This window comes from Heliconius melpomene, chromosome 7 (assembly GCF_056956725.1).
Source record: "Heliconius melpomene rosina isolate 202511_hmr_F chromosome 7, ASM5695672v1, whole genome shotgun sequence".
Lineage (NCBI taxonomy): Eukaryota > Metazoa > Arthropoda > Insecta > Lepidoptera > Nymphalidae > Heliconius > Heliconius melpomene.
The window spans coordinates 462,975-584,870 of NC_140395.1; the positions used below are offsets into that span (position 1 = coordinate 462,975).

The 121,896-nt window shown below is 33.8% G+C and overlaps 9 protein-coding genes and 1 long non-coding RNA gene across 13 annotated transcripts in view; 5 read left to right on the forward strand and 5 right to left on the reverse strand.

The window, feature by feature from the left end:
• The window catches only part of LOC146537123 (uncharacterized), a 30,449-nt gene extending 23,216 nt beyond the window's left edge, over window positions 1–7,233 (reverse strand). The window contains exons 1-2 of one of the 2 annotated variants that reach the window (XM_085187602.1): window positions 7,096–7,233; window positions 3,245–3,353 (exon numbers count right to left, since the gene is read on the reverse strand). The gene's annotated coding sequence lies outside the window, so the exon portion shown is untranslated. The remainder of the gene's footprint in view (window positions 1–3,244; window positions 3,354–7,095) is intronic. The other variant, XM_085187603.1, reaches the window with a different exon arrangement.
• An 11,149-nt stretch (window positions 7,234–18,382) lies between these two features.
• On the reverse strand, window positions 18,383–34,151 carry LOC146537124 (U-scoloptoxin(01)-Cw1a). The gene is made up of 5 exons (XM_085188515.1): window positions 34,104–34,151; window positions 22,136–22,251; window positions 21,002–21,124; window positions 20,077–20,187; window positions 18,383–19,594 (listed from the first exon to the last, which is right to left on the reverse strand). Exons 2-5 carry the CDS (start codon window positions 22,220–22,222, stop codon window positions 19,505–19,507), a joined length of 411 nt encoding a protein of 136 aa, XP_085044641.1. The 5' UTR covers window positions 22,223–22,251; window positions 34,104–34,151; the 3' UTR covers window positions 18,383–19,504.
• Window positions 34,152–40,203: 6,052 nt separating this feature from the next.
• Window positions 40,204–51,987, forward strand: LOC146537125 (low density lipoprotein receptor adapter protein 1-A). Its single transcript, XM_085187739.1, has 6 exons — window positions 40,204–40,344; window positions 45,214–45,312; window positions 48,588–48,690; window positions 49,066–49,306; window positions 50,333–50,418; window positions 50,871–51,987. The coding sequence occupies exons 2-6, from the start codon at window positions 45,259–45,261 to the stop codon at window positions 50,969–50,971; spliced, it is 585 nt and encodes a 194-aa protein (XP_085043865.1). The 5' UTR covers window positions 40,204–40,344; window positions 45,214–45,258; the 3' UTR covers window positions 50,972–51,987.
• A 579-nt stretch (window positions 51,988–52,566) lies between these two features.
• On the reverse strand, window positions 52,567–56,203 carry LOC146537126 (uncharacterized). Its single transcript, XM_085188172.1, has 6 exons — window positions 55,489–56,203; window positions 54,958–55,374; window positions 53,782–54,709; window positions 53,723–53,729; window positions 53,088–53,432; window positions 52,567–52,884 (listed from the first exon to the last, which is right to left on the reverse strand). Exons 1-6 carry the CDS (start codon window positions 56,201–56,203, stop codon window positions 52,600–52,602), a joined length of 2,697 nt encoding a protein of 898 aa, XP_085044298.1. The 3' UTR covers window positions 52,567–52,599.
• Window positions 56,204–57,302: 1,099 nt separating this feature from the next.
• LOC146537127 (uncharacterized) lies at window positions 57,303–64,671 on the reverse strand. 2 transcript variants are annotated; one of them, XM_085187736.1, is made up of 5 exons: window positions 64,535–64,671; window positions 63,593–63,719; window positions 59,527–59,612; window positions 59,177–59,324; window positions 57,303–57,866 (listed from the first exon to the last, which is right to left on the reverse strand). In XM_085187736.1, exons 2-5 carry the CDS (start codon window positions 63,701–63,703, stop codon window positions 57,384–57,386), a joined length of 828 nt encoding a protein of 275 aa, XP_085043862.1. In that variant the 5' UTR covers window positions 63,704–63,719; window positions 64,535–64,671; the 3' UTR covers window positions 57,303–57,383. The 2 variants fall into 2 exon arrangements, with proteins under 2 accessions (XP_085043862.1, XP_085043864.1); XM_085187738.1 differs by lacking the exons at window positions 63,593–63,719; window positions 64,535–64,671 and adding an exon at window positions 62,449–62,528.
• Window positions 64,672–72,983: 8,312 nt separating this feature from the next.
• Window positions 72,984–76,415, forward strand: LOC146537128 (uncharacterized). Its single transcript, XM_085188231.1, has one exon. The coding sequence runs from the start codon at window positions 73,083–73,085 to the stop codon at window positions 74,682–74,684; it is 1,602 nt and encodes a 533-aa protein (XP_085044357.1). The 5' UTR covers window positions 72,984–73,082; the 3' UTR covers window positions 74,685–76,415.
• Window positions 76,416–80,886: 4,471 nt separating this feature from the next.
• On the forward strand, window positions 80,887–91,866 carry LOC146537129 (angiotensin-converting enzyme-like). The gene is made up of 15 exons (XM_085187592.1): window positions 80,887–81,135; window positions 84,521–84,597; window positions 85,333–85,552; window positions 85,731–86,103; window positions 86,330–86,521; window positions 86,829–86,943; window positions 87,382–87,534; window positions 88,233–88,357; window positions 88,687–88,771; window positions 89,145–89,238; window positions 89,670–89,744; window positions 89,864–89,938; window positions 90,550–90,683; window positions 91,021–91,119; window positions 91,673–91,866. Exons 1-15 carry the CDS (start codon window positions 81,061–81,063, stop codon window positions 91,845–91,847), a joined length of 2,067 nt encoding a protein of 688 aa, XP_085043718.1. The 5' UTR covers window positions 80,887–81,060; the 3' UTR covers window positions 91,848–91,866.
• Window positions 91,867–96,453: 4,587 nt separating this feature from the next.
• Window positions 96,454–102,207, forward strand: LOC146537130 (uncharacterized). Its single transcript, XM_085187593.1, has 4 exons — window positions 96,454–96,700; window positions 99,136–99,296; window positions 100,779–100,857; window positions 101,312–102,207. Exons 1-4 carry the CDS (start codon window positions 96,454–96,456, stop codon window positions 101,440–101,442), a joined length of 618 nt encoding a protein of 205 aa, XP_085043719.1. The 3' UTR covers window positions 101,443–102,207.
• Window positions 102,200–119,781, reverse strand: conv (insulin like growth factor binding protein acid labile subunit convoluted). Of its 2 annotated transcripts, none has more exons than XM_085187590.1 (19): window positions 119,620–119,781; window positions 114,507–114,768; window positions 114,096–114,265; window positions 113,687–113,839; window positions 113,349–113,452; window positions 112,577–112,675; window positions 111,888–111,989; window positions 111,193–111,337; window positions 110,437–110,691; window positions 109,782–109,954; window positions 109,058–109,261; window positions 108,051–108,285; window positions 107,667–107,866; window positions 106,894–106,978; window positions 106,397–106,592; window positions 105,958–106,035; window positions 105,392–105,589; window positions 104,554–104,821; window positions 102,200–104,116 (listed from the first exon to the last, which is right to left on the reverse strand). In XM_085187590.1, exons 2-19 carry the CDS (start codon window positions 114,760–114,762, stop codon window positions 103,699–103,701), a joined length of 3,339 nt encoding a protein of 1,112 aa, XP_085043716.1. In that variant the 5' UTR covers window positions 114,763–114,768; window positions 119,620–119,781; the 3' UTR covers window positions 102,200–103,698. The 2 variants fall into 2 exon arrangements, with proteins under 2 accessions (XP_085043716.1, XP_085043717.1); XM_085187591.1 differs by lacking the exon at window positions 119,620–119,781 and adding an exon at window positions 115,327–115,452.
• LOC146537132 (uncharacterized) lies at window positions 116,423–120,857 on the forward strand. Its single transcript, XR_014878100.1, has 2 exons — window positions 116,423–118,255; window positions 120,283–120,857. It is a non-coding gene; the product is annotated as an uncharacterized LOC146537132 (long non-coding RNA).
• Window positions 120,858–121,896: the final 1,039 nt, after the last annotated feature.

The window sequence follows — 121,896 nt, forward strand, 5'->3', positions numbered from 1 at the left end:
ATAATAAATATTTTATACGCATTTACGAAATTTTGTGAGTTAATAAGAAATAGTGGTTCTCCTTTTTACTATATAATCTACAGTTGTAGTTCAATTCCCATTTCAGGAAGTGAATTATTTTTATTTCCCCGCTCTGGTAACGCGACGGAGCGCGACGTTGGGTTCCAATACTCAACACGCGTCTCGAAAATTTATCTAAAAGTGGGGAACGGAGCACTAGGTTCTATCTCCCTACCCTGCAATATGCGGGATTCGGCGTACGGCGGGTACTGTAAACGCGAGGGTTGTGGATTCTACTCTCAGTTACCCTCGAGAATTTGACGGAAAACGGAGAACGGAAATAGCTTAACACTAGGTTCCCAGGTTTCCTCTGCCTACCTCACTATATTTACGACACAGCATAAAGATATAAAAGGATATATAAATATAAAATGTATGTATCGAAAAAAAAATCTTCCACCCAAGTTGGTGATTGCAAAAAAACCTTACATAACTCGTTATTGGCATTTAATATAACGTAATATGTGACACCTTAACCTACTTCGTACTAATAGTTGTATTGTAAACATGGCGGCCGTATTGTTTATACATCTTCTTATTATCATTTACTGGTTTTGAAGTGTTGCATTTAGTTGAATGTCACATGTTGTCACTCACTTATCTTCTATATTTCGTATTTTCGTACTTTTTTTGGTCTTTTTGGTTAGAGGGAATAGTTTTTAAACAATGTTTTTATTTTAGGAAATATATATTTCAATGTTATAGGATTGGAACCTGCACCTCTTATTTAGGGATCTAAGTCTCTGACCTATAAGTCATATGTTCTTCGATAGGCAGAGGGAACCTGGGAATTTAGTGTTAAGACACTCCGTTCCTATTAAGAGAGATACTCGTATGTGTAGTGAAGTTTCTTGAGGCATTGCGTGTTGAGTTGAGAATGCAGCACTTTGCCTCTTTACCAGAGCGAGGATATGAAAATATTAAATATTTAATTTTTATTTTCCCGGGTACCGATCCTACACCGCCCCGCTTACAAGCTTCTATGAAAAATCTATAATAAAATGTGATATCCAACCTACTCCTACCTAAGGAAGGCTGCGACTGAACCAACTGACAAAAACCATCTATTATTACTGACCCACTTACACAACTTACATAACGTTGTGTAACGTAAGGACAATGCTTCCGATATGACAATAGCTGGTTATCTGACTGCAAGAGAGTATTGTTATTGGTATGGTTATGGTTTGTCGAGAGATAAATATCATTTTTTTATTTTCACGCAGTATCACGCATATTGCAGGATATGCAGAGGGAAGATAGCGTCTAATTTTTTAAATAAAAATACTTTATTATTCGCTATGGTAACGAGGCAAAGCGCGACGTTGAGATCCGCCACTCAGCATGGATTGCTTTCAGATTTCAGCGGAAAGAGGGGAATGGAATTGTATCTATGTAATCGGAGTGATTTAACACTAGGTTACCAGTGCCTATTCGAGTCGAGTGGGAATCAAACTCACAACCTGCCGCGTTTACAGTCGCACGCTTGTACCCCTGCACGCGCTGTGTAGAGCAGGTATGTAGGTACATAGCATCCAGCGAGCTTGAGCAAGTGGCCTTTACAGATATTTTGAGATATAAAATAAAACTGGATAGTGGATACGCTTCCGTCTTTTTATTATAATTTATATTAAAACGACACTACATAAGGTCACAAGTTAATTTCTCACTCAGTGATATTATATATCTGTAAAGTTTTTTGATTACTATCTTCTATAATTTAATTAAATAAAAAAAATTGTTAAAAAAGAAACTTAGAAATACAGATTTCTAGACAAAGTGCAATGTACTCAGAGCTATAAGCTAAAAAAGACATAATTACATAAGGAAACAAATTATGTTGCCTACCTCTAGGCTAAGGCTTATGAAAACGTTGTCATATATAAATTAAAAATGAAATAAAATTATTAAGTATTAACAATCGAGTTAAATTATAAGAAACAATGAAATGCCACTTTAACAAAAGTTTCTAAGTTTCAGGCCGTCATGGCACAGTGGAGCCGTGTTTGACTGGCACTGAGATATTTGTGAATTTGATCTCCACTCAGAAAAAATGTTATATTAAACTACTTACAACGGTTGGTTTGTTGGTTAAATCAGCAGTTAAAAGCAGAACATTAAATTAAAGCAGGAAAATTAAAGCAGCATGGCAAGTGTCCTAAAGTCCATGCAAACTAAGCTGTGGGCGGCCACTAGGACGAAATAAAAAAGAAGGGAAGTTTATTATGCACTCCACATTTTATATGGTCTTGTATACAAATAATATACGTATAAGGCGTCGAGTAATTGTAGATATCTTTACATATAAACTTGTATATATACCATATATTTATTTGTGGGCGACATTGGACTCAGGAATTTAACCCTGAGTGTTCTTTAGAAAGCTTTTTATTCTATAACAACGTAGCTTGGTATAAAATTATATGAAGATATAAACGTTATTGAGTTTAATCTATATAGAGTGAATGGCGGAACTCAACGCCGCGCTTTGCCTCCATACCAGAGTGAGGAAATGAAAATAAATAATTAATTCCCTCGAGTGGTGATTGAACCCTAGGTTAAAATCAAGATGTAAAAATAACTTATTCATACAACTGTATGAATTGCAACTTTTCTAAAATCAATTAAAATACTCATAAAATAAAGTGAAAATATCATAAACGTTTAGTTTAATCGTTAATTTTAAGTAAAATTTGATAAAAAAATATTATAACATTTCTTATTTTTTATTGTCACCGTATCTAATTAGTTAATATTGACATTATGTCACCGCACTTTTACTTGTAAAATGTTATGAAATAAATAAAACGCGATAGTTGTGGGTTCAATCCCTTCTCGGAGGAATGTGAACATCTAACCCGTAACTACATTTATGGAATAAATTTCTACACCAGGCATGTTGCCTTTTCTATAAATACTTTCGTTCCCAATGGGTTCGATTCCACTTAGGGGAAAGAATTATTTAATATTTTATTTTATTGCTCTTGTAATAAGACAAAGTGTGGTACTGATTTCCGTCACTCATCACGAAATATCTCGAAAATTCAGCGGATAGTTGGAAAATGAGAGTCTTAACACTAGTTTCCCTCTGCCTACTCTCCTACATGGGGTACAGCGTGAAGCTAAAAAAGAAAGAAATTATATTAAACTAAAAAAATAAAAACATAATTAAAAAACAACTCACCAAAATATTTTGTTGTTGTCACACACAAAAATATATTCACTGTACAGTCACTTCACTTATAACATCTCTAAAGTCTCTCGGAATCGAACCAGTGACCCGTCGTCACTAACTAAAATACATATCGTAATAATAAAACAATATATAAATCGCAATTGCGTACAAAACAAACTTAAAATAGATATAAAGGAAGTCTTTGATAAACTTCCAAACTACTTGGACTATGCCCGAGTCGGTTTTTACTTCTTGCATTTATTTCAATTTCTGTAAAATATGATGTCTGATTGTAAATTTTGAATATTAGAGTGAAAGTTTAGCGGCCAATTCCTCTGTTTGTTTGTAAAGCAAAAATAGGTTGTAACCTAATTAGATTAAAATTACTAATTCACGGACTAACGGAAGTATATTAATGGGATAGGAATATGTTAACACTAACATTCCCGGGTTTCCCCTGCTTACCCTGCTATGGGCGGGATACAGCATGAAGCAATAAAAAAAACTAATTCAAACGAAATCCATCTTGTGGGAAGGAGGTAGGCGGAGAGAACTTAGTGTCAAGACATTTCTTTCTCCACTTTCCATGCATTTTAAAGACATTGCTTGTAGAGAGGGAGAACTCAATACTGCGCTTTGTCTTGTTACTAGATGAAAATATTCCCCCGTGTGAGAATTGAACTCACAACCGTTAACTACTATCCGTAATAACTAAAGAACGGAGACATTGTCACTACAAATGTTATTTATAAGTGAAATTAAATAATTTAATAAAAGTGATAAGAACCTACTGGTCTATCTATATTGATTAGAAATCGAATATTTTCCGGTATATCAATCAAAGTCAATGCGAAAGGCTAACCAATTATATGTTATACAAGATGAAGCCCGCACTTCTATAGCTTATATTATGAAATCTAAAATCTCTGTTTTCTCGTCTCCGGGAGAATTGCCTGAAACTCTTTTCTAGTGCTCCCCTACACTCCTCAAGGAATCTAAGGAGCGCTGTATAGACCGCTCTCAACGTCGAGAGTGTTCTTGAGATGTTCTTTTGATACTCGTATATGTTTTTTGTTTAGCTTTACGTATGGAAGCTTGTGGATTCGATTCCCACTTGAGAAAGTGAAATATTTAATATTTTCATTTTTATTGCCACTCAAATGCAATGCTTGTAGTATTTAGCCGAAAATGGACCGAAAATGGTCTTAATGGGAACGGAGTGTATTACGTCCTAGACGGTACTTAACGCATCGATTTATCACGTGAGATCAGTGCAATGCTAGGTATAACTACTACTAACTAACTACTCTCTTCTACTCCCGGTATGGCAGCGCCACGACGGACGGCTTTACGATTTATTATTATATTCTTTATATTCTTCTTTCTCCACTTTCGGTCCGAATTTTGAATTCCGCCATTCAACTCGCAATGTCGGAGTTGAATGGCGCAACTTATCGCCGCATTTTCTGTACAAGGAAGCCAAGAAATGAAAATAGTTTAATATAATTACCCCGACATGGGATTGAATCCACAACCGATACGTGAAGTTGACCAGACTAGGAATGAGATGTCTTTCAACAGTCCCACAATGGCCTCGTTCTTAGCAAAACAAAATGAAGAAAGAAATATCTAATTTGCAAGTTTATATTGCATTGCATATCTAAAAATATAATCTATATTTTTAGATATTAAAAGTCAGAGGTCGTTTGATTTATTAATAAACAAGTCACCTTCGACTTTACTTTTATCACCGCTTCAAACCCAGAACTATAATCTGTACTTCTAAACAAATATAAAATTGATTTGGTTGTTAATACTAATCTCAGAAACTTACTGCACTGATTCTCATTGAAAAAAATATTTTTGCGTTGGACAGTCTCAGTCAGTCATTTCTCGGAGTGGGCTATACGAGTACATATGTGTCACATTAGTCGTTTCAATATAACCACCGTACATACGTAGGTGAAGCTAGGAGTCTAAGCTAGATTTATACACAAATGCTCTTTGAATAGCATGGGCTATGTGTTATTCTCTTTTAAATTTAAATAAATCTAATATTATAATTTCCTCGTAGCGAGGCAAAAGCGCGGAGTTGTGTTCCGCTACTACACTGCCACTGTGCTGTTACTACGAGTACGTACACTTTCCGTTACCAACTGCAATTCGTCTAGTATTTAGCGGAAAGTAGGGAACGGAATTGTCTTAATGAGAACGGAATGTCTCATTACACAGTGTGAAGCTAAAAAAATGAAATACAGCAATACTACTAATATTACGAAAGACGCAATAAACAATATATTTAACTTATCATTTTAATTAGCAGCTCTAATGATAATTAATATTTAAAGGCTCATTAGAAATTGGTAATAAATTGCAATTACGAAACGGATGTAACGTGTTCATATTTCGATCTAGAAAATATATATTTTTTTATAAAGTAAAGTTTTATGAGCTGTCTAAGTGCTGAGTGAAAAGGAAAACAGCTCGGCTTTTTCACGCATATCAGGGATCGAACACACGGCGGCCTCATAGCTGTCAGATAGTCATAAAGAACTTGATGGTGAGACACTCAGTATATGTGATGTGTGGTGTGGTGTGGTGGTGAGTCACTACAAAATAAAGGGGCTGTAACACGCGGACGGATAGAGTGACAATCATGATCAATTTAAAAATCATTAAAATAAAAAATGTTCATTATATATGTATTTTGAAGGTAAGTTAGATTTCACTTCATTTACTAACTGAGTCAATGTCAAACAACGCACAGACGAAATTACACAGTGTTGAACGCTGAAATTTGGCATTATTATTAGCTATAATGGGGAGTGCAGGGGAACGCTAAGCGAGAATTTCCCAAGAATTCTACAAGAAACTGAGTGGAAAAACAAGATTTTGTTTTATAGTCAATGAAAATATTTAGTAATGTAAAGATGTAGTGGACAACAGCTGGTAATTTTTATATGTGAACAGGAAAAGTATGAAATAAATTTAAGTATATTTGTAAATATACGTATAATCTAACCCAATCAACCAAGAATTACTCCTAATAATGGGAAAATTTGTTTTATTACTCATTTATGTATGCATGTCTTTTAAGTTCCATATTTATATAGAAAAATCTAACTGACAGACAACGAACTAAACTAACGAATATAAAATGTTTGAACTTAGGCATTTAAGTAGTGTGTGAGCTTCTCGAAAAGCTCGCACACTCCCTAAATGCCTACGGGAACTGATGAAAAAATCTATTTTACATCATAAATCCCACGCAAATAAATTTGCGGCCGACGTTTAGTTTTTAATGTATCCTCTAAAAAATCAAAGCTGCTAGCACTGTCTACAAAAAGTATGCCACATAAACTATTATATAAACAACATACATACATAAATATATATAAAACTGTTTTGTATATATTATAAGTGCAGCGAAACGTCGCCGCTAGAAACGAATGTGGCAATATTACGTGAAGGGAATATACATTTAAATATATTTGTACCAAGTGCTTTTTTATTCATATTAAAAAAACTTTTTTAATATGAATAAATAAATTAAAGTAAAAAATCGAATATTCTGGAACTACCAACCAAATTTATTTGTAAAAGTTGTTTTCTGGTTAAAGAGTGAAAATGGTATAATATTCTAATTTATTTTTAAATATATAATTAGAAAAATGTTATAAAATTAAAAATAGAAAAGATATCTAAGGAAATTTAAGAAAAATCACTCAGCTAACGCTAACGCCTACATATAAATAAATCCAAGATGAAATCGCACTACAATTAGGTAACAAACACAACAAGAACAAAAAATTAGAAAACAATAAGCAAACACCCTATACATATGCAGTCAAATACTAAACCTTATAGAGCACCTGTATACACTAAACACAAACTATATAACACAAAACATACAAAATACACAGAGATATACTGCGTGGTGTAACTAAGTCGACGACCGCACTTTCAGACGGCTGGCTGTGTACTGACTGTAGAGTGGGAGGTAGGGTGGCCATGAAGTTGGAAAGGCGAATTAAATTAATACGTGACTGTATGCGGATAAACAATTTTATATATTTCGAGGATAAAAACTAGGCACTGTATGTGTTTGTTTATTAGATTTTTGCTGCATATGTATGTATATTTGTAAGTTTGCGGTCAAACCAGGAAAGTTTAAGATTTTTCTTTTGTGATATGATAATAAGAGATGGACAATAGCAATTTTATAATGCAATATATTTTTAATATTAAAATAAACAAGTAATATTTTTACATTATGTATAGGTATACATAATATATATTATTCCACATTGTTAAGACACTCCGTTACTCCGAGTTAATTGGTGAAACTAAAAATTCTTGTTACCAGGGCGAGAAAATGAAAATAATGAATATCCTCGAGTATGAATGAAACTCATAAGCAAGCAAACATACACTGTGTTGCTGCGGCATGATGTTGTGCTGTGATGGATGAGTCCAATATTATGAAGAAATACATAATTCATTTTCGTTTAAATCTATAAAAACAAGGATACCAAGGCGCTGGGAAATTAAGGTGCGATTGTTTGAGTTCCACCAGTCAACATGCATTGCTTCAAGAATTTGGTGAATAGTGGGGAACAGAAATGTCTTAAGAGAAAAGAAAGTATCGTAATGGGAAACAGAGTGTACTCCGTTTCCTGTTAATTCTATTAACTCTGCCGTGTGAGGGAAACAACGTGATATTGAGAATAAAGATAATTATGTGTATGTTGAACTAGTTACTAGGCTTAGCTTTAGCGAATATCAAGTTTACTCTCTTTTTTATCGCTATCTTATATTAAATTACGACCTCTGAGGTTCACAGTACTAACTAAAGCCACTAGTTTAGATTGAAGACAATAGTAACTAAAGTTACTATAATAGGTGGAATCATATATTTATTTCATTGAAATTTCTATTCTGTGCTATGAATAAATATAACTAATTACAAATTCTCTTGAGATATACATGCGGTCAATGTAATGTTTTCCACTTTTTATTAATACGAGTCATTGTATGATGGGTGACCATTGTAAGTTTGTTTTGTTTATAAAAAAAATATTTTATTGACAATTAAAATTAATTGAAGACTTTCACGGTGAAGTAATAAAATAATATTTTTCTTTTTACAGATTGGCGAAGAAGATAGAAGATATAAAGTTTTCATTTTTATATAAATTTAATTTTTAATTAATACCTAGTTAATTAATTTTACCGAGTTAGAAGAATTGCATATTTAACGTGTGCACTGTGGGAAATTTGCAAATTAATCAAAGTCAAAAAACTTACAAAAAATGTACAAGTGAGTCTTTGACTCATATAAATTAACTTGGAAACCAAAATTATTATCATATTAAAAGCATTCTAGTTTTGTGTATATTTTTTGTGTGAATAATTTATTATTACGTCTAGTTTTAACTAGACTTCAACTGAAATTTTAAATTCATGACGCTAAAATGTCCCGTTTTTTCCCGTTTCCGTAAGATTTTTGATAAAATTTCTATGAATGCTTTCCTACACTCTCTAATATACCAATATGCCAAATTTCAAATTCCTAAGTCTTGATTTACAAAACTACTGGTACTTTCGTCTGAGCGTTGTCTGTCAGTCACTCAGTGTAGGAAGACTTTTTATATGTCTATACGTAGATTAAAGTAATACCATATACCATCAATACATAGAAGGAAAAACAGAACAAATTATATACCATAAGAATTTACGTGAACACAGAAAAAAACACGACAGGCTATCCTGCATAACTTTACATTATATGTCACCTACATATTGCGTGCTGGACAAAGCCGACGCTGCGCAAGAAACTTACTCGCACATTAACATAAATAAGACACAGATCGAGTTTTATTTTAAATGTTATGAAATTATTTACGCCCTCGAGCCTAGTTGAACAGTGTCCGAATAATACTACTACGGTACTGATTCTGGGTTCGATGTCCACTCGAAGGAATTCGTTATTTCCCTGCCCATGTAAGGTAAACCTAAATATTTAATATTTTCATGTCCTGACTCTTGTAACGAAGCAAAGAGGCGGCGTTGAGTCCCGCCACTCAACACACAATGAATAAGTGTAGTGGAAGTACTCTTAACAGGAACGTAGTGTCTTAACACTAGATTCCCAGGTCATAATATATAGCGACGTACGCTTCATACTACTTGCTTTATAAACAGTACGTGTTGACTGTCATTTCCTATATTAACATCCTATATTTACTTCCTCACCGACTTCCTTTTTGAGCGGAATCGGTCAAGTTCCTTTGGAAGTCACGCGAACTGACATACAGCTACAAATTTATATTCTAATTAGTGAACTTAATGACGTGAAGAAAAGAAAGCTTTACGGTAGTATTGTGTTTTTATAACGAGACAAACCAAGAGGAGTAGTTTGAGTTCGTTGTTGCCGGGGCGAGAAAATGGAGGTAATTCATTTCCTCGACTGAGAATCCAATCCGCAACCGTCGCGTTCACAATCAGACCTTGTGCCTGCACTTAGAAAGTGAAAACTGGCATAAGGAATATCAGGAAATGTAAATTTTTACGAAAATTAGAAATTGCCATTTTACATCTTAAAGTGTACACAAAAAAAGTCACGAGCAGTGACTAGTTAATAATACACATTTCAAGTGTTAATTACTCGATTATGAGTGGTTTTTTATAAAAAAGAATTAATAATTTTCATTTATATTGATGATACCAATGTAAAGCCAGGAAGTTTACTTTCTAGTAATGTTTATAATGACAATATTGTTTTATTACGTAATATATATATGTGTGTAGTTAAAAAAAGTGAAATTAGTTTTTTAAAACGGAAAAGTATTTTCCATGTTAGTTTTAATTGACATATTAAATTTATGTAGTGTAACAATAATTAATTGAGACAAGTGTAGGTTTTTTTTTAATTAGTAGCTGTACCGTTACAGGTTAATGCTTATAAAATATTCTTTATTTTTTTAGCTTTACGCTGTATTCCGCTAAGTGATGTAGACTGACCAGAAAATAGCGTGAAGCTGTTTTTTTGAATTGGCAAAAAGAGAGAACAATTTTGAGACTTTTCTCTCACTTTCCGCTCAATTTTCAAGATATTATGTTTTAAGTATCGGGATTTAACGAAGACGGTACCTGTATAAGAGCGAGGAAATAAAAACACATTTGCAGCTCCTCTTGTGTTACAGGGGCCATGGGTGGCGGTGATCACTTCCTTCCATCAGATGACACGTACGCTCGTTTGCCTTGTCTTTTCAATAAAAACAAATGAAATTCAATTTATGTATTTGCAACTAGAACGTTGAATGTTAAATTATAATAAAATAGTTCGAAACAAAATCATAGTTACTGTAAATCTTAAGTCCCAAATAAAAGAGTTCAACGCGCTCACTGCTCTCAATAATATTTTCAGTGTAAGATATTGGCTGGCCTGCTGAGAGCCAGCAAGAAAGGAGAAACACAGCTGTTGCTCTCTTCAATATAAAGATTATGTAAAAAGTAAGGTTGTTATTTAAAAAGAGTTAAAAAATTATTTGACAATTATGTATTTAAATACAAAATATTATTTAATCAATTATAGTATTGTAAGCACTTTTGAACCGTCACTGTCACCGCCTCGGAAAGTTATTTTGTTGAGGAGAGCCGGCAATAAACTCCACAATTCTCTTATCTAGTGTATTTTGCTCAATGTAACTGGAGAAACATATGTGTATACACTTATAAATATTCCTATAAGTGAGATTTTAATGACTTAACAGAGTAATTACAGCGTCAAGAATGCATAATTTTAGAATTTTAATGATATATTATGTAGTTGAGTTGAAAAGTGGTGGAAAGGTCCAAATACAAGAAATGAAAATATTAAATATTTCATTCACCTAAGTAGAAATAGAACCCGTAACCCTCACGTTTGTGCACCGTCGCGCTGGTGCATTTGTGCCACGACGACGGCCTATAAAAATTATCAACAATAAAAAAAACGAACTATAAAAGCAAATCAACAGTTTGAACAATTGCATTTTAAAAGTGAAAAGTAATTAATTTAAAATGATAATTTTACAGTCGTTCGTATCAATGTAAAGAGGCTTAATTAATTCTTTAATTTTTTGCAACAAAATTATTTTTCACGTTATCTGACTGTATCCCGCACATAACATAGGCAGAGGTAACGTGGGTGGGCAGAGGAACCTAGTGTTAAGACACTCCGTTCCCATTAAGACACTGTATCCCGCACACATCAGGGTAGGTAGAAAGAACCTACTGGTAAAGCACTCCGTTTCCTGTTTTTCGAATTCAATTCCAGATATTGCGTGTTGAATGACGGATCTCAACGCCACCCATGCTTTGCTTCGACACCAGAGCGAAGAAATTAATATAATAATTATTTCATTTTCTCAAGTTGGGATTGAACCCATAACCAATTGCGTTTACAGTCACACACTTGTGCCTGTGCCCCACGACTGGCCTCCCCCTATCCCCTATTATAATACTATTTATTTAGAATTAAACCCTTCTTACACCCTTCTTACAAATTACTTTACAAATGTAAAGCATACTGTATGCTGCATACATTTTATTTTCATATAATTTCCTTATAATTTCATCATTACATTTTTAATTTAAAACAATAAATTTCCTATTCAGATAATAATTTTGAAGAACACAACAATTCACTTGTCCATGTGTATATCTGATTGTGGATACATTGTTATAAAAGTAATTAAAATTTTATATATAAATAAAAAACACACTTTCTTTCTTTTGTAATTTAACTTCTGGTTCATTATTAGTGAAATGGTCAATTAAGAAATGTTTTTTAAGTTATGTCAGTACGGTATGTGTGATGAATATCATAGAGGAAAATATTTGCTGTAAACGTGACAGTTGTGAGCTCGATTGTCTCGCTCTGGCAACAACATAAAGCACGGCGCTGAGCCCCGCCACTCAACACGAAATATCACGAATCCCTTCTGTTGCCAGAAGGTCATGTGTTCAAAAAAATGAAATTTAAATTTAACAAGATCTCAATCGACGAAAAAAATGATTATTTTCATATACTTAAAATATTTTTTATCAATCTTCTTGGTAACCTTATAAAAAAATATAGGACTAATATATTTTTGCAAAGTCGAATACAAACATTTCTTGTGTAATGTGAAACGACGATCGTCGCGTGCTCAACCTTTATTTATTACTTGTGTTTAATTTCAAGCAGTACAAGCGGATGTATGTAAATAATTTTCTTATCTCCTCATCAAAAAAAAATACAAGATTTTTCACATGATTCATAAAATAAATACTATAGAAAATAATAATCGAGGCCGTCGTTTCACAGAGGCACAGCGTGCAACTGTAAACACGACGGCTGTGGGTTCGATTCCCATTCGAGGGGAGGAAGTATTTTCATTTTGTTACTTTGGTAGCAAGACAATACACGGTATTGAGATACGGCAGGGCGAGGGAAAGTGTCCTAACACTAGATTCCCTCCGCCTAGGACGAGCTATGTGAATCTAAATCCAAAGCAAATAATATTACGTGATGTTATTGTTCATATTTTATGATGAGAATGACATTATTTCTAGTTACAGCATCTGTATGACATTGTCAATGTTGTCATCAATTCAAGTTTTATTTTAAGCTCGTTTCATATATTTTCCTTAAGTTTGCCATTTTTTTGCTTCACATTGTAACAGAGTAAGCAGAGATGACCCAGCTTTAAGTTCCTCACGCGGAACTCAACGAGCTTTATCCTGTCACCAGAGTGAGGAACGCTTTTCTATATCAAGTGCTGCAAGTGCACGAATAAATAGAATGTTCTCAAAGATATTAATTATATAAGCTTGAACTTCAAAATCGAGCTTACTAGTAATCTGTGAAGAGTTTCGTTCAGATCCCTGCTTCATCATCAGACCAGCTCGATAATACCTCAATATTGTAGTCACCTTAGCTATATAATGTGAGTGTCCATGCTTACTATTTAGAAGTAGATATATAAGTCGCGTACTGCGTATATTAGATTAACCTCAATTGAAAATCCAGACCTAGACAAGATTACAGGATCAGACTGAAATTTGAAACACTTAAACCAGTCTACTTTAAAAAAGACTGGCTGCCTGTAGGTCCCGTAGTCATAGGTTCGATACCCTTTTGAATGAAATTGGATTTTTAATTTATTGGAATTTTCATTACCCTGTTCTGGCAAGATAAAACGCGGCGTTAAGTTTCGCCATTTAATACGTAATATCGCATATTCGGGTAAAAAATGGAAAATGTAGTGTCTTGACACTAGGTCTTAGGCGTACTCTGCTATTTGCAGCATGAAGCTGAAAACAATATTTAAATCTAGCCTAAAATCCAGTCTATTTCCTGAACATAAAAACGTATTTTTTCTTTCCTTTATATCATCAGTAGGCAACAGCAATAATGTTAGTTTTCATAGTATTTAAGCATTCGGTTCGCGCGTCGGTTGCTTTACTTTTGCGTAACTTAGTGAAAGTAGTCGTTTTAGTTAAATACAATTAAACTCATGGCTATTGTTGATTTTGTAATACTTTGATAATATTTGTTAGTGACAATTATAAGTCGACAAAAATACAATGGAATAGAGTGTCTTAACACTAGGTACCCAGGTTCCCTTTGCCTACCCTGCGGGGTTGACTTCTGCCACTCAATACACAATGTTTTGCAAGCGGAATGCAAGTTAGGAACGGCGTATCTTCACATGAGGTTTCCTCTGTCTACCCTGCTATATACAGGATACAGTGTTAAGTTAAAAAAAGATAACCGGGAACCTATTTTTAAGATTAAAGCACTTCGTCCTCAATAAGACACTTTGGTTTTTCACTTTCTGCCGAATTCTGGAGGCACGGCGTATTGAGTGACGGGACTCAACGCCGCGCTTTACCTCACTTTTTAGAACGAAGAAGTGAAGATATTAAATATTCCTCGAGTTTCCTCCTTCCATTTTCTCGAGTGGAAATTGAACTCACGACATGTCGCGTTTACAAGCACACGCTTGTGGCCCTGCACCACGACTGGCCTCAGCTAGTATTAATTAAATTACTAAAAATGTAATTTAAAACTGTCACTGCAAGTAATTTTCGTAACAAAAGTGACCGATCGGTTGACTACAAGTTAGGCACCACTTGCATACATTTCATCTGTCTCAAATAGGCATTGGAGCAGAGCATGTGCTAACCGTTTGTCAATACCTTACTCGACTTGGTCGCACAATGGTTATTATTTAATGATTTATATCATGAAGTCCCAGATTCAATTTGTTTTTAAAACTATAAAATTATTTTATTTTTGATGTAATTGTGGTGCGATAGTTATGAGTTTGATATTTGGCCGAGGTAGTGAAGTAGTTTTTTTCTTCTAATAAGATAAATAGCAGCGTTAAGTTCCGATACTTAACGTTCTTGATACTGGGTTTTCTCTGCAAGCATTAAGCTGGCAAGTAATGTATCACGTACGTGCAACGTTTTTATATTTTTACTAGAATAAAATTTAAAAAAATACTATATTACTATTCTAAATGTATTTTGTTTTTTTTTAATGTTTAGCTATTTTTACTATTAAATATTTTTATTTATTTTCAATTTATTACTTTTTATATGTAGTTGAATGAAGCTGTGTTTATGTAATAAGTTTAGGCTTACACGCCTGTTTTTGTGCGTGTGTAATTAAGTTAGCCTGTAAGACATACTTTGTATCAATTAATTTTTAAATGTTTGTAAACTAATGTAGTTTTAATATATAATGCTAGTTTCCTAATAAATAAAACACACTGCAATTTTCTATATTATAAAATCATATTAAAAGCGGCTGACTGTAATCTAGAGGTTGTGAGTTCGGATTCGATTCGAATTCCTATGATTATATAAACGTATTACGCCCTAGTGGAAATCGAACCCTCAAACATCTCATTCATTCGGCTCCCTTGCAACTGCGACTACATATATGCCATATGAATCACAACGGTAAATATACCTGTTTTATTAAAAAATATGTTGAATTCTCAGAAGACCAACTATGTTATTGGTTTTTGATACAAGGACGTGTCACGTGTGGAAAATACATCATAATTAATTATAATCACGCGTAATGCAATAATGTGGCTGAGTAAGGATGAGGCCGTTGACGACGGTAAGCTCGATGGTTCTGGGTTCAATTTCTACTCTGGGGGATGAATTATTTTCATTTCCTTATCCTGGTAAGAAGATATATATAGCGTAGCGTTGAGTTAAAACGCAATATCTCTAACAAAATGTGACGCTAAAAAAATAAATGCAATAATGAAGAGTTTTACTTGAATAGTTGAAATTGTAGACCTTAATAATAGTTATTTTACACAGCCGCACTCAGAGATGCCAATGAACATTTAAATTATATTAATTTAATATACTTTTGTGTATAAAATGTATCGATTACTTGTCATCTAAGACTTTTTTATCTAATTTACTAAAACTTCATATAATTTTTGTACTCTGCCAAAAAAGCGCGTCGATGAGATACATTAATCAATATACAATGTCTAGAAGTCGAGAACGTAGAACCTAGAACAGAGTTTCTAGACACTAGAGAATCTAGTGTCTAGAAACTCTAGACAAATATTATCTATCTAAACTCTAGAAAAATATTTTTATACAATTTATCCTCTTAACAGACTTATAATCAATTTATGAAGTAATTCTGATAAGAGATAGTTGAGAAACCAATATTGCTATGCCCTTGAGCGACCGGTTACGCTGTCATTGCAAAATGTGTTACGCCACTGTTCACGTAAGCGTCTCTTTATTATCTGTATTAAATCAACTGTCAAATGGCTGTGTCTTTAATCTGTGTGTGTGACAGTGGCAGATGACAGATTTTGACAGATTAAAGGGTGTGTTACATGCACCTGCATCTTTTCTTGTGTTTTTTTAAGTAGGCTAACGTATATGTGTTTTTCCCAAAATAAAGAATTTATTATTATTATTATATGGAGGACTGTTTCCGAAAAATGATATGTTTGTTTATGCTAGTCGTGGCTCAGTGGCACCTGTCTGTAACTATAAATGCGATAGAATATGGGTTCGATTCCTACTCAAATTTCATCGTCTCGCTCTGGTGATGAGGCAAACGGAGCGTTAAGTTCCGACACTCAACACGCCTCTAGGTTTCAGTGGAAAGTGGGGAACGGAAGAGAAGAAGAACACTGAAGTGTCTCCATGGGGACGGTCTCAATACTACGTTTCCAGGTTCCATCTGCCTACCCTGCTATTTGCAGGATACGGACATTAGTACAGATAAAAATATACTTTTTTTACTTCATTCTAAATTACTTTAAAGACGTATATTTTTTATATTAGCAATAACGAAACACGATAAGTGAAAGAATTTTCTAAAACTTGTTTGTAACATCATTTAGAAATCTATCAACCAATTTGTAATTTAATAAATATAAAAATAAATAGATGTGGCTGTTGTAGCGCAGTGACAGCGTCTGACTGTAAACATGATGATTGGGTTTAGGTGTTCGATTCCCACTCGGGGAAATGGTTAAATACTTAAATGGTTTTCTTTTCCCGATGTGATAGACGAAGCTTGGCATTCATAAATCGAAAATTAAGTGAAATAAGGGAGCGGTATAATATTAAGATCCTTCTGCGTAGAATCTGCTGTGGTGGAAAAAGTATGAAACTGATTTTCTTTATTCTTATAAATTAACACACGATATGTCTACTCGCGATGGTTGCAACTTCGATTTTTGTGTAATAAATTACAATAATAAATTACAAAAATATTTTTTTCACAATTTTTCCCCTATAGCAAGTTAGACAGACAGAATGGCGGAAACCAACACTGCTTTATCTTGCTATAGCAGAAAAATGAAAATAACTCCCCCCGAGGGTGGATCAAACCCACCATGATCACGACAAGGAAAAATATAATTTTTTAGATAGAGAGAGATATAGAGATAGAATAGATATCAATTTTAAACACTTTAAGAACATAGCGTGAAGTTATTTGTTTTACTTGGCCTTGCTAGTGAAAGTGTAGCTGATTTTATACAGCCATATTAAATTGGACCGTACGATCGTAATATTCTTTATAACAAGGAGGTCTTCTTAAATTAGTCGAATTATATACCAATATGTATAGGTCTGTCGATTGTATATAATTAGTTCTTAGTTACAGTTTTTGTTAGTTTGGTTGTCATTTGTATGTAACTTGTATACACTATTATTTAGATTTTCTGTATGTTTTATATATATTTTTTAAATCTTTACTAATATTATAAAGTTAAATGTTAGTAAAGTTAAATACGCTTAACTACTAGAAGAAGCTGAAAAAATGTTTTTGTCTTTCATAATCTATTCATCAAGGAAGACTATATAACAACATACTGGCGTGGCGTGTCATTGGAATGGCGGAACTCAACGCCGCGATTTGCCTCGTTTCCAGAACGAGGGCAGAAAATATAAAATATTTTATTGCCTTGAGTGGGAATCGAACCTTTTACCTTTGCCGCGTTTACAGCCATATTGTCCCACTGCGCCCCGATGACTTCTGCCAGAATTTGAACGCGTAAAACCGCGATATAAAGCATAGCAAACAAACAGCTACCAGTATTTTGTAATAGAAACGCAATGACCTCAAGCAATATAATATTACAACACTAAATAAGTAATTTAGAATTACATTAATTTAACACTTTCCTTTACAGATTATTAATTTACTTAAAATTCAATTTAAATTAAAATTACTTAGATTTTTGGTTTAATGAGAAGAGATTGATTCTGGGTTGTAATTCTGAATGTTTAAGGTCGTCATGCCAAAAGGGCCAGACTATAAGCGCGACGGTTGTGGGGTCGATCGCACTCAGCGGAATTAAATATTTAATATTTTAATTTCGCGGCTTTTCGCCGTAAAGCTTCGAGAATTCGGTGGAAATCGGGAGCGTAAGCGTCTTAATGGGAATAGAGGGAATAGAGCGTAGGTTCTCTGTGCTTATGCGCCACAACGACTCTATTCTTTTTTATTGTTAATGATTATCAAAATGAAAAAATAAATCAATCGTATAATGAAAAAAATAAAACACATTTCATTTAATAATTATGACATTTTAATACAAAAATAAAAATATTTACAATTATTAGCTCATTTCTAGAAAAATAATGATAAAATTTATATTATATTTTTTATGAAAGTTTCAGTATGTTTGACGATTTATTTTTAATAATTTACCTTATACCTACCAGAAGTAGTATAGCTACTACTAATTATTGTAGAGATTGTAAATAAAGAAGTATTTGGATACTTTAACACAATAAAAGAGCTAGCAAGCACAACGTGGCTGCTCGGGGAGATATCGTCGGCGGGCTGAGTATTTCAGTGTGTATAGATGGTGGAACTTAACGCCGCGCCTCGCACTAATCTTTAGTTATTATATAATCGCCTTTATTCGAATTTGCGACAGTCTTCACTAAAAATTAAAGTGGAATTCGAACGAGTCGAGTCACCATTATAATATGCAACTTCTAGTTTCAAGAATATCGTATTCTCGTCATATTAAATGGTTATTTTGTAAAATGAAAACATTGCATTTAAATTTTGTTAGGCACTTAATATTATTATTATGTATTATATTCTTTCGGTGCTGACATAGGAAGTGGCGGGAAGCGGATGGGTCCGAAGAGCTGAGGATCGAGTGTGGTGGCGAGAATTGGGGAAGGCCTATGTCCAGCAGTGGACAAAAGATGGCTGCTGATGATAATGATGATGATTATATTAACTTTGGAGGGATGAATTTGAATTCATTCAAAATAATTTTCTATACAATACGATAAATTAAAACATTTTGAACTTCTTTTTCACGTCCTCTTCGATATCCTAAATTTGTCTCTATTTGTGACTTAAGACTACTTACGTAAGTATTCTATAATTCGTACAAGTGAGCAAACATATTTTTCTAAGCATTAACTATTATTTTCTTACAATTTGGTTTCAATAATAATTCCTGAATAATTTAGAAAAATTACTATCACTGACTAAGACTCGGAAAATATCGTTTAAATAATATGGAATTATATCTTTGCAATTTATAAAACAACACAGGAAGCAAATCTGAAGTGTATTAAAGAAAAAAATAATAAATACTTGTAAGTCTAAATGACAGTTGTGTCAGTTAAGTCAGTCCTACGATTGGTAACTTATAATTTGTACTAATTAATGCTAAGTTTTTCTTATTTATAATAAATTATGATCTACTTTTTCCCAGCTATGTAGTTGCCCGCTTCATCTTTGTAAAGGTCCTCATTCACTCCGTAATACGCAGGGGCGTTTGGACAGTCCACCTGAAAAATGTTAAACAACTAATTTATATGAAATGTATCTATGTGTAGACAATGCGGGTTCAATTCCGTTCGAGGGAATAATTATATTTAAACTCGAAAAAAAAAAAAAAATTTTCATTGTGGAATTTTCATTGGTGGAAAGTGGGGAACGGAATGTCTTAATGAGAATGGAGTATCTTCTCTGTGGCATTCTCTGTCTCTATGCAGGTTCCCTCTGGCTACTCTGCTACATGAAGGATACAGCGTGAAGCCAAAAAAATATAGAATAAGAAGATGGCAGCATTTGACTGCATCCGTTCTCTTTTTAGAGATTATCGAAGTACTCTTATTACCTTTAAACTTATTTTCTTCACACAATTTAGATATTATAAAGAATTATGTACCTACTAGAAATTAATAGTTCATGGACTAGAGCGTCCAAGTCGTACTATTTACTTTTTACCTTTTACCTTTTAATATTTGTACTATATTTTGAGACTTACCTTGAAGAACCAATCGCACACTCTCGTTTGCTGATTGAAGACAGTTCCAGGGGCACATAGAAATGAATACATCATGTTTCCTCCGATGCCGGGCACGCACCAGTGCCATACCTGTGATAGAAATATTACAAAATAAATAATTTTTAACGTATTATTTCACACTTAAATACGTTTAATAATTTTATTGTTAACAAGCGGCCCGCCCGCGGCTTCGCCTGCGTAAACTACGTTATTATTCATTTCTGTCTCCATGAGTACCTACTTCCCATAAGAGACGTCCATGCAAAATGTAAGACTCCTAGCATTTGTAGTAACGAAGTTTCATACAAACTTTCAACCCCAAAAACGACACCTTAGAAGTCGAATATTGCAAATTCCCGTCTTAGCGAGCACCTACGTCCTATAAGTAACTCCTATGCAAATTTCAGATTCCCAGCACATGTAGTTTCTGAGATTTCGTGATGAGTGAGTGACCTTTCGGTTTTATATATATATAGATTAATACATTTTTTATACGTTTCATTCATTAGTAAATAAAGATATATTAATGATTGAGAAGTTGTTTGTGAGTATACAAAAGAATCCCATTCGTCATTTGCCATGGCGGGGAAATGAAAACAATTTCAATATAAGTTACTCCCTAGGGGTCAACTCACAATTGTTACATAGTAACTACAGACATTGCTATACTTCATCACGAACGCCTACAGAGTTAATATTTTTCATAACTTACGCTATATCCCATACTTAGCATGAAAAGCACAGAGTAAAGGTAGTACCAAATTCCTTTTTAAATTCCTTGTTTTTGATATTACCATTCATGCCTGCTAGTGGGATCCGAAGACATAACCACTGCGTTTACGGTCTTACTGTTCCACTAAACCTTCAGAGTGCCGTGTTAATATTAACTTAAAATATTGCATACCTGACACTGGGTCTCGGGATCCGCGTAGTATCCTGGTATCTTATCATCGCAAGTAAACGACAAGCCTTTTGGCACTTCCTCGTACACAGGATAGTCTTCACCCGGAATGTAACCGTCTAATGCCTGGAATAGTGTAACCAAAACTATATTAATTACTAGCTTCTACCGGTGGCTTCGCCCGCATGGTCATATACATACATATAAATGGCCGACTGATGTAATTGTTGTGTACGACAGGAGGTTTTTTCTTTAGTGTCTGATTAACATTTTTGAAAATGTTATAACACATTATTAAGTTCATTCTGGTTTTAATAAATAAGTAATTTACTTTCATATCCTCGCTCTGGTAAGAAAATTATGTTGATCTCCGTCATTGAACTCCGAAGATGTCTTTAATGGAGCAGTGCTTGGGAAATGAAGTATTTTGGCTCTAGGTCACATTTTGCCTACCGTGATATACCCCACCCGGTGACGCCGCCAAGACCAGTCCAGATCAACAGCAATAAAATCCATTCGAAAAAATATGCCTGATATATGCGGGATACAGTGTGAAGCTAAATAAATACATCATAGGTTTTCCTTTCAATATATATTGAACCTACAACCATCGTTCAGACATTGCAACTATGCCACGAAGCCGTTTAATTATTTTTGATATTATCATTATTTAATAACATCCCATTGTATTAAGTAATTATGTTAGAAATTATTAAATCGTAAATTGTATAATTAAAATAAAATTATACCAATTAGTACCTTTTCTGAGTAAATGTTTACATTGTGAAATTATTACCTACCTATTAGTTGTGGATTTGATTCCCCGTTGGAGAGAGAAAGATCCTTCACGCTATATCCCGCATACTATACTACGATATTGCGTGTTGAGTTGCTATAACGCTACGGTTGTTGGTTCGATTTCCACTTGGGGGAATGAAGTAGTTTCATTTCCTCATTCTGGTAACAAGACAAAAGGCAGCGTCAAGTTCCACTACTATTACACTGTCACGAAAATTGGGCGGCCCATGGAAAACGAGATTTAACACAAGGTTCCTTCAGGGTGATATTGAAAAATATTTAGTAAAACAAGAAGAATATAGATATTTTTACCTTAAACTAAATATTATAAATACTTACAGCTGTCGATACGTCTATTATATATAGAAATACCGCAATGAGTCCTATGCTCCCCATAGATACGCCACACAGCTTTGCTTCTGACATGTTTCTTTGTTTTCAAAAAATCTTTTAATCTGCAAAAAAAAACATCTTTAGTTTATTGTCTAGAAATAATATTTTCATAGTAAAACTTGTATAGAAAAATTATTTATTTAATAACATCAAAAAAATGATGTACTTAATAAATTATAGGAATTTGTTGTCGGCTCTTCTCACTAGAAACTGCCTTCCGAGTGGTGATAGCAACCAGGGATACTTTAAAGCTCCATATCCGGAACTGAAATTATCCGATATCCGAAGTAAAAATCTGTCCGTTACCGAATCCGATATAAAACTTTAGGATAATTTCAAATAAGGGCGGAACTTAAACGAGAATTGTATATTATAAAGTCTTTCCTATTTCGATTCGAACTCCCTACCTTTTTTCTACTGTTTTATAACTTATTCTCCAAACAATTACGGTCAAACAAATCAAGTTAGTGGGAAAATTATAAAAAAAATTGTCAACTTCACTAGTCTAGTAGAACAAAGGCTTCGTGTAGAATAGAAGTAAAAAAACTGTCAATTGTTATTCTAGATATAATTACAGTTATCTTTAGTACGTATGTATGTACGCAGCAGTAAGAGAGTACTGATTATGAAAAATTGTGGGATATATACTACAAATACATAGATTATCAGTCATTTCCTTTTTTTATAATATGTCCATCATACACAAGTGTTTTATCCGGCATTGTCTTATATTTTTCATATGTTTTATGTCAATCTCGGCTGAGATACTAGTCAGGCTACTACTAAGGCTCCAAGTAATTTAAATAGACAATTACCAGAGCAAGAAGAGCCGAGTTTATCGCTGAAATCTATGAGAAGCTAAGAAAAAGGCGATCTCCTGAACGCCGTCTTCAACGAGTCGAAAGACCTCAGTGGAATTTCTCCTTAATGCTCCGTGCATGTGATCCGAGGCGTGTGCTACTCGTTTATTTGGGCACTTTTGCTCAATCAGCGTAGCTGGTACTACTACTACTTTTAGAAAAACGCTCTTATCTTATCAAATTCGATCCTGAAGATAGGCTAGGATATCTAAATTATTAGCTAGGCCTATCACTTTCAAAGTGACTGACACCATAATAAATAGGCAGTGCCTAGTTTATGCGGATGATCATCGATTAATGGCGAAAGGCATATCGACTGTCATTGGAATTAACTTGTGCTATCATTGAGATATCCCTCGGGAATGTTTCTTTATGGGGTGCAGGGAACATGGGTTAAATCAACCCTCAGAAGACGAGAAGTTTGTGCGGTAACAACTATCCACACAAACAGTTATTATTGCATAAAAGTGATAGTGAAGATGAGCTGGAACCATGTCAATGTTACGTTTCAACGCCCTTGTTTATAAAATAATGGCCCTTTCAAAAGTTACATTTACAACATTTTTTACCTTCAGTTTTAACTCATAATTATAAAATTATAAAAATTGCTTCACACTGTTTCCCGCATATAGTAAGGTGTGCAAGAGGGAACCTAGTGTTAAGTCAACCCGTTCCCGATGAACTGTCCCAATTTTCCACTAGCAGAATTTTATACCACGCTACGTCTTGTTACCAGAGCGAGGAAATGAAAATAATTCATTACTGCAAATGAAAACTTAACCTGCAACCATTGCATTTATAGTCAGACAAAGTCTTATTTGACCATGGCCTATAGCAGTATAGCCGAAACGAGAGCGAAGGAATGAAAATAATACATTCCTCCAAGTGGAAATCGAACCCACAACCACCACGTTCATAGTCCATACCTAAGCCACCATAGCTCCTAATCTACATAACATAATACGGTAACAATAGTTCCTCATATCTGTTCATCTCGACGCATATAATTAGATTGGCTAATGCAAGGGTGATGTGAAAAAAAACAATTTTTCGCCCAATTATCATAAAGGGGCCACCCGGGGTCCCACGGTGTGTGCCAAGTAAAACATTTACAACATAATTGGTCAGATAAATCATCTTTTAACTAGCTCTTTGGGTAATATGAGATACTAACTTTTACCTGTAACTCTGTCTGCTTTACATATAAAACGTTACGACAAACTTGACCGGACCTAAAATGTTGTTATATAGCCGATAGCCTTCCTTGATAAATGGATCAACTATACTATCTCCAAACTGAACGATAACATGAGACGTGTGCCGTGAACGGAGTGTCTTCACAATAGGCCTCTTTGAAATCGATTATACCTAATAGCTAATTGTCATTAAACAATCATTAACATTCAATGAAAGTAAATAAATAATAAAATATATAATATATTATAGGGTCATTGTGGTATAGCAACATACCGTGTGCCCCCTAGGACGTAGGACCCCTCTGTCTACCTGGCTAAATAGGATACACCATACATGGCACAATTATTCTATAAACTTGAGAATTACTCCATAAGTGGAGGTTCAAGTCCCATCGCGTAAATAAATCATAAATAAATCGCGTAAATAATAAAAAGATTCATTCCTAAGATAAAACTATTGTTAAATAATTAAATTACTAGTGCGATTAGAAGCCTTGTCTCACAGTTTCTAATCCATCTAATTTGTGAAGTAGTGGAGCCTGTTTTTGATGAAGCCAATTGTTTACTAATTAAATTCTCCAACAATATTGCTCTCATTGCTCTATATCGATCCCCATCCAACAAGAATATCGCATCTTTCATTAATAGCCTAGATAATGCATTAAATTCAATAGTTAATTTTAGAACAAAAATTATAATAGGGGACGTAAATATTAATATTGGCAACTTGTCTGATGATGTACGAGCAGACGAATACCTAAACCTTTGTGCTTTACACGGTTTATTGCCAGGGCACCTATTTCCTACCAGAAATAAAAATTGCATCGATCATATACTACTTAAAACTGATACAACCGCTAAATCTTTCGTTTTAGATACTGTATTTACCGACCATAGTCCCATAATTGTTTGTTGCGATCTACATATAAAACAGGTAACAAAAATACGAACATCTTTTCTCATTGATAAATCTGCTATTATTGCTGACATTAAGGAGACAGATTTTTCTGATGTTGTAACTTCCACTGATCCTGAACACTCTGCAAACAGATTAGTATCAATCTTATCTGCTGCTATAAAAAAACATACCCGTGAAGTATCGGTTTCTAGTAAAAGACGAATATTAAAACCTTGGATAACCCCAGGATTATTGCGATGCATACGAAACCGTGATAAACTCTATAGGAAAGTAAAAAAAGATCCTAATAATATAGATTTAAAATCATCGTTTACCCGATATAAGAATTTTTGCAATAATTTATTAAAGAAAATTAAAATAAATTATGAAAGTAACGAATTCATTAAAGCTAAGAAAGATTCAAAAAAGACTTGGGACCTAATTAAACAGTTTGGCAATCTACCTAACAAAAAAGCGAATGTGTCAAGCCACCTCTTAAAATCAGTAAATGATGCACACGAAGCAGTCAATAGTGTTAACATCTTTTTTGCCAATATAGGGAGGGAGATAGCGTCTAAACTCATTCAACCTACCGCTAAGTATAAGAAATACATCAACTTTCCAAATAGTCAATCTATGTCCTCTTCGATGGTAATTAATAACACCGATGAGTCTGAAATCAGGTACATCATCTGCCAACTTAAGGACAACTGCGCTGTGGGTTGGGATGGGATTTCGACATCGATACTAAAAGCAGCTGCGGATTTCTTGACTCCTCCAATAACTGTACTGTTCAATTTGTGTTTATCGAAGGGCATATTCCCTAGGGTTTTTAAAAAAGCTATTATTCATCCAATCTATAAGAACGGTGATAATGAATCTGTCAACAATTATAGACCTATCTCCATATTGAGTTCTTTGTCCAAAATCCTAGAAAAAGTAATTTATAAGCGACTTATTTCCTACTTGGATAAGTATAAACTGCTTGAAGATAATCAGTATGGCTTTAGGGTCAATAGGTCTACTGAGGACGCACTCATGAATTTAGTAAATACCGCCACTCAACATATTGATAAAAAAATGAAAACTGTGGGTATTTTTCTGGACTTATCAAAAGCCTTCGACACCGTTTCTATCCCTCTCCTTCTTTCCAAATTAGAAAAAAATGGTATACGTGGAACGTCGTATGACCTTTTTAAAAGCTACCTGAGTGAGAGAACCCAGTGTGTTTCTATAAACAATATTATAAGTAGCGATCAAAATATATCCTTCGGAGTGCCACAAGGTAGTGTGCTGGGACCTATCCTGTTTCTTATATATATTAACGACCTGTGCAAGCTACAAATTCCAAATTATTACTTACGCTGATGATACGGCTCTGATAGTTAATGGTAGTACATGGTCTGATGTTCGTAAGCATAGTGAAAATGCTCTGGCTACTATAATCAATTGGTTATCATGCAACATATTAACGCTAAATACTCAAAAAACTAAATTCATTACTTTTGGCCATAAATCCCAAATTCCATTTGATACCTTTACGATCATTGCACACAAATGCCCAGACCAGGGGCACTTTTGCGATTGCTGCCCTCTTAGTCGTTCACGTACACTAAAATACCTCGGGGTAACCCTAGATGAAAATCTCACGTGGACTGAACATATAAATGCTTTGGTATCCCGATTAAGGAAACTGATATACATTTTTAGAAATCTTAGATCTAGCGCAACCCAGGAAATCTTAAAAATGGTTTATTTTTCTCTTGTGCAGTCTATTTTGAATTACTGCATTCCGGCATGGGGTGGAGCATCGAAATGCACGATGCTTCGACTGGAGAGAGCCCAAAGATGTGTTTTAAAAGTCATCACACACAAACCTAGGCGCTTTTCAACTGCAGATTTATATAAAATTTGTAATGTTCTGACTGTTCGACAATTGTTTATCTTGCACGCTATTTTACGAAAACACACAGAAATATCTTACAACCAGAATAGTGAAAATTTGAAACGCAGAAATAATAGAGTATGTCCGACTGAAAAAAGACGCTTGGCCTCCTCAAACAAACATTACGTTTATTTGAGCCCAACACTGTACAATAAAGTCAATGAATACCTTAAAATCTACAGCCTAACGCTACGAAGGTGTAGAATTGTATTGTTTAATTGGCTTCTAACACTAAATTATAGAGACACCGAAAATCTTATTAAATTTCAGATGCAAACATAAGCACGCACCACACACACAGACACACACGCGCACATGTACACACGCACACATACACACAGACACACACAAATACACACACACATACACACACACACACTCACACAAACCCACTTACTTTTATATTATTTTACTTTAAGAGTTTTTTTTTTTTTTTATTTTATTTTTTTTGTATTTCATGGTAATTTTTTGCTGTTTCATATAATTACAATAGTTACTAAGCAACGCTAGGGAGGTGGGCGTTAATAGCCGCAACACAGTGTATCACTAATGCGGTTATTATCGTACAAATTGTTTCTTGTGTAAATTTTCTTGTGTATTCCAATAAAGTTATATTGTATCAGTTTACACTCGTAAAACCAGAAGTGTCAGTTATATATATAAGTATCGCTGGGTGTGGGTTCGATTTCCCACTTTGAAGATTTCTTTATCCGGTTAGGCGATATTAAACGATAAATTTATCGAGTTATGTCATGAAGAGGTCTTGGGATAAGGCATCAATTCGGAAACCTTAGCGATTGGCACTTCTGTTTCTCGTCTACATCTCGAATAAAGCGTAAAGACAAGAAAGCCCCCCGAAAGATTAGTGGAATCGAACCTATAGTCATCTTGTATTATTTTTTACCTGAGCTATAACGGAAAAATCATTCTCAGTTCACAATAAACTTGACTTAACTTGGGATATTCTCACGCGTGCATTGCGTTACTTCCCCTTTCAGCCTGGTCTACACTTTTTGTGTAATTACCAATACCTGTCGCTATGAATACTATAATTAGACCTAATCATATATTTCTAATACTATATTGTTCACTTGTTTGCATATTTGTTAGTCAATAGGCATATGTGGTCAGGTGTTACCCCTGTAAGCGTGATAGTTGTGGGTTCGATTTCCATTCGGTGGAATAAATAATTTTCATTTACTCATTGTGGTGAAATAACTAATTTTATAATTTCTCGTCTTTCATAAATGAGAGCGCAACCTTGAATTCCGTAACTCAACACGCAGTGTATAGATTTAGGGGGAAAAGGAAAAATTTATCCGTATTATGTAGGTATACAATATTTGATAATATTTTTTTACATTTTTTAAAGTGTTAGTTACTCCACAATCAGGAAAGAAAAATACCATTTAGAAGTTCGGCTTGATCTCAAATATCTTGGTAACACTAAAAGCTTTTAATTTTTAATTTTCAGATATGGAGTCCTAAAATATAATAAGATAACTAATGGCGGGAAGCGGATGGGTCCGAAGACCTGAGGATCGAGTGTGGTGGTGAGAATTGGGGAAGACCTATGTCCAGCTGTGGACAAAAGATGGCTGTTGATCATGATGATGATGATGATGAACTAATGGCAGCTTTATTTGTATGAGCTCTAAAATGTAAAATTATTTTATATTTCGCATGGCCGTAGGAATATCGCTTCGTGCTCATTAGGTAGGTACAGGCCAAGGCCGAGTGGGAATCGAAATCACAACCCGTCACGTTTACAGCCGCGCGCTCGTGCCCCGTGCCAGGTCTCCATGCCTAAGGCTCTTCATGTTTGGCATTGCGACTTACAAATTACAATAATCATAAAAAAGTTACGTAAAATCTTCTCACGACTCGTTTAAATTGTTGCACTTTTATTTTTTTTAATGTCACCATGTAATGTATAATAAAAAAACTATATCTGGGTCAAGATGTAACTTTAATGAGTTTTTTTTATAATTTAAATACACAATATAAAATTTTAATTAGTAATTAAATGATAGAATTTAAAAAAATACAAAGCTACAGAAGTCGTCGCTTCGTGGCGTAGTAACGCAGCGTCAGACTGTAAACGCGACGGTTGTGAGTTCGATTTCCCCTTGGAGGAAAAATTAATTTCATTTCCTCGCTTTAGTAACAAGACAAAACGCGGCGTTAGGTTCAGCAATGTTTTGGAAATTAAGTGGAAAGTAACGGAGTGCCTCGACATAAAGTTCCCTTTGCTTACTAAAATCCTTCCCGCCAATTACCTTGATGTTTGCTTCATGTTGTATGACGCACGTAAGGTAGGCAACCTAGTATTTAAGCTTTAGGTATTGCGTGTTGAATGGCGGAACTATACGCCGCGCTTGGCCTCCTTACCAGAGGGGGGAAATGAAAACATTAAATACTTCATTCCCCCGAGAGGAAAGGGAGCCCACAACCGTCGCATACAGTCGCACGCTTGCGCCCCTGCACCATAACGGCCCCAATTTCAGGATTAAAAGAAAAAAATATCACTTAATTGTCACAATGTTTCCTAATTCAAAACTCCCAATACTACAATTTAAATAATTACATATATTAGTGCGTGTACGTAAACAAAGAATCTCGATATCGCGTGATGTAGAGCACTGCGCTATGTGTATCGATATTTAAATTAATCATTTCCGTTTTAATATTTAACTGGTGTTTACCCGCGGCCTCGTCGCCGTGGCCAAATGAACAGATGTAGAGGGAGGCCGATTCCCACTCGCTGTAATGAAGTCTATACATATGATAAAATCCTAACGGATTGGTGTCTGTACATTGAAGATATATGAGAAAAATAATGGTTGATAAAAGCCTTATTAAGGTGATGAGACCCAAAACAATGATTTTTAATTTTTGTCTGTTTGCCTGTGCGTCTGTTCACAGTAAACGATAAAACGACTTGACCGATATGAATCCCGTTTTCTCCATTGGAATCTTGCAAGCCTCCTTTAATATTTAAATTTCCTTTAGTATTTTATAAGTGTTTCATTTTAATTTGCAAAAATTAGTTGCTATTATTATAATATTGAAAATATTGAAAATAATAATGACAATACGCAATGCTTCGAGTGTTCGGCGGAAAGTAAGGAACGGAAGTGTCTTAATGGGAAACGTAGTGTCTTCAAACTGGTTTCCTTTATAGGAGGAGAAAAATAAAAAAAATATAGATCTCTCATCGTACATATAGGAGACAACACACTGATACCACATTAGTATTGACATTACACTCATACGAAGTTGGGTCCCGTAGGTCTACTACGCTTAAAAATGTTTTTGATTAACTAATATATACCTTATACAATATAGTTTACTATTGAACCTCTTATTTTAAATTTCTAATATCTTAATAATACATGCAAACATACATTATGTAATTACTAATGCAATTTATTGAAATATAATATACCACATAGCAATTGTGTCAGTATGTCTTTTCCTGAAGCCCACTTTACACTTCCTAAATCATAAACAGGGTGTTCGCATTCCGGAGGTGGTTAGTTTCAGATCGATGACTTACAGAGGTAAGATAAAGTTAACCTATACAATTAATTTTCTTTTTAGGGTTCCGTATCTGAAGCACAGAAAAAATAAAAGCTTCTAAGTCGACGCAATCAAAACCTACAGGATGCATCCTGTAGGTTTTCATTTCTTTTTTGTACAAAATAATATTTTGTTTGGAGCCAATGACAAACTTAAATAAATAATTTGATTTTCATATGGCCCTGCAATGTTTTTCCCTGGGAACCTCGTATGTACTAGCGGAGTCAGTTTAGCTGATCGAATCCGCATGTGTATGCCGACCCACATGTACGCCTGCGCCACTACTGGCCTTAATTAATTTGATAATTATAATAAACTAATAACTTTTTTAGCTTCACTATGCCTATACATGCAGAAATCTGCAGTAGAATAGGCAGAGAGGACCTAGTGCTGATTCAATTCAGCTTAATTTCAAGTTTTATTTAATTTACCAGAAAATAAATAAAAATAATTATAAGAATAAAAAAATGATAACGCTTTATTTTTCCTTAAATCCATTTTACATATCCTGACTTCATATACAGGGGCTCACATTCCGGCAGTGGTCGTTTGTAGTTCAATGGGTTGTAGAGGTAAAAGACTAAGCTTACTCTATTGACTTACATGATTGTGGCTATTTTGTTATTATTGTACGTGGAGCGGAGATTTCAGTTAATTTTTAAATATTTTAAGTGATATTGAGGTTATTCTGATTTTTTCATCTTCACGCTGTATCCCGCAAATAGCAGGGTAGGTAGAGGAAACCTAAAGTTAAGACATTCTAATTTTCGCCGTTCAAGGCGATTGTGTGTTGAGTAGCGGAACTCAACACCGCGTTTGAATTGTCACCAGAGTGAAGAAATTAAAATATTAAATATTTGACTTTCCAAGCGGGTATCGAATTAACGACCGTTGCGTCTACAATCACACGCTTGTTCCGCTGGGCCGCACCAGCTTCAATTGGTTATTGATTGGTTGATTGGTTGGTTTGGTCAAATATTTTAATTTATTTATATATCAATTTTGTTTTATCCACGGCGACTGACTGTAACCGTGATGGTTGCGAGTTCGATTCCAACTCGGCAAGACGATTAAATTTAAGCTATTTTTATTTCCTTGCTTTAATAGACAAAGTGCGGTGTAGAGTTCCACCATCCAACATGTAATGTCTCGAAAATTGAGCGGAAAATGGAATATCTCAATACTAATAATAAATTTTTCTTTGCCTTCCTAGTTAAGCTGGAAAATACCTTGAAAGGCATAAAAAATAGTTTATATAATTTGAGATTAACTGTACTTAGTTTATAACAACGATTTAAACTAAAATTGATCAAAAGTAAGACCACTTAATTATAACCAAATGAAGGAAGAAACTAGGAAATTAATTCAGGAAATTTTAGTACACGTAAGTAAAATGTAGGCGCGCATGCAACGTCTCGTAACTGGGCTAATTCGAGTCTACTTAATTTACATGTATTATTTTTTTTTCAGCTTTTTATCACGCTTTATCCCGCATATAGCATGGAGTGCTAAAGCTACAGGGAGTGGAGTAAGTGGAGAGGACCTAGTTGGCAAGACTCTGCGTTCTCCACTTTCCGTCTGAATTCTAGATATTGTGGGTTGAGTGGTGGAACTCAATGTCCCACATTGTCCAACCATGTATGGTATGTGTGTATGTATGTTTGTCTAAATTTTTTATTCACGCTGTTTTCTAGACGTATCAGGGTAGACAACGGGATGGTCAGGATCCAGGGTTAAAACACAACTTTCCCCATTAAGACACTTCGGTTCCCCAGGAGGCCGTGCTCTCCCTCGTTATCGGAGCGAAGACTCAAAATATTAAATATTTAATTCTCCAATTGGTAGTCGAACCCACAACCTGTCGCTGCACAGTCGCACGCGTGTGTCCTTGCACCACGACTGGGCACAAATGTACTGTATGTATAATATTATAAATATATATTAGTTGAAGGAAATATTTGAAAGCTATAACATATCTATTTTAATATGGAAGAGTCGAATATTTTTTTATTATCTTTTATATCTCAGTTAGTACATTTATTTGAAACAATTATACAAAATAAAATTTATTTGCATATTATACTGAATCAGTTTTGATGCAACTTTTAATGAGTAGCAATATTTTTTATAATTATTACTATAAAAAACGATTTTAACTTATAAATATTTTTTTGCTAATTATTTCACTGATTTTGCTAGTGTTAATTATTATTCAAGTGAAAGTTGGTAGATACTCACGGATTACGGTTATCTAACATTTTTGTGTATCTACATATATTATGTTATAATAAATTAATTATTATATTTAAATGAGGTTAAGCAATTGTTAGGTACTAGTAAAAACTAATTACATTTTTAGTCGTATTTTTTAGGTTCACGCTGTGTGATACAGCATATCAGAGTACGCAGAGGTAATCTATTGTAAAGGCACTGGGTTACCCACTTCCGATCAATTTTCTAGAAAATTCATTGCCTATCAAACTAGTTTCAAACACTGCTCTGAGATCCTTTTTTACTTTACTATACTATAAATACCCTCATGGTGAATTAAAGAATTGCTGAGAACTTACTTCTCTGAAGGTAACTGTAGCAACGTGAGGTAACATTAAATTTTAATAATTAATTCACACACATTTCGCATTGTGCGTGTTGTAAAAAAGGTCTAGAATACTAGAGGTCTAGTATTTTTTCTTCACGCTTTCTGTGAGCTGTATCACGCATATAGCAGGTAGTGTGGTAGGCAGAGGGAACCTAGTGTTAAGACATTGCTTATTGTTAATTCCGCCGAGTGGGATTCAAACCCACAACCCTCGTTTCTGCGCCGCGACGGCTAAAAACAATATAATGTGTATATTCTAGTTCTTTTGCTTATACGCACAATGCACATCCATATATTTAATAATTATAATTTATAGTTTTTGTTTAAAAATTATCTCACGAAAAAAACTTATATTGAGAATATTTTCTATATATTGTAAACTAAATATTATTAATTCCATAAAATCTTTACAAAAAATTGTCAGTATTGTCAGCCCTATTGCTTAGCACAGACAAATTTCTAACATACCGGGACTCGAACCTGCTAACTCAAATCGTCGAGCATCTTGTTTGCCGTCCAAGTTGAATAAAGAGCAGGTTTGAGCCCCGCCACGTTCATATTTTTACACGTGTGTAAAGATTTTTTTCATTATAATGCGGCGATTGCTGATTATATTTTTAAAAAAATATAAAGAAAATGTAGGAGTTATTTATTCAAATGGACTATTTATTATAACCACCTTTAAATAATAAAATAACATAAAAACATCAGTATTGTCCAAAAATTACTTCCAAAACAATTCTACCAATTTCATAATAGCTAATAAGAAAAAATGTCAGTAATGTCAGTAACTTGCTATAGAGTAAGTAAAGTAAGTATAAATATTGTACATACCGTTTAGATCTCAACACAAACACAATCGACGCACAACTGAAGTTCTTACGAAGGGGGGAGGTATATAAACGGGCATAATGTAATATTAGAACGTATATACTAGTTATGGCATTTGGTTTTTCTTATTAAAAGAGGTGAAAAGAGTGTTTGATTTTTTTACTTATAGAGTGTACAGGTGTAGATGGTAGTGTTGGGACACTAAGCTAGTTAATTAATAAAGCGTACGAGGAAAATTATGAGATATATTTAAATTGTCAATAAATTGTTTTATATTTTTTTTAACAAAAATATCATAAGGATTTGTGATACTCCGTTTCCATTAAAACTCTTCCGTTCTCTACTCTCCGCTGAATTTTTGAGCGGATGTATGTTGCATCCGCACTTTGTGTCCTTACCAGAGTGAAAATGACAATTTTAAATATTTCATTCCACTGAGCGGAAATTGAATCTACAACTGTCGCGTTTAACTCCTGCGCCACGACGGCCTACATCAAAGTAGGTATTACAATTGAAATATAAATAATAATGTAATAGTTTTTCAGCGGAAAGTGGGGAACGGAGTTTCTTAATACTAGGTTCTCTCCGCCTGCCCTGCTATTTGCGGGATACAGCGTGAAGCTAAAAAAAGTTCTAGTAAATTACTATTTATATAATTGTGTACATAGTTATTAAGAATAATGCGAGCGTGAGAAGAAATGCTTTTGAACAAACAACAGTTAAGCTAAAATTCTTTTTTTTTAATATATAATTTTATTTCACGCATTTCCTGTATACGGAGGTAAGAGGATCCATTTTTTATCGGGATAGGCATAGGGGACCTGGGAACCTAGTAGTGTAGAGTTAAGAACGTTAAAACGCCTTCCATTCTTCAAACTCCGCCGAATTCTGTGGGCATTGCGTGCTGAGTGGCGGACCTGAAAGCTGTACTTTGTCTCGTTACCAGAGCGAAAATAATAAATATAAAATTTTCGTCGAGTTGGAATAAAACGCACAACCTGTCGTGTTTACAGTCGCATGCCTCTGCGCTACCACTGGCTTCTTTACATACTCGTATGTATACTTATATATTTTTTAATCTTATTTTTAGTTTTTTATTTTATTTTACGTATACTTCTGGAGGCATTATGTGTTGAGTGGCGAAATTAAAAAAAAATGGAAATAGTAAATATTCCATTTCCTCGAGTGGAAATTGAACCCACAACCTGACGCATTTACAGTCACACTTTGTGCTCCTGCGCCACAACTGGAAACAATAAACTATTTTTTTTGCAACATCAAAAATATTGGCAAATTATTTTGAAAATATGACAATTGTATTAAAATGACCAAATTTTAATACAATTCTCACAAGTACAATATTTCTTTTTTTTGTCGTAACATATTGTTTTATAAAAATTAATTGTGTCTTAAATTTCAGTTCATTAAAAAAATGGTTTTTAATCTACATTAAAAGCTTTGTTTAAAGTTTAAACGCTTCACGCAGAGATAACTTAAAGTCAAACACTCTTCATACTTTCCGCCGAGTTCATGAGGCGTTGTGTGTTGATTAGCAGAACTCAACGCCGCACTTTGCCTCGTCGCCAGAGCAAACTTAAGAACCCTAGTGGGAATCGAACCCAACCCGTTGCTTTTACAATCGCACGCTTTTGCTCCTTCGACACGACGACCTCAATAGAATGAAATGAACATAATTTTAAAAATTACATTGCTTTGTCTAGAAATTGAATCCACAATCATCGTCTATATAATAAAACTGTCCCAGTGCGCTACAATGGTTTCAAATCTCCACCGAGCAAAGAGACCATGACCTCCTTTTTAAAAATTTGAAACGATAAACAAAAACGCAAAAAAGTATTTTGAACTTTACATATTATATTTCGCATATATAACAGGGTAGGCATAGCGAACCTACTGTTAAGACTCTCCGTCAACACGCGCTTCACATATTAATTAGGTACGTGCTGAGTGGCGGAACTCAACCCTGTACCTACTGGTCCTATCGAATTAAGGAAATTCATATATTTTAATTATGTATACCCTTGAATACAAAATGCAACATTGGTTCCAATGTGCTAACATTTCTTTAAAGAAAAAAAACCTTTAAACTTCCCACCCCTCTTCAAAATTACTCTCTTTTATAGGTACATACATATAAGTATAAAAGTATTTTAGATTCAGGCAGTGTCCCGCATATAGCAGGGAGGAATACAGGCAGTACCTTCTTTCAAGACTCAAGATAGAAGAGTAGAGAAAGATAGAGAGATAGAGAAGAAGAATGGAAAACGGAGTGCCGTTCTCTATTCATCTGAATCCAAATCATAGGCGCTCAGTGCTGTGCTTTCTCTTACTGGATCGAGAAAACGAATATAACATAGCTTAAATTAAAAACATTCCTTTGACTTAGAAAAATTTCTCCACCAAGAAATAAACCCGCGACCTCCTTTCCACAAATGTCAAACGATAAACAATAACGTATAAATATTATTACATATATGTATACATATTATGTACATATAATAAGTAATGATGGGTCACAGCGATCGGGCGAAGACGCTCGGTCAGTCTGTCGTAACGCGGGCGTAATGTAATTGTTTCAAACACTATACTCAATTTTGATATTTTACCAGGCGGCTGAAAAATTTACATATATTTATAGTTTACTAGCTGACCTTTTGAGTTCGTGTCGTAGAGGCACAAACGCATATCTGTGAACCCGACAGGTTATGGGTTCAATTCCCACTCGAGGAAATGAAATCTTTATTGTTTTCATTTCCTGGTTCTGGTAACAATGGTATTATTGCCACCTGGGCTACGTATAATTGCCAAATTTATGCCATGATGATACAATTATCAGTTATGTGTATTGGAAATATAATAATAATAAATAAATAAATAATTGGTGAACGTAAGTATCCTCGGATAACATAGGTGCAGAGGTTTATATGTCTTCAGCTTAAGCTTAAACCACGAACTCCTGGTAATGGCCCTAGCCTTGAAAAGCAACAATATTTTATAAATCAGTAAATAGTATAACTATTTCTTTGCTCTAAATACCTAGCCGATAAAATACAAAAAAATGTCTAAATATATGAAAAAAAAACTAAAAGTATCAAGACCATCCTTTACAGTATTAACGCATCGTAAAGATTTCAAGCAAATTATTGTGGGAACTGAACACGCGACCTTGCTTTCGTGGGATCCTAAACTTACATACTATTTTACCTTTATCTTTTATCTATTTAGAAATAGTGGGCATTGATATCAAAAAAGATATTATAATTAAGGGATTTGAATAGATAACATAGATACGAGTAAGTAGTGTAGTGAAGACATCGTGGCACAGTTGGGACTTATTTGAGAGTAGACGACATGGTACATGGTTGTGGGTTTTTCTATTCTGATAAAATAACGTACGGCGTTGAGCACTGCTATACAAAATAGTTAGTTTGTAAAATTCGAGAAAAGTAATCATTTTTAGCTTCACGCTGTATCCTGCACGAAGCAGGATTGGCAAAGGGAACCTGGGAATGTAGTGTCAAAACACTGCGTTGCCATTAGAACACTTCCGTTCCCCACTGTCCGCTTAATTCTGAAGACATTGCGTGTTTGTTTGTGTGTGCCGCGACTCATCACGAGCGAGGGAGTGAAAATAATTCATTCCCCTAACTGGAAATCGAACTCCCAACCGTCGCGTTTACAGTCAGATGTTGTCTCAATGTTACTTAAACAGATTTCGATTGCAGCACAGACCACCATGTCATATGTCTATTGATTAATCCTTTATTAAACCTAAGTATGTTAACTTAATAGATTATTAGCGTAGTACAATACCCACTATGAATTAATCGTATTAAAGCGCCTTACAAAATATTAAAGAAATAAGCTAAAGCGTTGATTGCTATGTTAGTTGTTTCAGGCATCACTGATTATTTTAATAGACACAAATTTTTGGTAGTAGTGGTGCAGTAAGACAGTTTGTGGCGATAGGCGCAAAAGTTGTATGTTCAAAATCGGTAATTTTTTTTATTAACATAGACTTTGATCGTCAGTACCTTTTTGGGCATGCGTTTACCTTAATTTATTTATTTGTTAGTTAGTATAAAACGAAGCTTAAGCTTAGTAAGTCTATTTCGTTTACCTACGTTTGTAAGCGTGATGGTTGTGGGTTCGATTTCCCACTCGGGGAAATAAAACATTTAATATTTTCTTATTTTCTCTAGCAACGAGGCAAAGGGCACCGTTGTGTCCCGCCACTCAACACTCATGCCAATGCCTCGAGAATTCTCCGAAAAGTCGAGATTGGAGTGTCTTAACACAATTTTCCCTCTGTCTACCCTGCAAGATATAGGATATAACTATTTATATATAGGTGCCCAGGTTCCCTATACCTACCCTGTAAAGTGCGGGTCACAGCCTAAAGCTATAAACATATATTGCTAGAAGTTACTACAATTAATTTTAGAAAACAAAATTATAAAAACCGTCTTTACTATATCTACACAAATATAGCACATATTTAAAACAAGTGATTAATCATAGCGCCCCTCCCGGGATCCAACACTGCACCTCCGTCGTCCGCGGAGCGTGCGCTTTACCGGCGTGGGCAGTAAAGAGGCTCTACTCGCTTCTCATACAACTTAAATCATTTTTAATACTATCTTCAAAATACTATATTATAGTAAAGCAGAGGGAACATAATGTTAAGTTCGAGGATCCCAGATTTCGAGGGTTTTTTATACTCTCTGCTAAACATAGAATGGGGTTAAGTTACGGCCTTTTTATATTTCTTAATAATTTCAATTGGTTTTTGTATGGCGCCAATATTTTTATAAAATCGTAAATGATTCCTTACAGAATAAAAATCTAGAAAAAAAACACAATAAACGTGAAAATAAAATAAAATAATTATAATGGTTTAGTAATAGGAAAAAATCCTTTTTACATGTGGAACCCTATAAATCCAATGTATTTTTCAAAATAAAAAAAATGTCAAAAAAATGGAAACTAATAAGTAAAGCACACTCCAGGTCGGTTACGCATCGACTGTCGAGTGTCGACTGTTCAACACTAATGTAATGACTCACACATACGTATAGATACAACAGGTGGATACGCACACACCTGTAACTGTAACTTATGTTATATAGCGTGTTATTTTTTATAGTCGGACAATATGTCCGTTTGTTTGTCTTTATTGTTGTGGGTTCAATTCCTCCTGAATGAATTATTTTCAATTTGGTCGCTCTGGTAACAAGACAAATCTCGGCGTTGAGTTCCGACATTTATCAGTCAATGCACTAGGTTTCGTCTACTCTGGATACTGCATAACATATTTATAAGTGCAGTGTACTTTGCTTTGGGTTTATTTATATCCATATCGTTTTTTTTATATTTAATTAAATATATACATAATGTATAATAATTGGAATTTAATATTGTAATGTATATTAAATGTATAATAATTGCAATTTCTCATCAAGCACCAACCATCCATTGCAAATTTGCAAATGTTATAATTGCTGTCATATGGTAAAAAATGTAAAAATTATAATTCAGAATAATTGAGTTTTAATAAGAATGTTTTTTGAATTTGAATTTGAACTTAATCAATATGTTGTTGTGTAATTTTAAATAAAGATATAACAAATTGTTATTAAAAGTTATACAAAAAAGGTATGATAAATAAATATGCATATAAATAACGCATTAATTAATATTATTATATTATTTATTTATTTATTCAAAAATATAATAAGTTTAATATTTGTTTATAAAAACTTATCATAAAAATATTATGTACAAAAATGAAACATACTGTATCTCTTATCACATACTCACCTCAACGTGAACGCAATTAACAAAGTTATATACAAAAATTACAGCACAAATTGAAACTTTATCCCGTTAACATAAAGTCTAAATTACATTCAATTATTTTACATAGAACCTTGCAATATTAAGGTAAACCGACTAATTTAAAAAGACCTCCTTCACCTCCCTGCATCAAAGAAAATACCCCATAAATTGAGGTTTTTGTATTGTTTTCGAAAGTTCAATATAATTTGGTCGGTTCATGCTAAGATTTAAGAACAACGTATTCAGTAACATATAGGCTTGAAGAGTGGACGTGGTTTTTTTATTGTTTATTATTTTTTTTGTAGGGTTTGTGTCAAAGGCTTACAGTGTAATGACTAGTTAGTGTGAAAATAGTAGTGTTTTGTGTATTATTTTGTGTGAAAATGTAAGTTTTTGTGTTTATTTTATGTATTTTTGCATATTTTTTTATTTTTGCTATTAAATATGGCTTTTTAAGCAGTTTTGGGTTCATATCGATTTATATCAAATTGGTATTTGCGTTGCATATGTTATTATATATTTTTTCTATTATTGGTAATTAATTGTGACAAATCCCTCCCACTTTTTATATTTTAGTATAGTTTGTACTAATTTCAAGTAACATAATCTATATCTATAACATGTGACGTTTATTATATCAAGTGATAAGCTATCTGTTAAAATAAGTTTTTTTCTTTAAAAAAAAAAACTAAAATATATTCCATAGTACCTTCATTGAGATTTACATGAGACTATTGGTGGTTGAGTGGATGACGTTCAAATCCAATTCAAAAGGATATTTTATAAGTCTCTATTCATTTAGGAAGATTAATGCAGCGTTAAGTTCCGCAACCCAATACAAAGTGATTCTAAATGGATTATTTTTATCTATTTTATGTTTTTTTGGTTTTACGTAACTCATGAGACAGGCAGAAGGAACCAGGCGTTAAGACACTCCGTCCTTCCCTTCCCGCCCATTTACAAATACAATCCTTTTTGTTTGTACTGGTTTTTCTTTCTATTTAATTTTGACGCCGTCATGGTAGCGGCTGACTGTAAGTATGGCGGTTGTGGGGTTCTATTCCCACTCGAAGTAATAAATTATTTTCATTTCTTCACTCTGGCAATAAGATTGATTTGAATTGAGTTCCACCACAGAACACGCAAATGTCTCGAAAATATTACAGAAAGTGGGGAACAGAGTGTTTTGACACGTTCCTCTGACTATCCTGCTATATATGAGATACAGCGTGAAGCTATACCTTCTATTTTCTAGTAAATAATAGTGAAAACCGTATCGAAATCCGTAATCCAATTTGAATGTTTACAGATGAATAGATTTAATGAGTATCATTCATTATATTGATTTTATTTCATTACATTGACAGAAACTTAGTATTTTTAAGTAAGTTTATATTATACGTAGTAATTAAAGGGGCGTAAATCCCAGACAATATTTTAAAGATTAAATATATCAGGTTGGGCAGAGGGATCCTGGGTACATAGTGTTAAGATCCGTTCCCATTAGTACATTTCGTTCCCCAGTTTCCGCCGTGTTGAATGGCTTTTGAATGTAGTTGCTTTGTGGCTGCTGTCACCAAAACGAAGAAATGAAAATATTAAATGTTTCATTTCATCGAATAGGAATAGAATCCACAACATGTCACGTTCAGAGTCTCATGTTTGTGCCTCTGCGCCACGAGTGACCTTAACTTGAACCCACGATAATCGAACATACAGTCAGAAACTGCACCACTGCTCCTTGAGGTGTTTTTTCCTTTATATTTATATACGAAGTTGCAAATTATTATAGCTATACATTAAATTTATTCAATATTATGTATCGTCTCTATTAAAGACGACTCGCGTTTGAATTACCGACCTTCAGATAAATTAGCAAGTAGGTATGTATATAAATAAAACTACATTTCAACAGTTTTATTATTCTCTGTATGAGGCCATACTGACGCAGTAGGATAGTTTCTAACGACAGTTGTGGGTTCGATTTCAACGCATATTATTATCTTAACACTAGTGCCAGATATGCGGGTTAAGGCGTGAAGATATTAAAAAACTGAAAATTTTCTCATTAATAGAAATGTTGATGTAGAAAAAATGTTACGCTTGACATTTAAGGGTAGAAATACCCTAAGAGTCGCTTCGTTGATTCCATAACGAACCCGCATGTATTATAGATGTAGGTACAAAAAACAATATACATTTCTAAAGTAACGAAGTAAAAGATTATTTTTTAATTTATTTCCATTTCCCCACTCTGATAGCCGGTGTTAAGTTACGTCACTCAACACTTAATATCTCAGAAATTCGGCAGAAAGCCCAATATACGATATATATTTATGTATGCAGGGAGAAACAAGTCTCAAGAAACTCCGTTCCGTTTTTCCAATAAATTTTCGTGGCATTGGGTGACAGGTAGCGGAACCGAACGCTGCTCTTTGTCTTTGTTGCCCACCGATATCTAATATCTAATGAAAAAGGAATAAAAGAAATGTTAGATTATAAAGCCATTTTCTACATAAAACAACTAGACATGATTGTTATCAGTGCACTGATAACAGGATTTACTTGTGATGATAGCGTATAACGTCATTTCGCTGTTAGTGGAAAAGTAGACGATAAATTACAAGTGATAGACAAATATGCAAGCAAAAACAAGTAATGTCAATTGTCTAGGTACAGTACGGCCAACAAGTCGTGGCCTCCCTGAAGTTAGCTGTAGACAGCTGCTTAAGTTTGATTTTAAGATTTTTTTTGTAAACTAGTACTACCTATTCTATAGATGCTAGCTGCCATATGTAATAATTCTAGGTCAACCGGAAGTACCTTATTAATTTTGATTCCCTTTATAGTGTCGAAATACGCGTTTCCATATTTTTTTAAGTAAATGTAAAAAAATACGATTTTTTCAGGAAGGGACCGTAGATCTCAGTATATGGTTTGAATTTCAACCCAATAACTCCAAGTGTTCCTGAGATAAAGCCTGATGACAGGCAGGCAGACGGACGGACGGACTGACAACAAAATAATCTTATAAGGATTTCGTTTTATCATCGTTTATAAATTGTGTTTTCCGTTGATCTACAGTTCTGAAATTGGTACGGATCCCTCGGTGGGCTGGTCCGACCTTAGCGGGTTTTTTATTAGAAATATTGCTCATCGCTAGCTAGTATTTTTTCTAATTTTTCTAAATGAACTCGAATACCACTGTAATAAAAGTTTTCCTCTTTTGAAGCTGTCCACCAATTAAGCCAATAATTAATAATAAATAAAAAGTAAATATAAGAAAACAAAATCTGACTGTAGAAAAACTAACAAGCAAAAAACAAATCCTTCCCCTACCCTACCACCCTACGTTCAGTGGCGGAACTTAACCCTGAGAATAATGTTTTTGTTAGGTATAAGGTATTATTGGTCGTATGTATAATAAATACCTACATATTTCTTACTTTAATAGCAAGATAGAAACTCAAGGAAATCCTTGATAATTATTATTCAAACGTAATATAATGTTAGTTTTTAACGCTGTTTAGTTTAAGTTTTCTCTTTATGCAACTGCTGCATTATGTTACATAGCCAGAACCTAATAGTCCTTGCTTCTTTTGACGTGATAACGTCTTATAATTATTTTTTAGTTTTTACACTGTACCTGCGTATAACCATGTGAGACCAGAAAAGAGTGTTAAGACACTCTGTTCCCTACGCTACACCCGCATTGGCTACTTTGCTCGTTGAGTGGCAAACACTCTAACTTACCAAAGTGGGGAAATAAAAGTACCTAGTTCACTGTCACGTGTGAACGGATACGTATTTAAAAGTTAAATACGCGGAAATCGAACGGGCTAACGCTGTCTTTGTACTAACGTCTTTTAAACTATCAATTTTATGCTATAACGCTCTCCTTCAAAACAAATATTTAAAAAAACACCTGTCAAAATATACGAGTGTTACGTCACCGACATACGGTGTGACCGTTTGGTAACAGGTGTTTGATTGGCAAACAAGTGTAGGGCGGTGTTCGCAGGATCCTTTTTGTACAAAAAATTATAATGTGCCTATGTGTATTTAACATATGTTTTTTAAAAATATTGTTTGAAAATATTTAAATTTCCAGTGGATATTTTTTTTATTTATCGGAAAATATTATGAAAAAAAATATGATTAAGGCTACTAATTTCAAATATGTTAAGAATTGAACCCGCAATTACCATGTACACCAACACTGCATTGCAATGGCCACAAAAATATTTCTTTGTAAACCATACACTAGGCTGAAAAGAAATATGTTTATTTGTACTGTAAGTTTTCACTTGTTGCTAAATTTCACAATTTTAGGTGAGTATTGATTATATATTTTGTATAAAATGAATAACAAATACAAATGTAATAATTTTTGTATAGGTATAGTAACTTTTCGGATTTTTCACTTCATTTTTACTTTTTTTTCACCTCACCCTCGTGCCAAATTTCATAATTGTGGGTTCACGGGAAGTACTGTATAGGTTTTGACATCTCGAGATAAATGACATCGATGGACGGACAGACGGATAAAAAATACGAATTTCTTTTGAGATACTCTAATAACAACAAAAAAATACTGATTTACGTTTTTCTTAAATTGAACCCATTACTACGCACTTGTACCTTAGATGAATAGTGTAAATTTTTATAACACAGTTTTAAATAAAAACATGAATACTAAAATTACCATCGCTTTATAAATACATAACACACAGGTATATCCGTCAAGGTTGTTGATAACAGGTGATAAGAGACGCCTTTGTTTTATTAAAACGAAACCTAACTATTGAAACAATGCACAAATAACAATTTGTATATTAACGGAATTAAATTATTTAAGACTCGTATCTGTTCTTCGAAGATCACAGGTTCTAATCCTGAACTTCTCGCTCTGGTAATATAAAGTGTCTTGACTCTTGACACAAGGTTACAGACACTAATTAAAAATAATATATTTCCTAAAATTGAGATCGCACCTATAACGACTGTGTTTACAGCCAGACGTGTTCCCTACGCCTGGACGGACTACACACAGACTCCCTAGTGGGGCAGTGCTACGCCTCGTCCACTGACATCAATCTCTACAATCTACATATATACCCTCCTCCTATGCGGGGTTCCTTAGGCTTCGTACGGGACCTTCCTCCAGAATCATCGATACTATGTTCTGGGAGGTTGCCCCTGGCTATTACCAATATACAATGTTAAAATTATATTATCTTATTTTTTATTCCAGACAAAATGATTTGAAGATTAAAAAGAATATTATGAAAATTTAAATATGGCGGACCACGAAGGACCCGTCACGGCGACAGATCTGCCGATGACATTTCAAGTAAGTTTACATTTGCTTAACGCCGTACCCCGTACAGAGCAGGGTAGGCAGAGGGAACCTGGGAACCTAGCGCTATAGCACTCCGTTCCTCACGCACCACCTTAAGTTTCCGGGTGAATCCGCTGGTAAAAGCTAGTTATCAATATACGAGTAACACTTTCTGTTATAAAAAATGAATCAGTTAAAGAAAGATTTCTTTATTTTACAGAATGATAAGAATGTGATACTACTGTACAGTAGATGATAACATTAAACTGATAGTAGATAAGTGTTATCAATAAGTTAATTTATTAAATTAATAGATAAAGAAAATGGGCACCTAGTGTTATGACACTCCACTTCCATTAAGACACTACCGTTTCCCACTTTCCTAATTCTGGAGGCATTGCTTATAGAGTGGCGGAACTGAACGCCGCGGTTGGTCTCGTTACCAGAGCGACGAAATGAAAATATTTAATATTTAATTTGCTGAAGTGGAATCGACCCCACAATCTGTCGCGCTTAGAGTCGCACGCTATCGCTACTACTGGCTTCTAAGCAACAAAATTATAATATTTTTTTATTTACTCTTATATCTAACAGTATGAGGAAAATAGAAAACCTACGAGTAGTTTATCGACACTAAGTTCCCTCCGCTTACCCAGCTGTGCGGGAAAGAGCGTGAAGCTGTTGTCTTAATTAAGAGTTGAGCCTAGATATGTGTTTCAATAATATATTTTGTAAGGCTTCCACGCATGCAGAGCGGAACAATTACGAAAATTGTGTAGATACGTTGGAATGCTAATTACAATTACATATATGCATGTATTTATTTACATTTACTTTTTAATAATGTGACTTTTACCTTTTTAAAGTGTTTAGAAAGAAAAATATTTATTTAGAAAACATTATTAAATAAATTTAAACGTAACGGGACTTGAACCCGCGCCTCTCGGGAATCGTCCAATTTTTGGCTCATAAAATGTTCCCTTTTCTAAATAAGTATTTGACTTTTACCTGTTGATTCACCAGGCTGTCATAGTCAAATTTATGGTTGATGATTATTTTTCCATAATTGTGTACAGCTAGCAACTTCCCCAGCGGTCAATTTTCTTTTGTGTTTTCCATTCAACGTGACATTGGCGAAATGTAGTGTACTCAACTGAGGTTGGGATACCCATTCGGAGGAATGAATAACTTCCATTTCCTCGCACTGGTAACAAGAGAAAGCGCGGCGTTGAGTTTCACCAATCTACACGCAATATCTCGATATTTGTGGGGAATAATATGTCTTAACACTAGATCTCCTTTGGCTAACCTGCTATATCCGGGATACAAACTAATCTAAACAGACAAAAGTTAAAAAGGAGAGAACGGAGTGTCATAACACTATTTTCCTGCCATCTCTTCAAAATAGTACGAAATATTAGACTTTTCGTATACAAAATAGCATAAAACATATGAAATAAACTCAACGCTACCATCATATCTAACAGACCGTGTAACAACGGACAGAGATTTGTAGAGGTCAACCATTTTGACACTATTGTTCATCTACTGCAATTTAAATTAAAGTACTTTAGTAATATACTACCACCTGCCTGTAATTTTGGTTGAAAATTTCAAAATCTGGATCTGAAATTTAATTATCTACTCATGTCTTCAGTAACGAGGCAAAGCGCGGCGTTGAGTTTCGCCACTTAACACATGCCTCCAGAATTCAACTGAAAGTAGAGAATCGAAGTGTTTTAATGGGAACGGAGTGTCTTAACACTAAATATCCAAGTTCCCTCTACCTAATCTGCTATGTGCGAGATAGAACGATAAGCCAAAAAAATGTCCAACTCGAATTCCAGACATTCCTGTTGAGTAGTGGATCTAAACGCCGCGTTCTGTCTTTAGTGAGAGCGAGAAAATGGTAATAATCCATTCTCTAGAACCTGTGCGTTTAATTACGACGCGCGAAAATTATATATATGTGTATGACAAACATCTAAATTTACCCAGCTGTTTTTGTATGAATGTATAACAATATGTCTAAATGAATTTGCATATTGACGCCGTGGCGGCCGCGCTGGCGGAATCCTATTTCCCAAAGAGTGATGAAATCCCACCACATTCAAGTTTTTTATATATTTAAATAAAATGTAATACCTATAGCTAAACGACATTGAGCTCAGTCACTCAACAAGAGATAACTTCTAAATTATAAATAAAATTTACTTGTCATTATTAAGTTTCTTAGGCTTCCGTACCACCGTTGCAAAGGTAAAAACTGGACCCTTATAGCATCACTTTGTTTTCACCGACCGACTCACATTTGGCCGACGTTTTTAACATATTCCTACTGAACCCACAATCTATGAAATGTCACGATTACTTATATTTAACAAATATCATCGAATACGTAATAAAACTATGATATAAGCTACATACAAGCTGTGCGGGAACTCATAGGGAAGTCATCAACTTCATATTATATCTGACCAAGGAAAAGTTGCGTTATCTAATATAAACTATAATCAAAGCAGGTAGCTTCACACATGGTAGGGTAGGCAGAGGGAGCTTAGTGTTAAGACACTACGTTCTCCACGCACCGTTCAGCTTTCTGAGACGTTGCTGTATTCTGCATTTAGCTGAGTAGGCAGCGGGTAGGTGTACAGTTATAACTGAACTGTAGTATTCCTTTAAATTATGGTTATTTTCATTTCCTCGCCCTGATAAAAAGAAATAGCGCGGCGTTTGGTTCCGCCACTCAACACGCAATGTTTCGTAATAATTAGGTTCTCTGTCCTACCCTGCTATAGGCGTTATACAGCATGAAGCTCAAAAGCGAAACGTTACATTTAAATAGGCTTTACAAGTAAAGCCACGAATATAAATTATGTATATTATTATACAGACACTTTCCATATACGTAGCCATGTAGGGGCCATAATAATTGCTTCAGTGACGTCACATCCGGTCGCATCGCTCCAATTTACAACGGAATGTTCGAGAGCGCTATGGTGTTTCCATTAAATTATTACCACTATAAAGCCATGACTAACATTTATATGAGAGTTTTACTCGTATTGTACAGTGGTTGGTGTTTACTGACGGGAAGTCGTAGGTTCACTTAGTTTTGGGGGATCGAAAGTATCTTAATGGGGAAAGGAGTGTCTTAACATTATGTAAAAAAAATCCTCGATTAATTAACAAACCAACACATTTTTTTGAGATATGTGCGTTCAACCATATACACTCCGGAACTTTATATTAAGTATAGATTTCATAATAAAATGTATAATTTCCAGGTTAAGTATCTAGGACAGAGTGATGCAAGAGGTCTATGGGGTATCAAACACACAAGAAAACCCGTGGACCTAATGGTAGCGGCAGCTAAGGCTCTACCGCCAGGTATGAAAAATATATAAATGTCATAAAGATATCTACTATCAAGAGAGACGAGACATTTAGTTATAATTCACTCCATTTTCTACTCTATTTATAAACTTCTGTCACCTGAAAAACCATTTACATTAATTTTAAAACTCGCCCTGAATATTCCCGCGAGTTGGATTTGTGTTCTGTTTCACATGTTAAATTAAATTATCGAAAATTTTTTCTTCATTTTTTACTGACACATTTTTTTTACCAAAGGAACTTTAATTAATAAATTTAAATATTTACTAGGAGAAATTGAATCCACAACCATCGTGAACAAGTCTTTCATCTGAACAATATCAATCAATCAATCATTTTTTACTATCATAAATCATTTTAATTTTCCAGGAGAAATTCTACCAATAGTGAAACTAACAATAACAGTCGACGGCGTACACTTGGAGACAGTCAACCAAGGTATCAAGAATGAATTTGAGAATATGGCCGTCTTCTTCAACATCGAGTCCATCTCCTACGGGGTCCAGGACCTGGTGTACACGAGGGTCTTTTCCATGATCATAGTGAAGGATAACGCTGATGTCAAGGGCTTAAATCCTTTTGAGTGCCACGCGTTTGTATGTGAATCTAGGTAAGTTCTCCCAAATTTTTAACTTTTTTCATATTATTAGGCTATTCGTAGCTCCATCCTTACGATTCGTATTTCTCCATTGTCCATCCGAATATGACAGAATTGGGTAATGCTTGGAAAACAGAGTATCTAATCACCTTACACTGTATCACACATAGCAGGATAGGAAAAGGGAACCTAGTGTTAAGACACTGCGTTTCCCATCTTCCAACTAGTTGTTAAACATTAAAAAACGTTGCGCCAAACCGGCCTCCATTTTTTTAATAAATTAGTAACATGCGTAAAATCTACACATATCTGACGAAGACGAAACTACTAGAAAGTAAAAATTTACCATGTAGATAGGTTAGGTAGTCTAGGGAGCAATAAGATCTGCATTCGTAAATCGCTCTACCTCTGAGATCTACCTTAGGATCCGTTTTCATCTATAAATTATTTAAACGGCATCTCTATATCAAACTCAGAGTTGAGAGCGGTTTATACATATGGGCCTAAATATCTTAAGGAACGGAAAAATAGATATTTTACGGTTGCGTGATGAAGTAAACGAAGTTGCAGGCGGCAACTAGTATTTGTTACTTTCACACAAATATCTCAATAGCTCTTGCAAAATATTAAGTTTTTCTTGATAAAGTATTTCGACCTCATTCTCATATGAGTTATCTAAGAAATATTATCTTTCCTAAGAGACGATAAGATTTAATGATAATGGCTAGTCGTATTACAGTGTTATTGCAAAATATATATACTTACTTAATATTAAAGGCCCATCTTCTGACTATAAACCCTCGCTCTGATAGCAAGACAAATCGTGGCGTTGAGTTCCGCCACTTATCAATCAGTGTCTTAAAAATAGGTGGAAAGTAAGGTACGGAGTGTCTTAACACTATGATTCCTTTGCCTAATATTCTATATACGATAGATGTGGATTCAATCTGCAATCCGGGAAATAGCGTTGAGCTACGCCACTCAACAAACATTGTTATAAAATTGGGTGAAAATTCTGACTAACTTATTTTTTTACAGAAATGCTGCGAGAAGATTAACATATTCGTTAGCGGCTGCCTTCCAGGATTATTCTCGAAGAGTTAAAGAAATGCAAGTAACGCCAGGTATATAGTAAATATTTATAATGAAACAAGGCCGTCGTTTCCTTCGATATCCACAATAAATGATTTTTCTAGATCAGGCAACAAGACTATACTACTGTAAAGTTTCATCTAAATCAATTCAGTGGGTTTTATGTGAAACTGGAACAAATATCCATCCTCACAAACTTTCACATTTATAATGGATTGGTAGGACTTAGGATCGTCAACATGGTCAAATCAAAAACATCGAGTTCTCTTTCTAGATTAAAATTTTTCTCTAGGATTATATTAGACCTTTCTAGAATTTTCCCGACCAAAGGAAAATGCAGCATATACAAGTTAAATAATACCTACATTAATAATGTATTTACAAATGATAATTTGCTTGTGCAAAAATCATAATTAATAAAATTAATTAATCGTGAATTGTAATAACAATTTGAAAAAATAATATATTTATTACTATTTTTCAGCTGCCGAATTAGATGAGCGACCGCCAATCACTAAAAAACGTTTCGCCATCGATCTAAGGACTCCTGAAGAGATTGAGGCTGATTTGGAAACGGAAGCGTAGTTTAACATTAAATTTAGGTATATTTTTATAATATATATATATATATATATATATATTAGATATTTAAAAGTGAACCAAAGTATTTAAGAAATTATAAAATCAGAAAAAAATGTTTATACGAGTAAGTATAAACATACTAGTACATACTAGTTTTTATATGCGGCTTCTTCTAATGAATCTGAGATTAGTCCTCTGGAAAGTCTCAATAATCATTGGTCGTAGCTCAATAGGCTATAGGCTCGATCGATAGTTCCTGAGACTAGTGCATTCGTCCAAATAAATTATCCAGCTTTACAAAATGTATAGAATATTTCGGCGTTGAGTCTCGCCTTCAGAATGCGGCGGAAAGTGTGGAAAGTGTCGTCTTGTTACCAGATCGAGAAAAATTGAATAAAGAAATCCAATTTTAATAATTTATTTTTATAAATAACAGTAAACGTTTTGGACCAAGGTAACAACTAATAGATATACCTTTACTTAAACAATTAATGATAACGTAGCAATACACATCTACCAGACAATGTGACAAACAATTATTAAGCTTAGATAATAACTAGCTACCCAAACGCGGCTTCGCCTGCTTCGCTTACTTTTAATTTTATATTATTGCCAAATTATAAAAAAAATTGTAAATTGTAACTATTATTCTGATGTATAAGCTATATCACTGTAAAATTTCATCTAAATTGGTCCAGTAGTTTCGTGAAAGTGGAACAAACATCCACTCTCACAAAAATTCACATTTATAATATTAATAGGATAGGATAGGATTTATCGGTTTCCCAATATAGATCGCTATTATTATTATTATTATTCGTAATATCCGGGCATTATAACTAAGACATTATTTAATTACGTGGTCCACAACATACATAAGAAATATTTTTTTTATTATAAATACCTTTAATATGTTTATTAGTTATGATGTGATTTTAGTTTTTTAAATTATTTGTATTATTATGTTTGCACCAAATGTATTGTATTTAGATTAAGTATAGAATAAAATGTTGTTTGAATATTGCCTTTATTATTTTATTGTCTTCCTACAATATATGGGCGTAGACTTTACAGACATTTTATGTTAAATAGCTATATATTTATTTATGTATAATTATTTCGTAAATATATCATTTTTTGTCGATTATATAATTTTGTATAAGTCTAAGTACATTACTTTGCTTTAGGTAAATTAGAATATGCTCAAAAACGATTCTTCTGCAATTTCATAAAAATGCCGTATTTAATAATAATCTATTTAGGTAAAAAATTTAACAAATGAAAACAATGAAAATAAATGAGAAAAATAATAAAGAATTAAGGGTGTCAAACACTGAAAGGCCCACAACCTCAAAATATGTATTTTATAAAAAAGCCATATACCTATATAAGCGTACAACAGAAGGAGAAAACTTGTTTTTTTCATGTTAAGATATTTAATATTACATTTTTAATATTTTTACTGGTTAATTATTGTTCTCAGAAAGCATTTTAGTTTATATACTTAAACAATCGAAGAAACAAAACACAGGAACAACAGTTAAAGTTGTAAAATAAAACAAAGTACAGTTTGTAACTAATCATAATCCTTTCCTTTTTTCTATAAACTCTTATTTGTTTTGATTATTTATTTACAATTTATTTAATTTATCTAGAACAAGCAAAATAAACACAAAATCTTCTTTTGCTTGTTGCACTTCGTTATTATGATTCTTTATAAACTTTTTATAACCTCTTTCAATTCTACTTCTAGAATTTTCTACATCATGAAAAAGATGGGCAAGATAAAGATGGAGAATGACTTCTCCGATATCCCTTTTTGTAGCCTTATTTAAAAATATATGCTTCAAGTCAATGAACCAATTTTGTCTGCTATAAGTTGTTATAGTTGCAACGTTCTTTATTGCTTCGTGAAGCTGAAAATGGTATATATTTTATTATATTGAAAACTAAACTTTAATACTGAAATAAAAAAAATAAAATGTATATTATTTAAAATTCTACACTTAATTTAAAACTTATTTATATTCGTCATTAGCGTCAGCAGCAGGGAACCTAGTTTTAAGAAACACATTTTTTTACGAGATATCGCGTAAATAAATAAATAAAAATAACTTACATTATATAAATTATTCAATACATTTTCCAAAAGATCCTCAAATTCATAGAAAATACTGAGCTTATTAAATACTTTAACTTCATTCTCATTTCTAAGGAAGTGAACAAAATCCTTCCACATTTGTAACGGTCGTCTTATTCTGTGTCTTTTTCTATTATGTGGTAAAATACTTCTTTCTTTAATAAAAATGCTGTCATCATCTTCATTTTGTTTATTTAGATCTTCTACTTCTGTTTTGGATATTTTATAAAGGTACAATGTATATTTAAATAGTTCCATATGACTCTTATCGACGTGATCGCCGCTTTTTATATTGTTTCTGCAAATTATATCTTTTATCAGCTTCACCTGTATCCCGCCCACTGCAGGGTAGGCAGAGGGAACTTAGTATTAACATACTTCGTTCCCCACTTTCCGCTCCATTCTATAGACATTGCGTGTTGAATAGCGGAGCTTAACGCCGTTATTTGCCTTTGCCATGCGTTACAGTATCAAGTGTCTTAATGGGAACGGAGCGTCTTAACCCAAGATTCCCAAGTTCCCTCTGCCTATTCTGCTATGTCGAGGATACAACGGGAAGCTAAAAAAAATTAAAGTCTAGAATTTTTTTAAATGAATGAGAATTATAAATTTACCACAACTCTTTCACGTTAATATCAAATACAAATATGCCGAGTTAGTGTTTTTTACTTACAATATATCTAAAAGTGTTCTTATCGCAACCTGCAATTCAACAGTCGTTGTCAACCACTCATATTGTTTCAAAGCATCATTATCAAACCTTATTATATCTCTTAGAACAGTTATCATTGAATTAAAGAATTTCTTAAATTTCCTCTTATTTATTTCATCTTTCCTTTTAACATTAGATTTAGACTTTATACTTTCTACATGTATGACTTCCGTTTTGGATCCTTGTGATATGTCCAAAGAATCCATTAAATCTTCACCTTCAGAATCCATTCTTTCAAAATAATAATCTAATGCTATATGTTTATGTGCTGGGTATTTATGCTTTATCGGTTTTACGTGTATGTTATTTTTTTTGCCACTTTGGACAGATTTTCTCTGTACTTCAGCTAAGGGACCAAAAATGTTTTGAAGGTACATTAAATTTCTGACAGCACTGATATGATCCTTTGCTGTGTTGCTTTTATGCATACTATTAACTGGATGATCTTCTTCATCCGAATTGGGGAAACCTTCAATGTTTCTAACGTTTTTCATATTTAGTCGTTGAAATTGTCCAGTATCATATTCCTCGTCTAAATAATCGTAAGGATTGTAATAAATATTCTTTGGTTTTACTATTTTTGGTTTTAAAAAATTATAATATGGGTATAACTGTCCGTTTGGATAATTTCCGTTTGATGGAAAGGGATATTTTTTTATATTACCAAAAAATCTATTTGTCGGAACTAAATTAAAATGTTTCTTGTTTTGTGCCTGTGTACGTTCAACATTATTTTTTTCGCTAGTTTCTGGTCCATATCTGACAATAGGCTTAAAATATGCATTTTCTGGTGCAAAATTATATACTGGCACATAATTTTGTTGGCTTGGTTCGTCTAAGTTTTGTCCTGTTAAATTCTTACTATTGATAAATGGAGGGGTTCCTGGTGCTGCAATTTATATTTTATTTCAGGCATACTCCAGAGAAGATTCAATCATAACATTAAAAGATATATATCTTGTTAAAATACAGAGTTCAAAGCCTTAATATATCTTTTAACCAACTGGAGAAAATTTATATATATAAATAATTTAGTAAAGCTTTGAATATATGTATATTAACATAAGCTTTATATGCAATAAAATACAAATGTGCCAAACTTATAACGCAATAGACTATATAAGCAAATAGACTTACCAACTTCATATACTACATATTCTTCTTTATGACTTTTTCTTTCTTCTTTAGATGAAACTATTTCGTCCCTGAATTTAGGCTTAAATTCAAAACTTTCTGTAGAATTATTTTGTAGTTTAAAGTCTGTTTCTAATATATTATCAGTACTTGTATAAGTATTCTTATTTTCATTTTCGTTTTTTTCAGTAGTTGCAATTACATCTTTAGGTATATTTGACATAGAAATTGAAGTTGAAGTTTGAAGAACTTCATCAATATTTGCAAAACTAAGTGTTTCATCTAAATTTGTGCCACTTCTTTGGAAGATGGTTTTGCCATTTCTTGTTTCATTGCCTCTGTTAGTCATGTCAGTAGTTAGTACAGTCGAGTCATCATCTCGAACTTTATCTATATTACTTGTTTTAGCTTCTGGAGAAACTAAATCAATAATATTATCTGTAGTTAGTGTCATTTTCTTTTTATTAGAACTTTCTCGGTCTAAGGTTTGATTGAGTTTTTGAGATTTTCTTTTCGTTTTATTACTAAAATTACTATTAATATTTGTTGATGTTGTTACTGTTGTTATTTCATAATCAGCATTATCACTCGTTGTGTTGTCGTTTGTATGAAGTTCAAAATCGTTAGTATCTGTCGTTTTAATATAACTTAATTCATTCCCATCTTTTAAATTCGTACTATTAATGTTCAAAACGTCACCACCCACAGTATCGACTGAATGCAATTCTTCATTTTCCTGGTTATCATCAATTTGAGATTTTATTTCGGTGTTCTCATGATTATCGCTACTCATTGATATATTGTATTTTTTTGGTTTTGAAATAGTGTCATAATCTTCGTATATAGTTTTGACTGGAATAACACTGTAGATGGGCTCAGGTGTAGTTTCTATATTTTCATCATTTTTTCTTTTTTCTCTTTTACCCCCACGCAAACTATAGTCTACATAATTATTCTCATTAGTTCTACTTGATTCTTTACTCTCTTTATTTCTTAAATTTTCAGATTCTTGGTTAATAATATGCTGTACGTATGCGTGATGTTGGTCCAATTGGTCGTCGGTAATTTCAATATGTGATTCATTTGGTGTGTCATCACTTTGAATACCTTCTAAAATCCTTCTTGCTATTCGATTTAGAAATTCTTGTTTCTCAGCTTCTGGCAATAAATCGATGTACTTCTCGTTAATTTCTTCACTATTAGAATGTATACATCCAACAATATAAAAGAATATGATTATTTTAAACATATTTTTATTTTGTATTAAGTCATTTTCTCAAGCATTTAGCGCATACTGTTCAGAAATGCTAATAAAAAAACAAGAAATACCTGTGTCATTTTTAATCAAGCGTATAGTTTTTAATTGATTTTGGTATTTACTTGGAAAATTGCTTTGTTGATAAGAAGTTGACAAAATGATATTCATACAAGGAACAAAAGTAAATTAGATATCTACAATATTTATGATCAAGTCATCGTAGTACAGTGAGATAACGTGTGACTCTAAATGCCATGGTTGTGATCTTAATTCCCGGCTGGGGAAATAAATTATTTTCATTTTTCGTTTTGACGAGACAAAGTGGGGCTTTAGAGTAAAGTCATATTTGCTTCTTCTAAGTCTCTGTGTGGTGGGGCAGTGTCAGACTGCCAATGTTATGGCTGTGGATTCGTGGATGCAGGGGAATGAACTACATAATTCTTTTTTGAGCTTCACGCTATATCCCGCACATAGCTGTAGCAATGTTAGAACACTCCGTCCTCATTAAGTCCACCCCACGCTTGGTGGCATTACCAGAACGGCGAAGGATGGTGTGTAGAAACAAAAATGTGAATTTGGCGCAGCATGAGAGCGTATATTTGGACCAGCTTAAGTAGTATTTGTTAATAATATAATGGACATGAATATGTGGCGCAACACGCAAAAATACGGTGGAAATGTGAATGTCAAGTACATCTAGGTTTTGCCAAGATAACAATTTCGGATTGATTGACATGAGGCAGGCGATGTGCAGGAATATTTATTTTACAATTGCCCAAAAGTTTCGCAACCACTATCTCTATCGCTTGATTTGAACCCTATCGAAAATCTGTAGAATAAGTTGAAGCGGCTAGTGAAGAAAAAATGTCAATATCTTCCAAGGAAATGTTAAAATATGAACTAAAAGTATGCTGATCAAATTTATTACCAAATATTTAAAAAAAACAATATTTCTGTAAGTGTCTGAATTTTAAAATAAAAAATTTTCTTTAGCCATAATATTTGTAGTAATTATATTTGTATTAATAAAAACTTACGAAATTTGTTAAACATAAACTTTGAAAAGAATATTATTAAAAAAAAAAACAAAAAGCGTTGATTCATTTATTATTTCCACTAAATAATACACTATTTACAATAATCAGTTATTATTACAATATGTTGATCTTTTTCAAGCATCGCCACGGTACTTCATACTACCTCTATTAATCTTTCTTCCACGCCTTCTTAAACTTCTTTCAGACCCTAATCTTGAATTTTCATCAATTTCTGACACAACTTCCAAAGGTTTTTCTTCAATATTGACTTCTTCTACTTTTATAACTTCAGGTATTTCTTTTTCATTAGGCTTTAATTCTTCATTAAATTCAATGATGGAAGATTCTTCTGCCTTTTCCCCTTCCAAAACCTCTTCCAATACTTCCATTTGTTCATCAGCTTCTTTCATTAAAGCCTCCATTATAATATTTTGCCTCTTACGATTTGGTTTACGAATTTCTTTATTGACTGGAATTTGTTCAGTTTCCTTCTTATTTATTTCTTCTTTTTTTGAGTCTGGATCAGCTATTTTGCCAATTTCCATGTTAAGATCGTAATAGTTGGGTGATTCCTGGCAAGGTATCGAATCTATTACTCTCGTGCATACTAGGACTTCCTGAAATTTTGCAAAACATGTTTTAATAAAAATATTTTAAGATTAGTTTAGTAATAATAATGAATCCGAACGCCATGGTGGCCAAATTGAAATAATCCGACTATACGATATGCTGGAGAAAACGATTTTTAATAATGAGTATCACAGATTGCCGTACATATTACAGACTATAGATAATATAGAATGGCAGAGCAAAACACCGTTTGTCATAGAGCTGGGAAATATTTAACACAACTTCATAGGGATTTAAAGTCAAACTATGGAGACAGAGAGAACCTTGAGTTAAGACTTAAGACACTCTGTGCCCACGCACTATTTTCGCATAATTTAAAAAGATTATGCACTGAGTAGCGGCTTCTTGTCAATGTCTTGTCCAGTGCGAATGAAAATAATTAATTACCCCCATATGGCAATATTATTGAACCCATAAATGTCGCGTTTACAGCCAGATTCTGTCCCGCTAAACCACGAGTCGACGATTGTCTCGAATCCTTTTTCTTCGTATTAAGTATTGTTTTTTTTTAATTATTATTCATATAACGTATTTGAGTACAAAATATATGCATTCTACTTCTCCATAATGCATTTCTGGTAAGGACGACGCAAAAACCGTCTTATCTGATAAATATGTCACAGATTTAACTTGAGATTTTGCGATAATTTACTATGATTTCATCAAAAAAGGGAATTATAATTGTACAGTGGCGTAGAAAAATATCTTTCTGAGAAGGTTATGGGTTAATTTTTCTAGTTAAGTTGGTTGTTTAAATTAGTTTTTTGGTTGTAAATATGTGAATATTCATTTTACTTTATGTGTAAAACACAGAATGCTATAATATCTTCGGCATTAATGAAGTTGACTTAATACGCAATACCACAAATTGGGCGGTACTTGGCGTACGGAGTATCTTAACATAACGTTCCCCTGTTTTTGTTGAGTGGCGGAACTCAACGCCGCGCTTTGTTTTGTCTCAACGGGGAAATAAACAGAAATATAATCACTCCCTCGAAAGGGAATCGAACCCAACACTATCAGTAGAGATATGCCCAACACCACCATATTTCTGAGTAAAAAAAATTATCTTTACATTAACTCAATGATTATTGCAAATATTATTGACTTTTTTATTAGATGGTATGTGAAGCAAAAGTAGTAAAAGAGGTTGGGGGAGACCTCGATTGACCTACAAGAACACAATATCGATGATTCTGGAGAAAAGTCACGTACAGTATGAAGACCCACCAGAAGGCGAAAGGTTGATGATTGTGGACGGTGCAAAAGAGCTAAAAAAAATACTGAATTATCTTACCTGATTAAAAACAGTTTCCTGCGGACAAATGAAGCTCCACCTATAAGTAATGTTCCTTCCCGACGGCATTTGCGACGGGTAGCACACGTGGAATATCTGACACTCGTTGTCCACGTCCGCGTAGTACCCGTATGTACGGTTTTCACAGCTGGAAGGGAAGTAATCTATAATAGACTATATAATTTTTTACCTTTTTAAAATATTATTCTACACTTGAGAAAAATACATGCCACGCTTTTGTCTACAGCACAGAAATGAAAAGATTGTCTATTTTAATAGAGTCTAAGAATAGAAGGCACATACGTTTGAATGTTCATACAAAAAATAGCACTCTCCGTCTTATGACTTACCTGAACGTGTCAGTAATATTTTCTCTGATAGAAGTGGCATTTGCTGGAAGATTTAAAGAGTCTGCGGCTGTTTGATTCACCATATCCTATAAAAAAAAAGTTTTTCAACTCCACGCTGTATCCCACATATGGCAGGGTAGGGAGCAGACCTAATGTTGAAACTCTGTTCCCCAATGGAGAATAATCACAAAATTTAAATTCTAGCTCATCGTATTGTCTTGTAAAAACAAAAAATACGTGTGAAAGAATTATTTTGATACGTCTATTAGTTTTTGAGATATTGTCCTTTAAAGTAAGCGCGCGACGCGAGATTCCGTCGGGCCGTAACCGACTCGGGTGACGTCACAGGTCTTGCAAAACTCGCTCGCTCAGTTCGTGTTCGTTCACTCGCAGTTCGCGCTCTTCTTTAGCTGGCGTTCCACCACAAATTTAGTTTCGTTTAATAAATAATATATAGATATATTTTTAAAATCTTTTTTTTCACAAACATAATGTAATAGCGAGCATTGTATTTTGAGATATTGAAGTTTTGATAGTACTTTGTCAAAAAAACAGTTCTATCTTGCTCGGTTTCATGGCGTGTTGTACCAAAATCTTTAGCTTTGATTATTTTTATTATAGTATCGATACTAGAAGGCTTGAATTTTTTCCAACAACACTTGGCTTGGCTTGAGCGTTACCACAAACTTAATCAGTACTTTAATGGAGAGACTACTCAGAACTTTGATGGGGGCATACAGGAAAAAAAAAGAAAAGCTCTGCATTAGATTTGCGGCCTTTTTAGTAATTTTTAGATTTGCAGAAGGCCTTTATCTGTGTGCCTCGTCAATGTATTTAGAAAGTATTGTGATCCAAAGGGATCCCTGAGGCCTATATTGAGATTATTAGGTATATGTACGACGATCCCGCTTTGCGATTCGCGATGGTTAGGACTGCTGTTGGCGGCACCAAACCCTTTAGATCACAGTAGGGGATTCACCAATGCTCCGCTCTTAGTTTGTTCTTATTTATTGTAGTGCTGGATACTGTCACGGCTCACATCCAGGACCAGCCTCCATGGCTGAGGGAGCCCGGACTTGAGCACTGTACTTATAGGTCCTGAGCCAGGCGTTAAGTTGGAAAAGTTTCAAGTACCTTGGATCCGTTATGCGCTGCCTGGGCCAAATGGTAGGAGGTTACTGGTGTGGTCTGCGACCGCACAATACTACCGAAGCTCAAGGAGCTGATATATAAGAGCATCATCTGACTGGTTATTTTATACGGCAACAAATGTTGGCCAGTACTATCTCGGCATGCTGAGGATCTTCACGTCACGGAAATGAAGATGCTGAGGTGAATGGGCGGCGTAACGCGGTCTGACCGCATACGCAACACATTCATTCGAGGTAGTAGTCTTGGGGTCCATGACGTAGCGAATAAGCTCCAAGAGTGTGGCCTAAGATGGTATGGCCACGTTGCGCGCCAGTTAGGAACTGTGTCGGATGCTGGTGCCCTCCTATGTCTATCCTGTCCCTGGACCTAGACCTCCGAACGCCCAAGGATGCGGTGTTTGGATGTCGTGATGCAGGACATGAATACCAATGGTCGAACCACTCAGGACGTAACAGATCGTGTAAAGTGGAGTAGGTTAAGCAGGAAGGCAGACCCTGGCAACATACGGCGGGATTAAAGCCAAGAGAAAGAAGACTTGGTTGCAGTTGTTGAAGACTCGTCGCTTCGACGATGTAGCCCATTATAAATGTCATGGTATGTTTACAATCCGTATAAACTTATTGGTTCTTTTCATTGCATTCTAAACTGCAATAATATGGTTTAATACGTGCGCGGTGTTCTGCTGTAATCTACATTTGGTAATCTACGCAATAGCATCATGACCATAACTCTCTCTTGCCGATCTACAATAATCACAATAAAAATATTATTTAGATATACATATATAAAAATATTAAAAATCTACATAAAAGAAAATGTACATCTGCTCAACTTACTGCATGTATTTAGTTATATTATTATTATATTATTTTCACTTATAAAACAATCTTACTACTTTGAATTGGAATAAAAGGTTTGGTACTTTTAACGCAAATAGCGTTACCTACAATATGAAACTAGTTAGGTTAGGTTACATTACAGTTTTAAATAAATAATTTCAAATAAAATAACATAAAATATTATTATCTATCCCTACCCCAAATCGACATAATATTACTAGTTAGACAACAAAACTTATCTTCGCATTTTTACTCCTTGCATTTCTGCGGCGATGAAATCACTATTATTCGATAAGTAATCAGCAACCATAAATCCATCTATTACGGCTAGGTTACCCGATTGCCCTTTTTCGAATCCCTCATCCATTTTAATTAATTGGATTAACACTTTAGCACAGGTAAGTATCAAACAAACAAAGTACTGCGCGAGATCTCCTAACTATCATCGGCGACTAGCGAGTTGCAAGACCTGTGACGTCACCGCCGACCGCGGGACTGTTAGCGGCATTTAAAATTTTTGCAAACTTCAAATGCCTGTAAAATCATAACTACTTGGTTTTTTTTAATGAAACAAAAACTAGTGTATTTGTATACGTAAAAACATTACTGTAACGAACTTTGAAGCATTATTTCATACCTATTACCATTCCTCATTTCCGCCGCTCGAGGCATTGCGTGTTGGGTGACGAAACTCAACACCGCGCTTTACCTTGTTACCAGAGCAAAGAAATAAAAATACTAAATATTTAATTTCTCCGAGTGGGAATCGAACTTAAAACCGTCTGGTGAACTGTAAAGCTCGGCGTTGAGGTCGTCCTCTGAGTACGCAATAACTTGAACATTAGGCAAGTTATGCTAACTGTGTGTGTGTTAGCACTAGGTTACATATACAGCGTGAGGCTAAAATAAATAAAAGACTGGAGAGACGTACCTACTCTTACGAATAAAGACGCGCTGTATCTATAAACCTATACTTAATTATAAAATTGAAAACAAATCTTAATTAAAACACTACAGTTACACACTAAAACCAAGATATATAATACTAATACTAATAATATGTAAAACCACTATTATATAGATAGAATTAGCTGCGGTTACGTAACCTTGCTATCATATTAGTAATACTATTATAATCAGTACACTATTTTGTTGTGGTTACAAGTTCGAATCTCATGAGGAACTGATTATTTTGTGAAACTAGCGACCCGCTGGCAGCTTCACTCGCCTGAACTATACAAATTACAGCATAAAGCAACCTCCTTAGTTATCCAGGAATAGTCCCACAACAATCGGTTCAGTTGTTCTGGATATTAGTCAGGAGAACCAGAAAGATAGACAAAAAAAAGGTTTATTTTTCTTTAAGTATGGTTGTAAATACACGCACTATATAAGTCAGGTGTTTTAAAGACAGATACTACAATTTTATATATAGGTAAATGACCATTGAGGCCATCGTAGCGTGGTGGAACAACGTGTTACAGTAGCGCGACGGTTGTAAGTTTGATTTAACGGCTATCATGGGCATAGAATTAATAATAGGGCGGTAGTTGGTCCGTGCCCACCTCAGAGTAGTCTACTGCCCACCCCAGAAATTTTACTAACAAAAATTAGCAAAATAAAAACCTTTAAACGAACAGATCTGTTCAAAAGACAGGGCCAAGTCCCGTCTGGATAATATATATGTAGAAGCATCAGAAGATCTCACGCCATAGCTGTTAACCAATGACATCTGCTATTATTCGTGGCTACACCTACTACCCTATTCGGGGTTACCCGCTCCATTTTAAATATTCTTCTAATATAATCCATTACATAAAACAATTAACATCCCAACGTAATAATTGCGAAATTATAATTAAAACTAATACATAGCAGCGCGCCGTCATATATATAAATATAATATATATAATATAATACAGATACGCCCATGACGGCTACAGGTTAGATCGATTTATTTTCATTTCCTCGCTCTACTTATTTTATTGCTAAAATTATTTGATTTCCTCGTCCGTAAAATTCGGAATATTGGCATGATTTTTGAATTATTTCAAAATAATTCACATTTTACTAACCCTCAACATTCTCAAGAGGTTCCCGCTGTGCACTTCCATTTCTATTTCATCTCCAAACGCGTAGAGCGACAACACAAACAATAACACGCATCGTACTAACACTGTCGCCATTTTGATTTGATTTTACCTAAAATTAAAAAGAAAGTGAAAATAATGAAAAATTTAATTAAACTTTTTTTTCATGAACTAACATTTAATTATTATCAATTTTATATAGCAAAATGATTTCGGTCTTTGATACGATTTTAAAAATAAAAACAGTTTTGAGTTTTATCGAAAGAAAACGAAAGAGAGCTTCACGAGAATTGACAGAGTCCGAGTCAGAGCAGGAGTCAATGGCATGACACTCTCTTCGTCGCGTGCCGCCTAATTTTCGGTAAATTTTATCTAAATAGATGATTCCTAAGCATTCTAAATATAAGGAGGAGGAAACGGAGAAACGACATTGCGTCTATATGTAAACGCAACGAGTGGATTAATTATACTTAATTAATGTCATTATCGACATATTTAATATTTTCATTCCCTCGCTCTGGTAACGAGTTAAAGCGCGGCGTTAAGCTCCGCACCTTTCAGTACCCTTCAGTTCCTTCTACCTTGCTATATGCTAGATATTACATAAAAAATCCCTCTACCTATCCTGCTGTGTGCGGAATACAGTGTGAAGCTGATAATTTATGATTTTTAATTAAATTCCTATATTTTTTTCAATGTAGGAGCAAGCAATGGGCAATTTTTTTAATTTTATATTTAAATTAAGAATTAAAAAATCTTTAAATTATTAATAACAATCATTATACTTTAAACATATAAGAAATAAGTATAAAATTAAATATAAAATTTGAAAATAAAATCGAACTATTCATTATTATTTAACATGTTACATTTTTGTAATTAAAAAAATACACAACATTAAACATAGACTTTAAAATAATTACTTACCTCAAAGAACCAAAGTATAGTCTGCACACTACAATATTTAAAAAATCTAAGTAGTTGGAAAAAAATACAGAGAATTCAATCACTACACGTATCGTCCCCACTCAACGACAAATGGGAATGCGGAATATTTTATTCTCTATGTCTTATATAAACGTCGCCCGTCGCGTTATTTATACGAGGAATCCAGAATGAAGGATTTGGTAGCGTTAGCAGAAAAAATCTGTGGTCATATTATTATTTAAATATATGTCTTTTTAGTTTAAATATATTATATAGTTTCCCGGTATGTAATGAAAACCTCTTCTCCACTTTTACCTAGTCATGTAAAGTTTCATTACGTTGCTATTGTTACTAGCAAGTACCTTATATACTAGTTGCCAATTGATCTTGTGCATTTTGTGTACAATAGTTCGTTTATATTTATTTCAAACATTTTTAAGATATTTATATAAATATGAAATTGAATTTAATCAAATTAGTTTAATCGTAATAATAAAATAGAACTCATCAAATGTAGATTCGATATCCATTAGGCAAATGTTAATTACAAATAAAAACCTTAGTTAAGCTGACAAAAAATCAAGAAATGCTGTGTATTGAAAGTGCGTGAAATTGTTTTTTCTTCGTATTCGTATTCCTGATGACACATAATTATTGTTAGACTAAATCTTATAGACAGAAGTATTTATTTGTTTTTAGTGTCGTTTTTCATATCTACGTTTTTTCTCTCGTAGAATAAGCAAAAGGTGGGTCAAAACACTTTACTATCCGCTCAAATAATTGTTAATTGACAGAACTCAACGCCGTTCTTTGCCCATTGCATACTGAAAATATCTATTCAAATTTTTTTATGCTAACCGTACATATTTCGTCCCGCGAGATGTGAGCCGAAAGTAAAATAGCGTCAAATTCAAAATAACCTTGACTTAGCAAATCTATTTATATGTATATATTATAAAGTATTTAGTTATTGGTGAAAAGTCTATGGTGACTCATTGTACGATGTACTGTTAAATATGCGACAGTAATATTAATAGGGGTAGCGGCTTCAAATTGTTGCTAAGAAAAATCTGTCAATCAGTAGGTAAGTATGTATTTGGTATATGCACCTTCGTATCATGCACCTCTCTTTCCCGTAGGGTTAGGCAGGACGAATCTGCCAAAATACTCTGTTCTTCTCTTTTGATCCGATTTTGGGACTTTATGGTGTACATTTCCCAAATGGAGGTAAAACCTACAACCATAACGTAAGTAACGTAAATACTAAGTACTAAATACAAGAAAAGAAGGATTTTACTTATCTCATTTTTTTCTGCATACCAACTTAGATGGAACCTAGTATTCCTCTTAAGGACCCTCCGTTCCCCAATCAGGAGATATTTACGTGTTAAATTGTGGAAGCGGATGAATGAAAATAATATATGGCATTCAAAATTTGCAAATACAGTTTTAAAACTGTATATATTTTTTAGCAAATTCAAAGAAACGCAAAGTTAATGTGTGATATTAGCTTTAACTTGATGCCTCTGACAGGTTTACCCTGGTTAACAGACAGACTGACAAGAAACATAACGTCTGAAATATGTTTTTATATATTTTTTAAAATAAAAAATAGATTCCATTCTTCTCTTTTTTTAGCTTGACGCATTATCTCGCACACAGCAGTGTAGTCACAGGAAACCTAGTGTATAGACTCTCTGTTCCCCATTTTCCGGTGAATTCTCGAGTCTTTGAGTTTTTGTCTTGTTACCAGAGTGACACTGAAAATATTAAATATTTCAGTCCCCAGAAAGGGAATCGAATTCAAAACAGTCGCGTTTACGGTCACACACATGTGCGTCTGCGCCGCGACTGGAATATGATAAAAAGAAGGCTTTGCCTAGCCTGCTAAGTGCGGAATACAATAGAGAGAAAAAATAACATTAATAAATTTTACATATTACATTTTTTTAAGTAACCAAAACTAAGGGGACCTAGAAGTAAATTACTAAATTTTATTATATTACTACAATTAATAGCATTCAAAAACAAAATTAAAATTTTGCTTTACACAATTAAGCCAAATTAAAGTTTAATTATATGAAATTATCAGTAATCTCAGTACTACGGGAAGCTACAACCGACCCAGAACCAGTCTGTGAAGACTGTCTGTAGAAACCTCAACAGTTGCCCTTTGAATATAATCTATCCTATTATTTTACAATAAATATATATCAATCATTAGCTTCCCGAGTGACCTTTTACAGCGTTTAATTCCACGCATTATTATCACAATTTTGAAACAAGTTCATGTTAATTGTGTCAATTTAGTGCTGTTAGTACAAAGTTAGGTGATGTTCAAACAAATCCAAAAAAAATGAAATCAAATCAAATTTAAAAAAAAATATTATTGTTAAATTGTGATAGTAGGTATAACTAAGTAAAACTTTACTCATAAATATGTTGCAGTTTCGGGATTTCCGGTGTTACCAAGGGGCCCAAGCTATGACTGTTTTTCCGCCGGCAAAGCGTGTGTCCACCTGTGCGGTGGAAAAAGCGCCACGGTTATAGATTTGATTTCTTCTAGGGAAAATATTTTTTTATTTTCAGTTTCATTACTCTGATAACAAGACAAGTGGCGTTGGGTTTCGCCAATTAATACGCAATGTCTCGAAAATTAGGCGATACGTGGGGACTGGAGGGTATGAGCTGAGCTATTTTCCCTTCACTTAACTTCCCCGGGTTTAATCCCCTTTCGGCGAATAAAATGTTTTTCAGAACAAGACGGTTTCGGTAATGAATAAGCAGTATGTCAAATTCAGAGGGGAAGCAAGCCCAAGGAGTGTCTGAACTCTGTTTTATCTGCATACCCTGAAATATAACAAATTCTCCCATCAATCAAAACCATCCTTAAAATTATAAGACTTAGAAGTACTTAACAACGTCACCATTCCAGTATAAATGTATAGAGCGTTGATCTCTTGTTTTTCACGAATCATTTACAGTAAGTATCAAGAACGTGACGCGTGTACTTATTTGTGGTAATGAGTGGTAAAATCAATTTAATAATATTTATGTTACGTAATGGTGTAAGAAGGCGCCAATCATTTGTTTTGTATTGGCCAAATTCCTTTTCAACGGTGCTGAAACCGGAGTGTCACGTCACTACAGTGACGTGGCACTCCGGTTTCAGCACTCCAGTCACTTATAAGCGACACAGGACGAAAAATTTATAGGAAATACGCTCGGCGTAATTATTTTTAATTCCTCGCTCTGGTAATAAGACAGAGCCATGCTGTGTTATGCAATACGCTACTGACCACGAAGTGTCTCGGGATTTAGGCGGCGCTTAAGAAACGGAGTGTCTTAACAATAGATTCCCTCCGTCTACTCTGCTATATGGGGTAAGCTAATCTTTTTGGAAAAAACGTGGAAGTATATTTCGATAGGTCAAAACCTCGAACTTGAACATGATTTAGGATAATTAATGTTTAATTGAGATTAATTATTTAATTGAGATTACATATAATCTGTTAAACCGGTGGTTGTGGGTTCTATAAAAACTTAATAATCCTCTTTTTTGTTGCTCTTTAAATATATAGTGATCGTTAAACTTATATTTCGTCATTATTTTTTAACCCGTCGCGGCACAGCGTGTGACTCTAAATGCGACGGTCTTGGGTTCAATTCCCACTGGGGGAATTTTATATTTTTATTTCCTCGCTCTGGTAACGAGGCGGTGTGCGGCGTTCTTGCGTTGCTCCTTGGTGGAGACTAATTACTTATTACGTCACACTTTTAGGAAAATAAAACGAAAGCATTTGTCAATTAAATACATTTCCACAAGAGAAAATTGAACCTACAACCCATTACATACATCTAACTATAACCTATATATACTACCCCATGAAGACAGCTATTAAACTGTTTTATGCCAATTTCTACTATTTTTTACCATTTTACTTTTTAAGAATCCTAAGTCGATGACAATCTTTAACAGTACTAAGGTCATAACTGTACTTTGATGTCACCTAAAAATATTTGCAGGCACGAACAGAATCTAAATTGTGTAAATAATTTTAGTGGTTCTGTAGATTTTTCTATATACCGAAAGAAAATTCTTAGAAACTTTTAAATTTGGGAAAGAGGGAAAGATTTGATTTGATTTTAAGAAAGAGGGAAGGGGATTTCTCGAAGTTATTGAGGGAACGGGGAAAAAAAGAAAATTTCCACGAAAAAAACTGTCGAGCATAATTGTAAAGATACTTGATTCCTCATTTTTAGATATTTCGATAATTCTTTTCATATAATTATGGTTAAAATATCAAAGTGTTTATTTAATTTTTACAAGTGACATTGGCGAAGTGATATGTGCTCAACTGGCACGCTCGGAACGCCATAATCAAAGAACCATACCTTATTTAATTTGTAATATGCGCATATTTTTAAAATTACATAAAATATAATTGTTTTTTAATATTTTATTAGATTTTGCTTACGCCGATTTCCCGATATATTATATGACAAAAAAGAGAGAAGGGGGAGTCTTAACTCTAAGATCCCTCTGCCTTCTCGGGCAAATAAAACGAGCTAGACAACTAATAAAATGGCAATTGAAAGATATTTCAAATTTGAACCCCAAAAATCTTGCGATAGCTGATAGCATCACATAAAACTATGATGTCTGTGATGAGGAACAAAACAAATAATGGAGTCGATATTATTCAATTATAAAATTTTAAAAAACTTTATGCTGTATCACGCTAATCAAAAGGAACGTGGTGTTAATACACTTTTTTTCTACTTTTCGCCCAATTTCAGAATATTGTGTGCAGTGTCAGAATTGATTGAATATGAAATATAATTTAAAAAGAATAGGTGATCTTGATTGCATATGGGGAAACAACAAAAAAATATTTAATCTTTTTTATTACTTGTATCTATTCATTTAAAATAAAAAAGCGACATAACACACACTTGGGCTTTGGGATACTGTGTGAGTTACTTTTTTATCCATCAACTTTAGATATTAACAGATCAAAAACTAAAAATTTATTTCCTTTCAATGCATACTTGATAGAAGGCCTTCTTTATAAAACATACTTGAAACTGAGAAACCCGACACTAAAAACGAAAAAAAATGGGATAAAAACCCTCTAGCACTCCAAGTCCAAGCCAGTTGCAAAGGTAAATAACCGCGTGCGAATTAAATATAATCACATCACTATATGTAGGTACTACAATACTATACAATATATATAATACATCACTATTTGTACCCGCACGGAATAACTTATGTTGAATATTTCATACATACATTCCGTTGGCCAAAACGTGTGCTATCAGGTGGGTTGGTGAACTTGATAAATCATTTGGAAATACTTTAATTTTTTTTTATTTGCTCGAGTGGGGATCGAACCCACAACCAGTCGCACTTACAGTCATACTTAGTGCCCCTGCGCCACGACTGGCCTCAATTGATTATTCATAAAGAGAAATTATAACTAAAATTTCAAAGCGTATACCTACATATAATTATATTATTTGAAATTAATTTTCAGAGGCCAGTCGTGGCGTAGGGGCGCAAGTGTGTGACTGTAAACCCGAAATAAAATGGCTCCAATATTCGGGAAGTTGGGGACCGAAGTATTTTAACTCTAAATTCTCTCTGCCTGCGTGAAGCTAAAAAAAAGGAAGAAATGCAAATTCAAGCTTATAAAACAATCTAAGATGAGATTTATTATCTATTTACATAAGTGTCCTTTCATAGAATTGTATACTTTTTTCCTGTCAACTGGTTTTATAACGTAAGAAATAAAAATTCCATTTTATAAGCTCTTTCACAGAATTGTAACGGTTTGTAACATTTTAGGACCTAGGCCCCGTTATTTTTCATTTTGACAGGAAAAAAATATCTTTCCAGGAAACTAAAATATAAGTTTCTATGTTTTTTATAAAAATGTATAATCAACTAACTATATTATTTATATTATTGGGATAAATCTTCAATTAGTCCAAGAATTTTACTATGTTTGTGTGTAGTTAGTGTGCATACGCCGCATATACCTATCAGTTTATGCAGAGAGAACCTAGAGCTGAATCACGCCGTTCTCCAATTTCATAGTTTGCAAGTCAGTAGATGTATACACATGTACAGATGTATACATGATATACATGGGCGTAGCATAGCATAAGAATTGGGGAGAAGGTTGGACCGTGCTCACCCCAGAATCATCTCTATGCCTTCCATGCTATGTGCCGACAGTGCGGGGGAAAAAAAGGAGCTAAATAACACATTAACAAGTGACATAGTGATGTATCACTAAACCTACATTCCAGATATTAAGGAGGATACTAGTAGCCTAGCTTTGAAGCTATAAAAATTACCGTAATCAATTGAAATTCACCTTCTCATATAACAATTTTACGGCAAAGCAAACAAAATTGCCCTCTAAACAGATAACGATTCAGATGCCGATAGCGGCGGCACGTGACGAGGATACTGAGTAGTTCCTTATTAGTGCCATTGACCTAGGATACAGTCTAGATTTTGTGATTTTAAGTTATTTTCTGTTCATTTACCTAAGTTTACCTATAAAAATTACCAGTTACCTATGAAATTAGCTGCTTCACGCTTCTTTACTAAGGCACGATAGATAGGGCAAGCAGATTCAGCAAAGCGGGGATATGAAAAAAGTTTACATAGAATTATTCCTCCGGGTCTGGATCGAACCCACGACCTGTCTCGGCTACAGTCACACGCTTGTATCTGTGTCTTACGGACGTGTACGTACGGAGTGCCAGGTTTCCCTCTGCCAACCCTGCTACGCGAGATATAGAGTAAAGCTAAAAAAACAAATTAGATTATTTAGATTTACGTTTTCGTCATCACTTCTCAAGTATCAAGACTCGAGACAGTTTCACTTAAAATTCACAAAGCACAAGAATGATGGAATACCGAAATGTATTTTTTCCCACATTCCAATATGAATGAATAACATTTTTTACTTGTTTTTTCTAAAAAAAAACTGATGTACCCAGCGTTGCTAGACGTACTTACTTACGACGTATTTTGGCGGGACGTCCCAAATTCCAACTCTTTAATTAAAGGTCCCGAGCAGAGGTCCCGGCAGACATGGCCCTACTATTTGTGTATTGCCACGCAGTGTGAGAATTTCTCAATACTTTATTTTTTAAAATAAATTTAGTAAGAATTTCGAGATAACCCATCTTCTGAAGACTTAGCCACTTTAGAAACATAGTAAACCAAACAACATCCTCACATAATAAGTGGATAAGTACCTACTTATAAAAAAAAGAATCATCTTCACGCTGTATCCCACACACAGCAGTCTAGGCAGAGGGAATCTAGTGTTAAGACACTCCGTTCCCTACATATCGCAGGATTCTAAAGGCATTGCATGTTGAGTGGCGGAACTGGTCGCTTATATTTTTTCTATATCCTGCTTTTGGCCAAAGAATCCTCCTTAAAATGTTTAAAACTGCAAAAAAATATAACTAATCAAACTAACTTAAAAAATACTTTTAGTGTTTCTTTAAGGCAAAGAAATGAATTTACTAATCCTTTTTTCCTATAAATAAATTTGAATTAGTTAAACACATTTAAAATCAAGTCACGAAGTGCAAGGTTAAGAAAAGCAAGTTTATATAAATGTTACTTTACAAAATGCACAATGTTTATTCTCAGCAGAATTAAATTATGTTTATACCTAAGCCTAAGACTTAGTTTAAAAACAATTTTGGTTCTGTATTTTGAACAAATATATTATATGATAGAGGCCGTCGTGGTGCAGGGGCACAGACGTGTGACTGTAACGCGACGGGTGTGGGTTAGATTTCCACTCTGTGGAATGAATATTTTAATTTCTTCGCTCTGGTACCAAGGCAAAAACGCGGCGTTCCGTCACTCAACTCACAATGCCTCGAAAAATTCGCCCAAAAAGCGGTATAACATAAGAATAAATAAATTGATTGATAAATGATTTATATAAATGGAACCCATATGTTTATAATTAAACAATTCTCTTTAAAATATAATCTAATCATAATTGATGTCTTCATTGTCATAACAATAACGTCTTAGCATTAAAGCCGCTAGTTTAAGAAGAGGTTATCAGATGAAAGGGTTTGTACGGAACCCTCGGTGGGTTAGTCCGACTCGCGCCTGTCCGATTTTTATATATTTGTTTTTGAAAAGAGTATCTTAGGTTACCTCTGCCTTCCCTGCTGTTTGCAGGATAGGTACAACATGAAGGTGATTAGATTTTTTTCGTAATAATGCTTGGCTCATTTATTGCTTCGTATAAGCATAGATTATATTTTTTTATTCCATAATAATTAATTATATTTAATAAATATAATATTTATATTTTATAAATAAATAAAAAGATAAAAGAGATTATTAAATTTGTAACCAAAAATGTATAGTCAATAGTGTGCAATATGGCAACACTGAAGCGTCTATACGTCAAATGAACTAATTCATTGTTTATTGTGATTTTTTGGGAATATATGCGATTTCTTAATAAAATATAGCACAAATTAAATAATGACTGAAGAAACAGAACCATATTGTCGACTATGTGCGGAACCAACGCCACCAGTTCAGTTAATAACCCCGAACGAAGAGGTGGCGTTTACATCGAAAATTATTACAAAGTTATCCTGGATAAATATCGATATATCCTCACCTAATGGACTTCCTGATACTATATGCTTTTCGTGTTTCGATTTGTTAGAAAGAACTTGGGCATTTCTTAATAATGTTCGTACAGCACAGGATAAATTATCTACTATATTTCTCAAAGAATCCAAAGAAACTATTGAAATATCTGACTGTAGTATAAAAGAAAACAATTCACATATACCTGGCAAACCAGTTGATATGAACTGGGATGAATTTCAAAAACCTAAATTGGAGGTAAAAATTGAGAATATTTTTGATAAAGTTATTGATGTTGCTGGTAACTCCCAAGTGTCAGGTGATAAAAACGCTGTTAAAACAGAAAATGATACTGACGATGACTTCTCACAAGAAAATGGGTTCCTAAGCTCCACAGATAGTGATGTACCTTTAAAAAAGATAAAGAAAAAGAAAGGTAAACGGAAACAAGTAAAAAATAATATAATATATGACGATAACACAGAGTTACCTATAGATATCCTCTCATTCAATGTAACTTGGGAAAATCAGACTTGTAGATGTGCAAAATGTGATGCATTGTGTAAAAGTATACTATCTTTACAACTCCATTCCCTCCAAATACACAATCAATGCTGTTTGTTTAAATGTATAGAGTGTGAGAAGATTTTAAATAGTTACAGAGCTTTTGTGAGACATTTACGAACACACAATAGTGCTTTGCGGCATTGCTGTGAATATTGTAACAAAGTTTTTGTATTAACTTCCGAAGTAAAAAATCATAAAGTAAAAGAGCATCGAGAAGTGTACAAAACAAAATGCACAAATTGTGGAACAAATTTTGAATCTCCTGAAGAATTACACGATCATAAATCACTTTTTTTCAAAGATACCTCAAAAAAAATTAAGAAAATCAAAGTTAATGGGGAAAGTAAAGAACATAAATGTGATCATTGCAATAAAATATTCAAAAGTCGGCCTAATTTAGTTCAACACAAGGTTTTACATACTGAGAGAAGCCGTAACTTTGCGTGTCATGTATGTGGAAAGATGTTCTACACTAAAGGAAGTCTCAGCACTCATATGATAACTCATGATGAGGTTAAACCCTACAAATGTGATCATTGTCCCCTAGCTTTCCGAGCTAGAGGTAACCTAATATCCCATATGAGCCTCCATTCTGGTCTGAAACCTTTTATATGTGAACAATGTGGTAAAAGTTTCAGAGTTAAACGCCATCTTGTATCCCATGCCATAGTACATACAGACTTACGTCCCTATGTATGTGAATACTGCAATAAGGCCTTTCGTTTTAAAACAAGGCTCAATTTACATTTCCGTCAGCACACCGGTGTTAAACCCTACAAATGTATATACTGTCAAAGAGACTTTACTAATGGTTCGAATTATAAGAAGCATATGAGTCGGCGTCACGGTATAGATACATCATCTCGTATTAAAGCTAATATTGTTAATAAGAATTTGAATGAAAATGAGAATGTATCATAATTTATAATATAGAATAGAAATATATTAAGAAAATTGAATTTAGATTGTCTATAACTGTAAAAATATTATAGATATATTAGAGGCTCTTGTGGCTTAGTGGTACAGACTATAGTGTCTGACTGTAAATGTGATGTGTGGGTTTGATTCTCACTCAGGAAAATGAAATATTTTCTGTTACAGATACAGTTGAATGTAAAAATAAATATTAGTTTGCCTGGGGTTCAACCACACTCATTATTTCTTCAGTGAAAAAGTTTGCTGTTGAGTTGCGCCACAACACCCAATAATTAGGCAAGAAATAGAATGGTGTGTTACAACACTATATTTGTTTGCTATATGCAGTAGATATGTGTTACGTTTGTGAACTACAGTAATACAATTGTGTACTTAATGTTATTTTTTTATATACATTTTTTTTATTTAATATCTAATACCCCTGTGATGTTTTACAATTTCTATTAAAAAAACATTTACTTATAAAATCAGTAAATAAAATTTATTTAAAACAGAATATAAACTATTTAATACTTCATGTTTATTTATGTATGTTATAAACACTATTTTGAAAAAAAAACATTTTTTTTGTTTTTTTATCATTAATTTTTCTATCTTTATTACAGCCGTATCAGTCTCTTGTGTTTTCAGTGTTGTCTTGTTGGACAGACACTTATTAACAATTAAAATAGCATTGAAATCACATTTTTGCCATGTTTACTTTTTTTATTTGACATTGTATTTTTATTGAAAACTTGACTTAGATTGTAATGTTGACTGATTATTAGGTAGTTTATATATACATATAGTTTATATGTAAATAGTTGCATTAGTTTTTAGATGTATCCTATGTTTAAGGTAGTTTAAGAATATTTTTTTGTTTAATCTGTCAGTACAAGTGATCTAACTTAGATTAAACTTTTTTGTAGTTTTATATAAATTGTTTTCAGTGTTTAAAATACATGGCAATATTGATATAAAAGATATTTTAACACTTTTTTAAATTATTATTCCATATTTAGGAAAGGAAGACACTTAACAATTTAAACGTAGTATTTAACGTATTTATTAGAACCTGCGCCCTTTGGCAACCGTCGAAGCGTTCTCACCACCAAGCCATACGTTCTCATTAAGCTACGTCGAAATTTGTATACGCTTTTTAAATGTTATTTAACTTGTTGGCATCTCTGAAGGGAGATTTTTACTGAACACTACGCCACACGTAGCTTGATGAGAAGGTTTGACTTAACTGTCAAAGCGCTTGGTTGGTTTCCAAAACGAGCGGGTTCAAATCTCACAACGTTATTTTTTTATGTTTTCGAAAAAAGTAGGTGTATTATGTCTTGCATAATAACATCCATCATACCAATAATTTTGATATTTTATTTTTTCTTCTGGAACTTGTAAGGCACGATCTACAAGAGGCAAGGTTAGGTAACATTAAGTCTCAAGTGTCTTAACACTACTTTTTTAGATTTCCTCTGCCTACTCTGTCATATGCGGGATACACTACACTACTTCTATTTTATAGCTCCTCTGGTGTTACACGGGGTCGTGGGCGGCGGTCATCACTTACCATCAGCGCTCGTTTGTCTTTTTCTATAAAAAAAATAGAACACTTGGTTACTGATTGGTTTCATTAGTGATATACTCAAAGGCTATAATTTTTTTGTATAACTGAACTTGTACATATTATAAGTAAAATAATAGTAATAAAACATATTTATTTTGATATAAGATATTTATTTCATGTTTTTACGTGACCCTCCAGTATCATCGATACTGTCTCAACAGATGTCTCCGTCTGCCTCTTACTATTCACTTTTCATTCACTTCAGAATCTGTTCCTCACTTTATTTCCCTGAGTGGAAATCGAACCCAAAACCAATCGCGTTTACAGCCACACGCTTGTGAACCTGTCTCACGAATGTCCTCAAATTGTTATAAAATAAATAATTACATTATCTTTTTCCTTAAACAAGTATTTAGAAAGGACATAAAACAATACATGATATTCGGAGCATAAAATGGCTATCATGTTACTTTTGTAAGTACTAGCATAATGACAGACTGAGGTAGGGACAACTTTCAAGTATTATTTTAATTTTATCTTGAATAAAATTATATCAGCTTCACGCTGTATCCCGCACACAGCAGGGTACGTAGCAGTGCATGTTCTACCACTCAATGTCAAATCAAAGAGATGCAGCGTGAAGCTAAACAAATAAATCAAAAACTAATTTAAGGCCGCCTAAGTGCGACAGTTATGGGTTTGATTTCCACTCGAGGTGAAATATGTATTTAAAGTTTTTACTTTCTCGCTCTGGTAACTATTTAAATCGCGGCGTTGAATACTGCTTGTCAACAGGCAATCCCTAAAGAATTCGGCGGAAAGTGGGAAACGTGATATCTTAACACTAGGTTCCCATGTTCCCTCCGCCTACCCTACTATGTGCGGGGAACAGCGAAAAAATATAATTTATTATAAATGAATACATGAATTCTAATGATTATGCTTCTGACTTCTGCAACACGCGATGTATTGAAATTTCACAGCGCAACTGTTATTTATTAACGCGACAGTGATTTATTGGTTATTGAACTGTTATAATTATGTGTTAATGGACGGTGAGCGTAGATTCGATTAATTATAAGTACTTAATCATCATGTAGAGAAGAGTTTTTTTTTTTATTAAACAGAATAGAAGGAAATAATTTAGTGGTAAGACACTTTCTACGCTGTTACGACCCGGTGGCACAAAGCTGTGACTATAAAAGCGATGATTGTGAGTTCGATTCTCACCCGAGATTTATCGCCACTCAACCCGTTCATGTTCAGAAAGTTAAGGAAGCTTCAACACAATTTTCCCTCTGTCTACCCTGCTCTATGAGGTACAGTGTGAAACTTAATTAGTAAGAAATTCCATTAAAACCTCTCGGAAACTTTATGATATATGCTTAAATATAGCAAGTAATTTAAATAACATCTTTCTATGTCACACACCGACACGCGATCGTCCGTTTCGGTTAGCTACACTTTAGATTACTGGGTTAAGATAATTTTGTATGTATGTATGACTATTTCCCCTTACATATTACGTACCCAGTGGCGGACTAAGGGGGGGGGGGGGGGGGGCGGCGGGGGCGGTCCGCCCCGGGCCTCGGGTCCAGGGGGGCCTCCAAATGGTGCAAATTCCCTTGATCAAATCCTAAATAAGCCTTTGAAAAAACGCATAGTATCTACTTAACAGGAAGTTTGAGGTTGGAGGGGGCCTCCAATAAACAAATAAGTACAGGGATTAGTGCAGCCTGTACCGGTAGTTTACATTATATAAATTAAAATTACTTTTATCTTTCTAATGTAAATAATTTAGTTTGCATGTGGATCCAGTTTCGTAGTTTTATACTTCAAGTTCCTAGGGCCTACAGACCGACGTCATTTTATAAAAGTTTGTGTACTCACTAGCCTGAAAGTGGGGCCCTTCCAGAAGTAGCGCAAAATAAAGGTACATCTCTGCTCTGTCTGGGAGGATGATTGAGCCATCAAATCGGTTTGGGTGCTTATAAGGGGTCTTAAAATAGTCCATAAATAATATATGTAAAATTATAGCGTGCTTTTTCAAAGTGGTTTTGGAAGTCAAATGGCAGTTGCGCCATTTAAAAAGCGCCATCCGCCTCTAATATGGAACGCAACAACGTGTCAAGTACGATCATTGCTTAAAACGCTAGTACCCAGACAGAAACTCTGCTTTGCAACGTGGAATATTGGCTCTCTAACCGGACGATGCAGAGAACTCGCAGATGTACTTATAAAACTTCGGGTCCACTGTGCTTTCCTCCAGGAAGCTTGCTGGAAGGGCAATAACGGACAGGTTTGCCAGCTTATATACACCGGGTCACCCTCAGGTAAAAACGGTGTGGCTGTAGTTCTTTCTGAAAAGCTTCAGAACTGGCTTCTTGAAGCTGATGGTCTCTGCAATAGCTTGATGCGTATAAGGGTGCTGATTGAAGGCGTAAGTACAAACTAAAATAGTGCCTATGCGCCGCAGGCCGGCTGTAGCGTGTCCAAAAAAGAGTCATTCTGAAAGCAGAATGAAGAGGTTCTACTTGCTATACCGTCTACCGAAACGGTTGTTTGTTATTGGGGACGACTTGAACGGTCACGTCAGTAAGGCTGCTGAGCCGTATGAACGTGTTCACGGGGGTTTTAGATACGGACGTCGTAATACAGAGGGAGAAAATATTCTGAGAACCTATATTGCGTCTGATCTGGCCGTCGCGAATACGTTCTTCCAAAAGAACTCTCAGCACCTTATTACGTATAAATTGGGTCCCACTCAACTCAAATTGACTACTTATTGACCAGACGGTGTCATATGGGCAGAGTAACTAACTGTAAAGTAATTCCAGGCGAAAGCCTGACGGCCCAACATCGTCTTCGAGAAACGTAAGCCTCTGATTAAGTGGTGGTATCCGAATGGACCGATGCAGACTGACTTCCTAGCAGAGGCTGATGGCTGATATACAAGAGCATACCTGTTATTTTATACGGTAGAGAATGCTGGCCAACACTATCTCGGCACATTCAGGAGCTTCACGTCACGGAAATGAAGATGCTATAGATAGTGGATGTACTGCGTAACACGGTATGACCGCAATCGTAACACATTCATTCGAGATAGTCTTGGAGTCCGTGACGTAGCGGATAAACTCCAAGAGCATCGCCTGAGACGGTTTGGCCACGTTACGCGGATGTAAGTGCCATGTTATCTCAGCCCCTGGAGTGAGACCTATCGAACGCCGAAGGAAGCGCTGGTTGAATGTTGTGATGCAGGACATGAGAGCCAATGGACTCACCACCGAGGCACTTAAGACCGTGCAGAATGGAGTAGGTTGAGTAGGAAGGCACACCCTGGAAATAGCCGGGATTAATGCCAAGAAGAAGTAGAAGAAGTATACGTATTTTGTCCTAATATTAAACAATCTTTAGGACGTCTGGCAAGAGTAAAGCCAACGTAAAGGGCTTGGTGATAATTTTTTTTTTACATTTTTCTCAAAAACATATTTAAATACGAGCGTCGTTACTTTAACGTAGGTGAGCGTGTACCTTAAATTGGCGCTATCTTTGAAAGGGCCTCACTTTCAAGTTAGTAAGTACGCATACACTCTTACCTTCTTATCTATATATATAAAATCGAAAGGTCACTCACTCATCACGAAATCTCAGAAACTACAAGTGCTAGGAATCTCAAATTTTGCATAGGAGTTACTTATAGGACGTAGGTGCTCGCTAAGACGGGAATTTGCAATATTCGACTTTTAAGGGGTTGTTCTTAGTGTCGAAAGTTTGTATGAAATTGTATTGTTCGTTACTACAAATGCTAGGAGTCTCAAATTTTGCATAGACGTCACTAGGACGTAGTCATGGAGACAGAAATTAATAATAACATAGTTCACGCGGGTGAAACCGCGAGCGGGCCGCTAGTTAGACTATAAATGTTCAAAATTTCGGCTTTACTAAAATGACGTAGGGCTACTAGGGTCCTGGGATCTCAGTCTATTTTATTTTATACGCGGAACTATTATTACTATAGCGTGTGAACTAGCTCATGATGATTACTATATTGGAACTGAGCTTATGATGGAAGCTTCAGATGACGCTCTGGCTGTAGTACTAGGAAGGAAGGTGTGTTGGGGGGCCTCATTCAACGACACCGCCCCGGGCCTCCGACGGGGTTAGTCCGCCACTGTACGTACCATTCATTTTCTTAGTAATAAATCACCTAGTGAATGGTCACTCCGCTTTCAATGTTCTGTTCATTTTTAGAGTTCCGTACCTCAAAATATTTATCTCGAGATCTACAGGAAATACTGAGCTGAAATTAATATGAAATACTCAGATTTTGTGTTCTCTTAAAACACAGAATCAAAGCAAGCTTCCAAGACCAAACAATCAAAAGATACGATCTGTGAATTTTGCCTCCAATACTCTACTGTAAGTGAGTAAAGAAACTTTCTTAACTGAGTGTCTTAACACTAGATTCCCAGGTTACTTCTGCCTACTCTGCTACTGCGTGAAGCTACAAAAAAATGTATATCTCAAAATATAGTGTATATTTGACACAAATCTGAAGATATCTCACTTGTACCGCGCCCAGCGTCGTGCTCAGCAAAGCATGGAACTAACAATGACGACTTCACCATTGTAGCAGTCTTTCCTCAGTTCCTACAGCGTATAGACATTACTTTCCATATAAAACAAAATATATGGAAAAAAATAATTCTAAGTAAACAATGATTTGGATGTTTAAAAATCTGTATTAGTTATAAATCTGGTTTAAGAAAATGTTATTTTGAACGAGTGCTTGTGTTTTTTTTTAAAATGGCGGTCTCTATAATTTGTCTCGTTCTTGCTTTCTTCACACGGTATGCGTTTAGTGAAGACTATATGAGGATGGTGAGTTATAAAAAAAATAAAATCTACTTTTTAAACTTCACGCTGTATCCCGCACAGAGCCGGGCGGAGGGAACCTCTGAACTTATACTTAAACCGTGTTTCCTTCAAGATATTTCTTATACTCCTCGCTCTTAGCTGAATTCTTGATTTCTTGATTTGAACTCTTCCGTCCTGCTACATCATATCTCATTTAAACCAAAAAAGATCATCACGTTGTAATTTTTTTAATTTTTAACAATTTTTAACAATTTTCAATTTCTGAGATATTTGTAGACAAATAAACATAAAATTACGAAATTTAGAACAAGTGATGGAAAGCTTAATAAATAGATATACTCAAAAATTATTTTGCTGTAAACTCTAATTTAAAAATAAGTCAATAATTTTTTTATATAGATATTTAATACAGTTCCCATATTTATTTAAAAACTAAAATAACATAACACAAATAAACATATATTTTTCTAAATCTGTAAATAGGTACAAGCTGTCAATAAAAAAAATTCAAAATTAATTTGATAAATGATACTTTGATACTTAATTTTTTTGGCTTCACGCTGCATCCCGCACATAGTCCACATACATCCACGTACATCCCGCAGAGTACGCAGTGGACACCCGGGTTAGAGTGCTACGAAGAATTTTAATTAAGACACGTCCGTTAAACACTTTCCGTCGAGTTATTGACGCTTTACATAATTGGCGGAGCTCATCGCCGCGCATTATCTCGTTGCCAGAGCGACGAAATGAAAATTGAAAATGAAATATTTCGCTCTCCCATATGAAAATTTAACCCACAACCGTCGGGCTCACGGTCGCGGTCGCACGCTTGTGCCGCTGCGCCACGACGGCCTTTTCTTACTTAATGCGAGTGAAAAAATATAGTTTCACTAAGATCTGATAACTCGGGAGTTTCTCCACGCACAGTTATAAATCTAACACTTAAGTACAATTAATTAATTATGTACAAAAAAATGAATGTGTTCTTTGTGATTTATCGCTTAAGTATTATGAAAATTAATAAAACTTAAACAATAATTTCAGACTCTGTAAAGATTCGTAGTTTCCCTCATCTAGAGTGTTAAGACATTTAAGACATAATAATTATATCTACTGTCTGTTATGGTGAAAACTTGAATAAAGCAAATAATATTTTTATATTCACATTTTTTACACAATTTATAAATATCTATGATGGTTTTACTGAGTTATTTTAATTTTTTCAATCTGGATACCTGAAACGCGGCGTTAAGTTTGGTTTCAAGTCTGGCAATTACAATGAAAATTGGGCGAAAAGTGAGGAACGTAGTGTTTTAACTCTAACATTAGACCCTCTGCCAACTTTGCTACATACAGCGTGATAATAATTAAATTATTATAGGTCTACGGAAATATACTATAGGTTTTCATTGCACGGTCAATTTTATACAAAACGCGTAGAAGTAGATACAATGCATGAAATAAGAAGTCTATTCTTATCTGTGGATGATGGGTCCCCCGACCTGGATATATGACATTAATTTCAGCTCGATATCTCTACGTGATCTTGATATAAGGTTTTGACAAACAGACGGACAACAAAGGGATCCTATAAGGACACCTACTGATTTTTGTTTCGATGTACGGAATCCTAAAAAAAATAAATGTATGTATGATACATTACAAAAGTCTCTTTCTTTCTTACTATACGTTAGAAAATTAGTAATTAATACTTCCCAGACTCCATGAGTAGAAACCTCCGTTGTGGCCAGAAGCCATGACGAAGTTGACAAAATTTTCCGCCAGAAAAGTAGGTCGTTTAAACAATAACCCAACTTAGTTTTACCGAAACATTATGGCTCAGTGCTATATGCTAATATGGTCAAAATATATGGTCGAAGGTTTTATCACATTTGGGGTAATTAGTAGGTAATTAAAGACGTGGCTTCGCCGGCTTAAACTTATTGCTATATTATAATGACGAGCAGGGCACAAGCGTGTGACAACAAAAGCGAAGATTGTGAGTTCGGCTCCCACTCCTTCAAATATTTTTTATTAAATTTATTAATATTTTCATTTGTTCGAGATTAAAAATTCTCTTTTATAAAATAATCTCTAACGTTAGGGATATAAATGACAAAATATATTTACAAGTCGAAAGCGAAAGTTTACCTAATTAAAAAAATCATAGTATTTCAGCATTTAAAAAATCGTTGAACCGGAACAAAACTGCCATTGTTTTATATGTACGTAATACTATACAGTGAAGTGCTATTGTTTGATTATGAAAACCATGCTGTACACCGTATACATGATTGTAACACGACTTTACTTGCTTATAGGGTTCCGTATCTCAAACGGAATAAACGGAACCTTTATGGATGCCTTTTTTGTCCGTCAGTCAGGACAAAATTATCTCAAAATTATGTCGAGATATCAAGAATGTCAAACATTTAGATGTATGGCTCACAAAGCCCAGAAAAAAATAAGCTTTTAAGTCAACGCAATCCATCGATTACAATTATCCATCGACTATTAGTTAGTTAGCTGCATTTTATATGAAATTCGCCGAGTAATCAAAATATATACCAGTAATTACTCCTCCATAAAAGTGGATGGGGCAAAAGAGGCAGTGGAAGATCTCGGTTGGCCTTCGAGAACACCGTTTCAATAATACAGGAGAGTCACATAAAAAAAGGAGATCTTCCAAAATGCAAAAATACCTATGTATTTTTGCATTTTGTCACGGTCTATACCGTAGCTCTGTTATCATTAACTACCTCGCTAGAGAAATAAAAAGAAAAAGAAGAGAAGAGAAAAAAGAAACAACCCCAATTATTATACGAGTACAGTCAGATATTCCTAAAAATACAATAGCATCTAAGCCAAATCACCTTTTAAAATCACAAAAGTTTTTATATAAAAATGACCCAATTTTATAACAAAAACTAATATAATAGCATGTCATCTTATAATTGGTGCATTACTATTGTCTTATGTCCTTCGTTCTGGACATGCACTTGCTCTGCTAAATTACCATCCTTCCTGTCATTAGAATGATCTTGACATTTTTTGTTGACATATGAAGGTCCCATCTTTAATTTTTTAAAAAGATAAAAGAAGCAATGGAGCCAGTTCAGGTTTTTCCTTAGTACCATCTTTTTAAGTAAGTAAGTAAGATACACTCAATACTAGAGTAATGTTACATTCACTCTCATTAATTGAAAAAGTGTATATGATAATTTTTAATTATTTTAATTGCCCCATATATTTTCCTAGAGCGGAGCGGAGTTGCAATGGCAACGTAGAGCTTGTGGCGAGATCCAAGACCAGCATCTTTCAATAATAACAGTGTATAGGTACATTTTATTTTTCATTATTTGTATTAAAAACATATATTTTCCAGGGTATAAATACAAATGTTGCTGAAGCCAATCAGTTTCTACGGGAGTACGACCGGGAAGCTTCAGGAATGTGCTACAGGTAAAACAAAGTAACCAAATATATGTCTATTATCAGATATTTTCTTTTTAGCTTTACCTTGTATCCCGCAACCGGGGAACCTAGCGTTAAGACTCCGTTCCCCATTGGGACACCAGAGCGAGAAAGTGGAAATATTAAATATTCAATTTCCGCGGGTGTTTTCCCGAGTTTCATTCCCCCACAACCGTCGTGCATTACATTCATTAAAATAATATTAAGTCACATGTCGTGTCGTCACATGTGGGCAACCTAAATTACATTCATGTAGATAATTATAGTTTAATTTTGAGCCTAGTTTAAGCAGCACAAGAAATACTAGGGGCGCGAACCGGATTTCACATGTTGAGCGAAGCGAGTAATTAATTTCTGAATTTTTTGATTTTTTTTTCGTCTAAAACCACCTACGTAGTCATATCTATATGTTTGCAAATTTTGATCTCAATCGGTCAAACCGTTTAAGACTATTGGTGAGAGAGAGTGTAGAAAAGCCTCCAGTAGAGCACTCCGCTCGCTTCGCTCAATAAATAAACATTCATAGTTCACGAAAATTATAGACTACGTGTTCGTAGTAAATAATAATAGTACGAGTAGATAATGTAATAAATATACTGTGCTTGTGTCAGTTGTGTCTGATATTGGTGAAAATATCATTATTGTTTAGTTTTAAAAATATACACATTTATAACTGATAAAAAAAGCCTTTGATCAAAATCAAAATTATTTTCTTCACTTCAGAGTAACAATGTCGCAATGGAAGTTCGTTACAAACATCACCGAATATAACCGTAGAAGAATGCTCGAAGAACTAGCTCTCAACTCCAAGTTTGAGAAGCTTTCTTGGAAAAAGGCGGCTGTCTTCGATGGCTCCAGGGTATCAGATCCTCAGGGAAGGAGACAGCTGGCAAGGATAGTTCAGGCCAGTCGAGCTGCTTTAACTGATGAAAAGTTTAGTGAAGTAAGAATATATCGTTTTTTTTTGTTTTTTTGTTTGTTTGTTTGGTAATGAATTAGCTAACAGTAACATCACATTTGTTTCCATTTTATACGAAAATTATTATAAGGGAGAGAACATAATGTCTTAAATTTATATATTTCTGACACAAATAAAAAAAATCTTCCATCAATTATTTCAGATACAGCAGCTAATAGCGGAAATGAAAGAAATCTACAATTCTGCCAAAATCTGTCCGTACGGCCAGAAACCTTATGACCCACATGTACCAAGGCTGCCATCCTATCCCACAGAATACCCTGAAACCCGCGGATATCAGTCCTACCAACTGGCAAACCAGCCGTACCAGCACTACCAACCTTTAGAAAATAATGATTACCCAAATTACTGTGACATGCAATTAGATCCGGAAATTTCTAGGATTTTAGCCCATTCTAGGATAGAAAGTGAATTGTTGTATGTTTGGAAGAGTTTTAGAGACAAAACTGGTCCTAAACTGAAGAATCGTTTCATGAGATACGTTCAGTTGGCTAATGAAGCCGCTAGTAATACTGGTGAGTTTGTGAGGAATTATTTTTATATTTGCAACATTTTTATTGTCTAGTTGATGTTGTAGTGTTACGTTATGTTTTTGAAGGGACATATAGAATATTTTTAATTTAAGTTTCAGTAATTAAAATAATTCTTAATACAAAAAACTTGTTTAATAAAATAGGCTAGTCCCATCTTATTTCATACACTATGGATGGATAATTGATTTTTTCCCCCTAAAATCTTTAGGATTTAGAGATGCTGGGGACCAGATGCGTGCTCCTTACGAAGACCCTTCATTCAGAGCAAGTCTAGAAGAGATTTACAATCAAGTGGCACCGCTTTACAAGCAATTATTTACGTATGTGAGAAGAAAACTAGTTTTAAGATATGGGGAAAACACCGTGAGACCTGATGGACCTATTCCTGCTCATTTATTGGGTACATATTTTTTTAACATTGCTATTATGTTGTAGTCTATTGAATTGTTTTTTGAGATTATACTTTGTATTAATAATAATTAATTAAATAAAAAAAAATGTTTCCTCTAGGTTACTTAAATTTAAACACGCAATGTCCCCAATTTTGTAGGAAAAAAGAAGAACAGACTGTTGTAACACTGGGTTTTCTGCATACTCTATGCCTGTTGTACCATGCGGTAAAACACGTAAAGCTACCCTTTCTGTAATAAATATAATAATTACTACTTATTAAAAATCAAACCCAGTACCTTCTCCATACATTGCAGGCAACATGTGGGCACAGAACTGGAAATCAATAATGGACCTAGTAATGCCGTTCCCGCAGTCACCTAACATCGATGTCACTTCTGAAATGCTGAGACAGGGATTTACACCGTTAAGGTTTGGGGGTGCCTTTGTTATTGTTTGGTTGTTTTTTGGTAATAATTACAGATTGATAGTTTGCATGAGGTAATTATTTATTATATAGGTATTGTACCGATTACGTTGATTTGGGTGTTGAGAAAATTCAATTTGTACCTCCAAAAAGAGGATGAATTGTAATTTTAAGATTTCAGTTTGTTGCGTCTAAATGTCTAGTTCTTAGCCTAGTTTAAACAACAAATAAAAGCAGAATACGATTAGCTAATAACTAATTTGGTAAAATGAAAAAAAAAGTTATGGACCACATGTCTGTAGTGTAGGTTTCGTTCCTATTAAGCTTCCGTTCCTCATTTTCCGCTGAATTCACAAGGCATTGCATGTAGAACGGGGTAAAAGAACATTTGTAAAATCTCTTTCAATTATGCTAAACACTTAAAATAACACTCTCAATTCCAGAATGTTCCAAATGGCAGAGGAGTTCTACACGTCTATGGGTTTGAAGCCGGTACCTCCTGAGTTCTGGCGTGGATCGATGCTGGCTAGGCCTTCGCATTTGAGCGTCCAATGTACGGCCAGCGCTTGGGATTTCTGTAATAGGATTGATTATAGGTAAGTGTGGGTCTACATTTTAGATACAAGTTGGAGAAATTGTGAAGGATATTGTATGTATGTGTGTGTACGATAGATAAAGCCAATCTAGTAATGAATTACGTCCTTCACTTTCTCAAAAGTTTATCATATTGCGTGTTGAGTGATGAAATGCCTAATCAACTACGTTATTATGAACTACGTTTCCTTATTTATAAAAATATTCAAAAACTGTTTGATGATGACTATTAAAAATTGTTTATTAAATGTTTTAAAAATGTATATATCAAAATTAAAATATTTTTTACGCTGTATCCTGCATTTAGCAAGAACGGCAGAGAACCTGGAAACCTGGGAACCTAGTGGTAAAATACATCGTTCCCATTGAGCCACTCCTGTTTCCTATTTTTCCGCTCAATTTTCGATGCATTGCGCGTTGAGAGGCGGAACTCAATGTCTCTTTGCCGGCTTTGCCTCTTTACCAGAGCGAACAAATTAAACGATTAAATATTTCATTTCCTCGAGTCGGAATCGAACTCACATCCTGTCGCGTGTAAACGCGTCGCAGTGTCACGCTTATGCCCCAACTCCACGAGGGCCTTAATATTCGCTACAAACTATTTTAAATTGACATTCGAAGTTATAATTTTAAAATTATATTTATGAAATTTAAATGTGAAAACATTTTTCCCATATGTGTTTTTTAACAACTATTTCAGAATAAAACAATGTACAGAAGTGACGATGCAAGATTTGATCTCCACGCATCACGAAATGGCGCACATACAATATTACCTACAGTACGCGGAACAGCCACAACTTTTCAGAGATGGAGCCAATCCTGGTAAGACGAAAAAATGTATAATGAAATATATACGCCATCGTAGCGCAACGGCACAATGCTTGATTGCAAAACACGAGGATTATGGGTTGGATTTTTACTCAGTGAAATGACTCATTTTCATTCATTAGCCCTGGTAATTGTTAAGACAGCGCGTCGTTGAATTTCGCCCCTCAAAACACAATGTCTCGAAAAATGAATGGAAAGTAGGGAGCGGAGGTATCTTCTGCTTACCATACTATGTGGTAATTTAGTTTTTCATAACAGCGAGTAGAATGAACTGATCGCCCCCTGCTGTCCTGAAGTACCATAATCCATCTATCTCTTTCTAGCATTCCACGAGGCGGTCGCGAACGCCGCGACTCTCTCCGTTTACAATTTACCGCATTTGCAGAGAGTGGGGCTCTATCAAAATAAGTAAGTAACTAAGGGGGTAACAACTGCATAGCTGAAAAAATACATAAATCTTTTAGTGTCCATATGCGAACATAGTCCTTAAAGAATATACTCGTATTGGTGACCTTAAATAAGTTGAGGCTATCTTGACGCAGCAGTGCAAAGTTTAAACGCGAGTGGGTAGTGGGTACGATTCCCATTCAGAGGAATGAATGATTTCCATTTCCTCGCTCTGGTAACAAGACAAGACGCGACGTTGAATTTTTTATTTAAATTCAACACTAAATGTTTCGAGAATTCGGCAGTGCGCGGGGAACGGAGTGTTTTAAAACTAGATTATCTTCGTCTACTCTGCTATACGCAGGATACACAGTGTAAATATTTTATTTTTCAGGTCCCTAGACCCCTATGAAGTTAGCATGAACTTTTTAATGTCGATGGCATTAGAAAAAGTTGCGTATTTACCATTTGCGTTTATGGTAGATCAGGTGAGCTACAGTTTATTTAATATCTTTATTATACTACTAAAGATTCAAACGCGGTTTCACTCGCCTAAACTTTTTTTTTGGATAAATATTTTTTTAATAAGAAATGTTATCCCATGTCCTTTCTGATACCTCTTATAATATGTGTACAAATTTTTATGATAATCGGTTGAAGAATTTTAGCGTGAAAGCGTAATAAACAAACTTACATTGACATTTATAATATTAGTATGATTATTTGAGAAATATAAACCAGTTACAAGATCCGGGAAATATAAGTTACGAAGTGCTACTCAAGAGCAAGAACGCTAAAAACTATGTTTATATATATGAAATTTAAGAAAAAAAAGTTCACTCACAAGTTAAATATCGGAGACATTTGAGTGTAAATAACAATGTAATGTATTATTCTAATAATTTTCCGTCTCCTATAGTGGCGTTGGTCGGTTTTCGAAGATGGCGTCCAGAACATGAACACAAAATGGTGGCAAATGAAGCTTAGGTATCAAGTAAGTGTTCATTTAGAAATAATTTAGACTTGAGAAAATGAAATAAGATATTAAAAATATTTAGAAATCAAATAAATAACAACACTTTTTCCATAAATAATGTGTTGATTTGATTTTAGGGCGTAACTCCACCTCTACCGAGAACAGAAGCTGATTTCGATCCTGGAGCAAAGTATCACATTATATCAGATCAAGTACGTATATTATTAGTCGAGACCAGTCGTGGCGCAGGAGCATAAAATGTGACTGTAAACGCGACAGGTTGTGGGTCCGATTCCTACTCGAGGAAATGGAATATTTTCATTACTTCGCTCTGGTGACATGGCAAAGCGCGGCGTTGTGTTCTGCCACTCAACTCGCAATGACCTAAGAATTTGGCGGAAAATGAGGAACTGAGTCGTTAACACTAGATTAGCTCTGCCTATCCTGCTGTGTGCAGGATACAGCGTCAAGATAAGTCAAATAAACACAGGATTTTATTACAAAAAAAATAATTGCTTTATTTGAACCTAAGCTCGAGTGACCTCGGAAGAATTGCATTGCATTCAGGTCGACTCAATCATCAGACGACTCCATATTATTGTATTGCCAATTATTAATTATGGAACCCATATTGCCAATTAATAATAATCCAACTCACAACCTGCGCCACGATTGATCATTTCTTTTCTTCTTCCTCCTGGCATTAATCCCGGCTATTGCCAGTTACTGCCCTCCTACTCAACCTACTCCACTTTGCACGGTCTTTTGCGTCCTCGGTGGTTAGACCATTTCTTTTCATATCAATATAAATATTTTTTTACAGGAATATATAAAATATTTTCTTGCGACCATATTGGAGTTCCAAATATTCGAACAACTCTGCTTAGCCTCAGGGCACGTGGGACACTTACATGAGTGCGATGTTTACAGGAGTCGAGATGCTGGGAGAATACTGAGGTGAGAATAATAGATAATAAATGATTAATAAACCTAAGTAATTAATAATAACTGATTAGATATTAATAGCCGTTGTCCTTGAGGCCAGTCGAGGCGCAGAGGCAAGAGCGTGCAACTGTAAGGTTGTGAGTCCGTTTCCACTCGAGGAAATGAAATGTTTAATAGTTTCATTACCTCGCTCTGGTAACGAGGCAAAGCGTGCCCTTGAGATCCACCGCTCAACATGCAATGCCTCCAGAATTTGGCAAAAATTGGGGAACTCTATCTCTATATTAAGAACTATGTAAGCTATGTCATGAACGGAATGTCTAAACACTAGGTTCTCTTTCTTTTTCAGTGATATAATGCAGCCTGGTGCATCTAAATCAGCATCGGATATTATAAGGAGTATGACGAGGGGCAAAACTAATAGAATATCACCGGAGTCCCTAGTAAGGTTAGTGTTTACAAGAAAAATATGCTGGAAGCTTTGGCATCACCTATCTTACCACAACGTAATATATAATATGTCACAAAAAACTGCACTATGTCCAACTTATAAAATTGAAATTAAAAAAAAAATGTTTTATAGACACAGTTTTTCTTGTGAAAGTGAGGCCGTCGTAGTGCAAATAGGATAGTTGTGAGTTCGATACAGACTCGAGGAAATGTATTATAATTATACGCCGCAGCTCTTAAACGTGAAGCGCGAGGTCCCGAATTTGGTCAAAAATGTTACAGAGAACGGAGTGTCTTGACACTAGGTTCCCTCTCTGCTTACTCTGCTATGAAAATAGCAAAAATATTGAAATAAACATCTTCTCTTATAAATATTTTTGAGGTATTTTCCTTCTTGAGTGTGGAATATCACCTTAATAACCAACTGCCCTAAAAAAACTTTCATAACTAATAAGCGCGTTTGCTAATACAATAAACACACGTACAAGGCAAACCGAGAACATCATTTATTCGAAGTCGGTAAAAAATGCTAAAAATATTTTTTATTACAGGTACTTCCGGCCTCTAGAGCTGTGGTTACGGGTTCAAAACCGTGACGAGCAAATAATAGGATGGAACTCAAACTTTCAGGACGTAGCTCTCTTCGCACCACAAAAGGCTTCTTCTAATAAAAACTTGTTTTGTACTGGCTTGTTAATTTTAGTTTGTATGTTGGTTTATGTTTAATAAAGTTTTTTTTTGTTTATTTTGTTTTTTTTAATATTTTGCATGTGTCAATATTCTATCATAGATAGCTAAGCTCTCGCACATAGCAGGCCGAGGGAACCTGGGAGCCTAGTGTTACCATTACACTTTTGTTCATCTATATATATAAAATCGAAAGGTCACTCACTCATCACGAAATCTCAGAAACTACAAGTGCTAGGAATCTCAAATTTTGCATAGGAGTTACTTATAGGACGTAGGTGCTCGCTAAGACGGGAATTTGTAATATTCGACTTCTAAGGGGTTGTTTTTGGGGTTGAAAGTTTGTATGAAACTTCGTTACTAATGACATTTGTCTTTGTCATTCGTTACTAAATGCTAGGAGTCTCAAATTTTGCATAGACGTCACTAGGACGTAGCCATGGAGACAGAAATTAATAATAATTTAGTTCACGCGGGTGCAACCGCGAGCGGCCCGCTAGTTGTTAATAAGCTTCGTTACCATTACACTTTTGTTCCCACTCTCCACCGAATACTGAAGGCATTGCGTGTTGAGTGGCGAAAACTATTTCATTTCCTCCAATGGGAATCGAAGCGTGTTTATTCAAAATACAAAAATATTCAAGAAAATGCTATAAAAATCACTTAAGTACAATGAAAATAACACGTAAACCGCCTATAATAATAATATTTACGTCTTCATTTAGAGCGTGACCATTATTTTTACTTTAACACCATAATTTTTATGGATCATTTACTATTAAGTGTCGGATATCCGGACTCATAAACAAAAATATAGCTTCACGCTGTATCCCGCATATAGCAGGATAGGCAGAGGGAATCTAGGTTTTTTTTTCTTTTTAGGTTCAGACACTTCGTTTTTCATGCATTACTTATTATAGAGACATAACTTTTTTAATGATTAATTCGATGCTCACAACACCTCGATTTGTCCGAACAGGAAATGAAAAAATAAAAAATTAAATTTAAGTACAATCATTACCACCGATCCTCAACGACGATCTGGCTGGCTGGGTATCGAACCCACAGGCACGGCCATCGCAGCAGCGTTAGCAGTCGCACGCTTGTTCCCCCACGCTACATGTTCGCCACGACGCGACGGCGGGCGGCGTCGCTAGATCTTGTATCTATTGTTATAATAACCAAATTTGTTGAAAATTGAATTTTAATTATACATTCAGTGAACGCAAAACTTTCTCGCGGTCTCACGGACGCTTAAAAACCAATTACTGGGGCCATATGCTGTTGACAAGTCAATTTCCATAGACCTTGATGGTCATTAGAGTTCCGTATTCTACGTATATCCAAGGAACTTCTCCTTTTTTAGGACTTGGTACCTCAAGACGTTGTAAAGGATAGAATCCGTCTGTCAAGACCATTTCTTGAGATCGCATCGAGCTACTCTTCAGGTCTCTTGATGAAGCTTCTAAGTTAATTAAAAGATATGAGCATTTATGCATTGATTTTTCTGCATACCTGTGTTCTACTTGCAGACTATTTGCTTACTAATTGTGCGATAAATACGGTATCAATAGGAAAAGGCACATTTATATATTATAACAAATATATAAAAATATATATACATAAAGACTCAGTATCAGTAGTACGGATTGTTAAACTCAAAGACCCACTTATCTGCCTCTTGATCACTTTCCGTCGAAATTCCTGAGGTATTCAATGGAAATCGAACCCACAACCGTCGTATTTACAATAGCATGCTTGTGCCCCTACGCCACAACGGCCTTAGTTACCTGTATGCTTTTAACAAATAACATTTAAAAAACAGAGGTCATAAGAGTTCTATATTTAAGATATATCTACGGAACGCACTCGTCAGCTTCAAATACCACTCGAAGATCTGATATAAGCATTCCTTCTTATTGAACTATTTACTCTTATGTAGGCTTATAGACAATGAGGAGTGAATACTTCTGTATTTTCTCAACACCGTGGTTTCTCTTGATAAAGGCTAGACCAAGGAAATATAAATAATGAATCTCCTCGAATATGAATAGACCTTACAACTACAACGTCTACAGTCAGACGCTATTCTTCCATCTCCCTTTTTTTACATGAATTTAAAATATCTATATAATTTTTTTTATTCAAACTCATTCAACCGTTTCTATCTAATTGTGTAACAAAGATCCATACACACTTTCACACTAGCCAAACAAAATTACTTCAAAACGAATATTTTTTACTATAGAGCTACTGTATACTGTAAAATTATCTCATTACAGACCTCAGATTACATTTTACACTCACTTTTTTAAGTTTCGTGCCGCTTGACCGCGTTTAGAAATACTTATAATTATTGTATTCATTTTAAAGATTGTTTTTTCTTACTCATAAAGGAGAAATTTTCAACAAAATACTTTTTTTAATAATTAGTAATTAACCTTACCATTATTTGAAATACTTAACTTAAACAAGCTGAACCAGCAGTGGAATACACGCGGTGATTATGTATTCGAGTTCCTCTCATTAATGGCAATGTCTCTAAATTGTGGAGAAATATGCAGAACAATGTCATAAAATGATCGGGAAGTCTAGGCGTTTTTAAATCAAGAACGTGCTTTAAAATGAGAAGAAGACGACAAATTTACGACAGACGACATTCTATTTAACACGCCTTTATAAGATTGACTTGGATGGGCATATCTAGAAATATTTTCCAGGACCTGACTTTGACACTGATCTTTTTTCTTGTAAAAGATTTTTTATTATTTTCAGGCTTGATTGGTAAAAATTCTGGGACACCAGACTATTTTGCGGTTGGCACGACTCACCTAGCGCCCCTTTCAACTTGTAATTATGTAACCAAATCTAAGAAACTGAATTTGACTCCCTTGTAAACAAACCTTGTAATAAAAGAAAACCTCTGAACCTTAAGTCTCTCTGTTTCGATCTTTCCAGCGAATTCTGAAGGTACTGCGTGTTGATTGGTACCAAAGTGAGGAAATGAAATAATTAAATAATTAATTTCAGTTTCCTTGTGCATTTGCGCCACGACTAGCCTCTAACTACTTAAAACAATTTAACTGAAATTAAATCAGTTCATCAACAGTTAAAAAAACGGATTATTTTTGTTTTAATTATAAACAACTTCATTGGGTATGTGGTTCAAAATTTTACAACGAGGGCGAATTAACAATTTTGGACCCAAAATAAACTTGTTTTGTTGCCAGGCCGTTGACATGTAGTATTAATATTCAAAATTTAATAAAAACAGACGGTAGGACGATCAGATCTTAAATTTCAGCACTTGAATACTACACTAACTTTAACACTAAGATTATGTTAATTTTTTGATTATCAAAATTCTTAAATAATAATTATACACATAGACACTACCGTTCTCAACTTTCTGCTCAATTCTGGAGGCATTGAGGCATTGATTGGCCACTGCGCTTTGTCTCGACGCCAGAGTGAAGAAATGTAAACATTAAATATATCATTTTGTCAAGTGGAAACCGAACCTATCGCGTTATAGTCACACTGTTGTACCAGTGTTGTGGGCTGGACTCTTTTTAAAGTAAAAAGTAGCTGGTTAAGTCAAACAATAATTTCTTTAATTCGATTCAGTAATTGTTTATATAATCACACACGACTACACTTAAAAGTGAAAGACATTAAGATTGTCCTTTTTTGTAGCAAGTTTAGGTGTTTCTTTTATTATACTTGTGGAATGTTGAATAATTAAAACGTGGCAGCCAAAACTTTACTTAAAATTTAAATAAGGAGTTTAATTTGAGATGGTGTAGTGTAGTCAATAAAGAAAACTTTTCATTGTATGGCTTGCTCATATCACCTGCTAATCATATGAGCCTAAGTTCGAGGTCCACCCGTAACGAAAAAGTACAAAGTACTAAAGTCTAGGGAAAACGTGAAGCTAAAAAAATAAATATATGCCTTTATTTTCATACTGTCAATAAAATTACATAAATTTCGAAAAATGCCTTTTATGAATCTATCAAATAAGAACGTGATACGTTCCAAACAAAACGTCCCAATCACGGACAATTATTTGTATAGTTTTCTAAACAAAACCGGATTAATAAGTTTCACCTGTATCTGTCAATGTAAGAAAATATTTCAATGCTATTTTAACCAATTTAATATCTACCAAAGTACTGGTTTGCTTGAAATCCGATAACAATACAATATTTATATAGCAGAACTTAACATCCTTTATTAACAAAAGACAACGTGGGAACACTTTTACAAAAGCTCATTCAAAAGCTTCATACATACGTAATATCAATATTACGCAATCATACAACACGTACTATAAGAAATGACTGACTGACAAAATAAATACCAGTTAGCCATTGCGACACAACTTTACAAGAATATGCTTAAGTTTGCTTTACTTCACGTACTAATTAACTTCCTTTACAAACAAAATAATAAGTATTAATATACGCACCTGAGCTTTCTTTTAGTCAATCCCGCATATATAACTTATATGTGACGTCAATCGCAACTTCCTATAATAATAAGAATGAAAAAAAATACACTTTTACTTTTCTTCATGTTTTAAACGAAACTTTTAAACTGAGCAGTCGTGAAAATATTGGCGCGCCGTGCAGTCACTGTCAAGATGACGCGCCTGGTTCTGACGTTTTTCGTTTTTCTGAACTTCATGAGTGAAATGGCGAATGCTAGAAATCATTCTGCCCAATTTTTTATTCAACGTTTGGAGAGAAATTTGGAAGTAAAATTTTATGATTATGCAAACAGTATTGCTGTATGGTTGGAAGGTATCAATGATAGACATTTGAAGGGTAGTGATTTGGGAAGATTCCTAAGATATGAAGAAATGAAACCTAAATTGAATAGAATCTATGGTAAGTTTTTTTCGAAATGAATTCAGATATAATTTACTAATATAAGCCTTAAAATAACATACAGTTTATACATCGAAATATGTAAATATTAGAGTAGATGACGATATTACTTTTTAATATTGTAATGTGCTAACGTGATTTTTTTACGTAATAAAACTTAGATCAGAAATGAAACTAAAAATAACATGGAAATAAATCATATTGTTATGGCCGTAAACGCCTCCTGCGTCTTGCTTAAAAGAAAGGAACGCTTATACATTGCTTCATTTTCCATTTTCAATTGTTTTCAACGGTGCTATTTAAATAGCAAAATCTTATAAATCAAGTAGTTTCGTCTGTGCTTTATCTCGTAGTCACTCCAAAGAGTTTATATAAAACTTTAGTTAACGCAATACAAACATGTACACACTAGAAGTGTATTTTTTCTTAACATACATTGACAAGAAATTGTAATATTTTAAAAACAGTAACAGTTATTGCTGAAATTTCAACAATGACCGAATAAAATCCCGCACATATCTATGAGAGATTGGCTAAGATTAAGAGTTAAGACGCTCAATTTTGCTCTGAATAATTCCACAATTAAGGTCCTCGCCAAATCATGAGATCAAATGATGATGATGATTATGTTCTATGATACCATATCGTTGTATTGTACCGACGCTACGTACAACTGGTGAGATTTATAATGATACAATTATGACAAGTGGGTCAAATTAAATTTTTTACATTTTCTTACATAGTTACTACTAGTCGGCCGAATAAAAGAAAGAAAAGAACAGATCTTGCGCAGCTTTTACTAACGCACTTTATAAAGTAACCATTATATAAACATACTTACTTAGTAATAATAAAACAAAAAAAATCATACGCTGTATGCGTACACACATACAGACATATGTATATATATAATTACGCATAAATTATACCAACTACTTACTTGAAAGTGCATCGTGAATGATCCAATTGCAGATAAACTGGTTTTTGAAAGGTTTCAAGTTATAATTACATTATACTTAAATTGGGCTAAGAATGTTCAGATATATTGGTCACTGGCCAAGTAGTGAACAGAGAGAGTGCAGTGATCATACACTCCAGTAGCTTCATTCAATGCTATATTCGTATACCTATCATGTTATATGTTTGCATACAAAAGAGTAGGTAGAGAGAACCTAATGTAAGGCACTCCGTTACTGTGACTTCATCCAATTTTCTATACACCGTATAATTCGTTACCCCAAGTAAGGATCGAACCCACAATCCGGGTTTAAAGTCAAGGACGTGTTAATCAAGATTTAAGCCTTTTTTTTCGCTGGGAAATGCATGAAGTTAAGCGTACGACAATCTCCTAACTAACTAGAGAACGAAATGACGCGAACAAAACGCGTTCCCGATAGCAACATGTAGGTATATCACTTTAAACAACACCATGTATTGTCAAACATAATTATGACAGTGCGTGGTATGTTTATATAATTAACTAGTGGACCCGGACGCGGCTACTACTACAACTATACTACAACTATAAGAATATTTTCGCGTCGGTCATACTCACACTATGCCGCCCGAAGGCTAGGTCATTTCGAATCAGTGACATCTCCTTAATTATTTATTAGAATGCTATACAGTAAACTATAAATTCAATCTAGATAAAATGCTAAAAGTGACTATTATATATATTTTCATAAGGATGAATATCAAAATGTCGCGGTAACGGTTGCGTAGCGACGCCACGGTTGTTATTAACATGGCAGAATAAATTGCATGTCAAATTAGAAAGTACTTTAAAATATATTAGTGTATATGTGTAATGTAATGTTATATAGCCTATAGCACTTCTGAAGAAAGCAGCTTTCATACAAAACATAAACAATGAAAATCGGACCAGTAGATCTAGAGATCTTAGCGTTCAAACAAACAAACAAACAAACAAACTCTTCCGCTTTATTATATTATAGTATAGACTAGCGGCCCGCTCGCGGTTTGACCCGCGGGAACTATGTTATTATTAATTTCTGTCTCCATGACTACGGGCTAGTGACGTCTATGCAAAATTTAAGACTCCTAGCATTTGTAGTAACGAAGTTTCATACAAACTTTCGACCCCAAAAACAACCCCTTAGAGGTCGAATATTGCAAATTCCCGTCTTAGCGAGCGCCTACGTCCTATAAATAGCTCCTATGCATAATTTGAGATTCGTAGCACTTGTAGTTTCTGAGATTTCGTGATGAGTCAGGGACCTTTCGATTTTATATATATAGATATTAAATATCTTAATGCATTATTTAAAAAAAAACATTCTCCACATCTTCTCTTTAAATACACTATAACTGTGCTGAATTTCATACTTTTCTGCCTGCAGATTGTCTTAAAAATAGGTATGTAATAGCTTCAAGTATTAATTATACTAATAATATATAATTATCTTTTACAGAAGCACGAGGCTCAAAGAAGCTCTCCTTAGCCCTCCTCCCTATTATATTCCACGTGGGAGCGACGACCTCGTGGTTGGCTGTGACCACTATCCTGTCAGCCAAGTCAGTCGCTATTGGATTGTTGCTGCTGATCTTTAAAATAGCTGTCAGTTCCGCTAAGGTTAGTACTGGTTTCAATCTCACAAACTAACTAGTAACTTTGATTTATATATTTTTTTACATTTATAAGGACGTCGTGGTGGAGGGGCGACTGCCACTTAACAAGCAATACATCGGGAATTCGACTGAAAGTAGATTACGGAAGTGTCTTGATGGAAACGAAGTGCCTACTCTGCTGTATGCGGGATACTGCGTGAATCTGCTTTTTTAACAAGCGAAAGGATTTTTTTTGTCGCTAAAAAAAGTCGAAACTCAATCTACCGGCAACATCGTGTTACTTAGTTTTTTGTCTCAATTAGAATATGTAGCGAGAAACTTTTGTCTGTAATTTCGGCTGCACAGTTTTTGCCTTTTGCATTTTGGTTTTGTGGTTAGGTTTTTTTTTTTCAAAGTGAAAGTGAAAGCTAGAATAATTGTTATAAAATTAACGTATCTATTTTTTTAGCAATACGCTATGTGTGGCATAGACATAGCAAAGTTAGGCAGAGGGACCCTGGAAACCCAGTGTTAAAACACTTTCCTTCTCTGCTTTTCACCGAATTGCGAGGCATTGCGTGTTGAGTGGCGGACTTCAACGCCGCGTTTTACCTCGTTACCAATGTGAATATATGAAAATATGAAATATTTCATTCCGCTGCGGATCGAACCCACAACTTGTCGCGTTTACATTCGCACCTTTGTGCTTTTGTTGACGGACCTTTATAGTATCTTAAATTTCTCATATTTTCAGAAGTATTATACATTTAATGTTTATATAGTGTTCATCATTAGCACGGCCTGCCTGCCGCCGGGAGATTCTAGTATTAAGACATTCCGTTGTTCATTTTCTACCCGAATTCACGACATTTTATAACTGCACACTACTAACTAGTGTAAAATATTGTAGAACCAGTCGTGTTCATACTACCGTGGAAATCGAACCCACAGACACAACCATCACGTTTATAGAAAATTGTATTTTTTAAAAACAATAGGTTAACTTACGGCTTTAATAATCTAATGACAATACTTTTTTAAGCAAGCTCGCATTTTCTTTTTTCTGAACTCGCGACCTTGGACAAGCTATTTGACTCATTCATTATGTCAAGTCATTAAAAATCTATTAAAATTGCATTACGTATAATACTAAATTTTAAAATACTTTACAAAGGTTTTTTCGTAGGGTAACGGCACACGGTCTACTGGTGTGGGTTCTATTCTCACTTGAGACAATTATTTTTATGAGAAGTGAAATGGAATTCCTTTTGTCTGCCCTGTCTGTGTGGGTCATAGCATAAATCTAAAAAAACAGAGTAGTTAGTTTTCCGCTACAAAAAAAATGTTCAAAAAAATTAAAATATAAAAAAAATATTTATTTTCCCTGGCTTTTTTATACAATAATACAATACCTATAATAATGAATCAAAATGAAGTGTGTTTACACAAGGTATATGTAGGGAAATAATAAAAGAAAATCATTGCCATATGTTTTTTTATTTTACAGATATCATCATTCTTCACCGCGTGGAAGTTGAAGAAGCATCATGATGAAATGTCCTGGCTCCCCCATCATGACCACCATGGTAAATAACCTCTACTATTTACAACAGTATATAAAAACAAATAAGAAAAATCAATGGCCGTTGGTGCAGAAAGATCATCGAGTGGCAGCCTTGAACCGTGTGACGTTCAATGGACAGTACCACGATGGACGTCCGAAAGGATCGACGATCTGGTCAAGAACTCAGGAAGCCGCTGGATGCGGGCAACGCGCCTATGTCCAGCAGTAGGCGTAATCATGGCTGTGATGGTATAAGATTCCTATGGGTTCGATTCCCACTGGTGGCAGATATTACTTTTATTTCCTTGCTTTGGTTACAAAGCATTCATTCATTCTGCCACCTAGTTAACACGCAACATCTCGACAACAGGACGGTGCATGAGGAACGAAGTGTCTAAACCCTACCATATACAATTATACCCTGCTACATGGTTTAGATTACAGATTACAATTAAGATCAAAATCTTATTTTACAGCATCCCACATGGACTACCACTACCAACACCCGCACAAAAACGACTGGGGCGAATACAAAACGTTACCGAACGACCCCGAATTGGAATACGGAGAAAGCAAGAAAGTTCAAAAAGGACCTGTTTATGCTTAAAATGAAGTTAAAACTGTTTGAAATTTACGCTTTAGTTCCTCAGTAGTTAACTATCTAAGTGTACATATTGATTGTGGGTTCAGATTTGAATTGGAAGAATGTCTATATTAACATTATTGTTCACGCAGTTTCACGCTGTATCCCACACAGCAGGATAGACGCAAAGAACCTGGAGTGGGAATAGAATACACAACCTTTCGCGTTTCCAGTCATACATTTATACCCCTGCGCCACAACTGGCCTCAATATTATTATAATATTTTTTTATATTAATAAATATTTATTTGGGATTCGTAGTCAAAATATGATGTAGGTATGCTTTACTAAGTTGTCTGCCTACTTCGAAACTTGTGAAAAATATGTCGCTATTAAATATTTAAATTCTATGAGCTAAAAACATTAGATGTTTAAAATCACATTTTTTTTATCACGCTGTATCTCGCATAAGTATAGCAAGGTAAAGAGAGAAAATCTAGTGTTAATACATTCTGTTCTGCGGTTCGCTGTTTAAGATTATGCTTGAAGAATTGTATACTTATAGTTTATTGCATGCCAGTATTGTATGAACCGGGCAAGTCCGTGTCTGCCTCGCGCACGAAGGGTTCCTGGGGAAGGGGATGAAAACGACTAGAAAACATATCTGTTGAATGTCCCCTTAAATATTTATATTATTCTGTTTTTAGAATTTGTTGTTTAGAATACTTTTATTTCCAATTAGGGTAGTTATTTATTTTTAGAATTAAGTAAATAAAAGGCATTTATTATATAAAATTATTTAATAAAATATTTTTTAATAAATATGTAAGTTTTTTTATTGTCTTATACATATACACATATTTTTTTTATTATATAAAAAAAGGTAACTTTAACAATCTTAAGTCATCGTCATCAAGACCCTCCTTTAAATAAAGTTGGTTAACAATTTTTGTAAAAAATATATAACTGTAGTTATTCTTATATAATAACTGTTATTACATTAGAAATGTAGTGATATACAGAAAGCATTTTAAGAATTAAAGAAATGAATGTACGAAACTAATTTGTCACATTTATGGTTATTTTTTTGGCGAAAGATTACTTTTGTCCCACAGTTAAAAAAATAAGTATTTTTTTCATTTAAAACTTTAAACGAAGTATTTTAAAAAAATAATTTTCTTGCGACATCGACCTCCTACCATTCATATCTTTAATTAGTTGTAAAAATATAAAATGTTGATAGCTCCAATACATAACTTTTTTTATATAACATAAACCATTAATAAACAAAATATATATAACTACAACTAACTAAGGAATGTATAAAAAATCACAATTCATAGAGATTCATAAAAAAATATTACAAATTAAAGCCAAAACATTATGGACTTTGGTCCAAAAAAATAAAAAATATAACACAAAAAAGGCAGAAAATGTGACGTTTCCAAACACAGGTAATTATATAATCACTTAAAAAACATTATTATTCGTTTTTATTTTCTCTTAATTCAATGTCAAAATTCTCTCGTTTAATGGTTTCTTAGTGTTTTTATATATTTCTACAAAATATGAGTATTATGAAATAGTTTTTTTGTATGTCAATATGTTATAAAAATATTTGTAACTTATAATATTAATTGTAAAATATTATTTTATACAAAGATATGGCAGTACTTTTATATTTGGAATAGGTTTTCTAGAACTATTATCATATTTTTTTTACTATTACACACAAAGTTTTTTTTTTAAATTTCTATTTAAAACTATAACCCCCTAAGTACATAAATTGAGCTTTCTTTTTTATTCTTAATTTAAAAAATTGGACGGAATAGCATAGAATGTAATAAAGTTATAAAAATATTAAAGCGAGGTATTCACTTCGAGGCAAAAAGAAAAAGAATGTCAAAAGGACGAAAAAATAGAGTATTTAAATATTTTGTTATTAAAATTAAAGTGATGTTAAATTTAAGTGACATAAAAATATAATCAAGAAGTATTGAGTAATAAAATAAATCATACTCATCAGTGATAAAATGGTCTAACTTTTAATTTGATAAAAAATGAAAATTTTTCTTTTTAATTTTGGAAATTAAATTTCCAAAAAGTTTATTTCAGTATCAAATATATAAATGCTTTTTATATATTTCCTCAAAACTAAATTTATTTATAGAGACCACTTTTTACCAAACAAATCTCGTACATCTTCTCAAAAAAGCCGTAACGACCCAAAATAACAAATCAAAGTCAAAATTACAGACCAAATATAAAAAAAATCTCATATCAAACCTCCAAATCTGCCAACCTTCTAAAGCAAACACCCAAAAAAATACACAGAGTGAGGAGAATCGAGTCACTAACCAAACCAAGTACGCTATTCGAAAACCAACTGTACCTAACCTTCTTTTTTGACAGTCGTCTGTCAATTGTTAGCTTTTTGGGCCAGCTGTCAAAATTTGATGGCGTCTTTTGGCACTGACTATCGAAATATTTGCGCGCGAAATCGTTTGACGTTTTGCCCTGTATACAGATTAAAGAGTCCTCTATATTTTTTTCTATGGGAATGGTCAATGTGCGTATATTGTATGCGATATCTTGGCTGTATACTATTGAATTGTTTTTATTCCTTATATATATGTAGAAATCGGCCAAATCTTCAGTGGTTGATACGTACCAGAGCGTGTAGATTGATGTTTGTGAACTAGAATCAAGAAAAATTAAGAAAATAATTAAATTAAGAAAAATTAAGAAAATAATATATAAATATTTTTTTTGTTACTTCATTAAAAAGCTATGCATATTTGCAACTTCATATATTTTCCCGCATAACAGGATAGACGGAGTGTAGTGGTTATGCTACGACGGACTGACTATATTGTAGTGTGCATATTTTGTTTTTTTTTTAAATAGCTCCTACTAATGTGTACTTTTGATCTATGATTTTTAGCTCACACAATTTATTCCGCACATAACAAGGCAGGCAGAGGGACACTCCATTACCCACACACAGCCCGAATTTGAAACGTGGCGTAATGTAACTCAACGCCTAATTTTATCAACCACGCAGACAAAATTGGGTATTGAACCCATAACCACTTCCAGTTATCATGTCAAATTATAAATAAAAAATATACTTACTATTGTATATCTCTAAACAACACATCCGGTTCCGAAGTAAAATCGTATTCAGTGTTGCCATGATTCTTAATTTTATCTTCCAACTCAATATTACCAGCACACAATAATCTATCCTCGTCTAATGTTATAAAATTCTCATCTTCTACTGAAGGAGGCTCGAAACAGGTTAATTTTTTGTACTTGTTGTCCATTTTAAGGGTTGATTGTGGTAATTTTTTTATATAATGCTTTAGAGGACGCGTTAGACAGTCGCAATTTAATTTGTTATCTGTAAATTAAGTTTTCTTATTTATAATTAAGAACACGTTGTTACATATTGATAATGAACGACACAGAACATTTATTTAATTTAACGCTTTTTCCCGTATATAGCAGGGTAGGTAGAGGCAAGGTAGCCGTAAGACACTCAATTCCCTACGCACCACACAATATTTCCGATTAAGTGGCGCAATTAAACGCTGTGGTTTGTGTTGTTACCAGAGAGGAAATGATAATAATTCATTCCTCTAAATCGGAATTGAACACACGACCGTAACATTCAGTCAGACTCTGTGCCATTGTGCCAAGATGGACCAAGATGGACTAAAAAATATTTCTCAAATAAATTTTATTTTATTTCTTATTATTTGAGACATCTGTATGGGTAATTCAAAATACGACAAAATTAATTATTAAAATCTATTCTACGGAAACAAAAATTATACACGCTTAAAAACAAATCCTATTATAAATCTAACAAAATGTTACCAAAAAATTGGAAATGAGCAAATAGTGGGAATTTAATTCCTAATTCCATTTAAAATTATTATACAAAATTAAAAAATACAAAAATGGCTACCTTCAAAATACACTTCCAAATCGTTCTCCCTCACCATTTTTACTAATTGCGGGTAGAAACTACTTAGTAAATTATGTCTGACGTCTAAAACTTTTAATTCCTTAGATTTCAATATATTGTCTATGGGTAGAGATTGTAATGTGTTGTTCTGGAGATATATGTGTGATATGTTTGTTGGTAAATTGAAGCGAGCGTCAGCTGAAATATAAATAAAATAATTGTAAAAAATCATTTTTAAAATGTTATTCTGCATTTAGGAAAGAAAAACACCAATTTAGAAAACAAAAAAATATCTACATTTTCTAAAAAAAAGTTGGATTAAATAAGTTTTTTCCGCAGTTTTGTGATGGCGGCCTTGGATTTTGGATTTGTTTTTTTTCTTCGTGATGTATTGTATTTTACACGTTAGTAATTTTCATTTAACATAATTTTTATATGTATTTTATTTTCCACCTTAATTCTAGATATTGGGTGTTGATTGGTGCAACTCAACACCGCGCCTTGAAGAGGAAACTTAAGTAATTAGAAATATAATATTTTTTAGAAAATGTAGATTAAATACTTACACGTTCTAGAGATTAAATCGCTCAATTGGTTATTTGACAGATCTAAAACTTCTAGCGACGTCAAATTGCCAAGCACATCTGTAAATAAAATAAAACTTAAAATATTAAATAAAGTAAAAGTAATATAAATAATGAAAAATAAAGTCCACTTTTTCTTTCCGTCCCGCGTCTTCTTCCCATAAGATTTTTATTTATTTCGAAAATCCTCTTTTAGTAATCCCCTATACTGGAAGGACAAGGTCATTGATCCACTGTCTGGCACGTCGGAGATTGATCAGTTGATGACAGAAATGAAGAAAAATCACTTAAAATATTGAATTTAAAACGGGTTAACCAGTTTTTTAAAATAGTTTTAGGCGTTAGTTAACTAAACATAAAATAATACAAAAACAATGCATTCTTAAATATAAATTCAAAATAGTTTAAAATAAAAACTTACTATTTCTGATGTCATTTATAAAATTATTCGACAGATCCAACTTTCTCAGCGTTTTCCCGCCAACTGTTATGTCAAATGTCACGACGGGTATCTCATTGTGACTCAGATCGACTTCCATCAGTCTGTACGGTATCCACGGGTTGGCAGGAAACATCTTTTTTGTTAGAAAACCAAATTTATTGTGGCTTAGGTTTACCTGGAAATAGGAGACACTTATTTAGGCTTTTTAGATTGGTATTTCTATAGTTATGATTTTAAAATTGTAGTATAGAATATGATAAAGTGTACACCATGTTCTCCGCCCTCTTTCCGATTATTTAATAATTACCAATAAAGAACACATTATACATAAAAAAAATCATTCATGTATGTATAGCGGAACCAAACATATTAACTTCACGCTGTATATAGGAAGGAATATAGCAGGAAAAGTGTTTTATTATCATTAACATATAATTATTTTAATTAAATACAGTATTTTAAAAGGCTCCACTCACCATTTCCAATGATAGACAATCATCCAACAGCCCATTCGTCCTGTTGTCTATTTTATCCAAGAAATTGTATGACAAATCTAACTTTCTGAAAATAAAAGAAATAATTAAATTAAAATAAAAAATTAAATCAGCTGATATATCCCGCACACAGCAGGGTAAGCATTGCGCGTCGACTGGCGGAACTCAGCGCCGCGCTTTGCCTCAACATCAGGACGAAGAAATGAAAATATAAATTTATATAAATATTTCCTTTCCTCGAATAGGCATCGAACCTACAACCAGTCGATTTTGCAGTACACTTTGTGCCCCTATGCCACGTCTGGCTGGAAAAAGAAACATTTACATATAATAATAACATAGGAATAATAGGCATTGTCTGAATAAAACAACAAAAAATAAAATACTTTCATCGATTTCTTATTTCTAGGTTTAAGTTTTGATCAGTAAGATTAATATGAATGTAAACTATAATTATTGTTTTTAGTATTTGACAACACACATTTCTTTAAGCATATCCTTTATATGAAAATATAAACATACGATAGATCATATTCCAGCAGGTTAAGGACAACAGCAGCATATACTGACGCTACGCAGTACCGTTGTCGCATTACGTTGCGTGTTCAGTCAATTAATTCTTACATTAAAATTATTTTTATTTTCCTTATGTCAGAAAAACAAACTGCAGAGTTACGTTCCACCACTTAGCACGTCGCTAAGGCAGAAAATGGAGAACTGAGTGTCTCAACACTCTATATATATATACCACATACCTCAGGGCCACCAATCCTTTGAACGCCTCATTCTGTATATATTCCAAATTATTTCCTCTCAAAGACAGATCTAAAAGTTGTTGCATTCCATTAAAAGTTCTTTTTCCCAAACTATTTAATTGATTATATGACAAATCTAACTTGAATGTCGTCGGTAAGTTGCCGAAGGCCGATTTTGATAACGAAGTCAGGTTGTTGTGCTATGAAATGAAAATAATTAAAAATAATTTACTAGGTGTAATGACAAGCTTTTCTAATGTACTTTTCTAATTTAGTAACGCAAGAACACTCTTATAATATTAAGCTAATAAAAATATTCAAAATTGTTCAGAATTTTTGCCATTTCTAATTTTACCGAATCTCAAAAGAATACTAAAAACTTACCTGTAAATACAAATACTGTAAACTAGTTAAAGTATTCAAAGCCTCCCAAGGCGGTTTAGTCAATCCATTATTAGACAAGTCTAGAGATTGCAAAGTGAGGAGACCTCTGAAGGAATCGCTGGTAAGAGCATCCCCCAGCTGATTGTTTGTTAAATTAAGACGTAGTAGCGCGTTCATAACCGGCCACGTGTTTGTTTTTATTTCGGATAGATTATTGTAGGCGAAATTGAGCTCACTGTAATGATAAGGAGTAGAAATCATGGATGAGAAGAGATTCTACGTTATATTTGTGGATTTATAGGTCAAATTTTAGTATTTAAAAATTCCTTTTTTCCTTTCAAAATTACCTTCCTTTTAAAATGTTTAACTAAGACACAACAGTCACTTTGGGCGGAAGACGAGAATAGAATGTTGAGTCACTAGTATTTTTGATTCATTATGTGACAAATTCAAAGATTGTAAAGTGAGGAGACCTCTAAAGGAATCTCTAGTGAGAGCATCCCCTGGGTGATTTTGGTTAAATTGAGACATAGTAGCGCGTTTGTAATCGGCCACGTATTTTGTCATGAAATTGAGGTCATCACTGTAATAACCAGATCTTTGATAAGAAGCGTTTGTACTCGATATTTGTAGGTTTAGCAGAAACTATAATATAAGCCTTTATCTTAATAAAACTTAAATCTAGTGTTAGAACATTTCATAGAACGATGACAACATGTATGTTAAATATTGTATGGTAAAACTTAAAGCTTCACACACTAACAAAATTATAAAAATTTATATACAATCATCATATGGGCATTGAATTCCGCCGTGGTTACAGTCAGATTCCCAATTTTTCTGTATATACATACCTATATCATATTTCTTTTCTTTTATGTTGTTTACATAACATGCTTTATTATTAATTACATATTAAATATTATCCTCATATTTAAAAGAAAAATTATATAATTTAGAATTAATTAAAACAATAACCAGTAATTAAAAAAATAAACAAAACTTACCCCAAACTAATTGGAATCTGGAATATTCTATCCAAATTATTATAACTAATGTCCAAAAGTCTACAACTCGCCAATTTCGATAAACTACCTCTCGAAACATCGGTTAATTTATTATTTGACAAGTTTAATTCTATTATAGTGGGTATTGTCCCGAAGGTAGCGGGTTTGATATGCTCTAACGCATTGTGACTTAAGTTGAGGTACCTACAACAATACATTAATGAAGCAGTATATTGAGTAAAGAGTTGAAATTGCTTAAGCAAATATATTTCATATTGAGTTATATCAGTATCAAATTTTAGTATTTTGAAGAAAAAAGCATTAACAGTTAACGTTTTCTTTTTGCATTATTTGTTTAGTTTGCAACCTCATTCCACATATAGGAGAGTAGGCAGAGGGATCCTAGTACTAAGACATTTCATTCCCCACGCTGTCCATTTTCGAGACATTGCGTGTAGAGGGACAGAACTGAACGCCAAATTTTATTGACCAGGAAATGAAAATATTTTAAATATAAACAATTTCCTATATAGGAGGAATCGAATTCACAACCATCGTGTTTAAAGCCAGATGCGAAACATTGCGTGATTAAGAGCCACTCTACACCCAATGCTTCAATCCAAGAAATTGATGAAAAATCTTAACACTAGGTTCCCAGGTTTCCTCAGATTACCCTGTTGTGTAAGGGATACAGAGTGAATCTAAAGAATTAAAAATAACATACCTCAAAGAAAACAAATTCTGAAAAACAGCATTGTAAATTTCAGTCAAATTATTATGTGACACGTCGACAGTATGAAGTTCGTAGAGCTTTGGAAATGCTGATTTCGGTATAACTGTTATAAAATTATGGGACGCGTTCAAAACTCTTATGCCTGTCATGTTGTGGATTGGTATCTGGAGTAATATGGAAAAAATTGTAATAAAATAGAATAATTATGATTAATATTAATTTTATATAGAAAAAACACTCCCAGTACAGTATAGAGTAAGTAGAGACAATAAAGTGGCATAATACTATTACTATTAACTTTTTTTAATAAAATAAAAATAAAGAGATAGTACATATACTAAAAGCATTAAAAGTAAAATTAATGAGTGAACTAAGGTGAACTTAAATAAAACAATAAACTATACTGTAATAAGTATAAAGTGAAATAATAAAAAAAATACGTGCGTCTCTTAAGTTCAATGTAAATATCACAAAACTTAAAAAAGACACAGCATTTATAACATAACCTAATCATTTAACTTAAATTTAAGACCAATATATTAGAAAAAATAACAACAATAAAATGATAATCACAAACTAAAAGTCACTGAACCAAAAAAAACTCCAATACTCAAAAAATAACTCAAAAAACTTTAAAAAAACCTACCTGACTCAAATCACTGAACTCATTGTACATAACTCTCAACTCAGACGCATAAGTATTTTCATCGAACGCATTTACATGTATTTCCTTTAATTTATTATAACTCAAGTCTAACACGGTCATGTTGTTGCAATTCTGGAAGGCCCCAGGTTCGATTCCGGTTAGGGCATTATTAGAAATGTTAACGACTGCTAAATATAAATCTGTGAACGCTTGTTTTTCAATCAGCGTTATTTGATTTTCCGCTAAGTTTATTAACTGAAAAGAAAAGAAATTAATTAGCATGAATCTTTATTCACGCTGTATCCCGCGTATAATAGGGTATATAGAGGGAACCTAGTATTAAGAGGCTCCGTTCCCCACGCACCGCCCAATTTTAGAGATGTGCCAAGTAGGAGACCTCAACAAGACGCTTCGTCTTGTTACCAGAGCGAGGAAATTAAAATAATTAATTCCATCTCGAGTGGGAATTGAACTTGATTAATTAAAAACGTAGTTTGATTTTTTAACCAACTTTTAAAAAGGGCTGTTACCAGTTTAATATGATTGCAGCAATTGTAAGTATAATATTTGAGTACAATGATGTAGTTAGGCTTTTTAACAAACTCAATATCATCAAAATAATAAGTAATTTTTGAGATGTGTAACCGTCCATTATTAAGGAGATATTACAGGCAATTGACAGATATTTAAAGTTCCTCATAATATATAGAAAAAATGCCGTAATCAACAATCCAATCCCGCTACTTCCATACTAACCTCAGCATACTTCACTTGCTGAAACATTTGATAGTGGACTTTGGTTATTTTATTTCTCGCCAAATCGACTGTACCTATTCGTGTCACAGCCGAGAATGTACCCACACCCACTTCAGTTATTTGATTATCTTGTAGATATAATCGCCTGAAACATATATGTATTTTTATTTCACGCAGTATCCCGCATATAGCAGCGTAGGAGAAGACACCTAGTGTTAAGACCCGTTTTAAATGTGTGACGGAGCTCAACGCTACGTTTTGTCTTGTTACCAGAGCGAAATCATTAAAATATTTCATTCCCGCGGATGAGAATCAAATCCACAACATTCAAACGCTGCGCCACTGAACTTTGATCATTTATTTAATAATGTGGAAAGTTGTTTAAAGAAAAATGCACGAAAACAGCATACATATAAAAACATAAAATACATTTTTTGGGTGCGCAGAAAGACCCTGGTTTTTAGACACTATCTTAAACATTTCAAGTCAATATTAATCGCTGTTGGGTTATTTGATAACGTATAATTTTAAATAACTCTAAAATAAATGTATTTGAAGCCAGTCCTGGGGGGGGGTCATGGGGTCACAGGGGCACAAACGTACGACTGCAAATGCGACAGGTGATGGGTTCTATTTCTTGATACAGCATAAAGTTAAAAATTATATAAAAACTATTTATATTAAAACGTACATACCTTAAAAACCTCATTCCTTTGAAACTGTTCGTATCCAGTTTTTTAATGTTATTATTGTCCAAATGAACAACTTTTATTAAATTGTTTCTTGCGAACATACCTCTGTAAAATAAAAGATTTATACATAATATATATAAACTATAATGAGTTCACTATAACTATATATAAACTATTCATATAATAAATATAAGAGAGCGAATTGAGGCCGCCGAGGCGCAGGGATATAAGTATGGGTTCAATTTCCATTTGAGGGAATAAAATATTTTATATTTTCATTTCCTCGCTGCCGTAACGAGGTAAAACGCGGCTTTAAGTTCAGCCACTTAACACGCAACGCCAGAATTTGACGAAAAGTGAGAACGGACTTAATGGGAACGGAGCGATACAGATTCCCTCTGTCAACCATGCTATGAGCAGAATATAGAGACAAACTAAAAAATCTAGATCTAGAGAGGTGTTAAGACACCCTATTCTTCTAGCACCACCTGTATGGAGTGATAGAACTCAACGCCGCCAAATAAAGGTTCCCGCTCTTAATACAAGAGCGGGAACCTTTATTAATTATTATAATTATAATAATAGAGTGGAACTGCCTCTCACAAGACCAGGTTCCCTCTGCCTATTATGCTATATAACAGGGAATACAGTGTAAAGCTAAAAAGTAAAATAAATATTGAACTGGTACTAACCTCGGAATATCGGGTAACTCATTGTGACTGACATTACACCATCCCAGTTTCGTCATATCTCCGATGTGACTTCCATCTAATTTTGTTATTTTGTTGTAACTGTAAAAAATATACGTTTTTATAACGCGGCTTCGCCCGCTTAAATTTATTGTTATATTATAATCAAATTATTTCAATGTATGAGCTATATTACTGTAAAGTTTAATCTAAATCCGTTCAGTAGTTTTTGTGTAAAAGTGGAACAAACATCCATCACAAACTTATACATTTATAATATTAAGTAGTAGGATTTTCTCTATAGTGAGATTATCTTGTAATACACAAGTATTCAAAGTTACTCTTACTATATTTGCTTATATACAAATATAGGCAAATAAAATGTGTACATATTTCGTTTTAACCTAGTATAACACAAAATGATCAATTTAAATTATATTTTTTCTTAAATTCTGGCAACACTCTATGAGAGATGATAGTCTTACGCAGTTAGGTTGCTATTATAAAATGGCTTTTAAATCATCAAATAAAATGACATTTTTATTAATACGTGCCCATATTGCCGGTATTTTAAACAGAAAAAAAAATTGTTAAGATTTAAAAACATTAATTCTAATATTTTGATGACTTTTGTTATTGTAAACTTACTAAAATTTTATAATTTCAAGGTATTTTTAGTCTTTTTGTTCCTCTTTAAAATTGTTTGACAAATTCTATGTCAGTCAGTTAAAATGAAAATGTAATGAATGATATATTTTTTTATAATTATATTCACCTCAGATCTAAAAGCTCCGTGTCCCGTAATCCCTTAAACTGATTTCTTTTTAAATTTGCCAATTTATTGCCATGAAGATCTAATGTTTTAAGTTTTTTGAGATTCTGAAAAAAAAAACAAAACGTTATTTAAAAAAACCTCAAACGAAAAATGTATATGATGAAATTAATACACGAAAAATATACTATAATACGTAATCACAAAAAAAATAAATCAATGTAATATACAATTACGGTAGTGGGTACGATTCCAATTTGTGGGAATGAATTATTTTCATTTCCTCATTCTAGTAAGAAAACAACAAATATTTATCTAAACTAAACTAAAAACAAACTAACCTGAAACGCTTCAATGGGTATATCCGATAACAGCCCATTGATAAGATGTAATTTTTCCAATTTGCCGGCAGCGAGGCTGCCTGCGAAGATGTCTTTATTAAGTGACGTCATTAGGTGACCATCTATTGATAGGATTGATAGGTTGCCTAGGATCTAAAATATAAAATTACATAGAAATTACAAATAAAAATACCAGGAAATAAAATTTCTTGGTCTGTACCAAGACATTTTTTTTCGTTGTGGTTTTGGAAACACCAGGATTCCAGGTTGAGAAAATTAGTTATTTTCATTTTCTAATGATAAAAAAACCAAGTGGGCCTCCAGGACGCGGCGGAAACTACAATGTCTTAACAAAGCAAGAAAGTGAAGCAGAAACAACTAACTAACGATATGACTTATAAAAAAATACCTGAAAACCCTCTTTGGGGAATTGATTGATCTTCGTATTGACCATATAAATCTCTTGAAGAGTTCTATTGACGCCGGCAAACGCATACTGATCTATGGATTTGATAGGCGTATCGATTATATGTAAAGTTCTCACTGCTGAACGATGGAGGAGTGGGCCGAAGAGGTGTGCTAGAACGAATAAATAGTGAAAATAAGGTACAATTATAGATTTTTAATTATACAACGATTAACGAACTTGATTATTTATTACCAATTATTTGAACGTAATATTTACAAGTTCACAATGGTTGGCACTGACAAGTCTAGTCCTTACACCCATTACCAAAGCTCTCAGACATATCATTCGAAAGGGAATCATAAAAACAAGTCCTCCTCACATCCTCAAATATTTTTTTTAAGAAATACTTACCAATTTTTGCTTCCCGTATTTCCAATCTTTCTATAGGCAGACCCATACCAGCTATATTACCCAGGCCGACGCTCATCATGGCCAAACCAATATTCTCACATATTACATACAAGCCTTCGTCTGTACCTTTCTGGCAGACGCAAGGGTGTAAGAGAAGATTGTCTTTTGGGCATGGATAAGTGGGACCTGGCGGAATATACTCTGTATTTAAATGGGGCAGTGTTGCCAGAAGAAAGAATAAAGCTAGTGTTGCCATTGCGACCTGGAATGGATGAAATTTATCGTTATTTTTTATGTGGATTAAGAATATATACATAAATAAATGCTACTTATGCCAAAATAAAAGAAAAGATTTGTTACATGCTCATTACATACAACGGCTCATTACAAGCTTTGTCTACCAGAGCGGAAAAATAAAAATAATTTATATACAATAATCCTCCGAGCGGTAATCGAACTCACGACCATCTCTGTAAACGTTTACGGCCAGACGCTGTCGCACTGCTACTGCGACACTACTGCCTTAATTAGTAGAGTGTGCAGATACATTATATTCAAATTGCAAAACAAATTCACATAATCAATCAGACCGGTTTATTGCCGAGCTTATTAACGAATGACATAACATTATGAAGCGGTAATAACAAGTTCAAACCGGTCATTATAAAAACATTACTATTTTAATGTTGAACTACGTATTTTCATTTAATTTCATATCAAATGTAGCATAAATAAGATAATTATAATTTTGGTATCAGTAGAGAGAAGCTTTAGCGTGCCTTTGGGTTGCAAGTCCCAAGCACTGCTCTGAGCTCCTCACCTTGCAACAACACCCTCGCACACGTTACACGAGTTCCGCCATGTAACACGAAGTATTTCTTAAATATGCAGTAGGAGACATCTAATCAGTACTAGATGCTCGGTATTTTGTTTTAGTTTCCCAGTACAGGAAAAAAATGTATTATTCAACTAAAACAAAATAGGTGAGCTCAAATTAAACTTTTGATATAATAACTAACAATCTCACGTGCCTACAGATAAAATAAATATCATTAAAAGTCAATTGACGAATACCCAAGATATCTTAGACATCTTAGCATAACATAATTTAGCGTTTGCGTAGAAACATATAAACATTTGGTATTTCCTTAGAATAAAATAAAGGGTATTCCCAAACGACGTAGGTAACATTTTTGTGTGTGTAATTATTTTTTTATTCACATGGTGGTGTGAACGCGACAGATTGAGGGTTCGATTCTCACTCGAGAAAGTAAAATATTTAATATTTTTATTTACTCTGTTACCGAAGCAAAGACGGTATTGGTTTTCTACATTCCACACTTAATGATTTCAAAATTTGCTGGAAAGTGGCTAACAAAAGCGTCCTAATGGGAACAGAGCGTCTTAACACTGGGCTCCCACCATGGGAAACAAAAGAGAGCTTACTCACAATCACTCACATTAATAATTATTATGTATATCTAAGTTATGGTCATTTTCCCGCTCGGCGAGACAAAGCGCGACGTTGAGTTCCGGACATTTAACACGGACATATTTCAAAAATTGTGAAAAAAGTGAGAAACTCTGTCTTCCTTGACTTATAGGAAAATGAAAAGTTTCTACATGCATAAATATCTAGGAATAGATACTTTCAAAATGTCCACGACGTAAACAGAAATGAGAGTTAGGTATAATACATGTCGAAGCATTTTGTATTCAGATGCAATAAACACTCAAAATAAATCCATTGCAAGGATTGTAAATCGAATAATCATATAAATATTATTGTCTTCATTTGAAGTTATCGCAATTGTTGGCAATGTCAATATAAAAAAAATACGTAATTATAATAACACTATCATATCATTTACTGAAATAAACAAACATTTATCTTATCGCAAGTAATTAATTTAAATCCGAATAGCACCACAGACTTTATAAGCAGTTTTCGTAAATTATGTCAGTTGGACAAAATAATGTAAAAAAAAAACTAGATAACAATTTTTTTTATGTGGCGACCCAACGTAATTAGGTCAATGTTTGTCTATCGTGTCGCAGTGGGACAACGTCCGGTTAGTCTGCAACCTTTTGCGAACCTCTTCTCACCTCCGCCCAAATTCAAGAAAAGACATCACCGCAGCCCACGACCCCGTGTAAGACCAGAGGAGCAACAGGTGCGTTGCCAGCTGCCATCAGAAGAATTGATGCAATCGTAATGTGGTGGTGAAGACGTATGTTAATACTCTGGACAGCGAATGTATCGATCCTGATGGCAGCTCCAAATAAAAATTCGCTTGCTTGCTTACATCCTACGCCGACCGCATTTTGTCATATTTCGGACAGACAATGATCCAAAGCGATGACAGTGACAGTGGAAACACTAACTGTGCTACTCACTAACTATTATGATAAATATGAAACGCAAAAGATTGCACGGTCGTTCGCCATCCCGATAGACTGATAAAATAAAGAAATTATAATATTCGAAGCTCTATACGGTTGTGAGACGTGGTGGATAAACCGGTGGAGGTGGATAGTCCGCTTTGGAGAGCAAACTTGATGCTGACAGGGACCGACTACAGAGAGCGATGCGAAAAAAGCATTAAGACAACTTAATGTCACCATAATCCCCTCTCCACTTTCCGCTTGAATGCGAGACGTTAAGTATGTGACGGAACTCGTGGACGGAACTGTGGCATCCGAAATAACTAGATACATCTAATGCGGTGTTCTAATATTTACGTAAAAGTTAATTACAGTTAAGTTTTATCTCTTGTTTAATTTAATATAGGGAAAACCTAACATCAAGTTTTAAAAAACTTATACAATTATTGAAGGACAAATCGAATGATGCAAGAATTTTACTATTAACAGAACAGACTATTTATTTTCAACCTAAATGATGTGTAATACTGTCTGATTGTTAACACGATGTTTGTGGATTCGATACCCACTCGGAGAAAAAAAATATTTTCATTCCTTCGCAATGTACAAAGTAACAGACATACACGTTAAAAATAACCGTCCCAACGTAACCCATAAAAATAAAAATATTTTACTACTGGATGCGGAAGGCGGAGGATCGAGAACTTTGGCGCACCCTGGGAGAGGTCTATGTCCAGCAGTGGACCCGAAAAGACTGATTTGATTGATTGAGATATCAGACAAGGCGCAGCGTGGAGTTACGCCAGTAAACATGCAATATAAATTAGGCAGTATATGGTAAATAGATGAGGTTCCCTTTGTTTACCCTGCTATGCAGGATACACCTTATTGCTTATGCTTCGTTTAGATTGACTTAATATAAAACATACAATATGCATATTACTATATATAAAAAATGTTTCATCTAAATATAAACATTACAACCATTTTATTTATGCTAGGAGTATTTTTGTAAACAATTGACAAAGGTCAATACAATTAATAATATAATGATTCACTAACATTGCATAAGGTTTGCTTACTAATACAATACTATTAAATGAATGAAACTAAATATACATATGAGTGTGTGACTAATGTAGTAAAACTGAGGCTGAAAATAAAAATATAAATGTTAGCAATTTTTTTCAATTTTCTCACACATTTCAATCTTTTCATTTTCGTAGCAGTTACATTTCTTAAAAATAGAAATAAAAATGGAGCTGTTGAGGCACGCCATCTGAATTTGAAGCGACATGTGTGGGTTCAAGTGCCAATGCAATATCTCCAATAGCAAAAAGTAAACAAGAGTGTCTTATCACCAGGTACCTTATTTTTAGATATTAATGTAACCCTGCTTTGTGCAGGATACAATATGAAGGTGATTTTTGCCTTGGTGCCAGAGCGAAGAAATGAAAATATTAATAAACTAGCGGCCCGCTTGTGGTTTCACCCGCATGAACTATGTTATTATTAATTTCTGTCTTCATGATTACGTCCTAGTGACGTCTATGCAAAATTTGAGACTCCTAGCATTTGTAGTAATGAAGTTTCATACAAACTTTTGACCCCAAAAACAACCCCTTAGAAGTTGAATATTGCAAATTCCTGTCTTAGCGAGCACATACGTCCTATAAGTAACTCCTATGCAAAATTTGAGATACCTAGCACATATAGTTTCTGAGATTTCGTGATGAGTGAGTGACCTTTGGATTTTATATATATAGATAATAATTCATTCTCTCGAGTGAACAATTTTCTCTTACCAATAGTGCACTACTTCATTTTAACCCAATAAAGTAGATATATTATGTAAATTGAAATATATTTTTGATGCAAATACACATCATGGTCAGATTATTATTATTAGGACACTAGAATATTCATATTCAAATAGAATATTTCATATCTAAATTGCCAAATTAATCTCACTAAAAAAAATTCCATACTTTCCACAGTTATAAAGCGAAGAAAGAAATGCAGAAAAAGAAATTTTACCCCACTAAACAGAGTAGGATATGAATCATTAAATTTCAATTACAGTAGAAACCTGAAAAAAGGGACTAATTGATGTGCATAGGATAAATAAATATCTCAAACTTTTAAATCATGAAATAAAAATGTACATAAGTATATTTTTATATATTTTAAACATTACAGTAACAATATAAAATTTATCATTTTTTAAGATGTATCTTTTACCAATTAATTAAGTCCACATAATAATGACAGACAATATTCTGACATATTAAAAAATAAAGTAATCTTAATTTTGAAAATAGAAATATAATTTTAATAAAAGTCAACATTATATTAAATATTATCATATAAACAATAAATACAAAAATATTTGCTTATTAATTATTTCAATATTTCTTAGCAAAATTGTTACCAATCAACTAAAACGATCTACGACATATTTTAATCAAGGCTAATAATACCGAGGAAGTATTCATATAAAAAATAACTTTAATATGAGTTACAAGGCCAGAGAAACTAGTTATTTCTGTAACAACAAAAGAGGCTGCCCACTATGACCGATAGCTGCAATTGCTAATTACGTGCTAATTCTACCTATAAACAATTTTCACATTAATATAATGCCATCTGGATTAACAAAACTAAGTTAAAAATTCTTAACAAACTTATAAAACTTTCACTTTAAATTAAAGTATTTTTTATACATTACCTGCGTGTTATTATATAAAAAATCAGCAATCACAAATAATAAAATATTTAGTTAAATATTTTGAGCTATTAAAACATAATAAATGCGAAGTTATAACGCAATTATTTTAGAGAAACAAAAACACGACCCACTCCATAACTGGAAGTTTACGGAACTGACAAATGACACACAATGACACAATGACAGTTTATAATTTGACAATTAGACATCGATAACTCGTCACGATTAAACGATTATCATTATATATATAAATGTCGATAATTTAAATTATTATTATTTATCTATCAAATGAAACTACAAACACAGAAAAGAAAAAAATATAAATTTACATATATGAAATAATGTAAATTTATATTTTTTGTGATTTTTGTGATGTGAATGGATGAAAATAATCATTAATTACATAGTTAATATATTTGATTAATAAATATAGTTATTATTAATAGATAATATATAAGTACGGTAGGGTAGGTAGGTACGAAAATTAATTTAAAAAATATTGATTAAAAACAATTATATGATATATGAATAAAACTGTCATATTTGATTGATAAATCAAAAACGGTTTTGGATCGTGAAACTTCTCTTCATTGACATTCTAAAATTATTAAATAATACATAGAAAATATTTCAACCATTCATATTATTATTTATATATTTTAGCACAAATATAAAATGGCACCTAAGAAAAAAAAGAAGGAACCAGCGATCCGTTGCGACGAAATACAAGGAGAACGTTTCAGTGCGCCTACAGAAGAAGTATATTCACATAATTGGTGGGAGGTATTTTGTTTTCCCTACATATTATGTGGGAGACTTTGGGAATGTTTCGTCTCTCTCTGCTCTGGCACTAATCAATGTCTGGTTTACTGGATGATGATACAATGGGTGGTATGTAAAATCACAAGACTTACTACCCCAGATGCCATCGTATTTCCCTATTTCTTTTATTTATTTTGCCAAGTTATTCTATTAACGCTATTCTTTATAACTATATGGATATTATTTGGCAAGACCATATTTATTCCTTATTTTGAAACGATTTACTATACATTAACTGAAAAAGTTCCTCCCCACCCTCCGAACACAACAAGATTGTCGTTTCGAAGATACTGTTTTAGAAAAAGTGAAATATTCGACACAACTTTGGATAATTCTGGCGCTGTACAACAAAGTAATGCATTTGTTTATTTCTATGCATTTTTTATAGATTATATTATACATGATTTGTACGTATATTTCGAAGTTTTTTTTAGCTTCACGCTATATACCGCATATAACATTAGGCAAAATCTAGTAGAACTCAAAGCCACTCTTTGTCTTCTTGCCAGTTAAAATAATTTATTCTCTCGAAAAGGAATCGATTTCCGACAACCAACACGTTCACTCTCTATCATTTTTAAATGGGTAGGTACCCATGCTTGTATCCCAACTTTGTAGGTATGTAACAAACATATACACAGATTAAAAAAAAGCATAATCCTCTTTTGTATCGCACAGTCGGGTAAGATAATTATAATAACTATAATAATAAATTTATTGAATTTCACAAAAATATTAACTTAAACATATTTTTTATGCAAACATAAGCTAAGCAAATATAAAGAAATATTAATAAAAAAATCCTCTATACCCGGATACTGTTTATAAATACCCTGTTAAAGGTATTAATTATGTAACAATTACTCTAGTGTGATGATGTGTATGATATTTGTATTTTAACGTAGACTTAGTAGCAGTAAGTATTGTACTGTTGATTTTCTTACCGACTCTTCTCAGGAAAACTGCCTTCCGAGATGATTTTCATTCGACGATTCAAAAGTGCTTGTAAAAGTCTATTTGCATAACGAATATTTTAAATTGAATTGTATATTATATACTTTGTAGCGTGTTGTCATTAACAGAGTTTCAATTGGTTATAAATAAGTAATTATCTACAGGCACATATAATAAAAAAGTAAAAATAGCGCGACTGTACATTGAATATATTTACAAAATAATAATTGAGGGCGGTTTAGGAACGGTAATAGAGCCCAAATCCACAAATACATTGTCTGTTCTGATTGTTACTTTATTTGTCTGTTTGTACGCACTAATCTCCGGAACCACTGGACGGATTTGAATGAAACTTTTTTGTTGTTCAAAAAATCCAGGCAAAATCTAGGCTATAGTTTAATTTGAAAACCTGGATATCATGTGTATCAAACCATTATAATTCTAAAAACATTAATTTAGAAAGTATTAAATCAACATAAATCTTTGTATCATAAACAATAA

Bases quoted from the DNA above. Each gene is read 5' to 3' on its own strand.
- LOC146537128 (XM_085188231.1), top strand. From the start codon at position 73,083: ATGACTGAAGAAACAGAACCATATTGTCGACTATGTGCGGAACCAACG.
- LOC146537129 (XM_085187592.1), top strand. From the start codon at position 81,061: ATGGCGGTCTCTATAATTTGTCTCGTTCTTGCTTTCTTCACACGGTAT. The intron at 86,944-87,381 runs GTTTGGGGGTGC...TCTCAATTCCAG, and splicing joins CAGGGATTTACACCGTTAAG to AATGTTCCAAATGGCAGAGG. The intron at 87,535-88,232 runs GTAAGTGTGGGT...CAACTATTTCAG, and splicing joins TGTAATAGGATTGATTATAG to AATAAAACAATGTACAGAAG.
- LOC146537125 (XM_085187739.1), top strand. From the start codon at position 45,259: ATGGCGGACCACGAAGGACCCGTCACGGCGACAGATCTGCCGATGACA. The intron at 45,313-48,587 runs GTAAGTTTACAT...TATAATTTCCAG, and splicing joins ATCTGCCGATGACATTTCAA to GTTAAGTATCTAGGACAGAG. The intron at 49,307-50,332 runs GTAAGTTCTCCC...ATTTTTTTACAG, and splicing joins GCGTTTGTATGTGAATCTAG to AAATGCTGCGAGAAGATTAA.
- conv (XM_085187590.1), bottom strand. From the start codon at position 114,762: ATGGCAACACTAGCTTTATTCTTTCTTCTGGCAACACTGCCCCATTTA. The intron at 111,338-111,887 runs GTATGTACGTTT...TATATGTTTCAG, and splicing joins AAAGGAATGAGGTTTTTAAG to GCGATTATATCTACAAGATA. The intron at 105,590-105,957 runs GTAAGTATTTAA...TTTATATTTCAG, and splicing joins CGATTTAATCTCTAGAACGT to CTGACGCTCGCTTCAATTTA.
- LOC146537130 (XM_085187593.1), top strand. From the start codon at position 96,454: ATGACGCGCCTGGTTCTGACGTTTTTCGTTTTTCTGAACTTCATGAGT. The intron at 96,701-99,135 runs GTAAGTTTTTTT...TATCTTTTACAG, and splicing joins TAAATTGAATAGAATCTATG to AAGCACGAGGCTCAAAGAAG. The intron at 99,297-100,778 runs GTTAGTACTGGT...TTTATTTTACAG, and splicing joins TAGCTGTCAGTTCCGCTAAG to ATATCATCATTCTTCACCGC.
- LOC146537124 (XM_085188515.1), bottom strand. From the start codon at position 22,222: ATGTCAGAAGCAAAGCTGTGTGGCGTATCTATGGGGAGCATAGGACTC. The intron at 21,125-22,135 runs GTAAGTATTTAT...ACACTATTCCAG, and splicing joins TAATAGACGTATCGACAGCT to GCATTAGACGGTTACATTCC. The intron at 19,595-20,076 runs GTAAGTCTCAAA...AACATTTTTCAG, and splicing joins TGTGCGATTGGTTCTTCAAG to GTGGACTGTCCAAACGCCCC.
- LOC146537126 (XM_085188172.1), bottom strand. From the start codon at position 56,203: ATGTTTAAAATAATCATATTCTTTTATATTGTTGGATGTATACATTCT. The intron at 54,710-54,957 runs GTAAGTCTATTT...TATAAATTGCAG, and splicing joins ATATGTAGTATATGAAGTTG to CACCAGGAACCCCTCCATTT. The intron at 52,885-53,087 runs GTAAGTTATTTT...TACCATTTTCAG, and splicing joins TATTGAATAATTTATATAAT to CTTCACGAAGCAATAAAGAA.
- LOC146537127 (XM_085187736.1), bottom strand. From the start codon at position 63,703: ATGGCGACAGTGTTAGTACGATGCGTGTTATTGTTTGTGTTGTCGCTC. The intron at 59,613-63,592 runs GTTAGTAAAATG...TTTTTTTTATAG, and splicing joins ACCTCTTGAGAATGTTGAGG to GATATGGTGAATCAAACAGC. The intron at 57,867-59,176 runs GTAAGATAATTC...GCAAAATTTCAG, and splicing joins AGGAAACTGTTTTTAATCAG to GAAGTCCTAGTATGCACGAG.